General features: G+C 38.5%; 2 protein-coding genes and 1 long non-coding RNA gene across 7 annotated transcripts in view; 1 reads left to right on the top strand and 2 right to left on the bottom strand.

Annotated features, from left to right (window-relative positions):
• CCDC77 (coiled-coil domain containing 77) overlaps positions 1-20,289 on the bottom strand; it is a 31,882-nt gene extending 11,593 nt beyond the window's left edge. The window contains exons 1-9 of one of the 4 annotated variants that reach the window (XM_040462621.1): positions 20,194-20,248; positions 19,522-19,590; positions 16,353-16,407; positions 14,609-14,677; positions 13,866-13,919; positions 11,596-11,839; positions 8,637-8,779; positions 6,755-6,851; positions 5,120-5,195 (exon numbers count right to left, since the gene is read on the bottom strand). In XM_040462621.1, coding sequence (XP_040318555.1) covers positions 5,120-5,195; positions 6,755-6,851; positions 8,637-8,779; positions 11,596-11,839; positions 13,866-13,903 — 598 coding nt within the window. In that variant the 5' untranslated portion in view covers positions 13,904-13,919; positions 14,609-14,677; positions 16,353-16,407; positions 19,522-19,590; positions 20,194-20,248. Of the gene's footprint in view, positions 1-5,119; positions 5,196-6,754; positions 6,852-8,636; positions 8,780-11,595; positions 11,840-13,865; positions 13,920-14,023; positions 14,151-14,608; positions 14,678-16,352; positions 16,408-19,521; positions 19,591-20,193 lie in introns of those variants that run through there. The other 3 variants (XM_040462619.1, XM_040462618.1, XM_040462620.1) reach the window with 3 other exon arrangements.
• Positions 20,290-34,100: 13,811 nt separating this feature from the next.
• KDM5A (lysine demethylase 5A) lies at positions 34,101-134,098 on the top strand. Of its 2 annotated transcripts, XR_005786759.1 has the most exons (29): positions 34,101-34,714; positions 37,213-37,290; positions 38,385-38,507; positions 49,635-49,805; positions 51,773-51,907; positions 59,956-60,061; positions 61,194-61,285; positions 61,872-62,030; positions 64,203-64,322; positions 65,019-65,177; positions 74,600-74,781; positions 76,677-76,839; positions 78,381-78,500; positions 83,840-84,034; positions 90,679-90,860; positions 91,224-91,348; positions 92,244-92,394; positions 93,726-93,840; positions 96,703-97,058; positions 101,474-101,612; positions 104,712-104,891; positions 105,485-105,646; positions 109,862-110,413; positions 111,490-111,633; positions 118,421-118,580; positions 119,676-119,896; positions 122,466-122,876; positions 123,730-123,932; positions 129,105-129,177. XR_005786759.1 is itself a non-coding variant. In XM_040462704.1 (28 exons), exons 1-28 carry the CDS (start codon positions 34,550-34,552, stop codon positions 129,860-129,862), a joined length of 5,073 nt encoding a protein of 1,690 aa, XP_040318638.1. In that variant the 5' UTR covers positions 34,102-34,549; the 3' UTR covers positions 129,863-134,098. The 2 variants fall into 2 exon arrangements, 1 of the variants encoding a protein (XP_040318638.1); XM_040462704.1 differs by lacking the exons at positions 123,730-123,932; positions 129,105-129,177 and adding an exon at positions 129,656-134,098 and having other exon boundaries at positions 34,102-34,714.
• On the bottom strand, positions 118,516-130,618 carry LOC121021979 (uncharacterized). The gene is made up of 3 exons (XR_005786760.1): positions 130,478-130,618; positions 127,705-127,810; positions 118,516-118,614 (listed from the first exon to the last, which is right to left on the bottom strand). It is a non-coding gene; the product is annotated as an uncharacterized LOC121021979 (long non-coding RNA).
• Positions 134,099-144,179: the final 10,081 nt, after the last annotated feature.

The following is a 144,179-nucleotide window of genomic DNA, read 5'->3' as shown; positions in this document are numbered from 1 at the left end:
GGAAGGTTTACTTGAACAAATTATAGCTGAGAACTTCCGCAATCTGGGTAAGGAAACAGACATTGAAATACAGGAGGCACAGAGAATTCTCTTCAGATGTAACGTGAATCAATCTTCTGCACGACATATCATGGCGAAATTGGAAAAATACAAAGATAAAGAGAATTCTGAAAGCAGCTAGGGACAAACAGGCCTTAATCTACAAGGGTAGACACATAAGGGTAGTAGCAGACCTATCTACTGAAACTTGGCAGGCCAGAAGGGAGTGGCAGGAAATATTCAATGTACTGAATAGGAAAAATATGAAGCCAAGAATCCTTTATTCAGCAAGCCTGTCATTCAGAACAGGAGAGATAAAGGTTTTCCCAGACAAACAAAAACTGAAGGAATTCATCACTACTAAACCAGCCCTGCAAGAGATTCTAAGGGGAACTCTGTGAGGGGAATGTTGCAAAGACTACAAAGGACCAGAGACATCACAAGCATGAAACCTACAAATAACACAATGACACTAAATCCATATCTTTCAATAATAACACTGAATATAAATGGGACTAAATGCTCCAATCAAAAGATGCAGGGTATCAGAATGGATAAAAAAACAAGATCCACCTATTTGCTGTCTACAAGAGACCCATTTTAGACCTGAGGACACCTTCAGATTGAAAGTGAGGGGACAGAGAACCATCTATCATGCTATTGGAAGTCAAAAGAAAGCTGGAGTAGCCATACTTCTATCAGACAAACTAGATTTTAAACTAAAGGCTGTAACAAGAGATGAACAAGGGCATTATATCATAATTACAGGGTCTATCCATTAAGAAGAGCTAACAATTATAAAGTTTTATGAACCCAATTTGGTAGCACCCAAATATATAAAACAATGAATCACAAACATAAGTAATCTTACTGATAAGAACATGGTAATTGCAGGGGACTTTAATACTCTACTTACAACAATGGACACATCATCTAGGCAGAAAATCAACACAGAAACAATGGCCCTGAATGATACACTGGACCAGATGGACCTGACACATATATTCAGAATTTTTTATCCAAAAGCAGCAGAATACACATTCTTCTCGAGTGCACATGGAACATTCTCCAAGATAGATCACATACTGGTCACAAAACAGCCCTCAAAAAAATATAAAAGAACTGAGATCATACCATACACATTTTCAGATCACAATGCTATGAAACTTCAAATCAACCATAGGAAAAAGTCTGGAAAACCTCCAAATGCATGGACGTTAAAGGACATCTTACTAAAGAATGAATGGATCAATCAGGCAATTAAAGAAGAAATTAAAAAATATATGGAAACAAATGAAAATGAAAACATGACAGTCCAAACCCTTTGGGATGCATCAAAGGCAGTCCTAAGAGGAAAATACACTGCAATCCAGGCCTATCTCAAGAAACAAGAAAAATCCCAAATACAAAATCTAACAGCACACCTAAAGGATATAGAAGCAGAACAGAAAAGAAACCCCAAGACAGAAGAAGAGAAATAATAAAGATTAGAACAGAAATAAACAATACAAAATCCAAAAAAACAGTAGATCTATGAAACTAAGAGCTGTTTTTTTTGAAAAAATAAACAAAATTGATAAAACCCTAGCCAGAATCCTCAAAAAGAGAGGACCCAAACAGATAAAACCATGAATGAAAATGGACTTATCACAACCAACCCCTCAGAACTAGAAATAATTATCAGAGAATACTATGAAAAATTATATGCCAACAAACTGGACAACTTGGAAGAAATGCACAAATTCCTAGATACCCACACACTACTAAAACTCAAATGGGAAGAAATAGAAAATTTGAACAGACCCATAACTAGTGAAGAAATTGAATCAGTTATCAAATATCCCCAACAAATAAGAGTCCTGGACCAGACTTCCCAGGGGAATTCTACCAGGCATTTAAAGGAGAGTTAATACCTATCCTTCTCAAGCTGTTCCAAAAATTAGAAATGGAAAGAAAGCTTCTGGACTCATTCTATGAAGCCCGTATTACCTTGATTCCCAAACCACACAGAGACCCCACAAAAAAAGGAGAATTACAGGCCAATATCCCTGATGAACATGGATGCAAAAATTCTCAACAAGATACTAGCAAATCGAATTCCATAGCATATAAAAAGAATTCTTCACCAGGATCAAGTAGGATTTATTCCTGGGCTGCAGGGCTGGTTCAATATTCATAAATCAATCAATGTGATACATCACATTAATAAAAGAAAGGATAAGAACCATATGATCCTGTCAATAGATGCAAAACAAAATACAGCATCGTTCCTTAATAAAAACCCTCAAGTAAGTTGGGATAGAAGGAACATACTGAAATATTATAAAAGCCATATATGAAAAGCCCACAGCTAGTATTATCCTCAATGGGGAAAAACAGAGCTTTCCCCTGAGATCAGGAACACAACAGGGATGTCCACTCTCATCACTGTTGTTTAACACAGTGTTAGAAGTCCTAGCATCAGTAATCAGACAACAAAATGAAATAAAAGGCATCAAAACTGGCAAAGAAGAAGGCAAACTTTCACTTTTCACAGACATGATACTCTACATGAAAACCCGAAAGACTCCACCAAAAAGCTGCTAGAACTGATACATGAATTTAGCAAAGTCACAGGATACAAAAATCAATGTACAGAAATCAGTTGCATTTCTATACACCAATAATGAAGCCATAGAAAGAGAAATCAAGAAATCGACCCCACTTACAAATGCACCAAGAATCATAAAATACCTAAGGAATAAACCTAACCAAAGATGTAAAAGATCCGTATGCTGAAAACTATAGAAAACTTATGAAGGAAACTGAAGGAGACACAAAGAAATGGAAAAACATTCCATGGATTCGAAGAATAAATGTTAAAATGTCAAGACTACACAAAGCAATCTACACTTCAATGCAATCCCAGTCAAAATTGCACCAGCATTCTTCTCAAAGCTAGAACAAACAATCCTAAAATTTGTATGGAACCACAAAAGACCCCAAATAGCCAAAGTAATGTTGAAAAAGAAAACCAAAACGGGAAGCATCACAATCCCAGACTTTAGTCTTTACTACAAAGCTATAATCATCAAGACAGTGTGGTATTGGCACAAAAACAGACACATAGACCAATGGAATAGAATAGAGAACCCAGAATTGGACCCACAAGTGTATGGCCAGCTGATCTTTGACAAAGCAGGAAGGGGCATCCAATGGAAAAAAGACAGTCTCTTTAGCAAATGGTGCTGGGAAAACTGGACAGCAACATGCAACTAGACCACTTATACCATACACAAAAATAAACTCAAAATGGATGAAAGATCTAAATGTGAGACAGAAAACCATAAAAACCCTAGAGGAGAAAACAGGCAACAACCTCTTTGACCTCAGTTGCAGCAATTTCTTGCTTGACACATCTCCAAAGGCAAGGGAATTAAAAGCAAAAATGAACTATTGGGACCTCATCAAGATAAAAAGCTTCTGCACTACAAAGGAAACAATCAACAAAACTAAAAGGCAACTGACAGAATGGGAAAAGATATTTGCAAATGACATAGCGGATAAAGGGTTAGTATCCAAAATCTATAAAGAGCTTACCAAACTCAACACCTGAAAAACAAATAATCCAGTGAAGAAATGGGCAGAAGACATGAACAGACACTTTTCCAAAGAAGACATCCAGATGGTTAACAGACACATGAAAAGATGCTCAACGTCACTCATCATCAGGGAAATTCAAATCAAAACCACACTGAGATACCACCTCACACCAGTCAGAGTGTCTAAAATTAACAACTCAGGAAACAACAGATGCTGGCGAGTATGTGGAGAAATGGGAACTCTCTTGCACTGTTGGTGGGAATGCAAACTGGCACACCTGCTCTAGAAAAGTGTGGAGGTTCCTCAAAAAATCAAAAATAGAACTACCCTAGGACCCAGAAATAGCACTGCTATGAATTTATCCAAAGGATATAGGAGTGCTGATTCATAGGGGCACATATACCCCAATGTTTATAGCAGTGTTTTCAACAATAGCCAAATTATGGAAAGAGCCCAAATGTCCATCAACTGATGAATAAAGAAAATTTGATTTATATATACAATGGAATACTACTTGGTAATGAGAAAGAATGAAACCTTGCCATTTGCAGCAATGTAGATGGAACTGGAGGGTATTATGCTAAGTGAAATAAGTCAGTCAGAGAAAAACAGATATCATATGTTTTCATTCATATGTGGAACTTGAGAAACTTAACAGAAGACCACGGGGGAAGGGAAGTGGAAAAATAGTTACAAACAGAGAGGGAGGGAGACAAACTGTAAGAAACTCTTAAATACAGAGAACAAACTGAGGGTTGATGGGTCAGGTGGGGTAGAGGGGAAAATGGGCGATGGGCATTGAGGAGAGCACTTGTTGGGATGAGCACTGAGTGTTGTATGTAAGTGATGAATCACAGGAATCTACCCCCAAAACCAAAAGCACCCTGCACACACTGTATGTTAGCCAATTTGACAATAAATTATATTAAAAAAAACAAGCAACACTAAAATTACACTGAACAAAATTCCTAGAATGATTTAAGAACCTCATGCTAAGAGAACAGATCTTAAGAGTTCTCATCACAGGAAAAACAAATGCATGACCATGTGGGATGATGAATGCTATCCAGACTTACTGTGGTGATCATTTCGTAACACAGACAAATATTGAATCCTTATGTTGTACATTTAAAACAAGTGTAATATGTCAGTTACATCTTAATTTTCTAAAAAGAGGCAAAGATATAAAACTAAGATTTCCATTTAAAAAAAAAAAAAAGAAAGAGACTGAGGCTTAGAATCGAATTAATATTCTGTGATCCCAGAAGTTGTCTAAGTCTGTTTTATGATTTATCATCATGTTAATTATGTATTTTTTATTTTACTTTATTAAAACATCAAGGAAGGTTAAAGGAAAGAAAGCTCAGTGAAATCTGAAACCACCAAAGACATCACTATGAATATTCATTATCACTACATAGTAGAAAAAATTTCTAATCATGTGCACTATGTTTTTGAATTCTGCATCAATGAGAATTTATAATAATGTGGCTAGTACCTGCTCTGAAAGCTGAGGAAAATTCATTCTGTTCACATATACCTACAGGCTGCTTAGTCTTTTGGAAAATGCTGACCTGAAAAGGCAAAAAAAAAAAAAGTATAGAATTAGCCTCCCTATAAGATGTCATATTTCACTTTTTAGCTTTATTTCTGTAGGTCAAACACTATTCACATATCAAATTTGTCAAAATTGCCATAATCATATAAGGATGTCATGTATGTGAGATACCAAAGTGGACAAAGTAACAAATTGGATAAAACTCAGTGCTGGTAATACAAACTAAAAAAATTAAATTTCAGAGTTATCTAGTAATATCTGCTGAAAGAAAGGGGGAGGGGATCCTTGACAAAGGCCTTTAGGAAAATAACGGTACCACCAAAGAATGTATATGTAGATACACATAAATATGCTCATTGAGGCACTGTTTATACAAGTATAAAAATGGAAATACTATACATACACAAATATTTCTATATGAATGGAAAAAGAGTTTTATCTCTGGGATATAGAATTATGCGACACTGCCACTCTTATATGATCGATTTCTCAAATCTATCTGTTTTTAATAAAGACCATGCATTACTTTTCTTATCAGCAGAAACTTCACATTAAAAAAGAAACCTGAGGGGTGCCTGGGTGGCTCAGTTGGTTAAGCGACCGACTTCAGCTCACGTCATGATCTCACAGTTCATGAGTTCGAGCCCTGTGTCGGGCTCTGTGCTGACAGCTTGGAGCCTGGAGCCTGCTTGGGATTCTGTGTCTCCCTCTCTTTCTGCCCTTCCCCCACTCATGCTCTGTGTATCTCTTTCTCTCTCAAAAATAAAAAAAATTAAAAAAAAAAAAAAAAAGAAACCTGAGTATTGCAACTTGCTCCCACACTAACTCTGCTCCTGCTTTCCTCTCTAATCTCCCCCCAAAACATCTACTCCTCTATGCTTTAGATTTCCAAACAATAGGGGCACCTGGGTGGCTCAGCTGGTTAGGCATCTGACTTCAGCTCAGGTCACGATCTCGGGGTTCGTGAGTTTGAGCCCCACATTGGGCTCTGCGGAGCCTGAAGCCTGCTTCAAATTCTGTGTCTCCCCCTCTCTCTGCCCCTCCCCAGCTCGCACTCTGTCTCTCTCTCTCTCTTTTTTTTTTTTTTTTATTTTGTTTTAACGTTTATTTATTTTTGAGACAGAGAGAGACAGAGCATGAACGGGGGAGGGTCAGAGAGGGAGACACAGAATCCGAAACAGGCTCCAGGCTCCGAGCTGTCAGCACAGAGCCCGACGCGGGGCTCGAACTCACGGACCGCGAGATCGTGACCTGAGCCAAAGTCGGCCGCTCAACCAACTGAGCCACCCAGGCGCCCCTCTATCTCTCTTAAATATAAATAAACATTTAAAAAAAATTAGATTTCCAAACAATAAAATGGGGTAAACAATACTACTTCCCAAGGTTTTTTCGGAGAAAAATAAATAAAATCATAAAACTGTCTATAATTATAGCAAGTGCTCTGAAAACTTAGGGGCTATGACATTTAATTCTCCTTCTATCTTCTTTAATAAGTACCAAAATTGCTCTTATTGTGGACCCCATCCTGTATTTTATAAAAGCCATGCTTACCATGCTGTACCAAAGATTACTTACTTTGTTTGGAGGCTCCTTATAAAAATAGGTCACTTCTCCAGTGTCTGTGCCCACAAGGGTCAAGAGGTTCTGAATCTTTTTCTTGTCTTCTAACTCCCTGCAATTCTCATAGAGTAAGCACATATTGTGTTCAGAGGAAGTAAATTTTCCTATTTAAAAGACCTCCTTTCTGATTTACTTTTACAACAATGGCAACATCAAATTAAAATTGAGTAAGATATATTCAGACCTTAGCTCTAATTTTTAAAACATCAGGTGTTTATACTAATTCAGAAAGAATGGATCAAAGACCTACATATAAGAGTTAAAACTATAAAACTCTTAGAAGAAAACAAAGTGATATTGGATTTGGCAATGATTTTTTAAACATGACATCAAAAGCAGAAGGAACAAAAAGAAAAATATACCAATTGGACCTTACAAAAATAAAAAACTTTTGTGCATCAAAGGACTATCAACAGAATAAAATGGCAACACTCAGAATGGGAGAAAACACTTGGAAATCACTTACCTAATAAGGGATTCAATCTAGAATATACAAAGAACTCTTAAAACTAAACAACAGTAAAAATCAAAGAACCCAATTCAAAAATGGGCAAAGGACTTGAATAGACATTTCTCTGAAAAAGATACACAAATGACCAATAAACATGTCAGAAAATGTCAACATCACTAATCATTAGGGCAATGTAAACCAAAACAATGAGATACTACTTTACACCCATTAAGATAGCTAGTATTAAAAAAAAATAAAGAACAAATGTTGGTATGCACATTCAGTAAGAGACTGAAACCTATGTGCACTGTGGGTGGGAATATAAAGTGGTACAGTCACTATGGGAAACAGTATGGCAGTTCCTCAAAATTATTAAACATAGAATTAACATTTGATTCAGCAATCACACTTCTGGGTATATATACAAAACAACTGAAAGCAGAGACCTGAACAGGTATGTGTACATCAATGTTCACAGCAGTGTTATTCACAATAGCTAGAAGATGGAAATAATTCAGATGTCCATCAATGGACCAAGGGATAAACACAATGTGGTATATACATATAATGGAATATTATTTGGCCTTAACAAGGGATGAAAGTTTGATATGTGCTACAACGTTGGTGAACCTTGAAAACATTGTGCTAAATGAAATAAGCCAGATGCAAAGGGACAAATACTATCTGATTCTGCTTATATGAAGTCAAACACATAGATAGAAGGTAGAACAGTGGTTACTGGGAGCTAGGAGGAGGGGAGATGGGGAGATATTGTTTAGAGTTTCTATATGGGATGATGAAAAAGTATTCTAGACATGGATAGTGGTATGGCTGCACAATAATGTGAATATACCTAATGCCACTGCACTATGCACTTAAAAATGACTAAAATGGTAAATTTCATGTTAAATATATTTTACCACAATTTAAAAAAAATTTAGTAGTGGATGCTTCCACATCGTGGACCACTGCTCAGATGCTACCTTCAGGATCAAGACCCTTCTCACCCAAGAGCTTCTCCAGCAACTGCCCTAGGCTGAAGGCAGCAGCCTTTCCCAAGTCTATATCCCCTCCCTGGTGGCAGCCTACAGCCAATGAGTGGGGTACAAATGTTCAACCCCTTTGCCTCTGAATGGCTGTCCTGGCCTCAGAGCTCAGCTGAAGCTAACTGTTACCATCGAATCACAGTTCAAATTCTTCCTCTGTCCAAATCTGCTCGTAGATGGTATTCCTGAGAGTCTACCTAACCATCCTACGGGCATTCGTATCCATCTCAGAGTCTGCTTCCTGGGGAACACAACCTAAGAGAAGGACCATAGAGATATTTATCTTGTTTCATTTAATTTAGAAACAGAACTCCAATAGTTCCCTTCTGCTAGTTGGCACCTGATTCTCAGTCGGTCGTTTTCAGAGTAGAGGCGTAAAGCATGTTCCCGTTCCTGGAAGAGGCAGACCTGCATATCACTTAGGGCTTTCTGCAATTCAGCAATCTCTTCCTCCCTCTGCTGCAAATCCCATTCTAGTTTATGCTGAGGGAAAAAAAAAGGTAGTTGAAAAGATATCTGACTTCATAGGAGTATCTCTTATTGGGTATGGTGGCTCAGTTCAGGTAGATATATCACAAAGTGAATGGTTTCACCAACACAGAATTCAAATGACAACAGCTGTGTATAGACTAGGGTTTAAAAGCTACAGGGTGAGTGTGACGTTTGCATGTAACATCAAAGCTCTCGTATCTTTTACAGATTACAAAACCCTGTAATGCCAAATGATCTACCTGTTCTAGTCACACCTTTTTTTTTTTTTTTTTTGTTAATGCTTTCTATGTAATAAGGATTATAAAATGTTGGAAAGACAAAGATAAAAAGGTATGATTTTTGGCTACAGAGCTGAAGAATTTTGTGGGGAAAGAGACATGCCAACAATTAAAGTGAAATAATTATTTCATGAAAGAGAATACAGAATAAAATGGTAGAGGGGAAAGCACGGCAGGGGTAAAACCTCTAACAGGGAATGCAACCAAAAAGTTGGAACTTGAAAGACGAAAACTGTTGGAGACAAGCAGAGGGGGGCGTACTCTCAGGAAAGAGACATAAATACACAACCATCAAAGAGCCGTAAGTGTCTGGAAAACTCCAAGTACTTCAGTGTTACTGGAGTGGATAGTGAGAGGCAGACTGGGGACTTATGGGGCCGGAGGCTGGATACTGGTAAGGAGTAGCTCAGGGGAGGCGTAACAAGAGTCTGAACTAGTGCTGTGGCAAGAGCGATTAAGCTGTAAGAATGGATCTAGTGACATTAAGGAAGCAGAAGCAATAGCACTTACCAAATGAAGGAAGTAGGGGCTGGGGAGTGCGGCAGGCAACGATACCATTTACTGGACAAAGAATAAAGACAAGTGAAGAGATAAGGGGAAGTGTCAGTGGCATATATGAATGTGTGGGTAGGGGAGCAAAGGGGAAAGGAGCTCAGACGTGGGCATGTTAGCATGGAGCTAGCTCAGGGAGAAAAGGGAGTCCCCATCAGTTACTTGGTGTCATCATCGCAGATGTAGCAGTAGAACGAACAAATACAATGAGACCGTATACGGTGGAATCTAGAACTTAGACAGTTAAGACTAAGGAAAGGGAGTTGTGAATGGAGACTGACAAGAACTGGGCAGAGAGGTGAAGACAGAACCTAGGAAAGAAAAATGACAGAAATCAAGAAAGGATGAGTTTGCAGAAAAAGGTCAATGGTGACAAATACTGCAAAGGCTACAAAGAGAAGAGATCATTTTGACAAGTAGGTTCTGGAGACCACAGGAGGTACAGTTTTCATGGAGCAATGAGGACAGAGACCAAACTGCAGTCAAGAAGTCGCTGAGAGAGTGATAAAGTCAAACTATTCTGTAAGTGTGGTTGAGAAAAGAGGGTCGACAGGGAAAAGCATAACTACAGAACGGCATTTTCTTCCTTTAAGTTGGGAAAGACTGGAGTATGTTTATATACTGAGGAGAAAAAGCGAATGTCATGCAAGAAGTTAAAAACAGAACACGGAGAGAAGAGAGCGGATGAAACAGGGTTTCTTAGGAGGAAGGAGGATTGGGGGCCAGGGAGAGTTCTGGATCAATTCACCTTGAACAGGCAGAGACATCTTGCCCCTGCAGCGGTAAAGAAGAAGAGAGATGGACAGAGGTGCATCTGTGTGTGGATGGGCAGGAAGGGAGTGCATGCGAGGTGGCTGGCATTTCCTTTGTGAACTAGGAAGCAAGATTGCCTGAGAGAAGTGGGCTAAGAAGGGGTGGCAGGCTGGAGGAGAGTGAGGGTATGGCCCAGGTGAGCACAGGTGAGAAAATGGTTGTACAGTGACTGAGGATACGGATGGATATGTTTACCGTGACTTTATTGTGTAATGATTTGTGACTGTTCTAGGAGAACGGTTCTTAACTGGGGGGTAATTTTGCCTATGCCCCCAGGAGAAATTGGGCAGTGTCTACAGGCATTTTTGATGGTCACAATTGGGGACAGGGAGGATGGGGGCAGAGGTGTGCTACTGGTATCTAGTGAGTAGAGGCCAAGGATGCTGCTAAACATCGTACAATGCACAGGACAGTCTTCACAACAAAGAATTACCCAGCCCCAAATGTCAATAATGCCAAGACTGAGAAATCCTGCTCCAGGAGAGGAGGTGGTGGAGAACCAGATGAAGTTATAGCTAGGATTTGTGCTATGCAAGCAGAGCAGAAGAATAAGCAAGGGGTCATGTACAGGCAGTACAGCCACTGAAGTGAAGCACAATGGGATTTGGGTTAGAAGGAAGGACATGATGTCAGAAAACTGACAGGCAACACTTAGAAAACCTGAAAAGTCGGGATGCCCAGGGGGCTCAGTTGGTTAAGCATCTGACTCTTTATTTCAGCTCAGGTCACGATCTCATGGTTTATGAGATCGAGCCCTGCAATGGGCTCTGTCCTGACAGTGGAAAGACTGCTTGGGATTGTCTCTCTCTCTCTCTCTCTGCTCCTCCCCCACTTGCTCTCACTCCCTCTCAAAATAAATAAACTTAAAAAAAAAAAAGGGGGGGGGTGAAGAGGTGGCTCAGTCAGTTAAGCATTTGACTCTCGATTTCAGCTCAGGCTGTGATCTCACGAGTAAGATCAAGCCCCGAGTCAGCATGGAACCTGCGTGGGATTCTCTCTCCCTCTGCCCCTCCCTGGCTCACATGAGTGCATGTGCTCTCTCTCTCAAAATAAATAAATAAACTTTAAATAAAATATGTGATTATGATACAAGCTGGCACTTCTCTCAGTAACGAATGGACTCCATCAGAGTCCTGAAAGGGCACAATGCACCATCTCTTTCACCTGTCCTTCACAAGCTCCTTTGTAGAGTTCCAGTTTCTTCAACAGATCTTCATTTTCTGCCTCACACTCAGCCATCTTCTTTTGGTAATATTCCAGAAGCTCCTGAGAAGGGCAGAGGACAGCCAGACGATCTTGTGTGGAAGGCAAGGGAGTTGACTCCACCGAATCCAAGAAAGACTTTCCCTTCCAGTTGGTGGGACCACTGAAGCCACAGGCAACATCATGTTTGGAGGCAGTTGTCAGCCTATGTGACATTACAAAGGGCAAGTTCATTAAACTGTGGGGACGTTTATGAGACATTATAATTTCTTAAATAAAAAAGGGGTTTATGTTCTTAAAGTGCTAGAAGTAAGGTGCTCATAAGCCTTCAAAGTTTGATGTTTCAGGTTAGTGACAAATCTTGTGAACTGGTTTCCAAGTATTAAAGGCTTAAAGGTAGATTCAAAATACACGTTAGAAGGATAAAAAGATCATTTAGAAAAATGAAACATCACCCAAGTAAGACCAGGTAGTAACAGAAAATGTAATGCTCTTCAGATGCCTAGCAACGGAACACTATACACTGTAGTAAAACTGCTACTCCTCTTGTCCTAGAGAAACTCATGCACATATATACAAGCTGACATGTAAGAAAATGTTTATAATGACATTGTTTGTAACAATAAAAATGGTAAGCCTTCCATCCATTCAATAGGATGATGGATAAATTGTGGTATATTCATATAAATGGAACATTATTCAAAGTTATTAGAAACTGTGAATTAGAGATACTCAAATATTACTGAATCACCCAAACGGTATTAAATGGAAAAATGTATGGAGATGCGTATATAGAAGGTACTGCCATTTGTTTAAGATTATAATTTGCAAAATGAAACTGTTCTTAGGAACAAGCATATAAGTGGCAAACTTATTAAGAAAGGGAATGATAAATATAAGATTCAGGATTAGAAAATAGGCTAGTTAGTGAGCACACAATCATATTAGCATCAGAGACATCTGAATTACACAGACCAAGACTAGACCAGATCAAAGGTTAATCAAAGGCAAGACAAGAAGTTTAGCAAGTAAGAGCCTTCAGCTAAAAGAATGAAAGTTGGAAAACAAATAGCCCAGAAGTGGAGAAACCCTGTGAAAATTAATCCAGTTTGGCTAAATCTCTACAATTTACAACATAACAAAATACACAGCAGTGTGGAGAAACTTTATACCGGAAGCCCAGAGTTGTAGCTAATGAAGGTCATGGTCAACACCTTTAATAAGTGAGCATGTACAGAAGAGATATTAAAATTTACTTTCAGCTATCAGGAAGGAAAAAAAACTTAGTATTTTCTCAATCACTAAAAGCTCATGACAGAAATACTCTTTTACTTAATGTTTCATGTTTTCAACGTTTATTTATTTTTGGGACAGAGAGAGACAGAGCATGAATGGTGGAGGGGCAGAGAGAGAGGGAGACACAGGATCGGAAACAGGCTCCAGGCTCTGAGCCATCAGCCCAGAGCCCGACGCGGGGCTCGAACTCACGGACTGTGAGATCGTGACCTGGCTGAAGTCGGACGCTTAACCGACTGCGCCACCCAGGCGCCCCAATGTTTCATGTTTTCAAAGGAAGTTTTATTTATAACAACTCTGGGAAATAGGCTAGTAGATGAACTAAGAGGTACTTCTGAGATTCTGCAGTGGGGAGCGATGGCCATGAGGATGAGATGTATCTATTGTGTAGCAATAGCAGAACTGGAATTAAAAGTCCCCTGTTTGTATGCTGATTGTTCCCTCTGTCGTCCAGCATCCACAGGTACTATACCAGGCTCACTCAAACTGCCTGCATTCTGGTATGCACATTTAATATGTCCTAGTTTTTAATGTTTATTTATTTATTTTAAGAGAGAGAAAGAGAGAAAGAGAGAGAGAGAGAGAGAGAGAGAGGGAGAGAGAGAAAGTGCAAGCGGGGAAGGGGCAGAGAGAGAAGGAGAGAACCCCAAGCAGACGTTGCGCTGCCAGCATGGAGCCTGATGTGGGTCGTGAGATCATGCCCTGAGCTAAAATTAAGAGTCAGACGCTTAACCAACTGAGCCAGGCACCCCTAATATGTCCTAGTTTTTAATCCGAAAAATACATAGTAAGAATAGAGAAATGAGGTCTAACATAGTTTAAATCCAGAGTTTGGAAATACGCTTCTAAAACCCTTCTAGTTCCCAAGTTAACTTGCACTTAAGGCTACAGAAGTCTTGATTCTTTAACAAGTCAAAAATAAACAAATGGCTTACTTTCTGGAGACAGGGGTTCGTGTTGGGGTAAAGTTCATTCTGTCCTTTTCACACCTGTCAAACACACAAAAATTCAGAATGAGGGGTCAGGAACAGAAAAAAACCAGTATAAGATGGGATGCACAGACTCATTCCCTCTCCACCATCATCAGATGCACCTGCTGGTGAGAACGTGTTGTCCTAAAATGTAGGACTCTTGGGGTGCCTGGCTGGCTTAGACAGAAGAGCATGTGACTCTTGATCTCAGGGTTGTGAGTTTGAGTCCCATCTTGGGTGTTCTGATTACTAAAAACAAACAAAACAACAATAACAACAACAAAAACCAGCTTAAAAATAAATAAAAAATAAATAAAATATAGCACTCTTTAAAGTTGTTCCAAATCCTGAAAATCTGACTTTGAATTTTCGTAAGGCATTCATTGTTCTTATTTTCAAATAAAATCAGAATGGACAAGCACACACAAAAGAAAAGCCTCCTTTATATGAAGGCTGTCTGCAACAATGCAAAACAAATTTACAATCCTTTTGCTGATACAGAAGAGAGATTCAGAAAAGTTTTTGACAAGTAAGGGACAGTATGGGAATTAAGGTAGAGGACTAGTTATGCTAAATTTAAAATAAATACAAAGCCACTGACATTTTATCCTTATTTGGTGTTCTTTATCCATTGTTTTATCTTAGAGAAAGAAAAAACTACTTACAAAAGTTCATTTACAATCTCCATTCCCATTGCTAATACAGACCTTGGGTTCCTCTATTTGAACAACCTTATCACAGAAATTTTCATGAAGATAACCTCACAGTCATGTTCTCTGAAAGAGGGAGGAGAGAAGGAGAAAGGGGGAGAGAAAAAGGGAAAGAGACCGAGAGGAGGAAGGGGAAGAGGGAAGGAGGGAGGGGAGAGGAGAATTTATTTTATTAACTTTAGAGAAAACTGTCTTATTGAGCATGCTTTGTCAACCCGTTTGATTTTGAGCAAGATGATGTAATATTCTGCTCATGTACTTTTAGGGTTCTTCCTCATCTTTCTCTATACTTATTGCCTTGGTGACCACAGAAAGTGTCAGTTTTCAAATACCATCTACACATTAATGGTTTTCAAATTTCTCCCTCCAGCGCTGGCTCTGCCCTCGACTCTGATCATGCCTATCTGACTGCCTATTCCATATCTCCATTTAGATGTCGTACAGGTCTCTCAGGCTTAACAGGTCCCAAACCAAGCTCCTGCTAAATAAATACCTACCATCCAAAGCTGCTCTTCTCTCAGAATTCTACCTTCCAGTAATTACTACCTCCATCTTGCCAGTTGTTTATGACAAAAAACTCGGTTGGAGAAACTTTACTCCTCTCCTTGTCTTATATGCTACACTTGATCCCTGTGAGCAAATCCTATTGGCTTTACCATCCAAATATCTAGAATCTGACGATCACTCATGCCAATACTGCCCTGGTCCAATGCACTACAACCTCTTGCTTGGATGACTACAACAGCCTCTTCAACTGGTGTCTTTGCTTCTGCTTTTAGAGCAGCCCCCCACAGTCTATTCGCAACATAGCAGTTAGAGTGATTACTTAAAATATAATTCAAACCACAAAGCTCCTCTTCTCAAAAGCCTCCAAGCTGTTTTGTTTTAGTCAGAGAACCAACATCTTTAAAATGGTTTACAAAGTCCTACATGGTCCTACTATCCCAGTACTTCTGTGACCCCACCTACTACTCTCCCCCTGCTCACTGCTCCAACAACACCGGGCTCTGCTGTTCCTCAAACGTGCCAAATTTTTACTTCAGACTTCACATTTCTACTGTATTTATGATGTTCTTCTCCCATTCATTTATACGGCTTGTTCCCGCTGCTTGAGGGTCCTGATGTCACCTTCTTGGTGAGTCTCCTCTGACCACTCTGGCATCCCCTTACCGACCTTCTCTGCTTTACTTCATCACTATCTGATATATTTTACTTATTGACTCCCCACACTGGATCGTGGAAACTCACTAAGGGCAGGGATTTTTTATCTCTTGTTTTCACTGCTAAATCCCCAGTCATTAAAAACAGTGCCTGGTTCAGTAGATGCTCAGTAAATTTTTTTAAAAATCCTCAATATGAATTTGAAAGACTCTGTTCAACATCTTCTTCTACTGGTCAGTCTACCCAGTTTAGCTAGAATACTGGTTTCTGTCTGTCATTCCATTAGCTTTCTTCTACCAACCAACCCTTCAAATATACCATCTCTTTTTCTCACTCTCTCCTTTAAAAACATTTTTAAGTTTATTTATTTATTTTGAGAGAGACAGAGACAGTGTGAGTAGGGGAGGAGCAGAGAATGAGAGAATCCCAAGCAGGCTCCACACTGTCTGCAGAGTCCAATGCAGGGCTCGAACTCAGAAACTGTGAGATCATGACCTGAGCCAAAACCAGGAATCAGAGGCTTAATCGACTGAGACACCCAGGCACCCCTCTCACTCTCTCCTTTAAAATGACTACTCACCTCCTTCCACAAAACTTCTCCAAGTCGGGCCAATTTGTCTTTTGTAAAAAATAACCTAGAAAATAGAAATGGTAATTGGGTTGGTATAGTAGGATAATGGGTAACATTTTTTTTTTTTAAAAAGCTTTATTGAGATAGAGTAACTCACATTCCAAAAGTCATTCATTTAAAGTATATAATTCAGGGGTGTCAGGGTTGGTCAGTCAGTTAAGCGTCTGACTTCGGCTCGGGTCGTGATCTCGCAGTTCGTGAGTTCGAGCCCCACGTCGGGCTCTGTGCTGACAGCTCAAAGCCTGGAGTCTGCTTCAGATTCTGTGTCTCCTTCTCTCTCTGCCCCTCCCCTGCTTGTACTCTCTCTCCCTCTCTCTCAAAAATGGTTAAAAAAAAATCTTTAAAGTATATAATTCAATGCTTTCAGTATGTTCAGATATGTGTAACCATCACAATTACAGAACATTTTCATCACTTCAAGAAGTCCTCTACCCTTTAGCCATCACCCCTGTGCCCCCCTCCCCTTAAACTCTTAAGCAACCACTGATCTACTTTGTGCTTCTATAGATCTCCCTATTTTGGACTTCCACAGGAATGAGATCATATAGTATGTGGTCCTTTGCGGTTGGCTCGTACTGTTCTCTCTCACTTAACATAATGTTTTCAAGGTTCATCTGTGCTGTAGCGTGTATTAGTACTTCATTCTTTTATTTATTTTTTTAAAATTTTTTTTTATGTTTATTTATTTTTGAGACAGAGAGAGACAGAGCATGAACGGGGGAGGGTCAGAAAGAGGGAGACACAGAATCCGAAACAGGCTCCAGGCTCTGAGCTGTCAGCACAGAGCCCGACGCGGGGCTCGAAATCACGGATCGCGATATCATGACCTGAGCCGAAGTCGGCCGCTTAACCGACTGAGCCACCCAGGCGCCCCAGTACTTCATTCTTTTATATGGCCAAAGAATATCCCATTTTATGAATCCAGGTGACATCTTAAAGATGAATGCCACTGTTCTAAAACTATTTAAGAGTAACTTGGAATGCTTTTTTTTTTAAATAATCTTGAGTCATTTTATTTGTTTTATAAAGTAAAAGTAAAGCCCAACATGGGCTCAAACCCACAACCCCAAGATCAAGAGCTGCACGCTCTACCAAATGAGCCAGCCAGGCCCTGCCGCGCTGCACACCCCCCACCCCGCCCCCAAGTAACCTGGAACTTTAAGAGAGTCCTCCCACAACCCGTAACCTCTCTTCCCCCTCCGAGTCAGCGACTGTCCTCACTCCTGTTTCCTATGACTACTGCACATCTATAAAAAGTTATCTATATTCACATCTCATTTAGTTTTATTCTCTCACAATCTGACTTCTACTACAACATCTGAACTGGTTATTCTTCTTGGTCACAAGACATCCAAATGAATAAATTTAACTGCTTTCTTGGTTTCCCACCCTCCATCCAACAAGTCACTCCTTGCTTTGCATACTTAATTTGACAGTGTTGACCACCTTTTCAAAAAATATTGGGAGTTGAGAGCTTGGGCTCTAAAGTTAAACAGACTTGGGTTTAAGTATAAGCTTTGTCCCTTATTAGCTGTGTAACAAGACCTGTTATTTAACCTCACTACATTTCAGTTACTTATTAAAGAGGGGGAAATTAGGGGTGCCTTAGTGGCCCAGTCAGTTGAGCATCCAACTTCAGCTCAGGTCATAATCTCACAGTTCTTGAGTTTGAGCCCCACACTGGGCTCTGAGTTGACAGTGTGCAGCCTGCCTGGGATTCTTTCTCTCCCTCTCTCTGCCCCTACCCCACTTGCTCTTTTTCTCTCAAAATAAAATAAACTTAAAAAAAAAAAAAAGGGGATAATAGGGGAGCCTGGGTGGCTCAGTTGGTTGAGGGTCCAACTTCAGCTCAGTTCATGATCTCATGGTTCTTGAGTTTGAGCCCCGTGTCAAGCTCACAACTGTAAGCACAGAGCCTGCTTCGGATCCTCTGTCCCCATTCCTCTCTGCTCCTGCCTCTCTCTCAAAAAATAATAAACACTTAAAAAAGGAAGATGGGGAAAATAGCATATATCATAGGTTGGTGTGAGAATTAAATGAAATAATGAATAAAAAGGATGAACAGTGACACATAAGTGCTCAATAAATGGAGATTATTATTTTTTACTGAAAATTTTCCTTTCTTGGTTCAAAAGGTTCTGTCTTCAACTTTCTTTGCTATTTCCTCTATCCATTTCTGTGGGAATATCATTATCCCCACTGCATTTATGATTACCTCTATTATTTAAAACACTACCTGGCACAGAGTAATTAACAATTACTTACTGAATGAACAAATGACATCTTTCAATATCCTGGTTTGAATGTCCAATATGTAATGGACATTTTCACCTATATGTCCCACTGGAGTTTGAAATGTCTAACTTAAAAAAGTTTAACTTAAAAAAAAATCACTCAAGTCACGTATGTTTTAGCACCTCAAAGCAAATTCAGCATCTCATAAGCAACCTGGACTTTAAAATTAACATTCATTATTTCATTACTCCTTCTCTTGACCTTCATCCAACCATATGAAAATTCCATATAGTCTCTCTGGGCAATCACCATGTTTATTCAGGATCTCCATATCTTCTTCCCAGCTCTACTATAATGGCTTAACTGTTCTACCCACCCCTTGTCTGCCTTGGACCATATTCTTTTGTTTTTTAAGTTTATTTATTTTGAGAGAGAAAGAGAACCAGGGAGGGACAGAGAAGGAGGGAGAGAGAGAGCATCCCATGCAGGCTCCATGCTGTCAGCACAGAGCCCAACATGGGGCCGATCTCACGAATGTGAGATCATGACTTGTGAAATCGTGACACAAGCAGAAGTCGAGAGTTGGATGCTTAAGTGACTGAGCTAACCAGGCTCCCCTTTGCACCATATTCTTAAAAGTCATAATATTCATCAGTGGCTCCTCATAGCCTAATGCATTAAATGAAACTCAGCCTGGATGTCATGGCTCTCTATCTAAGGACCAAACCTATCTCCCCTAATTTCCCTCTCTTCCCCTAAAATACTCCCGTTGCAGATAACTTTCTTGCCTCCATGCCTTTGTTGGTGAGCTTCCCTCCAGCTAGAACATACATCAATCCACCCCCACCCTTCCCCCCTTCACTTAATGAAATCCAGTTAGTACCTGAAAACTAACTACCTCCATCTCTTTCCATAGTCTCTCGATCCAAATTGATCTATCAAAATGATGTAGCTGCAAAAGAACACCATCTGTAATTCTCTAAAAGTTAACATAATAGAGTTCTTTGTTGCTATAACTTCTCTCATGGCAGGGTATGTTCCTTGCAGATAGAAAATGGGCATTACTCATTATAGTACCTCCCAAAAGATCAATATAGATAAATTAATGGGTTTCAGTTAGCTTCCACTCCTCTCTCTGTGATATCCTCATTTAAGTGGTTTCTTTGTTTTTTAATACAGCCTGTTTACTTAAAATTAAATCTTGATTAGTACTTTGACATTTATTTTATTTACCCCCATAACAACTCGGTTAAATACTTTTATTATACTTTAATCTACAAATGAGGAAATTGAGGGTTAGACTATTGTGGGATGAGGGAATACCGGAGCGCATTTCCAGGACACCAAATTCTACACTCTTTTTTATATTTCATCCTGCTGTTGACTCCCTCATGTTTATGGCTCCCCAATCCTCCAGCACCCTCAAAATATTTCACTTTGCACATCCTAACTTCCTTCTTCCGGGACCCACACTTACTTCTCCCTCACCAGATTTTTTCTAGCCCAAGGCCCGTTCCCCCACTCCTGCATCCCAAACCCAAAACTCTGTACTCACGGCACACTAAACCTCCGACTCAGAAACCCGCAACCGAAAAACAAAACTTAAATCCGGTAGCTTTGCAGCGTGCACGAAATCGGCCCAATCGCCCACAAGTTTACACGGCCCTTTGGATTGTGCGCCAATAGGAAGGCTATTCACACAGAGGCACGCCCCATTCCCGCTCTTCCTCGCTTCGCGTCTAACCGCGCAGAGATAGCCGGGAAATGTAGTTTTACTTCAGCACGCAGCTTCCCTGGTGGAGGATGTTAATGGCTTGCAACCCAGTTCATCCCAGTACTGGTAGTGTGGTGTTTGGGGTCAGAACGCACTAATTTTGGGCACTCCCAGTTTAAACTTGTTCAACTACTTTGTTTTCATAAAAAATCATGCAGAAACGCGATGCATAATCATGCAATGGATACAGGATTATTATGTGTTGCAATTTACAAGCTCATATCAAGGTGAAGATTCTAAGAAGATAATTTCTCCCTCAATGACCTGGTGGCCTAGGGTCAAGATAGGACCTGTGGTTCAGTTTCTACCGTCAGAGAGTTATGTATATAAATACTATTTTTATCAGCAGACACTGCTTCCTTTTCCTGAAAGATGTGAGAAACTGGCTTTAATAATGTAAGCTAATTCAAAACTCAATTGCAGTCTCATCTTTACAGAAGAACAAATGGTAGGAGTAGGGGGAAAGGCACTTCAGCCTCTGAGCTGTCACTACTGCTATGAAAAAGCTGGGACTCTTTGCTGTATAAGACTTAAGGATGTCCAGAAGGAATTTGACATCTCCTAAATTTACTTTTTGCTGTCTTGTGATTTTTCTCTATTAGTTACACCAAAAATCAGTATTTTTGTGTCTCTTTTGGCCCTTACATTTTTTTTATTATTTTATTTAATTTTAAAGTTTATTTTTTTATTTTGGGAGAGAGGGAGAGAATCCCAAGTAAGCTCTGCACGGTCAGCACAGAACTGGATGAGGGGCTCTCGCAAACCGTGAGATGATGACCTGAGCCAAAATCAAGAGTTGGGTGCTCAATTGACTGAGCCACCCAGGTGCCCTCCCTTATATATATATTTTAAGCAAAATCATGGTGATCTTATCTTCAGACTGGTTCTTAAATACATATCATCTTATTAATTGCTACTCTGTGTCTCGTCACCTTTCACTTGGATTACTACAATAGGTTTCCAACTGGTGTTTTTCCCTTCTCCAATCCATTCTACAAAAGGTGATTATTTTTTTTAAAGCACATTTCTGGACATGTCACATTCCTGTTCATAAACTTTTGGTGACTCCCCAAAGAGTAGAGAATAAGTCCAGAGAGTGATAATGGCATTCAAATACTGACATAACCTGATCCTACTTATCTCATTATATAATAAATAACTTATTTTCTGAATGTAGCATGGACTTCCCAGGTTTGGCTCATACCCTTCCTTTTATGTGGATTGATCTTTTCCATGAATCTTAACCTATAAAATCCCTACCAAGGCCAATACAAATACCATCTCCTTTATTAGAAGTAATCCCTTGTGCTTTGATATTCATTTAGCAATTTGTCATTGTATTTTGATAGCATAGCTTCTGTTCAAATGTCATCAGTCTTGAGCCCTTCTCTGACTACACTATCCCCCCTTACCACCCTTCCGCTCCCTACCTTCTGTACTTTTTAAAAAGATCTTATCAGCACCTAAAATAATATATATTTGCTTGTGCTCATTATTTTGTCTCCCCTTGCCAGTAGAATGTAAGCTCTGTCCTTTTATTGTTGTTCATGTTATATATGCAGAATGAATCTAGGAGAGTGCCTGGCACATAGCAGATGCTCAAAAGTTGTTGCCAAATGAATGAATGCATATATAACATTCTTCCCCACAGGTGTGTTTCCTCTCTTTATTAGATTGCTCTTCTTCCATTCTACATCAAGGTTGAAGTGTCATCATTCATTCACATGTCAAAGGGTTATTCTCAACCCTCCCTCTCTCACAACCACCCAATGTCAGATTGATTTTTTAAAAAAAACACTCTGGTTGCAGAGGATCAATTAAGGACAATGCTTGAAGATCTGGGAGGCTGCCGTGGTAATTCACGGAAATGCCTAACTAAACAAGGGAGGCAAAAATGGAAATATGAAGAGGAAAATGGGAAATATTTAAAAGTTCCAATTGACTGGGTGGCTCAGTAGGTTAAGCATCTGACTTCAGCTCAGGTCGTGAACTCGCAGTTTGTGGGTTCGAGCCCCATGTCAGGCTCTGTGCTAACAGCTCAGAGCCTGGAGCCTGCTTCAGATTCTGTGTCTCCCTCTCTCTCTGTTTCTCTCTCTCTCTCTCTCTCTCTCTCTCTCTCTCTCTCTCTCTCTCTTTCTCTCTCTCTCAAAAATAAATAAAGATTAAAAAAAAAAGTTCCAGGGTGCCTGGGTGGCTCAGTTGGTTAAGCGTCTGACTTCGGGTCAGGTCATGATCTCCCAGTTTGTGAGTTTGAGCCCCGCGTCAGGCTCTGTGCTGAGAGCTCAGAGCCTAGAGCCTGCTCCAGAGTCTGTCTCCCTCTCTCTTTCTGCCCCTCCCCTGCTCGCACTCTGTCTCTCTCTCTCTCAAGAAAATAAATAAACATTTTTTAAAAAGTTCCAATCAACTGGATCCAGGACAGGGAGATTAGCTGGAGTAGGTGACATTAATCAGAGTGGGAAATACAAGGGACCTAGCTGGCTCAGTCGGTAGACAGTGTGACTCTTGTTCTCGGAGTTGTGAGATTGAGCCCCACGTTGGATGCAGAGATTAGTTAAAAATAAAATCTTAAAAAAGAATGGGAAATACAAGAGGAAGAGTATATATGAGTATATATGGAGGCTATGAGAAAGGCAAACCTGAGAAACTTTTACTTGGTATATTCTCCCGCCCTGGGACTTTACTTTCCTACTCAGTTTAATTCTGTGGTGCATAACATTGTTACTGCCGGCAATCTCATCTCTTTGTCTTTCTGTTGTAATGGCACTACACTTTATTTTATTTATGTATGTATGTATGTATGTATGTATGTATGTATGTATGTAGGCTAATGTGGGGCTTGAACTCACTGACACTGAGATCAAGACAGGAGCTGAGACCAAGAGTCAGATGTTTAACCCACCACCAAGGTTCCACCCAGGTGCACCAATCCCTGTACTTTAGATTATTCTTAGCTTTTGCCTTCTATGTGTGCTCCTGGGGAACAGTCTCCCATTTATGGGAAATGATATCACCATAAAGTTATGGTCTCTAACCTTAGTGAAACCCTCAGAAGTGAAGAGCAACACTTCTCAAGAAATATTTGCTCTTTCTCCTTATTTCCACAGGAGCCATTTTGGGTATTCACAATTTGCTTTAAACCCTTAAGGGAGCCCTCCCAGTATCTTTGTCTTTCTTTCCCAAGGTAATCAACTGCCTTAACTTCGTGCCTTCTCACCCGCTTACTTACCATCACTGTACTTGTATTTACCTCTTTTCCTCTGCTTCAGAAGAACGGGTGTCCCTGCTCTTATCATGCTCATTTCTTTTGCTTCTTTAGGGACTTTGGTTTTTCTCTTACTATCTTCAGCCTCCAATTCTCCATTAGTTCTTCCTTCTCAGCACTGAGGCCCACTCATGTATACTAGCTTGTGAAGATATTCTTAGGTTCTCCTTCAGTAACTTCCATGTTTCCATACCCAACCTTTCCTCCACAGCCCAGGACATTGAGTCCATGCTTGGCTCCTTTTCTTCATCTCCCATTCACTTCCCAACTCACTCAAAACTGGATTTTGACTCCATAACTTTATTGAAATTGCTCTATGATCTATTAATTGCTAAACTGAATGATCACATCTTGTCGTATCTCATTCTTTCTGGCATTTTATACTGTTGCAAATTTTCACCTTTTCTTCAAATTTTACTTTCTTGACAACTATGAAAACCCTCTCAAATCACTCTCACCATTCATTCTTAGCATCACATGCTGGTTTTTCTTTTTATGGTGAAAGAACTATTACCTTCCTGGAAAAATTAACTTTTATTAGCTCAACACAGATAACTGAAAAGTAAACTTCTGGTTTCTCTTATTTGTGTAAGAACCATGGACTTCATAACAATAATACATATCAAAGTAAGAATAAATAGAACTGAAGCATGCCTTTGGTATGCTTCCCATCCTCATTTAATGCTAAATTTAAGAAATAATAGCTTTTGCCCTCTGAGAAATCACAGAAAAATAGACAATGCACATACAAACACACTAAAGGAAATAGGAGTACTTAAAAACTATGTACCTGTCCAGGGAGCCTACACCAGGAAAACAAATAAATAACCAGTACCCATGTTTTAATTTTGAAAAATCACAGGGCAGAGAGAAGATAGAAGACTGACATTTATCATTTCCTTCCAGTTTATTATTTGTATTTTTATTGTCATGTGTATGTTTACACAGTAGTGAACAAGGTCTGTGTTATCTGTCCTCTATGAAGGCATCTGCGACATAGAAAATTATTGATAAAGTCCTTGACATAAATTTGAGTGAATCCAAACCAAATATGAGAAAATACCTCACCTAGTTTTTTTTTGTTTGGTTTGTTTGTTTGTTTGGAATATGGCATTTGACTCTGTTCTTGAATTCACCCAGTTTGTTAAGGTAGAAGCTCTTGATACGTTACTTTACAAATTATGCAAATATTTTGGCAAACACAGATTTAGAGATTCAAATGAGATTCAAATGATTAAAGTTAAAAAAAAACTTTAATGTTTGTTTAATTTTGAGAGAGAGAGAGAGAGCGCACAAGTTGGGGAGAGGCAGAGAGAGAGAGAGAGAGGGAGACACAGAATCCAAAGCGGGCTCCAGGCCAGAGCCCGACATGGGACTCGAACTCACAAGCCGTGAGATCATGACCTGAGCAGAAGCTGGATGTTTAACCGACTGAGCCATCCAGGGGCCCCTAAAATGTTTCTTCTTCCTTTACCATAACATTAATAAGGAGATAATCATTTGAAATATTGCATTTAAAAATCTTTTAGATCATTTTGCCTACCAGAGCCATTGAAAGTGATATAAAACAGAGCCTTGTATGTTATTTCCAATTCTTATGAAATGCTGCCATGCATTATTGAATTAATCCTTTCCTTTATAACTTCCTTTTATATATCTTAATGTTTAAATGAAATATCTTTTAGTCTCTATGTTCAAAATTCTGGTATAAATGTAGCCTCTATTTTATTTTTAAAGGATTTTCTTTTCTTTTTTTAAAATGTTTATTCTTGAGAGAGAGAGAGAGGCAGAGAGCAAACAGGGGAGGAGCAGAGAGAGGAAGACAGAATCCCAAGAAGGTTCCATGCTGTCAGCATGGAGCCCCATGTGGGGCTCAAACTCACAAACTGTGAGATTATGACCTGAGCTGAAACCAAGAGTTGGATGCTTAACTGACTGAGCCACCGATGTGCCCCTACATGTAGCCTCTTAATCAAAGTTCTTCTATATGTGATTTCTTTTTCTTCTCCTAGAATATAATTTCTTCTCCTAGAATACATACTAATTAAATTTTATTATTGGCTTCACTACTGCCTTAGAGTTCCACAGTTTTTGAAAAAATTTTAAACTTTGACGTATTCTTCATATGTAATTGATGATTTTTATTTTATCTCTTCTTCAAGACTAGTGAAAATATGTGCACCTAAAATGCAGGTCTACAGAAATTACTTGTAAATTATCACTATTTTCCTCCCTTAATTAAGGTATCAACAACTACTTTCCAATCAGATTATTTGAACATTCATAGTCTATGTCTTTCTTCCCTCAAAGTACCCACAGCTTGTTTGCCCGAGATATTAGCATTATTTATTTGAATATGACTTATATTTATATGACCTTTAATGGATTCTTAATCATCTATTCTTTTGTACTCAGCAGATAATGGATTGTTGTAAGGCAAGGCACAAGATTATCAATAAATTTAGGTGCACTGTAAATTGTTCTGTTCAGCAGTAAAACCATGTATATCCTTCAAAGAACACCTTGTAATTGCTTCTAAAATAATATAATTTGTGGCACCTGACTGACTTAGTTGGTAGAGCACACAACTCTTGATCTCAGGGTTGTGAGTTTGAGCCCCATGTTGGGGGGTACACTCGTTCTTCCCCACTTGTCTCTCTCTCTCTCTCTCTCTCTCTCTCAAAAGCAAATAAACATTTAAAAAAATTTAAAAGAAACATTTTAAATCATAGCTTTTCAACCTTTAGAGTTCATAAAAATTGAATCTCTTCCTCCTACACTGATTTGTCCTTGTGGACTACTTAGAGTCTGTCTGCTCAAAACCCATGTAAAAATGTGTCTTTTTAAAAAATGTTTATTTTTGAGAGACAGAGAGAGAGAGAGACAGAGAGAGTGCGCAAGCCTGGATGAGGGAGGGGCAGAGAGAGGGAGACACAGAATCTGAAGCAGGCTCCAGGTTCTGAGTTATCAGCACAGAGCTTGATGCCGAGCTCGAACTCATGGACTGTGACATCATCAGTCCCCAAAGTGTGGTCAACAGATCCTTATTTGTCCTCAGGCCAATGTTGGTCCCTGAAGTATCTTCTGAAGGTCTTGAAGTCAAAATTATTTTCATATTAACATTAAAATGCTATTTGCCTTCTTTTTTTATTAAAAAAATTTTAATGTTTTATTCATTTTTGAGAGAGAGAGAGAGAGAGAGAGAGAGACAGACAGACAGACAGCGGGGGGGGGGGCGGGGAGAGAGAGGGAGAGAAAGAGAATTCCAACCGGACTCCACACTTATCAGCACTGAGCCCGATGCAGGGCCCAAACTCATGAACTGTGAAATCATTACCTGGGCTGAAGTCGGATTCTCAACCGACTGAGCCACCCAGGCACCCTGTTTTTGTTTGTTTTGTTTTGTTTTGTTTTGTTTTTGCCATTGACATTTGCACTGCAAAAGCAGTGGTGGCTAAAACTACTGGTTCCTCAGCATGAATCATGGCAGTAACACCAAACTGTACTTGTAGTCATTGTTTTCACGACACACACACTAATGGTTTAAGAAGAAAAAAAGCCAGTTTCATTTAAATATGCCCATGATGGGGGTGTGGGGGTGGCTCAGTCGGATGAGTGCCCGACTCTTGATTTTGGCTCAGGTTTATCAGTTCCAGCCCTACATCAGGCTCTGTGCTGACGGCGTGGAGCCTGCTGGGATTCTCTCTCTCCCTCTCTCTCCCTTCCTCTCCCCCATGCTCTCTCTCTCTCTCTCTCTCTCTCTCTCTCTCTCTCTCTTTTTCTGTCTAAATAAACTTAAAAAAAAAAAGAATGCCCATGATGAAGCAGTAAAAATGATTAGTTTTAGTAAACCGTGACTCTTGAACATGTTTTTTTAATAGTCTATGTGATGAAGTAGGAAGTACACATAAAGAAAGCAGTTCTACTACGTACAGAAGCAGGAAGGTTTTCTCAAGGAGAAGCACTTATGAGCTTAATTAGTCACATTTTTCATGTAACACCAGAAGGCCAAACAGATAAACCATGGCTATTTAGATCTAGGTAGTTGACAGACATTTTCTTGAAAATGAACAATGTGAGCCCATTTATTCAGTGGAAACAACTGATGGTATTTGTTGACAATGAAAATCTGAGCTATAAGTGAAAATCATTATTTTGGAAAACTTGTTTCTGTTACTCTGAGTTTGACAGCCTCTCAATTTTCTGAGAACATCAATGGTAATATTGCTATGATTTTTTTATATTATATAATTATGTGCATCAACATTAGGAAGATCTATATAACTCAGTTATAATATTGAAATAATATTATCAAAATGACCAATGCATGATGTTACAAAATCATGACTGAGTAAAAAATCCATTCAAGGACAATGTTGACTACCATTTTCATGTAACAGAGTACAAAAAGTTCATTGATAAAGTTTTAGATTCCATATTGCTAACCTTTAAGAAATTACAATTATCAGGGTGCCTGGGTGGCTCAGTTGGTTGACTCTTGATTTTGGCTCAGGTCATGATCTCACAGTCTGCACTGAGTGTGGACCCTGCTTGGGATTCCCACTCTCTCTCTCCCCACCCCCCCGCGCGCGGGGCCGGTGGTGGGGGGCTCTCTCTAAAATGAAAAAAAAAAAATGGAAAAAGTAATTACAATTATCTGAAAGGGCTAAATATTGAAAAAATACTATTTCCTTTCCAACTACATATCTGTGTGATGCTGGATTTTTTCCCATACATTTCAACCCAAACAATATATCCCAAAAGATTTAATACAGAAACAGGTATGAGAATCCAGCTTGGTCTTACTAAGCCAAACATTAAAAAGTTTTTCAAAAAAATGTAAACTCAAGCTACTTTTATCACTAAATTCTTTTTAGAAAAAAATATTATATACATATATATATATTAACATGTGTGATGGTTAATTTTATGTGTCACCTTGGAGGGTTTTTTTTTGGATGAGGTTAACATTTAATCAATAAACTCTGAGTCAAGCAGATTTTTCTTCATAGTGGGTGGGTCTCATTTAACCAGCTGAAAGCTTGAATAGAACACAAATCCAGCCTCCCCAAGCTAGATGGAATTCTCCTGCAAAGCGCCTTCAGAATTTATCTGAACCATCTTCTTTCTTGGGTTTCCAGCCTGCTAGTCATTGGAGTGGAACATCAACTTTCCTAAGACTCCAGCCTGCTAGCCGACACTGCAGATTTTGGACTTGCGGGCCTCCATAATTGTGTGAGCTAATTCCTCATTTTCTCTCTCTCTCTCTCTCTCTCTCTCTCTCTCTCTCTCTCTCTCTCCATTCTATTGGTCTTGTTTCTCTGGAGAAAGCTGATTAATACAACATGTAAGGGGTTTATTATTTATTATTATTATTATTATTATTATTTTTAATAGTCTACTTACTTAGAGAGAGAGTGCTCACATGTGAGATGGGGGAGAGAAGGAGAAAGAGGGAATCCCAAGCAGGCTCCATACTGTCAGTGCAGAGCCTGACACAGGGCTCAATCCCACAAACTGCGAGATCATGACCTAACCTGAGATCAAGAGTCAGATGCTTAACTAACTGAGCTACCTAGGTGCCTGCTTCTCAATAATTTTTAAGAGTACAAAATGGTCCCGAGACCAAAAAGTTTGAGAACCACTGGTAGAAAGTATATTTGAAATGAAATAGCCTTTCCTTACAAATTTAGTAATTTTTAATTTTGGCTCTCAGCAATTTGCCTTCCTTCAATTAGTCTGAATTTATGAAGTTTTATTACGTTTTTTAATAAATTCAGAGATCACAGCCTAGCTAGATGATTGTCAGAGTTGGATATTCATTTTATCCTATTCTAGCACCAAGGACAGCAAATTTTGTATAAAACATAATTTTTTAATATTATTTAATTTTTTCTCAAAAGTTTTTTAAAAAAAAAAATTTTTTTTTCAACGTTTATTTATTTTTGGGACAAAGAGAGACATAGCATGAACGGGGGAGGGGCAGAGAGAGAGGGAGACACAGAATCGGAAACAGGCTCCAGGCTCTGAGCCATCAGCCCAGAGCCCGACGCCGGGCTCGACGCGGGGCTCGAACTCACGGACGGCGAGATCGTGACCTGGCTGAAGTCGGACGCTTAACCGACTGCGCCACCCAGGCGCCCCATCTCAAAAGTTTTTAAGAATAACTTAACTACTGAAAACAGCACCTGTAAACTACAGCTATACCTAACTGTTCTTCCCTGAGACCCAAGCACTATTGACAGTCAATATTAACATACTACGTGCAGAAAGCCCTCATTAGAGCTGATTAACCACGGGCAAAGTAATGTTGAAAAAGAAAACCAAAGATGGAGGCATCACAATTCCAGAATTCAAGCTATATTATAAAGCTGTAATCATCAAGACAGTATGGTACTGGCACAAAAAAACAGACAAATAGATCAATGGAACAGAATAGAGAACACAGAAATGGATCCACAAACATATGGGCAACTAATTTTTGACAAAGCAGGAAAGAATATCCAATGGAATAAAGACAGTGTCTTCACCAAGTGGTGTTGGGAGAACTGGACAGCGACATGCAGAAAAATGAACCTGGACCACTTTGTTACACCATACACAAAAATAAACTCAAAGTGGATGAAAGAGCTAAAACGTAAAACAGGAAGCCATCAAAATCCTATAGGAGAAAACAGGCAACAACTTCTTGCAGCTTGGCCGCAGCAACTTCTTGCTTGACATGTCTCCAGAGGCAAGGGAAACAAAAGCAAAAATGAACTTCTGGGACCTCATCAAGAGAAATAGCTTCTGCATAGTGAAGGAAACAATCAGCAAAACTAAAGTTTTAGTTTAGCAAAACTAAAAGGCAACTGAGAGAATGGGAAAAGATATTTGCAAATGAGATATCAGATAAAGGGTGAGTATCCAAAATCTATAAAGAATTGTCAAAATCAACACCCAGAAAACAAATAGTCCAGTGAAGAAATGGGCAAAAACCATGAATAGACATTTTTTCAAAGAAGACATCCAGATGGCTAACAGACACATGAAAAAATGCTCAACATCTTATCATCAGGGAAATACAAATGAAAACCACAATGAGATACCGCCTCACACCTGTCAGAATGGCTAAAATTAACAACTCAGGAAACAACCGATATTGGTGAGGATGCAGAGAAAGAGGAACCCTTTTGCACTGTTGGTGGGAATGCAAACTGGTGCAGTCACTCTGGAAAATAGTATGGAGGTGCCTCAAAAAATTAAAAACAGAACTACCCTACGACCCAGCAATTGCACTACTAGGTATTTATCCAAAGAATACAAAAATGCTGATTTGAAGGGACACATGTACTCCAATGTTTATGGCAGCACTATCGACAGTAGCCAAAGTATGGAAAGAGCCTTTGTTATGTAACATCGACTGATGAATGGATAAAGAAGACACACACACACACACACACACGATGGAATATTACTTGATGATCAAAAAGAATGGAATGAAATCTTGACATTTGCAACAATGTGGATGGAACTAGAGTGTATTATGTTAAGCAAAATAAGTCAGAGAAAGACAAATATACAATTTCACTCATGTGGAATTTAAGAAACAAAACAGATGAATATAGGGAAAGGGAAGCAAAAATAAGATAGAAACAGAGAGGGAAACAAACCATAAGAAACTTTTACAATAGTGATTCTCAAAGGGATGGGTATGAGGGGTGAGGGTGGGTGATACTCCTGGAGGGGAGGATTAGAATCTCATGTGGGTAAAACTGGATAAGTTTTTTCCATCCCCAGTAGAGATATTCACTGTGTTTCTCTTATAGACTCACTGCTAAAGTGACTGCTACAGATTTTTCAGGCATATTAAGGCAAATAAATGATTGAGGATAATCACTGAATGAATTTAAATACTAGGGAGACAGTTTAAAGTACTAGGTAAGTATACCTTGAAAGATCAAAAGTAAGAGAAACAAAGCTTTTAGGAGTTTGTGTTTATTCGGAGGATCAATCAAGGCTTTGCTGCTCTGTTAGTAATTCAAAAGCAAAACAATTATACTTTAATTTACATATTTAATGATTATTTCAGTGTTACTTGGTTTACTTAGAATTTCATTATTTCTGTTGTGAGTAATGTGGATTTTCAGATTTAAATAGTAAAAATTTGATTTTTAAATCAGATTTTATTGTGACTCATTATAATTGTGTGTGACGAATCACACTTTTCTCTACATCCCTTTGCAATGTGATATTATTGTTCTTCCCATCAAGATATGTAGTCCATTTCACCACCTTCTCGAATCTGGACTGGCCTTATGATCTGCCTTGGCCAACAGAATATGACAGAAGTGATCTTGTACATTTTGGATCCCAGGACTTAGGCCTAGGCTTCCATTCTCACACTCCCGGAATGTTAAGACCATGTTATGAAGAAACACAGTCTATCCTATCGAGGATGAGAAGTCATGTGGAGAACTGAGGCTTCCCAGCCAACATCCAGCACCAACTGCCAGATATGTGATGAGGCCATAGTGGATCCTCCAACTCCAGTTAAGCTGTCAGACGCCTGTAGCTGCAGAAGTGATCCCAGGGGAACCATGAAAACACCGGACTGCCAACCCACAGAATTGCAGTAATAGTTTTCATTTTTAGCCACTAAGTTTTTTTAGCCATTAAGTTTTGGGGTAGTTTGTTACATAACAAAGGCTAACTGAAACAAATGTTTGTGTATGGGTTTGAGGCTGGTGGGTGTAGTAACTGGGCATTAACTTTTACGGATACTATAAACAAATGATGGGATATCATATATGCCACACCTTAGTAGAGTCTTAAAATTTGTTATATGTAAATGTAGATGAGGCAATGAAACACAAAGTAAATTTATTGGGTGAATCCACCCACTCATTCAACAGATACTTATTTAACAGATGTTTATTGCATACCTTCTATACACCAAGCACCATTCTAGGAATTGGGGCTACAGTGGTCAATACAACAGACTTGCACCTACCTTCATATAGTTTACAGCCTGAGGAAGAATGGCAATGAAGAAATTCCAAAAAGTTTGATAAGGAAGTACAGGTAAATGACGCTAGAGAGTTAAGGAAAGCTTTCCAGAGGAAGTCATATTTAAACTGATATATGAAAGATGAGTAGGTCAGAAAGGGGATATATGAAACTGTGGGGTGGGGTCAGGAGAGTACAAACATGTTCCAGACAGAGGAAACATTATCTGTGGAGGCTCAGAGATGAGAGAAGGCACAGTGCATTAAAGCCACCACAAAGCTTGGGAGTAAGGTGGCAAATAAGAAAGGAGTTTGGAATCGTTGAGTTTGGAGATGAGGGGACAAGGTGTATTCTGGATTTTAGACAAAGCAATCTGACAACTGAATGGAATGGGATTTGAGAGGGGGGTAAGAACTGAGCTATCATAGTTCAGGTGAGAGAGAACTTAAATTAAGATAGTGATACGTGAGGATGAAGATACATGGGTGGGTTTAAGATTTTTAGGTGAATCTCTAGACAGACTTGACACCCAATAGTACATAGTAAGGGAGGAGTTAAGGATTAGCTCTAGATTTCTGGCTCAGGCAACTGAGTAGGTGAAGTCATTCACGGAAACAGGAAACACTGAAAAAACAGTAGGTACTTGAATTGACGACATGGGGTTGTCTCGCAGGTAGCTAGATGTATTGGTTTCGAAATCAAGAGAAAAACCTTGTCTGAAAATACAGTTTTGGGAGTTATCAACCACAGTTGGTAATTCAGGTCCTGGGGTAGCCGAGATTGCACAGGGAGTATGAAAAAAAGGCCTGGAAAGGAAGTCTTCCTTACAATAAATATTTAATACTCGAACTACCTTTTCAGTTTCTTCTTTAGTTCTTTCTACGTTATTTTCCACAATTTGGAGTAAGTGGAGATGTACACTGGCACAGAAACTTTTGACAAGCAGGATCACAAGGTTTGCCAGTCTTTACAGCGTATTGAGAAAAGTTTACGAAGCGTGTGGTAGTAAAGTGCTTGCTGTTGAGATGACTTGGGGTTGTCAATTGCTGGAAAAGGAAGGTCAAGAGCGGTGTCTTCCACGAAAAGCAATTCCTAGACGGTGACTAAGGCCGGCTGGCAGGATTTGGGGGACAGATTCGATCCGAACCTGTTGTCACGGAGATGAGGCGGCTATGGAGTGGCCAAGGGAGATTATTTGGAAGAGATACTAACAGTCAAAATACTAAAGAAAGAGCCAGATGCTGAAAAAGCTGATTATATGGAAAAAGACAGGTACGTTAAAACAAGCCGCGATGCCAGGACAGCCAGATAGGCTCGCGGAAAACAGGTCGAGTTTGTTTCCGTGTCATTTATACACAAAGGGGAACAGAACCCTCCTCACCGGAAGCAGAACCTCTGCCCTCTGGGGCATTACACATTCCTCCGCGCCGGAAGAGTGCGCCCCTCCTGAGCCCTGACTGCTTTCTCCCCGCCAGTATCTTTCCTGAGGTGAGCTCGTGCGACCTCAGGGGTGTGCCGCTGAAAGTCGTCGGACAGCGCGGAACTTCCGCAGACAAGGAACCACACCGGATTGCCGGCAAAGGGAGGAAGAAGAAAGGCGAAACGACGAGGCTTCGCGTTGCTGCGGAGGGATTCTGTTTCTGTGGTGGCGGAGGGATTTGACAGTACATTAACTTCCGGAAAAGTCCTGACCCAGAGAGGAAAAACCCCGAAGGAAACAATAACAAACGAGAAGAGGAAGCGACTGTGGGGTTCCTGTGTTGAGCGGTTCTTGCCCGAGAAGATGAGCTTCGGCCCCTGTCAGGAGACGTGAGAGAGTTCGGTGGGCTTCAGTGAGGCTTTCTCCACCTGTTCCCCCACGGGGACCCCCCCCCCCCCGGTATTGCCATGGCAGGCGTGGGGCCGGGGGGCTATGCGGCGGAGTTCGTGCCCCCACCGGAGTGCCCAGTCTTTGAGCCCAGCTGGGAGGAGTTCACAGACCCGCTCAGCTTTATCGGCCGCATCCGGCCTCTGGCGGAGAAAACCGGCATCTGCAAAATCCGACCGCCCAAGGTACCGGAGTCCGAGGAGAAAGGGAAGGGAGAGTGCTTTAGCTTTACTTTTTCAGTCCTTCTGTCCTTTCATACTTACTGTCTCTCATTTCTCAACAGCTAGAAGCTAAGTTTGTAGATGTTCTTGCCTTGGTTTCTTTTGCAGTCTTAACGTAGGAAGGTCTGAGCCTGCGAGCGGTGTCCCAGGGGCCTTTCCGCCTAGAACTTGGGAACTGGTAGTTTTCTTGTTTGACTGTAGGCAGGGGTAACAAAAGACTTCAGGCCTTTCGTTGGTCAGGAAGGTGTTTGAAGTTTATGACATGGCATGTCTTATCCTCATGTACTGTACTCTGTTCTTATGGTGCTATAGTAAAAATTGCCTTTGAATTGGTTATTTCTTTAACCAAGTCCTATTAATGCTTAACTTATTAAATATTTGGAGGCCTCATCTCAAGGCTAAGGTTTCTTAAACGGTAATCTGAGATGTAGTTGTCCCCTAGGATGATATTACCAAACAAGAGCCCTAGACTCTTGTTGTCGCACTGAAAAAGTCTTCCCAGGGGAGGAGAAGGAGCAGCATTTATTACAGAATTTTGAGGTTTAAGAGGAATTGGTCAGTAATAGATGTGGAAGAAAACGTTGGATCTTTTGACATAGGAACCAAGGTTCAAAGATTTATCAATTGCAGTTACTGCAAATAACTGTTTGCCTATAGTTTTTTTATAATTCTCAATCTTTAAAGTAAGGAAAGCAGGTACTCCCCTTTGGGGGGAATTAGTGCCCCAAGAGGTTGAGTGATTTGCTCAAGGTCAGAAGCTTTTTTTTCTTTACCCATAAGACCAACGTTTTCCAAATGATGTTCTTGGTCCACCTGCGCCAGGCTCAACCAGATGCTTGTTAAAATGCACATCTCTAGGCCTCATTCCCAGACTAGAATCAGTTTCTGGATGTGGAAGTTCTAGAACGTGTTTTTCTAGCAAGTCCTCTAGCAACTTAATGCACATTTAAATTTGAACTGTTGCCTTCGGTGCTTCTTAAAGGGACACTCTATGTTTTGTCTACTAGTTATAAGAATAAAAGATGAAGTACTTTTATGCATGTTGCATTTGAAAAGTGTCTGTTCTCACCACAGACTACCACAGTAGTGTGTGCACATAGAGAATAAAGAGTTTAAGATGGGGGGGGGGGGAGGAGGAGGAGGAGGGATTTAGATAATAAACCTACAGATTATTTCACTTAATATTCTTTGAAGCCCTAGGAGGTAAATAACGTCTTGTTTTATAGGTGAGACAGGTCTGCGTAAGTTACATAACTTATTAAATATATGATCTTGGGCATGTGGCAAAATAGATTTTGAACCTAGATCAGTCTGATTCTGAAACCCAGACATGCTACTAAACCTGTTTATGCTTAATGAATTTGATTAAGGTTTATAGACTATCAATCACAAGCAAAGGATTAAAAGCTATTGCTATGATCAATGATGGGCATTACCTTCCTCCAAAAACTTCATTTAACTGTTTACCTATCAAAATTACCTAATACTAGCAAAACTTTAAACACTGAAATTTTTCTCAAACAACCATATTTTCATCTACTTTGTTGCCATTTATGAATTAGAAATTTTATTCAGGGTTCCTTTAGGTAAAAAAAAAAAAATACATGTTTTTTATTACTAAAAAAAAAAAAGAAATAATATATCATTTCTTTGTATGTCGTATTATTACTAAAAATAAAATCTTGTTTGCAAGCAGAATTTAATTTCTATATTGGTGGATTTCTTTAGTTTCCAAGGTAAGAAAAAAATACTTGACTACTTCTCATATTTTTAAGTAGATTTACTCTTATTTAGACCAAATCAAAGTATTTTTTATAGAACCCTGCTCAAATTGTGCTATCTCATTTCAGTTACACCACAACTCCAATCAGGAATTGTGCTTGTTCTGTGGATTTGCTTTTTTTTTTTTTTTTTTTTTTAATATTTGGGTGCCGAGAAACCAGGCTTTGAACAAAACATTTATGTAACATAACATAGACTGTAAAGTGCTGTGTCACATTACACATGAATAAAAAAAGATATCCAATTATATAAGTACTTTAAAAATGATTTTTTAATCTTTTACCCTTTTTAGTTTCTTTCAAATTCTGTTTTCGTTTTAATTTGGTAAATTTAGATGTTTATTAGACACTGTTGTGATACATGAGCTCACTGCATTCCGCTTGAGTAATTGGGGAAAGCATAATATTGGGCTATAGAGTGGGATTGTTGAAATTTGAGGAGGGTTTATAGATAAAGTAATTTTAAAATTAGAATATGATAGATAAGTGATTGGAGGTAAGTAATATTAAAATTATATCACCTAAAGAATGTTACTCTTTCTGTTTCTACAGTGAAAAAGACTTAAAGTTGACCTGCTGTCATCATGATTTGTGGCTACTCATCCTTTAAATTAAGGGAATAAATAATAGATTCTTTCTTTATATATCAGTATGTTTAAAAAAAAAAATCTTTCTCTTTAGGATTGGCAACCTCCATTTGCATGTGAAGTAAAAAGCTTTCGTTTCACTCCCAGAGTCCAGCGCCTGAATGAACTTGAGGTGGGTGTTGTGTCACCATTTCTGCCTCCTGATTCATTGTTTATGTCAGGGCTCCAGTAGAGAACTTTGAGAAGCTTATGTACCAGGGCTCAGAATTAATGTTAATTGAGATTGAATGGAAGGAAGTTTCTGATAAAAACACATCATAAAAAGTAGTTGTTATAGTTTTTCCACTTAAATGGGATTATGGGAAGCTATTTTTTTTTTTTTTTTATTACAGGAAACTGTGTTTTTCATAGTGGAAATATCCAGTACTTACCTGCAGAGACCTGGAATTCTCAAGTTCTGTTTCCTTTGGCACTTACTATTCTATGAAAATTTTATGTTAATGTTGGAAGATTCTGTTTCTTGAGGTCTTTGGAAAGTAGGTTTTAAAATTTTATCAAAGGTTTTCAAAGGTTATATTTGGCCTTAACAGAACTTTTCCAGGACTCTTAATCTGATTTATTAGGATTTCCCTTTAAATATTATTTGTCTCTTTTATGTTTTCTAAATTGAAGTCTATTTAAATATTATTATTTTTCCTGTCTGCTGGATTATCAGAAGATACTTCGGTGTGGTAGAAAACTGTTTCAGAGTACAAAAGAGAATTCTTAGCTGAGGTTTAATATGTCATAGTAAGGTGGTTTTTTTCCCTTGATGTTTCTGAAACATTTATTTTCTGAGATTTTAATACTTTTTTTTTCCCTTTAAGTTTCTTGTAATTAGATACTTGATGAAGGATCTTAATATCAGTGGGGTAGAAAGTTAGTGTACCTGAGGTATATATAGTTTATACAGATGAAATGATAGAATGCTTAGAATAATCCGATTTACTACATTTTCTGTTTAGCTTAGTTAAGCCAACTCTTAGAAAGAAATTTCTTTGGTTGATAAAATATGAGAGCATTTCTCATAATTAGAGTGACTTTTTTGCCTTAGTGAATAAAGTTTATTAGTAGTATTTTCTCTCTTTATTATTGTCTTATTTTACAGGGTTGGACTGAGTGATACGAATTTCTTTAGAGAGATGAGTACCTCTGTTAAGTAAAGCTCATTTATTTTCAACCATAACTTAATTCCTATTTCTGGTTTCTGTTTTTTAATAATCTTAGGCAATGACCAGAGTGAGACTGGACTTCTTGGATCAGTTAGCAAAATTTTGGGAGCTCCAAGGATCTACCTTGAAGATTCCAGTGGTGGAGAGAAAAATCCTGGATCTGTATGCTTTGAGCAAGGTGAGGCTTGTACTTGGTTTAGAAATTGGAGCAGAGCCTAGTGAATCTGTGAAATTAGAAATTTCCAATAAACTTTATGGAAAACATTGTTGACTATGTGGGATTTGTTTGACAATGAAATGCAAGCATGAATAAATGTAAATGACAGATTCTGAAGTTACCTTTAAAATTATTTCATAATTTGTTATGAGATTTAACATATTTAATGATTCATACTAGTAGACTCTGATAAACATTATACAAAAGAAATGATGCCAATCTATTAATAGTATCTTGTGTTGAGGGTACGATGTCTTATGTTGAGCTTGCCATTTTTATTCTACTTCTGAATTGAAAATTTGTTAAAGAGATTCATTTGCTCACCATTCTTGAGTGTGGTACATATCAGTTGTATTAATACCTATAAGTAGTGTTAACTGAAGCCAGCATTATCCAGAATGAATAAGAGCTTGAAAACTTAAGAGTGAAGAGTTTAGACTGATTTTTACCTAAACTTATGTTAATTTTGTAACATTATATTTCCTAATGTGAAAAGAACTGACTGACCTGCAAGAGCATTTGAATTACCTTGAAAACCTGTTTTGTTAATATAATAAAATGTATGATTGTTCTGACTTGTGAGTAAAGACAGCTTGATTATCTGAGGAATTTTGCAAAACATCTGTTTTTGAGTGGTCTTTCATGTCTTTGATGTACTGTGTTGAAATAAAAAGTTACTCAAGTTACAGAGTTAATTTTGGAGATTTCACTATCAAGGAAAAATGAGACAAACATACTTAAATTATTTTTTGTGGGCATCTGGGTGGCTCAGTCAGTTAAGTGTCTGACTCTTGATTTCAGCTTAGGTCACGATCTCAAGGTTCATGAGATGCAGCCCTGGGTCAGGCTCTGCACTGACAGCAGCATGGAGCCTGCTTGGGATTCTTTCTCTCTGTGTTCTTCCCCTGCTTATGCTCACTCTTTTCTCTCACAATAAATAAACATCAAAAAAAACCACATTTTTTGTAACACATTTTTTTTAAGGCAACAAATTTATGATTTTTTGAGAGAGAGAGAGAGAGAGAGTGCCCATGCACACACTTGAGGGAGGGGCGGAGGGAGACGGAGAAGGGGAGAGTGAGAGAAAGAGAATCTTAAGTGGGTTCCACTCTTATTGCAGAGCCTGACACAGGTCTTGATCCCAGGACCTCAGGATCACTACCTGAGCCTAAATCAGGAGTTGGACATTCAACCAACTGAGCCACCCAGGCACCCTGTAATGCATTTTAAATTTAGTGTCAGGTTAGAATGCTCTAAAAATTCTGGGATGTGTAGTCTTATGCTAAAATATGGTTATAGGCTTCTTTCATCTGATAAAGTTTAGTACTGATATCAATAATTGAACACCATCCTGAGAATTATCTAGTATAGTTGTATGAAAATTGATGATACCAAAGAGCAAAGTATATGTGAATATGAGGGATGAGTTTGTGTCTTGTAGGGAACCATTAGGATAAAAATTTAGTTTTAAGGGTGCGCCTGGGTGGCTCAGTCAGTTAAACATCTGACTTCGGCTCAGGTCATGATCTCATGGTTTGTGAGTTCAAGCCCCGTGTCAGGCTCTGTGCTGACAGCTCGGAGCCTGGAACTTGCTTTGGATTCTGTGTCTTCCTTTCTCTCTACCTCTCCTGCTCCTGCTCTGTCTCTCTCACTCTCTCTCGAAAATAAATAAACAAAAGTCTTTATTAAAAAATTTTAAGAATTTTTTTCTTTTTTACATTTTTATTCAGTGAAAGCTTAATTATTAAGTTTTGCTATGTGATGCTGTTTAAAGTTCTGAATATGTTTGGTTCAATTTAGATAGTTTATTTTTTTTTAATTTTTTTTTTAACGTTTATTTATTTTTGAGACAGAGAGAGACAGAGCATGAACAGGGGAGGGGCAGAGAGAGAGGGAGACACAGAATTTGAAACAGGCTCCAGGCTCTGAGCTGTCAGCACAGAGCCCGACGCGGGGCTCGAACTCACGGACCGTGAGATCATGACCTGAGCTGAAGTCAGATGCTTAACCGACCAAGCCACCCAGGCGCCCCTTTAGATAGTTTAAAGAAATTTTCAAAAATTAATCATTAATAACAATAGGGTTGTGATAATTTTTGGCTAAAACTCCATGTACCTTGGTTTTATGGAATTTGCTAGAATAAGTATTTTATATAAGCAGATAATCTATCAAATTGAAGTTGTTCCTGTTTCAGTAATTTTCCAATTAAAAGGTAAATACCTAAAATAAATAAACATTAAAAAAAAAGAGTAGATTAAAAAAAAAACACTTGGAGGATACTTGGGTGTCTCAGTTGGTTAAGTGTCTGACTCTTGATTTCAGCTCAGGTCATGATCTCATGGTTCATGGGTTTGAGTTCTGCATTGGGCTCCCATGCTGACAGCAAGGAGCCTCCTTGGGATTCTCGCTGTCTCTCTCTGTCTCTCTGTCTCTCTCTCCTGTCTCCTTCCTTGCGTATGCAAGTGTGCTCTTGCTCAAATAAGAAAAAAAATTAACATTACTCTGATGGTAAATTAGATTGCATTCTTGGTTTTACTGAATTGTAGCATTTCAAAACTAAAAAGGGGCTTTAGAGGTAACCTGAATACCTAGTTGTTCACAGTTCTGTATTGTATTTGTCATCTTGCCAGTTTAACTCCATCTTGAGAAACCCATTCTTTTTGTGAAAAGAGAAAAACTACTAGTAAAATATATCTCATTTAAATACTTAAGAGAGTATGTTGAAAATATATTGTGATGAAAGGTTAAGTTTGATTGTCCTGGTGTTTATTGGAGTCTCGTCTTTTAAGTACCCATGGACATCTGTTTCCCCTAATCTTTGGGAGTGCTTATAAACCTAAGATGTAAAACTAAGAGGTAGATCTAAGTTTTGATTTGTAGTTGTTTTGTTTGCACGGTATAATACTTTGTTTCCGGTATAATACTTTGTTTCCTAAATGTCACCTAAATGGTGAGCTTGCTGCTTCTCACTACATGAACTTTTTTTCTTTACGTTGGGGGAAACTTAGAGGGCAATGCACAAATCTTAAATGGACAGTTGGATCAATCTTTTTTTCTTTTTTTTTTTTGGATCAATCTTTATATATGTATACACTCATGTAACCACCACCCAGATCAGGATGTAGAACATTTACAGGCTCTAGCAGGCTCCTTCGTCTCCCTTGTGGTCAGTACTTCTCCCCAGAGGTAATCACTATTCTGACCTCTGTCATTGAGTGAATATTTCATTACCATGACATTTTACTTTGTAGCGAGGAGCTCAGGGTGAAAACTACAGAAAATATGTGAGAGTTTATATATATGAGAGTTCTGATACGTTTAGGTTGTTGGGTATGCCCTTTACTTAAAAAGAGAAAAGATTATAATTGGCTGACAGCTGGTGAGCATCTCTGGAATTTGTGTTATTACAGACATGATTTTGAAACACTTTAATTCTCACTACTTTATAATGGGAAGCAAATTTTCAGTCTCAGTCGTTAAATTGTCAATTTGATGGTTTCCTGTGTTGATTAAATCATTTGTCTTCCTGGCTATTTTTTATTATAAAAAGTATTGCTTGGAATGTCTATAATTTAAAGGTGTTTGACATTAACAATTACTGTTTATAATCAGTGCAGCAAGGAACATTCATTCTAGCCCTTAACATTTTTTTGTCAATGTAATACTTTTTAAAATATAAGGCTTAAAATGAAAACCAACATTCTTCCTTCTCCACCTCTCCACTCCCATTCCCACTCCTCAGAGCTAATCATGTTCAATTCTTTTAGCCATTTATTTTTATATATTTTTTTTAACGTTTATTCATTTTTGAGAGACAGACCGTGTGAGTGGGGAGGGGCAAAGAAAGAGGGAGACACAGAATCCGAAGCAGGATCCAGGCTCTGAGCTGTCAGCACAGAGCCCGATGTGGGGCTTGAACTCACAGACCACGAGATTATGATCTGAGCTGAAGTCGAATGCTTCACTGACTGAGCCACCCCTAGCCATTTCTGATTTTGATTTTTGTATTTCTTTTTTTTTTTTTAACGTTTATTTATTTTTGAGACAGAGAGAGAGAGAGAGAGAGAGAGCGAGCGAGCATGAACGGGGGAGGGGCAGAGAGAGAGTGAGATAATCCGAAACAGGCTCCAGGCTCTGAGCTGTCAGCACAGAGCCCGACACGGGCTCAAACTCACGGACCGTGAGATCGTGACCTGGGCTGAAGTCGGACGCTTAACGGACTGAGCCACCCAGGCGCCCCTGATTTTTGTATTTCAAGTAATATACTCATGCTAGTTCATTTTTCAGTTTTAAATATTATACACTGTATTTCTACCATTAAAGATGGAGAAAGGGTGTAGGAAACCTAAATCCTTACATAATTCCCCTCTTCCATTCTAGTGTAGTTAGATCAGTTTTTTATTAATCAAACATTTTTACTCTAACTGTAAATACAAATATTATTTGTACCTGAGCCTTATAGTGTGCCATGATTGTTTCCTTATACCAATTTTTATTTTCCTTGGGGTTAATAATCCTCCTTGTTTTCATTTTGTAATATTTCTTTGTAACCATCAAAAATTTGTTTTCAGGTTTTCCAGCAGCAGTTTAAATCTCTCTGTATGCTTCACCTGTCAGGTAATCTATCAGTTTCACTTTGTTCTTGGAGCCAGTCCTCTGGAGTTCTATTTTCTGCTTCAATCCAGACTGCTTGTTTTTTAAGGTTAGCTGTCAGCTTGGAACTTCCTTTCACTGTTATCATTCTGGGAATTCCCTTTGCCTCTCTCCTTGTTTCAAATCTTCCTATTACTTGGTTCACTCCTATTTTGATGAAGCATTTCTTCTGTTAGTTTCATGAACAAGAAGGTAAATGGAATGTAAATTTTTTGCCTGTCTAAAAATGGTCTACTCTTACGCTTTAGTAGTAGTTTGGTGGGGTTTAAAAGTCTAGATTGTAAATTGTTTTCCTTTAACGTTTTGAAACTTTGTTCCATGATCTTTCAGCTTCCAGTGTTGCTTTTGAGAAGAATGATGCTGTATTAGTTCTTGTTGCTTCCTATGTGGCTTTCTTTTTCTTGAAGACATAGAACGTAATCTTTATTCCCAGTGCCTTGAGATTTCACAGTGGTATATGCATTAGTATGTGTTTATCTTCATTATATACATACGTGTTTGTTTCCTTTAAAGTTTTGCTTTTAATCACCTTTTTAAAAACTTAACAGATGGACATCCATTCCTTGATTTTTGGCCTTTGTTCATCTATCATTCTTAACAGTGAAAGTCCAGAACCTTTCACACTAATTGTAAAGTCCCACTAAACATTCAATAATGAACAAAGCTGTTTACATTTACCTTTTATTTTTGTCTAAGTCTTTATTAAGTTTATTGTAAGTAGGATCATCATAAGGGAATTTGTGAATCATTCCAGTCAATGATTCTAAGACTTTCATCCTTTTCCTGTCTTTCTCAGTGGCATAACTGTGGAGGAGACATTGCCAAGCAAAAGCAACACTTTGGTAGCACTCCATCTCAGAGCTGATTTTTAACTCCATGTAATGTGCCATATTGTCTTCCTTCATTTATACCTACACTATTGCCTTCTTCATAGCCTTTCTGAAACCCTCCTCCAGGAAACCTCATCTGAAGAGAGAATGTCCACTTCCTCATTTAATACCTGTTTTTTTAATTTTAGTTTTTTTAAGTTTATTTACTTTGAGGGAGAGAGTGTGCGCCAGTGTTGGGGGGCGCGGCGGGGGGGGGGGGAGAGTCGTAAGCAGGCTCTGCACTGTCAGTGTGGAGCTCCCTCCCCTCAGGGCTTGAACCCACAGACAGTGAGATCATGACCTGAGCCGAAATCAAGAGTCCGACACTCAACTAACTGAGCCACCCAGGTGCCCCTCCTCATTTAATATTTTTTATTGCGCTTGATAACTTTTCTAATCTGAACTCGTGTCTTTGAGTTTTTGTAACTTTTCTTGTGTTTTTTGTATTTGATAATTTCTTCCACTTTTCTCTCTTTTTGAACTTTTATTAGTTGGATGTGAGACTAATAACCTGATGCTAGATTATTAGACTATTAGACTGATCCTATACTTGGCTTACATATTTCTCGTAGGGTAGAGTCTCTTCTTTTCAAACTCTCTGAAAGTAAATCTCTAGTTTTCTGCTAGGGTTAGAGAGCAATAGTTGCCCGGCTGTGCTGACTGGGGGAGGTCTAATTGCTTTTATACAGGTTTTCAGCCAGTCCTGTTCTCTGTTTTACTGCCATCTCTGATTTTAAAGGTACTGCTGCTTCCATTTCTTAAGCCTTTCCAGGTTCTGTATTGGAAAGCTTCTCCTTGACTCTCTTCTGTTGAAGGTACTTGGTTGGTTTTTGGTTCTGCCTGCTAGGTTTTCACTTCTACATCTGCTTTTTTCTTGGTCCTTTGCCTTTTTGTTCCTTTACTGTCTTTTTTTTTTTTTTTTTTTTTTCAACGTTTATTTATTTTTGGGACAGAGAGAGACAGAGCATGAACAGGGGAGGGGCAGAGAGAGAGGGAGACACAGAATCGGAAACAGGCTCCAGGCTCTGAGCCATCAGCCCAGAGCCTGACGCGGGGCTCGAACTCACGGACCGCGAGATCGTGACCTGGCTGAAGTCGGACGCTTAACCGACTGCGCCACCCAGGCGCCCCCCTTTACTGTCTTTTTAATGGATGCTTGAGAGAGAGCTTTTAAGTAGAACACTACTACTTCATGTCTGTTAAAATTCTCTTGCTAACCAGACTTGGTTTTACACTGGACTGAAATTTTGGCCTTGATTAACATAACTCTTTGGTTAAATTTTGATTAAGGGCTTGTCTCCACTTTGTTCAGTTTAAGTGCATGGCATCTTTTGTAGGGCATGGCTCATAAGTGATATTTTTCTAGTGATAGTGGTGTGATATATTTCATGGCAAAATGTTTGGAGTAAATGGTTTATATTTTGAAATTATACATGATAATTCTTGAATCTGTCAGCTGAAGAAAACCAAGTGTAAAGTTTTGTGTGTTTTGATAGTATCGGGCCTTGTTAGATTGTTAGAGTGTTGTATGCATGATGCCAAAGTCATAGTTTTGATTTCTTTGTGAGATAGTTTCATCTTATTTCTTGGCTATACTCTGTGCTGGCTGTTATTTTCACAGCTGCATGCCGGTAATCATCTTAAAACTGGGTGGGAAAGCATGACTGGATCCATGAAGATATATCATTACTAATGGAAATTGAGCTTGAAGTGCTTTGAATATAGAGTATTGTGTAATGTAATGGTGATAATTGTATAATAAAGATTACTAAGAGAGCTGCTGTTTCCTTTCTAACTTCTCCCCACTTGCTTCAGCCACAGTGGCTTCCTTATTGCTCCTCAAACACTTGAGGCATGATTCCAACATGGGGCCCTTCCTCTTACTATTCCCTGTGTATCTGTTTGGGTAACTGCCTCACCTTGAAGGAGTCTTTCCTCACATTTCACCTTTATAATGAAGTTTTTTGTGACTGTTTAAATTTTTTTTTTTTAACGTTTATTTATTTTTTTGGGACAGAGAGACACAGAGCATGAATGGGGGAGGGGCAGAGAGAGAGGGAGACACAGAATCAGAAACAGGCTCCAGGCTCTGAGCCATCAGCCCAGAGCCCGACGCAGGGCTCGAACTCACGGACCGCGAGATCGTGACCTGGCTGAAGTCGGACGCTTAACCGACTGCGTCACCCAGGCGCCCCTGTGACTGTTTAATACTTCAGTTAACCTTCACTCTGCTACATGTGAGGCCTTTTAACTGGTTTTTAAAATTTCTTCCACAGGATTTATTACTTTCAAATTTACATGTTATGTGTATTGCCTGTTTTTCACCCTAAAATGTAAGCACCACGAAGGTAAAGATCTTTGTTTTATTCACAGATGTGTCTCAAGCACCTAGAACAGTAGCTGACAGTATAGAAGCACTGGAAAATATGAATGAAAGGCATTCTACTTCATCTGCTTACTTCCAGACAGCCCTCTAAAACACCTTCATTGTGTCTTCCTCTACACTACAAAATTGGAAAAATAAACTTTCTTCTCTTTATAATTTTCCCCTGGTTAGCCTCAGAGGGGGCTTCTCTGAGGGTGTGATAAAAACAGCTAAAGAATTAGAGATGTGTTCAGCTCTTGTGCATGTGAACTTATGTGTTTTCTACCAAGCTTTCACATACTTCTGTAGAGGGAAATTTTGCTTTGGTATAAGTTCATCTTTGTCTATAATAGCGTTGTAGAGCACAAGCGCTGAAAACATTTGCTTATTTATAGCACGCATACTTCCTGCCCACACACGTAGATATTATAATACTGCTCACATTGATACAGTGCTTATTTTGTCCTGGTTTTTCATGTTTTATTTAGTTTGTCTTCACAACTGCCTCATAATAAAGTGTGGGTGCTGTTAAATTGTTAATATTTTAATAATAGTGAATACTCCAAGACACATTATATAAGTTGCCCAAGGTCATACAATTATTAAGTAGTAGAGCTGGGATTTGAACTTTGGAAATCTGGCTCCAGAGTCCATGTTCTTAGCCTTTTACAAAAAGTTGTGGGAAAATCTGTGTAACATAAAAGTTACCATTTTTTAAGTGTACAGTGGCATTAAGTACATTCACAATATACGACCATCACTGTTCTTCATTTCCAGAACTTCCACTCTTCCTTCAGACCTCTATTCTACTTCCCCTCTCTATAAATTTGCTTATTCTAGGTGTTTCATATAAGTGGAATCATAAAATACTCATTTTTTTGTGTTTGGCTTATTTTACTTAGCATAATGTTTTCAGGGTTCATCATGTCACGTGTATTAATTTTACTCCTTTTTAAGGCTGAATAATATCCCATTGTATGTATATCACATTTGGTTTATTCATCTCCTGATGGACCTTTGGATTGTTTCTACGTTTTGACTATTGTGAATAATGTTGCTGTGAACATTGGTTTGCAGGTATCTGTTTAAATCCCTGTTTTCAGTTCTTTTGGGTGCAATTGTTGGATCATATGGTAATTCTATGTTTAACTTGTTTCTTAACTTTTTTTTTTTTTTTTAAAGTAAGCTCTGTGGTCAATGCGGGGCTCAAACTCGTGGCCCTGAGATCAAGAGTCTCCTGCTCCACCGACTGAGCCAGCCAGGCACCCCTCTCTTAACTTTTTTTTTGATACAGAGAAATACAGTAGTATATACTCAAAGAGGAAATTTTTTTTTTTGAGTTAAATGATTATGTCACAGTCCTTTTTATTCTGTTGTTAGTCAACTGAAGACTGAGACATACAGTATCAACTTCTGGAAGACAGGGAACCTTGATACATGTGTATTCTATATAGTGTCTTTTTGAAAAAATGTTTATTCATTTTTGAGAGAGAGAGTGTGAAGAGGGGAGGGGCACAGAGAGAGGTTGGACAACGGTCTGAAGTGGGCTCTGTGCTGACAGCAGCGAGCCTGATGTGGGGCTCCAACTCATGAGCCACAAGATCATGACCTGAGCTGAAGTTGGATGCTCAACTGACTGAGCCACCCCAGTGCCCCTATTTGGTGCCTCATTTGATGGGAGCATTCAGCCACATTGGCCAGTTTATCTCATCTTTTCCTACATTAATACATTCTATGGTATGTTCTTTAGTAAGTCTGCTACTGTAATCTCATTTTTCTCCATCATTCCTTCATAAACTTCCATGTAAAACTTCTCCTTTTGAAAAAGTATAGCCTTTCCAAAATATCCTCTGAATCCATTGTTTGCTTGACATTTTTCTTTTGTTTCCTCTTTCTTTCATTCCTCTCTTTTGGGGTAGGAGGGACAGAGGGAGAGGGAGAATCCCAAACAGGCTCCATGTCCCACGTGGGGCTTGATCTCATGACCTTGAGATCATGACCTGAGCCAAAATCAAGAGATGGATGCTCAACTGACTAAGCCATTCAGGTGCCCCTGTTTGCGTGACGTTTTTGTTAAATTCTGTAAGGTATTTAGTACATTTTCTAATTCACGATTTATGTTCATTTTGTGTCCTATATAACTTAATTTATAACTTAATTTATCCTTTTTTTCCTTAACATTTATTTATTTTTGAGAGACACAGAGTATGAGCAGGGGAGAGGCAGAGAGAGAGGGAGACACAGAATCTGAAGCAGGCTCCAGGCTCCAAGCTGTCAACACAGAGCCCGACGTGGGGCTCAAACTCACAGACTGCAAGATATGACCTGAGCCAAAGTCAGATGCTCAACTGTCTGAGCCACCCAGGCGCCCCTAACATAATTTATTCTTTTTTTTTTTTTTAAATATTTATTTACTTTTGAGAGACAGAGAGAGAGCATAAGAGGCAGAGGGGAAGAGAGAGAAGGAGACACAGAATCCGAAGCAGGCTGTCAGCACAGAGCCTGATGTGGGGCTTGAACTCACGGAGTGCGAGATCATGACCTGAGCCAAAGTCAGTGGCCTAACTGACTGAACCACCCAGGCGCCCCTTAATTTATTCTTTATAAAAATTTTGTTTTTAATGTTTATTTTTTAGAGAGGAGAGAGAGAGGGAGAGACAGAGCGCAAGCAGGGGAGGGGCAAAGAGAGAGAGAGAGAGACACACACAACCGAATCAGGCTCCAAGCTCTGAACTGTCAGCACAGAGCCTGAGGTGGGGCTCGAACCCATGAACCGTGAGATCATGACGTGAGCTGAAGTCAGACACTTAACCAACTGAGCCACCCAGGCGCCCTTTAACTTAACATTTATTCTTATGTTCATTTTTGGTCTGTTTTTAATTCATATTTTATATTGAGTTCCTTGTGGATATTGAGTACATAAACCTGTTAGTTTTCTCAAGGTATGTAACGTACAAAGTGTAAATCATTAAATGTTTTTGAGTGCCTAGTTCATGGAAAATAGACACAACATTAAAACTTCAAAAAATCATTGTCTTTATTTCATACTTTAAGTGTTGACAAGTTACAATTTTATGGGTATTTGTGGAAAGGAAATTAGAAATGTAAGCTCAGAATAATTTTTGTATTTAGCAGACAGATATAGAGTCAGAATACATGAATCTGTGTTTTTTTCTTAAATAATGTTTACTTCGTTTTCAGATTGTTGCCAGCAAAGGAGGTTTTGAAATGGTCACCAAGGAGAAGAAATGGTCTAAAGTGGGTAGTCGCTTGGGATATCTGCCAGGAAAAGGAACTGGGTCTCTTTTGAAGTCACACTATGAAAGAATTCTCTACCCATATGAGCTTTTCCAATCTGGTGTCAGCCTTATGGTGAGATGCATCATTTTTTTTTTTTTTTTTTTAAGGAGTGGATAAATCCAGTGGGCCAAATTTGAATGTTAGACTGTGTTCACCATAACAAGTTAGCAGTTAGTATAGGAAGTTAAATTTCTCCTGGTACCAAAATTTGGGATAGCAAGGTGTAGTTTAAAAATTGTGGCTGTTTTTGGTGCTTTACAAGATAAAGGCTAATGGGAATGAAGGCTATTTTCTTATTTATTTAAAATAAATCCTCATGACTTAAGCTTTTTGAAAAATTCCTCTTCGTTTCATGTATTTTTTTTTAACAGCTTTATCGAGGTATAATTTGCATACCATAGAATTCAGTCATTGTAGATACTGAATAAATTTAATAAATTACATATTTATGCAGTAATCACCACAATTCAGTTTTAGAATATTTCCATCAGCCCAGAAAGTTCCTTTGTGTTTAATTGTAGTTGGTTCCTATTCCTACCCTCAAACCCAGATAACAGCTGATCTGCTTTCTGGCTCTGTAGTTTTTTGCCTTTGTAGAAATTTCATAAAGATGGAATCATACAATATAATTTTGTGTCTGGCTTCTTTCACTTAGCCTAATGTTGAAGGTTCATCTATGTTTTAGCCTGTATTAGTACTTCATTCTTTTTTATGGCTGACAATATTCCATTGTATGGGTATACCATATTTGTTTATCCATCTACCAGTTGGTGGACAGTTAGATTGTTTCCAGTTTATGGCTATTATGAATAAATGCTATGAATATTCATGTATAAGTCTTTGTGTGGACATATGTTTTCATTTCTCTTGGGTAGATACCTAGGAGTGGAATTGCTGGGTTATATGGTAAGTTTATGTTTAACTTTTTAAGAAACTGCCAAACTGTTTTTCAAAGTGGCTGAACCATTTTACATTCCCACCAGTAATGTAGAGGCCTCCAGTTTCTTCGTCTTTGCCAACACTTGATATTGTCAGTTTTTTTGCTTATAGCCATTCTAGTGGGTGTGTAGTGGTATCTCATTGTGGTTTTAATTTTCATTTCCTTAATGATCAATGGTGTGCATCTTTTCATGTGCATATTAGCATTTGCATATCTTCCTTGATGAAGTGTCCGTTCCGATCTTTTTTTTATTGGGTTGTTTGTCATCTTATACTTCTTTCAAGAGTTTGCTATATAATCTGGATACAAGTCATTTATCAGATACATGATTTTACAAATATATTCTGCTAGTCTGTGGTTTGCCTTTTCATTTTTATAATGGTGTCTGTTTGAAGAATAGTTTATTGATTTCCCTCCTCCCTGCTTCTATGGATTGTGCTTTTATTGTCCTAAGAAATCTTTTCCTAACCCAAGGCCCCAAAACTACTTTTTGTTTTCATCTAGAAGTTTTATAGTTTTAACTTCTATATTTAGGTATGAGATCCATTTTCAGGGTGTGTGTGTGTGTGAGAGTGTGTGTGTGTGTAGTATGAGGTAAAAGTGTAAGTTCGTTTGTGGGGGGTTGTTAGGAATATCCAGTTGTACCAGTATCATTTGTTTAAATTTTCCCATTTATCTTGACACCTTTGTTGAAAATCAGTTGACTATAAATGTAGGTTTATTTCTGGTCTCCATTTTGTTCTTTGATCCATATATTTACCCTGATACTAATACTGTGCTGTCTTGAGTACTATAGCTTTATAGTAAGTTTTGATATCCAGTAGTATAAGTCTTCCAACTTGGTTCTACTTTTTTCAGAATTTCCAAACAATTTGCATTTCCACATAAATTTTAGGACTGACTTCTCAATTTCTACAACAAAAGCCTGCTAGGATTTTGATAGGGATTGTCTTGAATCTGTAGATCGATTGGTGGGTAGAACTATCACCTGCTTTCATGTAATTTTGGGGATTTATTGGAATTTATTATTTTTCTCCTGATTCTCAAATCTGACTTCTTATCAATGAATCTGCTCTCTTTGTGTGCTCTGATTCTTTAGGGTGTACAAATGCCTAATTTAGATCTAAAGGAAAAAGTAGAGCCTGAGGTTCTTGGCACTGATGTCCAAACTTCCCCAGAGCCAGGCACAAGAGTGAACATTCTGCCGAAAAGAACAAGACGTGTCAAGTCTCAGGTATCAGCTTCCATGGATCATTTTTAACATGCGTTTTAAGTGCATTGACTGCAGAACAGTTATGTGGTTATTGGAGGCAGTCACACACTGTTGTTCTTTAGAACTTGAAGAGACCTATTTTTCATTTACTTTTACAATAAAAAGGGAAGAAATGATAAAATTCAGTTTGATTTGATTTAGCAAGCTTTTTGTTAATTTTGAACAGTTTTTGAGAGGGATGACAAATCAGAGGGTGACTGGGTATTGTAGGGCCAGCGTTATAGACATGCTGATGATCTGTAGTATATTATATTTTCATGGTTAGAAGTGAGAGGAGTAGGAGAGGATGGTTTTATTTTTCACTCATTCCTTTAAAAGCTAGAGTATGAGCTTGTGTCTGAACCATTCCATTGTTAACTTCTAGAGTGTTCCTGTAGCCTAAAATATTTTTTTTCAGAAAAAAATGCCTTAATTTCCTTTTTGTGTTTCCTTGTCCTCCTTTTCCCATTCCCATTTGTGGCCCTCAAAGTTACATTTTTTAAAGTTGCTGGTAAAGACAGGTCTGTAGGTTGACAGTGAGATGCCCTTATAACTCTTAGATATGTTTCATTTAACCTGTGGTTGGATCAGAAGAGCAGCTTAACTTGATCCTAATCATTGATTTTAATATATCTAAAGAAACATTGTGTTATAAGAATGGAAATGATTCCCACTGAAAGTAGGAATGGGGGGGGTGTGGCTGGGTGGGCTGGGTTGCTCAGTAGGCTAAGCATCTGACTCTTGAGTTTCCACTCATGTCATGATCTCACAGTTTGTGGAATCAAGCAGCAGATTCTCTTTCTCCTCTCTCTGCTCCTACCCTGCTCATGCGCGCTCTCTCTCTCAGTCAATAAATCAACACTAAAAAAACAAAAGAAAGTGGGAATCAGAGAAGGGACTTGATCTATTCATTATTAATAAGACTTATTGGATCTAGGGTTGTGAGGAGTTCTGTTAGTAGAAAGGAAGGTAGTGATATTTCATCTTGCTTTTCTAGAGCTCAGGGGATATCTGTCTTTCATGCCATGGCAGCTTTCTTTGCTCTGAATTCATGTTCTTTATTTTATATTATTTTATTTATTAAAATTTTTTTTAATGTTTATTATTTTTCTTAATTTTTTTTTTTTAAGGTTTATTTATTTTTGAGACAGAGACAGAGCATGAACGGGGGAGGGTCAGAGAGAGAGGGAGACACAGAATGTGAAACAGGCTCCAGGCTCTGAGCAGTCAGCACAGAGCCCGACGCGGGGCTCGAACTCACGGACCGTGAGATCGTGACCTGAGCCGAAGTCGGATGCTTAACCAACTGAGCCACCCAGGCGCCCCTTTAATGTTTATTATTGAGAGACAGAGAAAGACAGAGGATGAACATGGGAGAGGCAGAGAGATGAGGAGACAGAGAATCGGAAGCAGGCTCCAGGCTCTGAGCTGTCAGCACAGAGCCTGACGTGGGGCTCGAGCTCACAAACTGCGAGATCATGACCTGAGCTGAAGTCAGACACTTAACTGAAGTCAGACACCCAGGCGCCCCTCTTTTTTTTTTTTTTTTATGTTTATTTATTTTTGAGAGAGAGAAAGAGAACGAGTTGGGGAGGGATAGAGAGAGAGGGAGACCCAGAATCTGGACCAGGCTCTAGGCTCCGAGCTGTCAGCACAGAGCCCAATGGCCCAATGTGGGGCTTGAACTCATGAACTGTGAGATCATGACCCAAGCCAAAATTGGACACTTAACTGACTGAGGCACCCAGGCGCCCCTGAATTTATGCTCCTTAAATAATCTCCTTAATAATAATTTAGCTTCTTAAGTACTTTGATAACAGAAAGTAAGTGTCTTGAATGAGGAGTGTGAATTTAATAGAAATTCAATGGAAAGTGAATTATAAGTTATAACATATTCATTAATTAGTGAGTTATCAATATATAATATAAATCAGTAATTCATAATTTAGTTATATATTATAATTACATAGTATTTATAACTTACATTTATCATAGTAGGAATTCTTTCTTAAAAAATTTTTATTTAATGTTTATTTATTTTGAGACAGAGAACAAGTAGGGGAGGAGCAGAGAGCGGGGAGAGAGAATCCCAAGCAGGCTTTGCACTGTCAGGGCAGAGCCTGACACAGGACTCAGATCGTATGATCATGAACTGAGCTGAAATCAAGAGTTGGATGCTTAACTGCCTGAGTCACCCAGGCGCCCATATCAGTAGAAATTCCTAATTATAAACCATTATAAATTGGTAAACTCTGGCTTAGATTTTTATTACTGTGGTTGATCTCAGAAGTTCTGATCATCTTTGGATATATAGTGATGATTCTATTTTAAGACAAACAGTTGAAGACTAGTCTCTGACATGATGATTCACTTTTGAAGAGTTGCCCCAAGTGGCCCTGCGCATCTAATCATTGGCCAGCTTGTGATGAAATTTTTTGATGTTCCTTTGAAACCAGAAAAAGTCCTGCTGCTGGTTGCCTGTACATATTATAAGAAAAGGACAACATAGAATGTTTTACCTATTGTAATAATTGTCACTGTAGTCAGATTGGTTGATATCAGGTAGAAAGTAGAACTATTTTAGAATTTTTTTTCTCCAAAGATCTATTCATTCATTCCCTCATTCATTTTATTCATTCATTCATTCATTCATTCATTCGTGTGTGTGTGTGTGTGTGTGTGTGTGTATGTGTATGTATTTATTTCATCTCTACACCCACTGTGGGGCTTGAACTCAACAACCGAGATCAAGAATCACATTCTCTTCTGACTGAGCCAGCCAGGTGTCCTTAGGATTTTCAGTTAAGAATTTCTTGGGGCGCCTTTGTGGCTAAGTTGGTTAAGTGTCCGACTTTGGCTCAGGTCATGATCTCACAGCTTGTGAGTTCGAGCTCTGTGTCAGGCTCTGTGCTGACAGCTCAGAGCCTGGAGCCTGCTTCAGATTCTGTGTCTCCCTTTCTGCCCCACCCCACTCACACTCTGTCTCTGTCTCTCTTTTTTTTTTTTTTTAACTTTATTTATTTTTGAGACAGAGAGAGACAGAGCATGAAGGGGGGAGGGGCAGAGAGAGAAGGAGACACAGAATCAAAAGCAGGCTCCAGGCTTTGAGCCATCAGCCCAGAGCCTGACGCGGGGCTCGAACTCACGGACCGTCAGATCGTGACTTGGCTGAAGTCGGACGCTTAACTGACTGCGCCACCCAGGCGCCCCTGTCTCTCTTAAAAATAAACAAACATTAAAAAAATTTTTTCTATAACTCTTGGGCGCCTGGGTGGCTCAGTCAGTTAAGCATCTAACTCTTGATTTTGGCTCAGGATCTCACACTTGGTGAGATATGAGCTGAGAGTGCAGAGCCTGCATGGGATTCTCTTTCTGTCCCTCCCTGTCTTGGGTGGTATATGTGCTCCCTCTCTCTTTTTTTTTTTTTTTTTTTTTCTTAAAATAAGTAAACATTAAAAAAAGAAAAGAATTTCTTCAACTCTCAATTTATCCCTAATTACTGTATTGCCAAGTCTGCCTCATTCCTAGTCTTCAGTTTCAGAAAGAAAATAAAGGCTTTCTGGTAGAACTCCTTCAACTTCTTGCCCCATACACAGAATTGTTAGTATTCATTCTTAATTTCTGCCAATCTCAGTGGGCAAAGGGTACCTTTGTTTCTAAGGATAATCCTTCCACATCCATCCTTTCTGGCTTCTTTAGTGATTTCAATATTACCAGTTGTGAAATCTTTCTCTCCTACCTTCTCTGTCTGCTTGGATCTTCTTTTACCCCCAGTGTAAACATGTTTATGTATCATCTTAAAACAAAAACTCTCTTCCTAGATAGTGCCTTACTCCTTGCCTCTCTAAATGAACTTCATTTTTTTATATTAAAAAAATTTTTTTTTAATATTTATTTCTGAGAGACAGAGCGCATGTAGGGGAGCGGCAGAGAGAGAGAGGGAGAGAATCTGAAGCAGGCTCCAGGCTGAGATGTCAGCACAGAGCCCGACATGGGGCTTAAATTCATAAACCACAAGATTATGACCTGAGCCGAAGTCGGATGCCCAACTGACAGCCACCCAGGTGCCCCTCTAAGTGAAGTTTCTTGAAAAATAGTCTGTGTTGTCTTGTTTCCTCAGTATCTGCGTAGCTTTTTTACTTTTTTATTTTTTTATTTTTGAGAGAGAAGGAGCATAAGTGGGTTGGGGGGGGGGGCGGGCAGAGAAAGAGGAGACACAGAATGCAACACAGGTTCCAGGTTCTGAGCTGTCAGCACAGAGCCCAGTGAGGGGCTGGAACTCAGACTGCGAGATCATGACCTGAGCCAAAGTTGGACATTCAGCCGACTGAGCCACCCAGGCGCCTCTTTGCTGAGCTTTCATACTCTGTAATCTGACATTGAGTAAAATCATTTTATTGAAACTGCACTACCTAAGTTACCACTGAGTTAATAATTGTCGGAAGCTGAGTACATTTTTTTTAAATTTCTTATCTTACTTCATCTCTGGTCACATATACATTTAATATGGTTGTTGACTCCTCTCCTTGAAATTCAATTATCTTGATTTTTCTTTGGCTTTCATGATGCCTCTCTCCTGGTTATTGTCTTCACTCTCTGACCTTTCCTTAGTCATCTTTGTTCTCTTTTCTCATTGCCTTTTACTTGGTGTTTTTAGTCGTTTCCTATCTTTACTCTCCCTAGCTGTGTATCTACCCTGTGATTTCAGTTACTACCTATACACTCAAGAATCCTAAATATGTCTTTAAAAAATTTTTTTTAACGTTAATTTATTTACTTCATTATTTATTTATTTATTTTTTAATGTTTACTTTAAAAAAAATTTTTTTTTAACATTTATTTATTTTTGAGACAGCATGAACACGGGAGGGTCAGAGAAAGAGGGAGACACAGAATCTGAAACAGGCTCCAGGCTCTGAGCTGTCAGTACAGAGCCCGACGCGGGGCTTGAACCCATGGACTGCGAGATCATGACCTGAGCTGAAGTCAGACGCTTAACCGACTGAGCCACCCAGGCGCCCCAATGTTTACTTTTTTTTGAGAGAGAGAGAGAGAGAGAGAGAAAGAGCACAAGCGAGTCAGGGACAGAGAAAGAGGGAGACATAGAATCTGAAGCAGGCCTCAGGCTCTGAGCTGTCAGCACAGAGCCTGGTGCGGGGTTCGAACTCACAGACCGCGAGATCATGACCTGAGCCAAAGTCGGATACTTAACCAACTGAGCCACCCAGGTGCCCCTATTATTTATTTATTTTTAAATTTACATCCAAGTTAGCGTATAGTGCAATAATGATTTCAGGAGTAGAGTCTGGTGATTCACCCCCTACGTATAACACCTAGTGCTTATCCCAACAAGTGTCCTCCTTAATGCCCCTTACCCATTTAGCCCATGCCCCCACACACAACCCCTCCAGCAACCCTGAGTTTGTTCTCTCTGTTTAAGGGTTTCTTATGTTTTGTTCCCCTTCCTGTTTTTATATTATTTTTGCTTCCCTTCCCTTATGTTCATCTGTTTTATATCTTAAATTCTTTTTTTAATGTTTTTTAAATAATTTTTTTAAATGTTTATTTTTCACAGAGAGAAAGAGAGACAGAGAGAGAGAGAGAGAGAGACAGAGTATGAATGGGAGAGGGGTAGAGAGAGAGAGAGAGGCAGACACAGAATCTGATGCAGGCTCCAGGCTCTGAGCTGTTAGCACAGAGCTCAACGTGGGGCTTGAACTCATGAACCTTGAGATCATGACCTGAGCTGAAGTTGGACACTTCACTGACTGAGTCACCCAGGTGCCCTGTTGTATTTTAAATTCTCAATATTTATTTATTTATTTAATTTTATTTTATTCTATTTGATTTTATTTTTTAAAATTTTTTCTTAAGTTTATTTTGAGAGAGAGAGTGAGCGGGGAAAGGGCAGATAGGGAGAGAGAAAGAGAGAGAGAGACAATCCCAAGCAGGCTCCACATTGTCAGCACAGAGCCTGCTGTGGGGCTTGAACGCATGAATTGTGAAATCTCTACCTGAGCTGAAATCAAGAGTTGGATGCTTAACTGACTGAGACATCCAGGCGCCCCAAGACTCCTAAATATGTTTTGACACCATGGTTATTTATTTTTGAGAGGGAGAGAGAGACAGAACGCAAGAAGGGGAGGGACAGAGAGAGAGGGAGATGGAGAATCTGAAGCAGGCTCCAGGCTCTGAGCTGTTAGCACTGAGCCCAGAGTGGGGCTTGAACCCATCAACCACGATATCATGACCTGAGCCGAAGTCAGAAGCTTAACTGACTGAGCCACCCAGGCGCCTAACTCTCCTAAATATGTCTTGTCACCATGTTTCTTTTCTGTTTACCTGGGATGTGTGTGTGTGTAGAATATACGTATACACGTGTACTTCTTGGTGTCCACGGCAGGTATGCTGAATTCAGTACACCTCAAACATTATTACCTTTTCTAAATCCATTTTTCATTTGTTATTTTCTAGCTCAGTGTCTTTGACAAGCCTTCCATCAGTCTCTTAAACAAAAAACAAGTTATGAAAGATATCCCACTCCCCCTTCTTCTATCACATCACTTGCTTTTCTCTGCTAGAGTTGTTTTTCATCTGCAGCCTCATTAGTGAGCTTTTTGAAAGCTCGTTTATACATTCAAGGTTTTACACTGAAGATAAATTACCTTTAATTACATTCAAAACTTTTTTTTTTTTTTAAGGGAATAAGCTGTTGGGCTGTATCTGTATAAATGTGCTTTTTATTTTCTGGAGGTACAATGAAAGTTTATACTTGTATCTCACTGCATCATATCTGATTGCAGAAATTAAAGCATAATTTACAAGAAAAAAATAGAAAACAGTTTGTGAAGGGTTATCAAATCCTTAGCATATTTATACTTTAGAATGAAGCCCATAATGCCAATATGTCTCATTATTAGTGACACTAAGTTTGAGCCAATTTCTCCATTATACTTAAATTAGTATAATCAAATCAAAGTTTATGTGTATTAAAATGCCATTTTGGTTGGTTTGGCTCTTACATGATCATAGGTAGTTTGGTTCTTATATGATCATAAGGTAGTCTGTATTTTGTCCTGGTTTATTTTTATTCTTACTGACTATATTTTTAGTAAATTTTGGTTATTTATTTAGTGTACATTCAGAGCGTATGGGCCATCTGAATTCATGATGTAACACTTGTGTCTACCAGGATGCTCTCGTCTTCAAGTACTAGAATGCCAAATGACATCAGTTTAAACATTAACAACACAGTTTTCACATAAGGACACGTTTTTCACATAAGATTTACAGGTATAGGTAGTTCTAGGATTGATGCAGCAACTGCACATTGCCATGAAGGGCCAGGCTCTTTCCATCTTTCTGCCTTGCTTTCTTCAGTGTGTGGGTAATATATTTCTTCCTAATTGCATTGTGGTTGCTGCATAGTCCAGCACCATACTTTCACCAGGTGAATCTCCTAGCAGTATGGAAGGAAGTTGGGACAAAAGGCTTACTCTTCGAGAAGCTTTTTCTCATTAGAAGATGAACATCTTCCCAAGAGACTTCCAGTAGACATTCTTTGTGTCTCATTGGCTAGACCAGGGTAACATTTCTACCTCTGGCTAGGTCATCACTAATAATGAGAAATGGCATGACTGGCTTAGGATAATCATTCATCTCATGGACTAGGCATACTGCCTTCTGTTCAAAGAAGGATGTCCATTAGCAAGTTAGAAGTGAGGATCTCTGTTGAGTTATTACCAATATTATATTGGTTATTACCAGTATTATTTGTCTTTGGACAGAACTTAATTGACAACTGTGCTTTTCTTAGAGATAGGTTTTCTTTTGTTGAAAGGAAGCTGGGTGTTGCATAGTGCTTGGATGACTGTTCAACTGTTGTAATGAGGCAGTGAGTGGATTTAGAGAGAAGAAATCAGTTAATTTTTTTCTCATTTTGAAGAGGATCTTGAAATTTTTCTTGGTTAGGAAAATAAATATATGAATCAGAATTAATTAGATAATACGAGTTTTGTTTATTGTTTTAGTCAGAATCTGGAGAGGTGAATAGAAACACGGAACTGAAGAAACTTCGAATTTTTGGGGCTGGCCCTAAGGTTGTGGGCCTAGCAATGGGAGCAAAAGATAAAGAAGGTAAAATCTGTTATTTGGTCATGAAAAGAAATAAGGTAATAAAAATAATATTTGAATTGCGGTCTGCCTTGGGATTTTCTTGAGTGTAAACTTGCAGTATGGTTTTTAGATCACCCTTTACAGCAGATAATCTTGAATTTAAGGCTTGAGGAACCATATTTTATTGAATTTTTATATTTGAAAGAGATAAATTTTCATTTTTATGTCTGATATGTGACAGAAATTTATAGTTTCTGAATGCTTTAGTTTATGAGAGAGTGGTGAAATAAATGGTTCTTACTTGGTGATCTAAAGCTTTTAAATTCAGAGACAGGGTTCCGTGACCTTTACTATTGACATGTACTGCGGGGAGTTCATGACTTACATTTTAATTCCAATTTTGTTGTTTTTCCATAATTATCTTGATACATTATGACACTTCATTTAAAAAAAACTGTGAAGAAAGCCTAGTTACTCTCAGCTTAGTATGTTTGAAACAACTTGTGAGTAAAATTTCTAATGTAAAGGTCAAGTTTTGCTGTTCTATGTACATGTCAGTTTGAAAACTCAGTTTAACAAAGGTTGTGTTGGATTTGTTTTTAGTATATATGAATTTATGAAGTGCTATAATCACAAGTCACATTAGTTATTATCCATTTCATGATATAAATCACAATTCAGATTGTGGACGAGAACTCTGGAGGATCAGATAATATTGTCCCATCACTCTAAAAACATTCAGTGTGATAGGACTTACCAAATACATTATGATATTTATTATCACCCTTTTAAGAATTAAGCACTTAATTGTCTTTTTCATTCTTGTACTTAATGCATTGGCTGGCAGTGATCTGAAAACTAGTCTCAAGTTAGTCCCTGATAAGTACTACATACAGGCAGTATAGAATTAGTAGTTAAGCTCTCTAGAGCTTGATTGCCTGGAATGGATTCCCAAATCTGCCTCTGACTGGCTTTATGATTTTGGGCAAGTTACTTCTCTATACTTTAGATTCTTTATCTTCAATGGGGATAGTAGCATATCTACCTCATAGTGTTGTGAGTTTTAATTTAAATAATTTTAAGTAGTGTCTGGTCCAGAGTAAGCTCTCAACATTAGTTTTTACTATTATTATATAACTATTTTTATTTCAAGATGAGGTCTCCCGAAGACGAAAAGTTACCAACAGGTCAGACGCATTTAACATGCAAATGAGACAACGGAAAGGAACTCTCTCTGTTAACTTTGTAAGTGTTCTGAGATGTGTCAGGAGGGAAAGGATTTATTTTTAGTTTTGCACTTTTTTATCTCATTATGTATTAGTATGCCATTTGGTTAGTTCATTTGGTTAGAAGACTAGATGGTAAATTTAAAGTTGCAGCTTTCGTTTATGTAATGTTAACCTTGCTTTGTCCATTTACATTGACTCTTCCCCTAAGTTATACTCATGTATACCTTGTGAATGAGAGAATAAGAATCTAAATTCTTGAGCTGTATTGTGGACGGTGCTCAGTATTCGTTCTCTACAAAGAGTGTTTGTGTATAGGAAGGATGACATGGTGTATTTTATTTATAGAAATTGACTTTCAAGTGGTCTAGAAAGTCTTTCTTTATTCTGATACCTTGATATGCTTTTATTAAGTAGAAGTGCTGAGGAAATTGAGGAGATTTTATGAAAACCTGTTTAAATACAGTCATTTAAAAAATATTCAGGATTTAAGTTATGTGTACTTTTTAGTATACATTATTTTGTTTCAGTTAAGGAATTCCTGGTAAAAATTCAGTATTACTTATTGTAGAAAATAGACTTTTATTTTGTTTGTTTTCTAACAGGTTGATCTCTATGTTTGTATGTTTTGTGGTCGGGGAAATAATGAAGATAAATTGCTTTTGTGTGATGGATGTGATGACAGCTATCATACATTTTGTTTAATTCCCCCACTACCTGATGTGCCCAAAGGAGACTGGAGGTGTCCTAAATGTGTTGCTGAGGTACAAGCCTAAACTTTATAGATTCTTTTTTAATTAATAACAATAATATACACATACACACATACAGTAAATCCAATTTCCAAAAGTGCTTGCTTTGTTCTTCAATGTTTAAAATCGCTAAGATTTTTTTTTTTTTTTGAGAGAGAGAGAGAGAGAGAGGGCACAGGTAAGCAAGAGGCAGAAAGAGAGGGAGAGAGAGAGAGAGAAAGAGAGAGGTGGCGCTCATCCAGGGTTCATGTTTTACCTGAAACAGGGCTTGTGCTTACCCGAATCGGCAGAGCACTAGCTCTCCTGAAGCAGGGCTCGAGCTCACCCAGTGTGAGACTCGAACTCGTAAGCTGTGAGGTCATGACCTAAGCTGAAGTCAGATGCTTAACAACTGAGCCACCCAGGTGCCCTAAAATATCTAGGATTTTTTAAGAGCAATATTGAATGAAAATGTAACAGTTGTATTACAGCAGTTTGCCTTTCAAAAACTCTTTTTCTGACTATCAGTTAGATAATTCTGTTTATTGCTGTAGGTGAATGATACTCTTGCTCAGAAGGTTCATATTCCTGGAAACCTGGCTGGCTCAGTCGGAAGAGCATGTAACTCTTTCTTTAAATGTTTTATTTTTTTTAATTCATTTTTTTTTTTTTAGTGTTTATTTACTTTTAAGAGAGAGAGAGAGAGATGCAGAGCATGAGCGGGGGAGGGGCAGAGAGAGACAGACACAGAATCCCAAGCAGGCTCCAGGCTCTGAGCTGTCAGCACAGATCCTGATGCGGGGCTCGAACTCACGGACTGTGACATCATGACCTGAGCTGAAATCAGATGCTTAATTGACTGAGCCACCCAGGTGCCCCTAAATTTTTTAAATTAAAAAAAATTTCTTTTAATGTTTATTTTAGAGACAGGGAAACAGAGCACAAGTGGGGTTGGGCAGAGAGAGAGGGGGACAGAATCTGAAACAGGCTCCAGGCTCTGTGCTGACAGCTCCGATGCGGGGCTCGAACTCACAAACTGCGAGATCATGACCTGAGTCAAAGTCGGACACTCAGCTGACTGAGACACCCAGGCACCCCTAAATGTTTTATTTTTGAGAGAGAGAGAGAGAGAAAGCGCAGGGGAGTGACAGAGAGAGGGTGAACAGAGGATCCAAAGCAGGCTCTGTGCTGACAGCAGCGAGCCCAGTGCGGGGCTCGAACTTAAAACCGTGAGATCATGACCTGACCCAAAGTCAGACGTTCAACTGACTGAGCCACCCAGCCAGGCTCCCTGTAGCATGTAATTCTTGATCTTGGGGTCATGGGTTCAAGACCCGTGTTGGGTGTAGAGATCACTTAAATAAATGAACTTCAAAAAAAAAAAAAAACCAAAGTAGAAATCAGACATAAAGCTCTAGAACTTAGGATTTATGCCTCCAGTTCTCATGTTAACAGATAATGGATAGTATCTATTAGCTTATTTAAATTTTTACTTGATTATTCTAAATTATTCTTATTCAAAGATTACATTGACATTATTGTCCTGAAATACCTTTGCTTAACAGAATGTTGTGGTAGGATATGGAAGGGAAGGAGTTGGCTGGGTTGTATCTAGGTGTATTCAGAGCTTTGAATTATTTGTTATTCTCATGGTTAGATGATTCCAAAGCAGTTATACTCTGAGAATTTGTGTTAAGATACTGGTTAGGGTGATTGGTGGTGTGAAACAACCATTCCTATAGCTAGATATTCTAGCAGTCAAGTGGATATCCCTTTATCCATTATCTTTCCTTCGTCTGTGAACATTTATTTTCTCCATTGCTAAATCCACTGGTAAACTGAGAATGAGTAGCATCCCTGGGCTTGATTGCATGTCAGTAGTCCTCCAGGTGTTTGTCTTGGTGCCGAGCTTAACCGACTGAGCCACCCAGGCGCCCCTCTCACCTTGTCTTGGTGCCGAGCTTAATGCCAACTCCAGAGTCTGAAACTGTCTCATTGCCATCTTCCTACTGGAAGGCTGTGAAAATGCAGTTAAGGTTTTAGAACATTATTTACTGATTTTATATTGCAAGTAATTAATACTTGTTTTGCTAAGGTTGATTGGATTTGCTTCCCCTAGGGAAATGATCAAAGAAGGTAATGCCTGAGAGCCTTAATATTTTGTTCATTTTCAGTGAGTTAATCTTAGGTATTTCTTCTTCCTAGGAATGCAATAAACCTCGAGAGGCCTTTGGATTTGAACAAGCTGTACGAGAGTATACACTTCAGAGCTTTGGAGAGATGGCAGATAATTTTAAGTCTGATTATTTCAATATGCCAGTTCATGTGAGTATCTTTCTTTTAGGTCGGTTTGGGGAAGTCTGAAGATTTATCTGTGTCCAAAGCTTTTGGTTTGCTTTTTACTTTCATCATTTTGTGGAAAATCGGGACAGCATGAGAAAGATGATAGAATATTAAATCTAAAGATCAGGGGCCTGGCATCTGTTTCTATTTTTTTCATTTGCTAATGTGGCAGTGTGTACTGTCCTGTTGAGAAATCTGCTTTGATCTTGGAATTGTTTATTAGCCTTCTGTAGGAAATCTTTTATAGAATACCATGAAGTATGCGGCAGTTGCTCCTTTTGTTGTTACTTGTAATATGAAGTTTGTTCTTCTCCTAGGGGATCTTGGGCTTTTTAATATCCTTATCCAAAAAATTTGCCAAAGCTATTAAAATTCAGCCTTGATTTTTCCATTTCCTTTTTTCTTTCCTGATGTCCTGGGTCATTTTTATATTTCTTAGTTGGAAAACAGTTTACAGAAAAAGGCAGTTCAAGTTTATTATGTTTTTCTGAACATTTAGGTTGCCTTTAGCATTTCGCTATCCTCATTGGAAAAAGCCAAGAACCTGGTCTTTTCAGCTCTGGAAATAAGACTTTTCATTTTATCATGGGTTTGTGTTCACTTGATCTGCATTTTATGTTTTAGAAGGTCATGGTTATAGTGAGTTAGTAATCTGTAGTCTTTGTTTTCCCTGCATAGATGGTTCCTACAGAACTAGTAGAAAAGGAATTCTGGCGGCTGGTGAGCAGCATTGAAGAAGATGTTATTGTAGAGTATGGAGCTGATATCTCCTCAAAAGACTTTGGAAGTGGATTTCCTGTGAAGGATGGTCGGAGAAAGATGCTGCCAGAAGAAGAGGTGCAGAGCAGATAGTAGTAATTCAAACTTAGCCCAAGCTGGTTTAGCCTTTGCATAGTAGAAAACTGCCTTTCTCTAATTTTAAGGGATTACATTCATTTAAAATATTCAATCTGTAGGATTTGGACATTATATATTATCATCAGTTTTAAAAACAATACATCCAGGGGCACCTGGGCGGCTCATTCAGTTAAGTGTCCGACTTCCGGCTCAGGTCATGATCTCACAGTCCGTGACGGGCTCTGTGCTGACGACTCAGAGCCTGGAGCCTGCTTCGGATTCTCTGTCTCTCACTCTCTCTCTGCCCCTCCCCTGCTCATGCTGTGTCTTTCTCTCAAAAAATAAATAAACATTAAAAAAAAATTAAAAACAATACATTCAAAGTACCCTTAAAAATTTAACTTCGTGTTAAAAAAACTTTTTTTTTTTTTTTTTTAATGTTTATTTTTGAGAGAGAGAAAGACAGTGAGTGAGGGAGGAGTAGAGACAGGGAGACACAGAATCTGAAGCAGGCTTCAGACTCTGAGCTGTTAACACAGAGCCCGATGCAGGGCTTGAACTCACGAACTGTGAGATCATGACCTGAGCTGAAGTTGGAACACTTAACCGACTCAGCCACCCAGGCACCCCTTAACTTTGCATTTTATTATTACTATTACTATTTTTTCTCCCCACTCTCCCATTAACTTTGCATTTTAAAACCATTTTAGTTTATTTTTATTTTTATTAAAATCTTTTTTTAACATTTGTGCATTTTTGAGAAACAGAGCACAGTGGGGGTGGAGCAGAGAGAGAGGGAGACACAGAATCTGAAGCAGACTCTAGGCTCTGAGCTGTTAGCACAGCTCAGACCCACACACTGTGAGATCATGGCAGCCAAAGTCGGACGGATGCTTAACTGACTGAGCTACCCAGGCGCCCCAAAACCATTTTAATTAGTTTAATTTTTTTTTTTATGTTTATTTATTCTTGAGAGAGAGAGACAGAGCATGAGTGGGGGAGGGGCAAAGAGAGAGAGAGAGGAAGACACAGAATCTGAAGCAGGCTCCAGGCTCTGAGCTGTCAGCACAGAGCCCAATGTGGGGCTTGAACCCACCAACTGTGAGATCATGACCTAAGCTGAAGTTGGACACCCAACCGACTGAGCCACCCAGGTGCCCCAACCATTTTAATTAGTTTAAAACTTTGATTCCAGTTAAAAAAATTTTGCCTCTTTGTGTTTGAAGTGATTTAAGATTTTTTTAAAAAGAGTTACATTTCTTGATAGGTTCAAAATTAAGTTTCCTTTAACACCTGAGCAGGTAGGTTTTCAAATAATGCATTTAAACTGTAATATATATTGAAGTTCTGTCAAATAGGAGATGACCCTTATGTATAAAGCTGAATTAAGATGATCATTCACTTCTTTTTCTCATTATTTTGGTCCTTTTCACTTTTCCTTTCCTTCTATATTGGCAGTGATTAAGAATTTTATTTCCTATGAAAAGAGTTACACATGGTTAAAAAAAAAAAGTTACATAGTGCAGAAGGATATATAGTTAAAAGAATATCCTGGGGCGCCTGGGTGGCTCAGTCGGTTGTGTCCGACTTCAGCTCAGATCATGCTTCTTGAAGTTTGTGGGTTCAAGCCCCATGTCAAGCTCTGTGCTGACAGTTCAGCCTGGAGCCTGCTTGGGATTCTGTGTCTCCCCCTCTCTCTGCCCCTCCCATGCTCATGCTCTGTCTCTTGATAATAAATAGAGATTTAAAAAAAATTAAAAAATAAAAAAGAATAACTATCCCAGTTCTCTTAAGGTTAGTATTTGCAAGGTATATCTTTTAACATTCTTTTACTTTGAATCTGTTTGTATCTCAGAATCTAAAGTGTGTTTTTTGTAGGAGGATATGATTGGATCTTGCCTTCTTAAAACAAAAAATGCTTATTTTTATTTATTTTTGAGAGCATTGTACATGTGCGTGCATGCCAACAGGGGAGGGGCAGAGAGAGGGAGGGAGAGAGTCCCAAGCAGGCTCCGTGCTCTTAGCATAAAACCCAATAGGGGGTTTGAACTGTGAGGTCATGACCTGAGCCAAAATCAAGAGTCGGCTACTTAACCAACTGAGCCACCCAGGTGCCCCAGGATCTTGCTTTTTTAAAAAACCTAGTCTGAGGGTTGCCTTTTGATTGGAGTATTTAGTGTATTTACACTTAATATAATTACTGACACGGTTGATTCATGTCTGTTCATTTTGTGATTTTGTGTCTTGTGGGTTTTTTTGTTCCTCTGTCTCTGTGGCCTTTTTTTGGTGTTAAACAGATATTTTTCATAATACCATTTTAATTCCTCTAGATTTTTTTGTTTTGCATATATGCTTTTTAGTTATTTAGTGGTTCTAGGAATTATAATATGCATCTTATTTATTTATAAAAGTTTATTTTTGAGAGAGAGAGAGAGAGAGGGAGGGAGGGAGTACACGTGTGTGCATGGGAAGGGCAGAAAGAGAGGGAGAGAGAGAATCCCGAGCAAGTTCCACACTGAGTGCATAGCCTGACTCGGAGCTCGATTTCATGAACTGTGAGGTCATGACTTGAGCCAAGATGAAGAGTCAGGAACTTAATTGACTGAGCCACCCAGGTGCCCCTTTTGCCCCTTTTTAACTTTTTAAATGGTCTTTACACAGCCTACTTTATGTTAATATTGACTTAATTCTGGTGAATATAGCAACTTTTTTCTTCATTTCCCACTGTATTGTTATACATTATGTCTACGTATTGTATAAACATGACAACACAGCAATATAATTATTACTTTAAACCATCTTTTTTAAAAAGTTAAGAGAAGGTAAAAAATACACATATACTCTTTTACCTATTTACTCACAAATACACCATTTCTGATGCTCTTCATTTATTCCTGTGGGATCCAACTTACTTTTTCAGGTCATTTTCTTTCAGGCTGGAAGACTGCTTTTATTTGTAGTATGGGTCTGCTAAGGAATGAATTTTTTCAGTCTTTGCTTATCTGGGAATGTTTTTATTCAGGCTTTTAGTCTTTCAGTTGTAAATGCTTCTCAGTTTTTTGTCTTGTTCTGTTGTTTGCCTTTAGTTGATTTATAGTGCCTTAGAAATGGCTGTTTTGATAATTTTGTCCAGATTTATCTTTGTTTTTTGTGGAGGGGAATTGCCCAACCTCTCCATATTACCACTGCTGGAAATTCTTTACAATTAAAAGTCTCCCTCCTACCCAGATCACCAATGTAACAGAGGAAGACACTATTTCATCTTCTAGCTGTTCTTCAGATACAGTGATCTATGCAAGCATTTTATTTAATTAATTAATTAATTAATTAATTTATTTTTAAAGTTTATTTTTGACAGAGAGAAACAGAGCATGAGTCGGGGAGGGGCAGAGGGGGCAGAGAGAGGGAAACAGAATCCGAAGAAGGCTTCAGGCTCTGAGCTGTCATCACAGAGCCTAATGCAGGGCTCGAACTCACGAACCAAACCGCGAGATCATGACCTGAGCCGAAGTCGGATGCTCAACTGACTGAGCCACCCAGGCACCCCTCTATGCAAGCATTTATATATCACACATGCAGAATTGCATATTCTTTTTAAAAAGAAATGGAGTATACTACTTACGTGGTCTTACCCTTTTTGTTTTTTGTTTTTGAGTCCCTTCAGGCCCTGTTCAGTCCATCCTAATTCCTTATAGCATTACTTACCCAGTTTATTCATGGTACCATCTCATTGGATATTATGCCAACCAGTATCTGAGCACTTAATGTGTGCTGAATTAAGTTTTCATTTTGTTTCATTTCTTTATGATCAAAAGTTACATCTTTTGGCTTTCTTATTATTTTAGCCTTGTTATTATATTTTTCCTTCTGCATAGTTAGAGTGCAGGTTGGAATAATCAGGTTAGGATAATATAGATTAGAGAATACACATTGGGTTTTACCAAGGGAGAAAGAGAATGATTACAATAGATGGAGAACATAGATAATATACAGATGGTTTGTTCAGTATCACTGAATTTAATCTGGTTTTTATAGGTATAAGGAAACACATCAGAGTTTCTTTATACCCTTCCTTTGCCAAGTGGTGGGCAATTACTGAATTATTGGGAAGAGACTTTTTCTGCCTTTTTCTGAATTTTGTTTCTGTTCTGAATTTTTTTTATTAAAAAAACTTTTTTTTAATGTTTATTTATTTTTGACAGAGAAAGAGACAGAGTGTGAGCAGGGGAGGGATAGAGAGAGAAAGAGACATAGGATCTGAAGCAGGCTCCAGGCTTCAAACTGTCAGCACAGAGCCTTATGCGGGGCTCAGACTCGTGAGCCGCGAGATCATGACCTTAGCCAAAGTTGGACACTCAACCAACTGAGCCACTCAGGCTCCCCTGTTCTGAATTTTTAAGTTGTTCTTAAACAGATATTTATATCTTCTGATCTTGAAAACAAGGTCACAGAGATTTTAAAGATTATTTTAAGTGTCAAACCTAAGCACCTAATATTAATAATACAAATATTAGTCTTTCTCCATGTTTGAGTTAAAAAATTTTTTTTTTCAACGTTTTTATTTATTTTTGGGACAGAGAGAGACAGAGCATGAACAGGGGAGGGGCAGAGAGAGAGGGAGACACAGAATCGGAAACAGGCTCCAGGCTCTGAGCCATCGGCCCAGAGCCTGACGTGGGGCTCGAACTCACGGACCGCGAGATCATGACCTGGCTGAAGTCGGATGCTTAACCGACTGCGCCACCCAGGCGCCCCTATGTTTGAGTTTTAAATGAATATCTATTTCTGCTTTTGCTCTATTCACCTTCATGAATGTGGAGAAATGCTGGGCTGTAACCAACCATAGTATAAAGAGACAGGTGATACAACTTTTTTTCTAGACTGGATCATGGATTTGCTCTTTGTTTTCTAAGCAGTAATGTTTTTCACAGGATACTTTTGTTGTGTTTAAAGATAGAATGAGAGGACTTCTTTATTACAAAAGGATTTTAAGGACTGATTAGAGTTTGTGTAAAATCTTCAGACTTTTTATACTTAATATCAGTTATGGTAAAGTTACTGTACTAGAATAGCAGATAACTACCAACATTTCACTAGGCGTTGTACATTTGTGTTGAACTTCTGCATGAGATAGCTCTTGGTATCTGATAGCATATTTCTCTGGAGTCATAGTTTACTGGAGAAGTACTTCTGAAGTTAATATATTGTCTTATGAATACAATGTGCTCTACCAACAGGGCTTCTAAGGAATAAAAATAGGCACAGAACTTGAAACCTTGGGAACATTTTTTTCTTCTTGTCCTTGGCTCCATATTAAGTCATTGACTAAATCCTGTTAGTTCATTTTTCATTATTTTCTGTAGGACTGGCCTCTTTTCATACCCGCTACTACCATCTTTGTCTAGGTCCTGTCACATCATGTTGGGATGATTGTCATAATCTTAAATAATGACCACTTGTGTTTGGAGTCCCCAAGACCATCTCCAGGTTCAGTGATTTTCTGGGAGGACTCATGGCTATGATTACTATAGTGAAAGAATACAAAGTAAAATCAGCAAAGGGAAAAGATGCATGGCCCAAATCCAGAGAAAACCAGGTAGAAGCATCCAAGAGTCCTCCTAATGGAGTTACATAGAAGGCACTAGTATCAAATTGACAATGTGTAGGAAGTATTGCCTACCAGGGAAGCTCATTAGTGACCCAACTCAAGGTTTTTATTGGAGGCTGGTGACCTGGGCATCCTCTGCTTAACACATACTATAAAATCCCAAACTCCCAGAAGGAAAGCAAGTGTACATAAACTACATTGTATGGTCTAGGCATCATAAATCACTCTTTTTATTAGTGTAGGGAGCTGTTTGCCATGTAAGTTTCCACATACCAGCCAAGAGAACTTTAAGTAGGCTTTTTGAAGAATAGTAGTCTTAGGCCTGTTAGGTTAACCAGATTTTCTGCTTACTGCTTGTCTCTGCAGTCATTTTAAATATATTGCTTTGGGGCACCTGGGTGGCTCAGTCGGTTAAGCGTCCGACTTCGGCTCAGGTCATGATCTTGCGGTTCGTGAGTTCAAGCCCCGCGTCGGGCTCTGTGCTGACAGCTCAGAGCCTGGAGCCTGTTTCAGATTCTATGTCTCCTCCTCTCTCTCTGACCCTCCCCTGTTCATGCTCTGTCTCTCTGTTTCAAAAATAAATAAACGTTAAAAAAATTTAAATATATTGCTTTTACTTAACATGTTAAGGTTGAGAGGTCTTCTGGAGTTCATTATGCAGTTCTGTCTACTTTTGTTTATGTTTCAAATTTTCCGTAAACAAAAGTTTAAAAATATTTAAGATATTATGTTTATACTGTTTCATTTTTCAGATTCTGTTTTATTTCTTTTCTGAATATAGGATAAAACCCAAGCTTCTTAATTTAAGGTTAAAGGTGCATTCTTCTTTTCTAGTCTTATTTCCTGTGTTTCTGAGTATGACTGATTTCAGTCTTCCCCTTCACCAGCCAGGACAGTATATATTCTGTCTTTCTGTCATTCATTGTCACATCTTATCTATTTTTCTAAGCTTTACTCAGGTTCTTCTTTTCTATAAAGTTTTCCTGGGGTGCCTAGGTGGCTCAGTCGATTGAGCCTCTGACTTTGGCTCAGCTCATGATCTCGCGGTTCACGAGTTTGAGCCCTGCATGAGGCTCTGTGCTGACAGTTTGGAGCCTGGAGCCTGCTTCAGATTCTGTCTCCCTTTCTCTCTGCCCCTCCCCTGCTCACACTCTGTCTCTCTCTGTCTGTGTCTGTCTCAAAAATAAATAAACATTAATATTAAAAAAAAAAAGTTTTCTTAATGATGCAAACCCACACTAATTACTATTGTCCTCTGAAGAACTAAAGAATTTACTCTTTTATCTGTGTTTGGAGTTCCATGTGTATACTGTTGTCTTGAAACTTTTTGTATGTAGGTCTTACCTCTTCAACTAGATTGATTATGTTTTCACACAACCAGCTGACCAACCAACTAAAAAACATATTGAATAGTATTTTTTGAAAACCTTTTTTTTTTTTTTCCAACGTTTATTTATTTTTGGGACAGAGACAGACAGAGCATGAACGGGGGAGGGGCAGAGAGAGAGGGAGACACAGAATCGGAAATAGGCTCCAGGCCCTGAGCCATCAGCCCAGAGCCCGACGCGGGGCTCGAACTCACGGACCGCGAGATCGTGACCTGGCTGAAGTCGGACGCTTAACCGACTGCGCCACCCAGGCGCCCCTTGAAAACCTTTTTTAAAAAGCATATTGAGGGTATGAATCGTATTTCATTACTATTTCTTTGTTTTTATTTTTTTTTAAACGTTTATTTATTATTGAAAGACAGGGAGAGACAGAGCATGAGAATGGGAGGGGCAGAGAGGAGGAGACACAGAATCTGAAGCAGGCTCCAGGCTCCAAGCTATCAGCACAGAGCCTGACATGGGACTTGAACTCACAAACTGCGAGATTATGACCTGAGCCAAAGTTGGATGCTTAACCGACTGAGCCACCCAGGCGCCCCTATTTCTTTACTATTTCTTAATGGCATTCCTACTTATTTTTTTTAATATTAAATATAATTTATTGTCAAGTTGGTTTCCATACAACACCCAGTGCTCATCCCAACAGGTGCCCTCCTCAATGCCCATCACCCCCTTTCCCGTCTCTCCCACGCCCCATCAACCTTCAGTTTGTTCGCAGTATTTAAGAGTCTCTTAGGTTTGCCTCCTTCCCTCTATGTACCTTTTTTTGCCCTCCCTTCCTCTCCCCCATGGTCTTCTGTTAAGTTTCTCAGGATCCACATATGAGTGAAAACATACGGTATCTGTCTTTCTCTGCCTGACTTATTTCACTTAGAATAATACCCTCCAGTTCCATCCACATTGCTACAAATGGCCAGATTTCATTCTTTCTCATTGCCAAGTAGTATTCCATTGTGTATATAAACCACATCTTTATCCATTCATCAGTTGATGGACATTTAGGCTTTTTCCATAATTTGGCTATTGTTGAAAGTGCTGTTATAAATAAACATTGGGGTACAAGTCCCCCTATACATCAGCACTCCTGTATCCCCTGGGTAAATTCCTAGCAGTGCTATTGCTGGATCATAGGGTAGATCTATTTTTAATTTTTTGAGGAGCCTCCACACTGTTTTCCCGAGTGGCTGCACCAGTTTGCATGGAATTCCTACTTAAACCTATGATGGACTTTCTTATTTTGTCTTCTGCAACTCTTAACTACATATTTATAGTTTCCATTTTTTTGTGCTACAGTGTGGATGATATCCTCAAATCTGACTTCTAGTTGACACATTCTGTCTTCAGCTTTGTCATTGGCTGTTAAAGCTCTTACTTTGAGGGTTTTATTTTTTCAACTCTGTATTGTGGAAAGTGCACATAATAATGAACTTTCCTCCTTCCCTCAGTACCTGGCATCCACGTTTAGCAGTTTTCGACTACCTGATAGAAGGCAGCTGGGTTCACTTTCTTCTTTGTGCATTCAGTCTGTTGTGATGTTACATATCATGTATCCTCTGGAAAATTCACACTACATCCCTGTAAGAATGAGTGTAAAAAGGCAAATAACATCTTAACAGTTCCTATGAGCATAGTTGGACTTTGCATAGTCCCGGAAATAGTTCTGGGTTCCCTGGACCCCACTTTGAGAACTGCTCCCAGCAAGGATGATAAACACTTTAAGGCTTCATAATGGTTTCAGGGTAGGCTTTTGAAACTCAGTGTCCAGCCCTTATATCCAGAGAAGCCTCTATGAAAACTCAGTCAGTAGCTTTCCTTTTTCATTCTGCCTTTCTTTCCTTTTTCTTTGTTTCTGGAAACTGGAAATTCTTTTTTCTTTTGAGTTCATCTATGAAACAAATGTTTTCATTATTATAATTTATCCAGTATTTCTAGGTGAGTTGCTAGTGGGGGTGGTAATGGTGACTTTCTGTGTCATCTTAGTCTTTGCTGTTGGCATAAATGCAGGATTACATATCGTAGTATTCTGTTTTCACAATTTCTGGCACCATGCTATAAATATTTGGGGAAGTTATACTACTAGGGATAAATTAGAAATATAATACTGTCCTATTAAAATGAGTCTCACATAATTTTATAGTAGTGTATTTGAGGGAGGAGTAGTAAAAAAAATTGCTTATATGCTTCAGAATAAACCAGAGGTATCTGAAATAACTAAAGGGAAATCTAAATGCCAGCTAGACAGGAGACAGGATTGAATAGGTATATGAATTACATGTTGCAGAGAGCAAAGAGCATGATTCTATGGACTAGATTATTATAAATATTATATACAAATTTTACCTTATTTTAAAAGACTCCCTTGAAATTTCTATTGGGCATGTGTCATTTCTGATCTTTCATTTACATCTTTTTTTTTTTCTTTATAGGAGTATGCACTTTCTGGTTGGAATTTGAATAATATGCCTGTCCTAGAGCAGTCTGTTCTTGCACACATTAATGTAGACATCTCTGGTATGAAAGTGCCATGGCTCTATGTGGGAATGTGTTTTTCTTCTTTCTGCTGGCACATTGAAGATCACTGGAGTTATTCCATCAACTACTTACACTGGTATATATGATCTTTGTTATATGTTTAGTAACCTTTTTAAAGGTGTGATATAGTATTAGGTGATATGTTAGTAAGAGCTGAATTTAAAAGTATTTCCTATCCAAAGTAGGGTAACATATTGAGAAGTGTAGAGGTCTAAGGATATGTATATCTCAGATACCTTCCCTTTTAAAATATGTGCATGCAGCAGAGCCTAGAGTTTTATTTTTTTATTTTTATTTTTAAACTATTTATTTTTGAGAGAGAGAGGGAGAGGAGAGAGAGAGAGCAAGCATGTGCATGAGCAGGGGAGGGGCAGAGGGAGAGAAAATCCCAGGCAGACTCCACACTGCCAGCGCAGAGCCTGATTCGGGGCTTGAACTCATTAACTGTGAGATCATGACATGAGCTGAAGAGGACGCTTAACCAGCTGAGCCACCCAGGTGCCCTCAGAGCCTAGAGTTTTAGACCAAATGATACTTATTTGGTGTACATGAAAATTACTTGGTGTATCTTTTGATATTCAAGGTAGAATGTTCAAAGCGTGTATATAATTAAGATCTGACTAAACCTTCAGTATTGGAAATTATCAAATGATTTTTTTTCTTTTTGATAACATTTTCCCTAAAAATGCCTGTTACATGTGTATTCATTAAATTTGTTGGCTGAATTTTTTTGTATCTCCCCCATAGCTTTTATTTACTAGCCCAGTTCCTTGTCCATTATTATGATATCAACTATATGATGTTTTTTTCTCCATTTGGAAGATACTACTCAAATCACTCTTTGCAGTGGAAAACTATAGTGATTTTATTTCTCTGCTTTATCACAGTGCTGTTTAATATGATAACTGCTAGCTAAATGTGGGTATTTAAATTTGTTAAGAATGGGGCACCTGGGCGGCTCAGTTGGGTAAGCATCTGACTTCAGCTCAGATCACGATCTTGCGGTTTGGTTCGTGAGTTCGAGCCCCGCATTGGGCTCTGTGCTGACAGCTTAGAGCCTGGAGCCTGCTTCAGATTCTGTGTCTCCTCTCTCTGCCCCTCCTTGACTCATCCTCTGTCTCTCTCCCAAAAATAAACAAACATTAAAAACAATCTTTTTTTAATTAAGATACAATTAAAAATGTAATTCCTCAGTTATAGGAAACATATTTCAAGTGCTTTATGGTCACAGGTGACTAGGGCTGTATGTATTGGTTAGCACAGCTATAGAACATTCTCATGATTATAGTAAGTTCTGTTAGAGACAGCACTGTGGATTGTATTAGGATTAGGAAATGCAGCTATTTTATAAATATAGTATGACCCATTAAATCCATTTCCTAGGAGTACAATTTAGTATTATAAATGAACTCTAGTCCGCTAAAGTCTGGTACATTAATGGGGCCAGTTTGGTCCTTAAGATTTATAGATAGAATTCTTTAAGTTTTCAACAATTTCCAGCCTTGCCTTATTTTGTTGGATAGTAAATCAACTTAATGAATTTATGTAAAAGTAGTCTAGAGAGTACTGACTTTGACTTTGGTCGTTGTGGGGATAATTGGAATGTCCAGTGGACTTGAAATCAAGGTACCATGTCAGTATCCTTTAGAATGATGTTCGTTTTTCAGATAGGATCTTTCCTGTTTGAAATACTATTTGTTGATCCACCTTAAAGAGTTCATGTGCTTTGAATTGCTTTTCTAATAGTAGTGATAAGTATGTGCCTGCCTATTTATATACTCTTGCCCTACCTTCTTTATGAACAATAGCTCATCAAACAATAGATTTATGAGTTGGTTTGCCAGGATTCAGGGTATATAATTTATGACCATGGGACAAACAAAATTAATTATAAATTAGTGGATTTGCATGAGAGACCCTGGCCTCATTGGTACCATGCTCACCTAGTTAAACAGTTGTTTCTTTTGCTAGGGGGGAACCAAAGACCTGGTATGGTGTGCCATCTCATGCTGCAGAACAACTGGAGGAGGTGATGAGGGAGCTGGCCCCTGAGTTATTTGAATCCCAGCCTGATCTCCTGCATCAGTTAGTCACCATCATGAATCCCAATGTACTGATGGAGCATGGTGTGCCTGTGAGTCTTTTCGGGTCTCCTTTTAGTATTTTTACTTTAAATTTATGTTCGCTTTTTATTAGAATCACAACATATGCTTTGTTTTGTAACTGGAAGCAAAAGATCATGTCATTTTCTAGCCAAATTAGAATTTATATTCTGAAGGGAAGAACATTTTTTTGGTTAAGAGGTGTTTTAAAGTATTCATCATATTTTATGTATAACTATCTATGAAAATAGTCTTCTGTTTTCAGTAAACCATTATGTCCTGGTCTTAACAAAAATCTTGTATTCCTTATTAACTTTGTTTAGTCAAAGTGTAAGTATTTTAAGTGATAGTTGTAATAACTAATGTCTATCCTTTGGAGATCATTTTTCATGTAAAGATTTCACAGCCTCTTTTTATATGCAATAATGAAATATACTATGGATACTTTTTTTACTTTTCAACTTGGTTTTGATAATGATTATTAAATTTAAGCCACTAATACCTGATAAAGTATAAATATATACAGATTTGCTGTATATATTCAAATATTCATCACACCCTTAATGAGAAAGTAGTTTGAGTAATAGTAGTGTTAGTTTGTCTTTGAAGAGTGAATGTGTACTAGAATCTGAGACTTTTTTTTTTTTAAGGTTTATTTTTGAGAGAGAGAGATAGGAGCGCAAGCAGGGAAGGGGCAGAGAGAAAGGGAGACGGAGAATCTAAAGCAGGCTCCAGTCTCTGAGCTATCAGCACAGAGCCCGACATGGGGCTCGAACTCATGAGCTGTGAGATCATGACTTGAGCCGAGGTCAGATACTTAACTGAGCTGAGCCACCCAGGTGCCCCAAATCTGGGACTTTTCTAAAGACATATAGTATTATTATAAAACTAAGTGGGATTCAGGAAAACTGATTTTGGGGATATTTCCATATTACGTATGAACTAATTAGTTAATTTCCAAAAAATTATCCAAGAGTAGGAGGAAATTCCATCCTTTACCATGATTGACAACACAAGGATAAAAGGAGTAAAAGAAAAAATCTCTTAATTGTAAAAATTTTGTCAAGTTTCAGAAACTAGTAGTTCAGTGAGTAACATTTCTCTTTGAAATTTTGTCTCATACTTTCTTTTTATGAATTATTATAATTTGTTATCAGGGACTATTTTAAGAAGGTAGAGTTCTGACTGCTGCTTTTTTTTTTTTTTTTAATTATTTTTGGTAGAGAGAGAAACAGAGCTTGGGGGGGGGGAGGGGCAGAGAGAGAAAGAGACACAGAATCTGAATTAGGCCACAGGCTCTGAGCTGTCAGCACAGAACCTGATGTGGGGCTCGAACCCACGAACTGTGAGATCATGACCTGAGCTGAAGTCAGACACTTAACCGACTGAGCCACCCAGGTACCCCTCGGGCTCCTTTTTAAACCCTGATATTGTCTTCTGATAGGTGTAAATGAATGCTTTACTGTTTTTAATTTTAGAAAGTGCTGCTGAAAGTGACTGATAAAATCTGTTCCCCTTTTTTGTTGTTTTTATTTTGTTTTGTTTTATATCCCTGTTCCCACTTTGCATTTAGGTGTACAGGACCAATCAGTGTGCTGGAGAGTTTGTTGTGACGTTTCCTCGTGCCTATCATTCTGGATTTAACCAGGGCTACAACTTTGCTGAAGCTGTGAACTTCTGTACTGCTGACTGGGTCTGTTCTATAGCAAGTAGCTGTTGTACGTCTACTAACACCCCTGGAAAATGCATCTTAGTTGCCATATTTACTTAGCTGGGGAGGGGAGGATTCATGAATATTTCAGTAGAGAGTAGAATGGCTGTTATAATTTAGAAAGTTCAGTTTCCATTACACTTTTTATTTGGAAGATTTTATAGTTCTTATCCATTATTTTCCCCATTCTGTTTGAATTTTAAATGAACAGTTGATATTTTTTGAATCTTTTCTGCGAGAATATGGTTCCTCTAGTCTTTGCTTTATCTGAGCAACTTATGGATTTTATAATGACAACCAGATCTTTTTTTTTTTTTTTTAAACGTTTATTTATTTTAGGGAGAGTACATGTACACTAGAGCCAGGGAGGGGTAGAGAGAGAGGGAGACAGAGGATCCTAAGCAGGCTCTGGGCTCCGTGCCAACAGCAGGGAGCCCAATGTGGGGCTTGAACTCATGAACTGCAAGATCACGAACTGAGCGGAAGTTGGAGGCTTAACCATCTGAGCCATTTAGGTGCCCCTACAACCAGATCTTTTTAAGAATTAATTTTACCGGGGCATCTGGGTGGCTCAGTCGGTTAAGCGTCCAACTGTCGGCTCAGATCGTGGTCTTGAAGCCCGTGAGTTTGAGCCCCGTGTCAGGCTCTGTGCTGACAGCTTAGAGCCTGGAGCCTGCTTGAAATTCTGTGTCTCCCTCTCTGTCTGTCCCCCTTCCCCCCACCACTATACTCTCTCTTTCTCAAAAATAAATAAACATTAAAAAATTAAAAATAAAAGAATTTTACCCATATTTTCCAATATTTAGCTCAGATTTTTAAAATATCCCTTTATTATTTTCCTTTTTAGAGACAATTAGTTGATTTTACTCTTCCTGCCATTTTGTTTTTTTATTCCTTTTAAAAAATTTATTTTAAAAAGTTACTATGATATTGGGATCTCTGTTGATACACTTTTGTTTAAATGATAATGCCAGTGATTTCTCTTTTGCTTTTTTGTATGAAGTAGATAATCAAAAAGTAATTAGATATGATTATGTCATGTTGGTTGGGAAAAGACTGCAAATTTATGATACACTCTTTGACTTTGTTTTTCCTTTAGTGACGCTTTTCTGTCTCTCAACATTTGGGGAGATATATATATATTTTTTTAAGTATCTTTTTTTTAATGTTTGTTTATTTTGAGAAAGAGAGGGAGTACATGCATGTGTGCTAGCTGGGGAGGTGCAGGGAGAGAGAGAATCTCAAGCAGGCTCTGTGCTGTCAGTGCAGAGCCCATCACGGGGCTCAATCTTAACAGTCGTAAGATGAGTAGGATGCTTAACTGACTGAGCCACCCAGGCGCCCCTTGGGGAGGTGTTTTTTTGTAATATTGGGTCTTATGTTTTCTGTAGCCACCTTAATTTATTAAATTTCATAGTGAATCATTTTTGTTTCCTTGGTTAACAGATGACATGAGTAATCTTATTTGATCTAGTAATTTTGAACGTTATTAGGCTTAAGGAGCAGTATGAGCAAGTTCGAGCTTAGGACTTTTCCTTGGGTTTGAACTCTGTTTTTGTTTTTAAGTTGATTTATTTTGAGAGAGACATAGAGCAAGTGGGGAAGGGGTAGAGAGAGAGGAAGAGAGAAAAAATCCCAAGCAGGCTTTTTGCACTGTCTGCATAGAATCCGATACAGGGCTTGAACTCATGAACCATGAAATCATGACCTGAGCCGAAGTTGGACACTTAATCGACTGAGCCAATCAGGCTCCCCAAGCTCTATTTTTTTTTTAATTTAACTAACATTTATTAACTTTATGATTTACTTGTTTCTTGGCTAGATGTAGGATAGGAAATAGAGGTAATTCAGAAACAAATTAAAGATGGTTTCTGCCTTTAATGTTTTCACTGTTATTGATGTTTGGCCTTGAGCAGCTCTTTTAATTTCACTGGGCCTAAGTTTTTCACATGGTATAAAAAGATGCTAAGATTTGCTTAATAACTTCAAATAAGTGAGATGATATATGTAAAAGTCCTTGAAACTCTGTAGAAGAAGGGTGTGATAGAAATGGGAAATTTTTTTTTTTATTGTCAAGTTAGCTAACATACAGTGTAGTCCTGGCTTCAGGAATAGATCCCCGTGATTCATCACTTATATACAACACTCAATGCTCATCCCAGCAAGTGCCCTCCTCAATGCCCATCACCCATTTTCCCTACCCCCATCAACCCTTAGTTTGTTCTCTGTATTTAAGAGTCTCTTATGGTTTGTCTCTGTCTCTGTCTGTCTCTGACTGACTTATTTCACTGAGCATAATACGCTCCAGTTCCATCCACGTAGGTGCAAATGGCAAGATTTCATTCTTTTTGATTACTGAGTAATACTCCATTGTATATATATACCACATTGTCTTTATCCATTCATCGTTTGATGGACATTTGGGCTCTTTCCATAATTTGACTATTGTTGAAAGCGCTGCTATAAACATTGGTGTGCATGTGCTCCTTTGAATCAGCACACCTGTATCCTTTGAATAAATTCCTATTAGTGCTATTGGTGGGTCATAGGATAGTTCTATTTTTACTCTTTTGAGGAACCTCCACACTGTTTTCCAGAGTGGCTGCACCAGTTTGCATTCTCACTAACAATGCAAGAGGATTCCTCTTTCTCCACATCCTTGCCAACGTCTGTTGTTTCCTGAGTTAATTTTAGCCACTCTGACTGGTGTGAGGTGGTATCTCATTGTGGTTTTGATTTGTATTTCCGTGATGATGAGCAATGTTGATCATCTTTAATGTGTCTACCATCTGCATGTCTTCTTTGGAAAAGTGTCTATTCGTGTCTTCTGCCCATAGAAATGAAATGTTTTAGCAGCTTTAGATTTGTAATAAAGTGATGGTATTAAGTTTGATAAGCCACAATAGATAATCAGTTGTATTTTATGTGGCTTCTTTACAGATTGTAATAATTAAGATCTGCATATCTTCTTGCCATTGTTAATAAGTTGTATCAGAAATGTTTAAAAAGTAAATATTTATGAATTAAGAAATGAAAGACTTGTAGATTGTTAATAGACAAAATAATTGCTAATCATAAGTTCAGTATAATTGTTTTCTTGGGAAAGATGGTTTCTTTAGAAGAGTATGGAAATATCACTTGATTCAGAGATAGTCTTATATTCTTAAACTATGATTCCTATCGTTGTCGTCTGCCTGTCTTAAACTGGAGGTGATTTCTAAAAGGTTCTTAAAGGTCCATTTTTAAATTTTTTCTCTTTTATATCTTAGTTTTCAAATATAAACTAAAACCCTATTTAAATCACCCAAGTTTTTCCACTGTACAGGAGGATACAAGTGTGGGGGGGGGGGGGAAAGAGAGAGAGAAAGGAGAGAAAGAGAGAAAAGGAATGGGAGGAGTGTGTGTGTTTGTGTGTACAGGCATATGTGTTTCATCACACTTTATTGCACTCCACAACTGCATTTTTTTTTTTTTAAATACAAATTGAGGGCTTGTGGCAACCCTGTGTCAAGCAAGTCTCTTGGTGCCAGTTTTCCAATGGCATTTGTTCATGTCTCTATGTCACATTTTGGTAATTCTGGCAATATTTCAAACTTTTTCATTAAATGTTACAGGGATCTATGATTAGTAGTTAGGATTTGTTGAAAGTTCTGGTGATGGTTAGCATTTTTTAGCAAGAAAGTATTTTTTTTCATCCCCCCCAAGAAAGTATTTTTGAAGTAAAGTGTGTACATTGTTTTTTTTAGACATAATGCTGTTGCACACTAAATATATATTGTATGGTGTAAACCTAACTTTCATATGCACTGGAAAACCAAAAAATTCACTTGACTCACTTTATTGTGGTATTCACATATTATGGTGGTCAGGAACTGAACCCACAATATCTCTAAGGGGTGCCTGTATAGTATAACTAGTATCACAATTTGGCTTAAAGCTTGATGGTTAAAGAAATTTTCAGTATTTATCTTAAAGAAGGAATCTGATGATTTATGAAAAGTGATCATTTCACGTAGGGAGAATAAAGTATATAATCTCAGGACTTCACTTTGAATTCTCTTTGGGTCAGACTGTATGTATGTATGTATGTATGTATGTATTTATTTATTTTTACGTTATTTATTAAAAATTTTTTTAATGTTTATTTTTGAGAGAGAAAGAGCGTGTGCGGGGGAGGGGCAGAGAGAGAGAGATGAAGAATCCAAAGCAGCCTCCAGGCTCTCTGAGCTGTCAGCACAGAGCTTAACGTAGGGCTTGAACTCATGAGCCCATGAACTCATGACCTGAGCTGAAGTTGGACATTTAACCAACTGAGCCACCCAGGCATCCCTAAGTTATTTATTTTGAGAGAGAGTGTGTGTGTGAGCAGGGGAGGGTCAGAGAGAGAGAGAGAGGGAGAGAGAGAATCCCAAGCAGGCTCCACACTGTCAACACAGAGCCCAACCTGGGTCTTGATCCCACAAACCGTGAGATCATGACCTAGCTGAAATCAGGAGTTGGACACTTTACTAACTGAGCCACTCAGGTGCCCTAGACTGATTGTTTTTAAAATAATTTCTAGGGGCGCCTGGGTGGCGCAGTCGGTTAAGCGTCCGACTTCAGCCAGGTCACGATCTCGCGGTCCGTGGGTTCGGGCCCCGCGTCGGGCTCTGGGCTGATGGCTCGGAGCCTGGAGCCTGTTTCCGATGCTGTGTCTCCCTCTCTCTCTGCCCCTCCCCCGTTCATGCTCTGTTTCTCTCTGTCCCAAAAATAAATAAAAAACGTTGAAAAAAAAATTAAAATAATTTCTAGATGCTAAAATGTAAATCATCTTTTGCTTTGGTTCTTACAAAAAATTGAGTGAGTCCATGTGAATTGCTAAAGTAGTGCTTTTTTTCTCCGCTTTTCTTTTTCAAACTTCTAATAACATCTCTGCTTTTTGTTCTATGGAGACTTCTGTGTTGAATATGTCCACTGAACCCTTTATAATCTGAATGTCTTTTCTTTTTTCTTTAAAGGCAGTTTATGTTAGACTGGTCTAAAAGTTTGCTACCTTATTTAAATATCAAGGAACTTGTACTTCTGGTACATAATGAGTAGAAAGTCAGTAGCTTAGGGTAGAGGCTTAGCATCTCAAATTATGGAAATTTGCTGTGGGAACACCTTTGAAATTCCTGCTGGGCCATAAAGATTTAATATTTAAGTTACCTCTTATTTTCAAATGGAGTTGGTTATTCTGCCTTCTTTACAGTAAAAGAGAGGATCTGTAGGCTAAATAGTGGTTTTGTTCTGGAAAATGTCATAAGCAAGTAAGTTAATTTGAGAAACTTGTCGTTTTACAGTTACCCATTGGACGTCAGTGTGTCAATCATTACAGACGGTTAAGGCGCCATTGTGTCTTTTCACATGAAGAACTCATTTTCAAGATGGCAGCAGATCCAGAATGCTTAGACGTGGGCCTGGCTGCCATGGTGTGCAAAGAATTGACTCTCATGACTGAAGAAGAGACAAGATTAAGGGAGTCTGTTGTACAAATGGTGAGTTTGCTTGGCACATTCCCTGTATTCAATACTGCTCATGGAATATACTAAAAATGGAATGTGTAGAAAGAATCCATTTTCATCTTTGATTCTTTAGAAGTTGAACACAAAACTCATAAGTTTAGAGAACATATGTTTTTATACTTGCCATTTTGCGTTCTTCAAATTGAAAAATTTTAGGAATCTTTATGTCATTTCTAGATTAAAAAATTAGAATCCTATCAGCTAGAATTTCTTAGGTATATATTTATTTCTTTAAATAAGAATCTTCAGGGCACCTGGGTGGCTCAGTCGGTTGGGCGTCTGACTTCGGCTCAGGTCATGACCTTGCGGTCCGTGAGTTCGAGCCCCGCATCGGGGTCTGGGCTGACAGCTCAGAGCCTGGAGCCTGCTTTAGAGTCTGTGTCTCCCTCTCTCTCTGACCCTCCTCTGCTCATGCTCTGTCTTTCTCTGTCTCAAAAATAAATAAATGTTAAAAAAAAAAAAATTAAAAAAAAAATAAATAAGAATCTTCTACATATAGTATTTCTTTAAATAAGAAAGTTCAAATCCTTTTCTTTGAGGTTTGAAATTGAATAAAAGTTATGTTTCTGGTGATTCCAACTGTCAGACTAAATTGATTTGTTTTTATTTCTTTCCTCTTTCTAAGCCACTTAATGAGTAGGAAGTACTGAATGACCAAGTGCTGGGATTTTTTTTTTCCTGGTTTGGAAGCCAGTTGAATTTTTGATGGAGTTTCCTTATAATGGAGGTGGCTGGGCAGAGGGTGACCAGATCCACCTCCCACCCCCCCCCCCCCCCCACCCCCAACAAGTGTTAGGATTTTGAATGCTTGTAGTAAATTAAATCTTTTGTTTTTTAGAATTTATTTATTTATTTTTGAGAGAGCGGGAGCAGGGGAGGGGTAGAGAGAGGGAAAGAGAATCCTAAGTAGGCTCTGTGCTGTCAGCACAGAGCCCAGCATGGGAGCTTAAACTCACAAACCATGAGATTGTGACCCGAGCTGAAATCAAGAGTCAAACGCTTAACTGACTAAGCCACCCAGGCACCCCAAACCTTTTTTTAAAATTTAATTTAATTTTTTAGTTTATTTATTTATTTTGAGAGAGAGAGAGAGAGCAAATGGGGAAGGGGAAGAGAGAGAGAATCCCAAGCAGGCTCTGCACTGTTAGCACAGAGCCCAGTGCAGGGCTTGAACTCATGAACCATTAGATCATGACCTGAGCCAAAGTCAGACACTTAATTGACTGAGCCACCCAGGTGCTCCTAACTCTTATTTTTAAAAAATTCAACTAACGTTTTAATTTGAAATTAAAAACAAATTACCATTGGGCACCTGGGTGTCTAAGTTGGTGAGGCCTCCAACCCTTGTTTTCAACTCAGGTCATGATATCATGGTTTGTGGGATCAAACCCCTCACCTGGCTTTGCGCTGACAGGATTCTCTGTCTCTCTTTCTCTCTCTGCCCTTCCCTGTGCTCACATGCACACTGTCTCTCAAATAAACATTAAAAAACATTTTTTTTAAGTTAGCCATTTATATTAGCACCCTTCAAGAATGAAATACTTAGGTTTCTTTTTTTTTTTTTTTTTTTTAATGTTTATTTTTGAGAGAGAGACAGAGTGCGAGCAGGGGAGGGGTAGAGAGAGAGGGAGACACAGAACTTGAAGTGGGCTCCAGGCTTTGAGCTGTCAGCACAGAGCCTGACATGGTGCTTGAACTCATGAACCGCAAAATCGTGACTTGAGCCAAAGTCAGATGCTTAACTGACTGAGCCACCCAGGCGCCCCAGTTTCTTTCTTTTTTTTTTTTTTGGAAGTTTATTTTGAGAGCGAGTGAGTACAAGTAGGGAGGGGCAGAGAGAGAAAATCCTAAGAGAGCTCCCAGTGGAGAGCTTGAAGCTGAGCTTGAATTCATGAAACAGGGAGATCATGACCTGAGCTGAAACCAAGAGCCAGATACTTAACCAACTGAGCCACCCAGGTACCCTGAACATGTACAGGGAGGAAAACTACAAAACTCTGATGAACAAAATCAAAAAAGAGTTTAGTTAATGGAGAGATATTCCATGTTCATGGATAGGAACACTCAGTGTTGTCAAGATGTCAGTTCTTCCCAACTTACCTATAAATCCAGTGAAATCCTTATCAAAATCCCAGCAAGTTATTTTATGGATATTGACAAATTGGTTCTAAAATTTATTTGGAGAGATAAAAGACTCATAATAGCCAAGTCAATATTGCAGAAGAACAAACTCAGAAGACTAACACTACCTGATTTCAAGACTTACTATAAATTGTACACCTGAAACTAAAGTACACTATGTGTCAACTATACTCATAAAAAATAAATAAAAATATTAAATACTTACTATAAGGCTAGAGTAGTAATAAAGACTATGTGGTATTTACAAAAGAACAGACAAATCAACCAATGGAACACAACAGAGAACCCAGAAACAGACTCACATAAATACAGTCAACTCACCTTCCACAAAGATGATTTCTTTCCCATTGCCTGGTGTCTATCTTTTGAAGTTTCACAGGTACTGTGTTTTTTACAAATTGAAGGTTTGTGGCAACCTTGCATTGATCAAATTTATTGGCCTCATTTTTCCAACAGCATTTGCTCACTTCATGTCTGTCAAATTTGGTAATTCTCAAAATATTTCAAATTTTTTCATTTTATTTTATTTCATTTTTTCATTTTTAATTATGGTACAATTAATATACAATGTTATATTAGTTTTAGGTGTACAATACAGTGATTCAAAAATTCTATACATTAGTCAGGGCTCATCATAAACGTACTCTTCATCCCCTTCACCTATTTCACTGATCCCCCCCACCCACCTCCCCTCTGTAACCAACAGTTTATTCTCTATATTTAATAGAGTCTGGGGCATCTAGCTGGCACAGTGGATGACTTTTGAACTCAGGGTCATGAGTTTGATCCCCACATTGGGTGTAGAGCTTACTTAAAAAAAGAATGAAATTCCCTTAATAGAGTCTGAGGTTTTTTGTTTTTTGTGGGGTTTTTTTTTGTCTTTTTTTTCTTTGTTTTGTTTCTTCAGTTCCACATATGAATGAAATCAGATGGTATTTGTCTTTTTCTGACTGATTTATTTCACTAGCATATTCTCTAGATCCATCCATGTTGTTGCAAATGGCAGGTTTTTGTTCTTTTTAATGGCTGAATAATATTCCATTGTGTATATATACCACGTTTTTTTATCCATAATTTGGCTATTGTAAAGAATGCTGTAATAAACGTAGTGGTGCATATATCTTTTCAAATTAGTGTTTTCATATTCTTTGGGTAAATACCCAGTAGTGCAATTGCTGAATCATATGGTAGTTCTAACTTTAATTTTTTGAGGACCCTCCATACTGTTTTCCACAGTGGCTGCACCAGTTTGCATTCTTACCAATAGTGCATGAGGGTTTCTCTTTCTCTATATCCATGCCAACACTTGTTGTTTCTTATAGTTTTGATTTTAGCCATTCTGAGAGGCATGAGACTATATTGTGGTTTTGATTTGCATTTCTATGATGAAGAGTGATGTTGAGCATCTTTTCATGTGTCTGTTAGCGATCATGTATGTCTTTGGAGAGATGTTTGTTAATGTCTTTTGCCCATTTTTGTTGATTTTTGTTTTTTTATTTTTTATTTTTGTATTTTAGAGAGAGTGCAAGTGGGGGAGAGGGACAGAGGGAGAGAGGAAATCTTAAACAGGCTTCCGTGCTCAGTGTGGAGCTTCACACAGGGCTTGATCCCACAACTATGGGATCATGACCTGAGCTCAGATCAAAAGTCAGATGCTGATCCACCCAGTCACCCCTTCTGCCCATATTTTAATTGGTCACGCTTTTTTTAATTATTATTATTGTATTCTTTATGGTCATTTTATGAGTGATCTTTGATGTTACAACTGTAATTGTTTTGGGGTGCCACAACCTGTGCCCCCATAATGGTGAACTTAATCGATAAATGTGAATGTTGAGCCTGCTCTACCAACTAGCTATTTCTCTGTTCCTCTTTATTCTTTGAGCTACAACAATACTGAAGTTAAGCCAAGTAATAGCCCTATTACAGCGGCCTTTTAAGTGCTCAAGTGGAAGGAAGAGTTACACATCTCTCACTTTGGATCAGAAGCTAGAAATTATTAAGCTTAGTGAGGAAGGCATGTGGGAATCCTACGTAGGTCAAAAGTTAGGCTTCTTGTGCCAGCTAGCCAGGTTGTGAATGCAAAGGAAAAGTTCTTGAAGTAAATTAAGAGTGCTACTCTAGTGAACACATGAACAGTAAGAAAGCAAAATAGCCTTTTTTGAGGATACGGTGAAAGTTTTAGTGATCTGCATAGAAGATGGAACCAGCCACAACATTTCCTTATGCCAAGGCCTAATCCAGAGCAAGGCCCTAACTCCTAAGTTTTATGTATGCTGAGAGCTGTGAGGAAGCTGCAGAAGTTTGAAGCTAGCAGAGGTTGGTTCATGATGTTTGAGGAAAGAAATCATCTACACACCACAAAAATGGAAGGTGAAGCAGCAAGTGCTGATACAGAGCTGCAGCAAGTTATCCAGAAGATGTAGCCAAGGTCATCTGTGAAGGCGGCTACACTAAGTATAGATTTTCGGTGTAGAAAAAACTGCCTTCTGTTGGAAGGAGATGCCATCTAGGACTTTCATGGCTAGAGAGAAGTCAATGCCTGGATTCAAAGGGCAGGCTGACTCTCTTGTTAGGGGCTAATACAGCTGATGACATTAAGTTGAAGCCATTGCTCATTTACCAATCCTAAAATCTCAGGGTCCAGCTAGGGGCATCTGGCTGGCTCAGTCAGTTAAGCATCTGACTCTTGGTTTTCACCTATAGCTGGTGAGATTGAGCCCTGCATCGGGCTCCTGTGCAGACAATGTGGAGCCTGCCTGGGATTCTCTCTCTCCTTTCTCTGTCCCTCCCCTGCTCACATGCTCGCTCTCTCTCTCTCTCTCTTTCAAGAGAAGTAAAATAAACATTAAAAAATAAATCTTTAAGAATTGTGCTAAATCTACTCTGTGTTGTATAACTGGAACAACAAAATCCAGATGACAGCACATGTGTTTACAAACAGTTTACTGAAATTTTAAGCCCACTGTTGGACCTGCTGTGCAGAGAAAAAAAAAAGATTCCTTTCAAAATATGACTGCTCATGGACAATGTGCCTGGCCACCCGAAAGCTGTGATGGAGGTGTCCAACAAGATTGATGTTGTTTTCATGCTTGCTAACAGAACATCCATTCTGCAGCCTGTGGATCAAGGAGTAATTCAACTTTCAGGTCTTAATATTTAAGAAATAAATTTTGTAAGGCTACAGCTGCCATAAATAGTCTTCTGATAGATCTAAGCAGAATAAATTGAAAATCTTCTGGAAAAGATTCACCATTCTAGATACTATTAAGAACATCTGTGATACATGGAACAAGGTCCAAATATCAATATGAACAGAAGTTGGGAAGAAGTTGATTCCAGCTATGGCAGGAGTGACTTTTAGGGCTTCAAGATCTCAGTGGAGAAGAAAGTGTAGACGTGTTGGAAAGAGCAAGAGAACTACAATCACAGAAGTGGAGCCTGAGGATGTGACTGAATTGCTGCAATCTTGTGATACGGCTTTAGCAGATGAAGAGTTGCTTCTGATGGATGAGCAAAGAAATTGTTTTCTGGAGATGGAATCTACTCCTGGTGAAGATGCTGTGAAGATTATTGAAATGACGACAAAGGATTTAGAATATTATGTAAACTTAGTGGATAAAGCAGTGGCAGTGTTTGAGAGGATGGACTCATATTTTGAAAGAAGTCCTAATTGTGAATAACATGCTGTCAAATAGCATCATATGCTAAGAGAAGTCACACGTGAAAGAGACAATTGATGTGACTCCATTGTTTCAAGAAATTATAACAGCCACTCCAATCTTAAGCAACCACCACCCTGATCAGTTAACAGTCTGATGAACATCAAGGCAAGACCCTCCATCAGCAAAAAGATTATAACCTCCTGAAAGCTTAGATGATGTTGAGCATTTTTTAGCAGCAAAGGATTTTTTAATTAAGGTGTGTACATTGCTTTTTCAGACACAATACTATTGCACGCTTAATGGACTACAGTATGGTGTAAATATAACTTATATATATGCTGAGAAACCAGAAAATTTATTTGACTTGTTCTGTTGTGATAGTTGTTTTATTGCCATGGTCTGGAACCAAACCCACAGTATCTCTGAAGTGTGCTTATACATTGGTGGAGACTCATGAAGTAAGTTCTTGTGGTATGGTCCCATTTCAGGTTTAACCTGTGTCATTAATGGGGCATCATTTTTCCTTGTTCTGCAATAATTTGAATATCACAACTCTTGATCATCTTATCCTTTGATCAGATTTCTCTAAGGACTCTTTTCCTATGAACTTTTGAATAATTAGGAAAGATTCATTTTTGAATAATTAGGAATGATTAATTTTGGAAAGTATTTTGATGATGTGTCATTGTACCTCCCATGTTTATATCTTAAGTCAGAGATTTACCTGTAAGAAAAAAATTTAATAACTTGAAGGTCTTTGATGCTTAGAGACTAGAAAGATTTGATGTAGTGACATGAATTGTATTTCAGGGTGTCCTGATGTCGGAAGAAGAGGTGTTTGAACTTGTTCCTGATGATGAGCGACAGTGTTCAGCGTGCAGAACCACATGTTTTCTCTCTGCTCTGACATGCTCCTGTAATCCTGAGCGGCTTGTGTGTCTCTACCATCCAGCTGATCTGTGCCCCTGCCCCATGCAGAAGAAGTGTCTTAGGTATCCATAAGTTTCTTGTAAAACTTGTTAATTCTTTGAAAACCAAGGGCATTGTTCTTTGTAATTTCCCTTCCCCATGTGTAGGCTGGTGACTTTTCCTTGTCTCTCTGCCTCCCTGCTGTGGACCAGTCCTTTAAAGTTGGCTCTAAACTTGGCAACTGAAGTTATTTTTTTTTTATCAGTTGATTTCATATGTTCCCTGTCTCTCCCTGCATTAAACCTCTGTGGACAACTTTGATTTTTTTAAGACCCCATTCACCTCATCATTGTATTAAACTGATTATGTTTAAAATTTATTTTCAAGTTATTGTTGGATTTTCAAGTTTTTATTTCTGTGTTTTGTTTGTTTCTCTTTGTTTTTAGATACCGCTATCCATTAGAGGACCTCCCTTCTCTGCTATACGGTGTGAAAGTCAGGGCACAATCTTATGACACTTGGGTCAGCCGTGTTACAGAAGCATTATCTGCCAACTTCAACCACAAGAAAGGTTAAGTATCCTCCTTTTGTATGCATACACTGAAATTACTGTCACATTGAAAGAGGCCTTGTGGGGCGCCTGGGTGGCTTGGTCGGTTAAGCGTCCGACTTCGGCTCAGGTCATGATCTCACGGTCCGTGAGTTTGAGCCCTACGTTGGGCTCTGTGCTAACAGCTCAGAGCCTGGAGCCTGTTTGGGATTCTGTGTCTCCCTCTCTCTCTGCTCCTCCCCCATTCATGCTCTGTCTCTCTCTGTCTCAAAAATAAATAAACATTAAAAAAAAAAATTAAAAAAAAAAAAAAGAAAGAGGCCTTGTTTTGTTTTATGTGTTTTTCTATTAAGGAAAAATCTTAGGCTTCATTTAAGATTTGAGACTAATGGATTGGTTGACTGACTTAAGATTTAGTTTTCTATTTGAGAATCTTCTCTTACATCAAAAGTTAATATAAAATGGGGCAGATGGCTAACTGGCAATAGATATGTATTTTGGGGAGCCATTGTGACCAGTGGACTAACACTGAAGGCTAATTAAGAACAAGGAATTGCAGGGGCAGCTGGGTGGCTCAGTCAGTTAAGTGTCTAGACATTGCTTGGGATTCTCTGTTTCTCCCTCTCTGCCCCTCCCCTACTTGCATGCATGCTCGCTCTCTCTCTCTCTGTCTCTCTCAAAATAAATAAATAAAACATTAAAAAAAAAAAGAATGAGGAATTAACCTTACCTGAGAGAAATCATCCATAAGGATTAGGAATGAGCATCTGCTCATAAGCTTTTAATTGCATTGGTGAGATTTTCCCAGCTGCGATGATTCTTCTGATAGGTTGAGGACTAACTTGAGAGGGGTTGGTTAACATTTTTAAATGGCTTTTTATGTCTGTGGTTATAGCATACGGTTTTATTCTTACAGATTTGATTGAATTACGAGTAATGCTGGAAGATGCTGAGGATAGGAAATACCCAGAGAATGATCTCTTTAGAAAGCTCAGGGATGCTGTAAAAGAAGCAGAGACCTGTGCCTCTGTGGCTCAGCTGCTTCTCAGCAAAAAGCAGAAGCACAGGTAAGACTATGAAGAAGAGTTGGGTTCCCCAGTGGTTTCTTGTGGGTTTTTTGGTCTTGTTTGTTTTTCTTTCAGAGTAGAAGCCAGAATTTTAACTGGCTCACAAGGCCCTCTATTTAATCTTTGATCTCTTGTGGCCATTTCCCTTTCTCCTCCAGTCATGTCCCAGTCTTAAACCCCTACTACTCTCCCTTCTTTCTTGCTTCACTCTGCAGTCTTCTTCCCCTTTCTGCTTTTCCTACACACTGGGCACGGTTCTCCTTAGGGCCTTCACAGGCCTTCCCTGCTATCCAGGTGGCTTGTCCCTCACTTCTTTCAGGTCTTTTTCAGATGACACGTTCTTGAAGAAACTTGCTCTGACAACCTTTATAAAATTGCAACCTTTTTATTCTTTTTTCCTGTTTTTTCTCCTAGCCCAGTCACCTCTGATATACTAATTCATTATCTCTTCTACTGTTTCCCAGGCCCACTAGAACATGTGTGAGACTAGGATGTTGGAGATTTTTTATTCTTTTTTTCATTGCTTTATTTCTTGTGCTTAGCACAATGCCTGGCACATAATAGGTGTGCAATAAATATTTGTAAATAAATAAATGATACTACGTGCTGAAGGCAGGTGGCAGCAAAGAGTAACCTTGATGGTTGCAGGAGAGGCTGTTATTAAGGAGTGTAGAAGTATGAGCCCTTGATTTAATGTCATTTGTATGTGTTAAATTTTCTGTGGTATTGTTTTGTATTCATTCCAACACATTCCTGGTATCTGAACAGGTTCTTCTGTAGCACTTCACATTGGGTTTTAAAATTACTTTGTATATTTTTTATTTATCATTTTATTAGAGAATCTTTCTTAAAGATGTTGGTCAGTGAATCTTTAGCTGTCATTGGGTCACTAACCCTCTCGGAGAATCTGGCAAAAGCTTAGAGACCCTTTTCTTAGAAAAATGCACATACACATACAGTTCTGAATATGTTTCAGAGGGTTTATTGTCTCCTAAGTTAAAGGTGCCCTTGTTCCACATTTTAAGCTTTTTGAGGTAGAAGATTTAGTTTTGTTAATGAACATAATGTTTTGATCTGAGGAATTGATTAACTGTTTGAAATGTTTAACACTTGTAAGATTGGAGGAACTACAACTTGGAGTATTGAATCTTTGAGCCATTAACTAAAGAGGTAAATACCTGATTTGGAGGTGATCAGCATTACAGTGGAACCTCTCAAACACTCATATTCTGGGGTTGCTTGGGTTAGAATTCTAGAGAGACTAGAAGCCCCTTTGATATCAGATGACTATGAATTTTTCTTACTTATGTCTCAATATTATTTCACATCAGGCAGAGCCCAGATAGTGGGAGGACTCGGACCAAACTGACAGTGGAAGAATTGAAGGCCTTTGTCCAACAACTTTTTAGTCTTCCATGTGTCATCAGCCAAGCTCGACAAGTAAAGGTGGAGTATTACGTTTCTTTTCTTGGGTAATAACCTTTGTAGTATGGGTTTCTGTTTTGGGCAGATAAAATACTGTGTCTAGACTAGTTTTTTGTTCTGTTTCTCTTACTGCTGACAGTAAGAATCCTTTGGTTTAGGGGCGCCTGGGTGGCTCAGTCAGTTAGGCATTCAACTCTTGATTTCTGCTCAGGTCATGATCTCACGGTCGATGGGTTTGAGCCCCACATCGGGCTCTGTGCTGACAGTTCAGACCCTGCTTGGGATTCTCTCTCTCCCTCTTTGTCTGCCCTCCCCTGCTTTCTCTCTCTCTCTCTCTCTCTCTCTCTCTCTCAAAATAAATAAATAAACTTAAAAAAAAAGAATTCCTTGGTTTAGTTCTTAGTCTTTAATACTCCCTTTAAGATTCTGGAACCAAGAGTAATTAGTTTAGAATTTTTTTCTGTTTTAATTTTAGATCAGAATCCCTATCTGGCATAGGTAAAATTGAAATGCAAGAAAATCATTAAAAGAATCTAAATGTTTCAATAAGTTATTAGTTCATGAGCTTTTAAAAATATGAGCTCTGAAATTACTAGAGTCCTGATGGTTTCTTGAATTTGTAAAATCTAAAAAGTATATATCAAATACATTAATTTGTGTAGTTAGTATTCCTTTGATAGTTCATGGTGGTGGTTTGTGATTTGGCCATGGGCAGGATATCTGAAATGGTTTTTATCAAGGTTATCAGCTTGTGAAATCTAGTATCAATTGTGTTTTTGCTTTATTTCTTGTTGTGGGAGCATTTTGATAGTTGACCACACTTTCCTATTCCTATCTGAGAGACTTTCTTCTCTAAACATCTGTGACATCACACTCTCTGGTTTTCTAGGTTTTTCACAGTTCCTTCTCTTTAGTCTTCTTTGCTGTTTGTTTTCTCCTTGGCTTGACTTCTAATTGTGGAGTATGTTCAGAGCCTCAGCCCTTTCTTTAGTCTAGGTCTTGACATCTTACTTGTTTAGTGACATTAAACAAATCTGATCTGATTCCCAGATCACCAGTTCTTAGTGCCTTTGTTCTTTTCTACAGGCTTGTACGTCCAGTGGCATACTCTCCATATCCCTTTGGCAGACTAAAGTAATCTTAAAAGCCTTTTTTTTTTTCAAGATTTTTTTTTTTTTTTTTTTTTTATTTATTTTTTGGGACAGAGAGAGACAGAGCATGAACGGGGGAGGGGCAGAGAGAGAGGGAGACACAGAATCGGAAACAGGCTCCAGGCTCTGAGCCATCAGCCCAGAGCCCGACGCGGGGCTCGAACTCACGGACCGCGAGATCGTGACCTGGCTGAAGTCGGACGCCTAACCGACTGCGCCACCCAGGCGCCCCTTAAAAGCCTTTTAATGAGTCAAAATCCTTGATTCCTTTATTTCTCTTATTACCCTACAACCAGTCTCTAAACAAGTGCTGTTTTTATCTTCAAAATGTATCCCAGAGTGAACCATTTATCATCATGACCATTGCTTAAACTGCTCTGAACCACTAGATTCTAAGCCTTAGGTTACTGTAATAGCCTCTTAACTCACCTCCTTTCTTCTTCTCTTGTCCTTGATAGTTGATTTTTTATTTGGTAGCCAGAATGATTGTGTAAAATATAAATCAAATCATATCATTTATTTGTGGTAAAATTCTCCAGTGCTTCCTCAAAGCCATTAGAATGAAATCTAAATTCATAATCTACAGGGCACTGTGTAATCTGACCTCTGCTTATTTTTAAACTGCATTCTCCACTTTGCTTCTCATCACCCACTCATCCAAATGAGCAAGACAGCAAGCTCATTTCTCTTTAAGAGCTTTTGTAGTTATTACTTGCCCTGCCTGAACTGCTCTTCTTCCAGATCTTCTTATAGTTCCCACTTCTGTCTCCTTATTTTAGTTTCAGTTTATCTGTTTTCTGTGACCACCATTGCAATGTAGTATGCCCTCCTTCTCTGGTCATTCTCTATTGTGTTCTATTTTGTTCTCATAGCATTTAAAACTAACTGAAACATTTCATTCACGTATTCAGTGTCTGGCTATTTAGATTAAACTGCGTTCCTTGAAGACAAAGGACTGTATGTTTTAATATTGTGCACTTAAAACAGTGGCTATATCTAAGTCTGCAGTCTTTAAATATTTTTTGAATTGGAGCGCCTCCGTGGCTCAGGGTTAAGTGTCCGACTTTGGCTCAGGTCATGATCTTGCGACTCGTGAGTTTGAGCCCCACATGAGGTTCTGTGCTGCCAGCTTCAGAGTCTGTGTCTCCCTCTCGCTCTGCCCCTCCCCCACTCATGCTCTCTCTCTCTCTCTCTCTCTCTCTCTCTCTTTCAAGAATACACATTTAAAAAAAATTAAAAAATTTTTTTGAATGAGTCGTATTTTAAAAGGAAGAAGGTAAGTAATTACAGAGAAGCATATTTATGATATTTACGTTTTTTACTATCGTATCTATTTGGTGCTATAATGGTGAGATTATTAGATAATCTAGAGTTTGTTAGTTTGCCTGAGCTATATTCCATACTCATTTTGTATCTTTTATTTTTTATTTCTTTAAAAAAATTTTTTTTTCCATTTATTGATTTTTTTGAGTGACAGAGTGAGACAAAATGAAAGTGGGGGAGGGGTAGAGAGAGAGGGAGACACAGGATTGGAAGCAGGCTCCAAGCTCTGAGCTGTCAGTGCAGAGCCTGACATGGGGCTTGAACCCACAGACCGTGAAATCATGACCTGAGCCGAAGTCGGACACTCAACTGACTGAGCCACCCAGGCGCCCCTCATTTTGTATCTTTTAAATTTGGTTGTTTTTGTTGTTTTTTTTTTTTTTTTTTTTTTTTTTTTTTACTTTTTCAGAATCTCCTGGATGATGTGGAAGAGTTTCATGAACGTGCTCAAGAGGCCATGATGGATGAAACCCCAGATTCTTCCAAACTCCAAATGTTGATAGACATGGGTTCTAGTCTCTATGTGGAGCTACCTGAATTAGCCCGACTAAAGCAAGAGCTACAGCAGGCTCGATGGTTGGATGAAGTAAGACTGACCCTGTCAGATCCACAGCAGGTCACTTTGGATGTCATGAAGAAACTGATAGACTCTGGGGTGGGGTTGGCACCCCACCATGCTGTGGAGAAGGCAATGGCTGAACTACAGGAGCTCCTTACAGTCTCTGAGCGTTGGGAAGAAAAGGCTAAGGTCTGCCTGCAGGCAAGGTGAACACATATATTGATGACTGTTGCCTCTTTAGTAATGAAGTCAGAGTAGAACCGAAGGAGGAACATAAGGTTCTATTTCATTAAATATTTAATTAGATGTTTTGTGCCTTCCCTGATCAATCACTAAGTTATTGAATAGGTCTGCACATAAACAGTTTTCAAATATTGTGTGCACTCTAGTGCAGAGTACTTTGCTAGGTACTTTAGGTGATACAAAATAGTATTTTGTTTAGAACTTTCCATTACCTATGCTGTATTTCAGAGCTAAGAAATGTAAAGCTCACCACCATATGTTACTGTTAACTGAGAGGTACAGAAAAATGCAACAGGAGTTTAGAGGAGAGGTCAGTGTTAGCTTGGGTGCTCAGAAGAGAAGCTGGAGAGAAAAGAAAGAACTTAGGTAGAGACTTGAAGCATGAGTGCGATTGAAGCGGAAGGAGGTAGGAGAAATGTCATAAGCTAAATTGTGTTTTGGTGACAAAAGTTAAATGGGCTTCCCTGGAGTAGAGGATTTATGCAGGAAAGTAGTGGGAAAGAGAAAGAAGGGGAAGAAAACATTAAGTTGCATTAGCATTGGCACCCCATTGGATTTGTGAGATTTCAGTAAAGCATTCATCATATTTGTGTATCAACTAATTTCATAATTATGTAAGAACTAATGTCCTTTATTAAAGTATTTCTTCAGCTAAAGTTGATACACAATTTCTCGTGTGAGGATGAGGAACCTGGGATACTTAGATCACATAGTTCTTAACACAGCTCAAATTTGAAGCCTTTTCCACTTCATTCCAAAGTCTTCATGTACTTAACTACTTTGCCAGCTACTTATTTTGAATGCAGATGATAGGAAAAGCCTTAGATGATTTAATGAATAATGACCACAGTTTTGTTTTGCCAAGAAAACGCTGCATGTATTTTTGCTGGATATTTTGCTCTCCAGATGCCATGGAGAATACATACTAAAACGTATCCATAGCTTTTTTTTCCTTTGAAACTATTCAGTGTCTTCAGATTCATGACAATTCCAGGAGCATATTAAATGGGAAAAACTAAATAACTGTGGAATGCAAAACTATAATTTGGTATACCTGATGCAACTTACCGTAGTCTACAGAATGAAAATTTGGCGGTAGTAATATGTGAAAACTTTTTCTCTCATTTTTCTACATTTAATCAGTCACCAAGTTTTAGTGAGTTTGCCTCCAAAATGTCTTTCGAATCTGTCTTCACTGTCACTGACCTAGTTACAGTACTCTTGTATTTTCCCTTAATCTTTGCAATTCAGTAAGTATTCGTGGAGTAGCTGCTACATGCCAGGCACTGTTTCTCAGTGCTATAGAGACAGTAGGGAAAAGCACACAGAGTCCCTGCTCTAAAATAGAGCCAACATTCTAGTGGGGAGAGCCAAGAGACAGGTGAATAAGTGAGTGTATGAATGGATGAGTAAATTTTAGATAATTAGTGTCATGAAGAAAAGAAAATTAGAAAATAGAGGGTGATGGAGTTTGGGGATAGTGGGAAGAAGAATCTTTTGTTTTCTTACTCCTGTCAAGATTATCTTTTTGGGGTTTTGTTGTAGTTGTTTGTTTGTTTTTAAATATAATTTATTGTCAAGTTAGCTAATATACAGTGTTTGCAGTGTGCTCTTGGCTTCGGGGGTAGATTCCCTATGATTCATTGCTTAGATACGACACCCGGGGCTCATCCCAACAAGTGCCTTTCTCAATGCCCATCACCCATTTCCCTTCTCCCCCAATCTGTGCCATCAATCCTCAGTTTGTTTTCTGTATTTAAGAGTCTCTTATGGTTTGCCTCCCTCCCTCTCTGTTTGAAACTATTTTTTCCCCTCCCTTCCCCCATGGTCTTAAGTTTCCCAAGTTCCACATATGAGTGAAAACATATGAAATCTTTCTCTGAATGACTTATTTCATTTAGCATAATATCCTCCAGTTCCATCTACATTGTTGTAAATGGCATGATTTCATTCTTCCTCATTGCCAAGTAGTATTCCATTGTATATGTAAGCCACATCTTCTGAATGGATAAAGTTATCTTTTTGAAACACATCTATAATATTCTTCACGTCTTAGCATTGATTGATTACTGACCATTATTTTCTCAATACCCTTCTTCGCTTTTGGCCTTTTTTTCCCCTGCCTCTTAAATAAAAGCTTTCCTCAAGATTCTGGTGTAGACCACTTCTGTTTTTCATTGTGTACATCTCCCTGGAAATTTCATCTAATTTCTTGGCTCCATTTGTCCTCTTTATACTGATTAACTCCAAAATCTCATGTATAACAGATACATTTCATAGATATCATCTACTTATTAGATAATTCCATTGGATGTCCTGTTGGTTCCTCAGATTCCCCAAATCCAAAATTGGGTTCATTCATACATAAGCCAGTACTTTGGAAATTAACTTTAACCTTTCCTTTCCATTTCCTTACCCTCAAACTCATTTAACTACCAAGTCATGTTGATAATATTTCCTCAATGTTTCTCACTTTCATTCTTCTTTTGGGTGCTGTCATAGCTGGCCTAAATCATAGCAACAGGTTCTGTGACCTCAGTGACCTCACTCTTCTCTAACCCATTCTCTACATTGCAACTCGTATTTTCCTAAAATATAGGTATGGCTTTTTGACTGTCTTGTTTAAAGCCCTTCAGTGTTTCCCATTCTCCTTGGGATGAAATTTAGACTCCTTAACCTGATTCATAAGGCCATCTGTAATTTAGCCTCTTGCTTTAGGATCTAGCCTCATCCCTTGCCTATCTTCTTTGCATTCTGTGTTCCAAACATAGTGATCCCCACTTGCTTTCTTCAGACATGCCATGTTCTTTCTTGTCTCTGGACCTTTGCACATGCTTATTTTGTTTTCCTGTGGAACATTTCTTCCCTTCTGCCCAGCCCCTGTGGTATACCCCTACCCTGCCCCTGGTCCCAGCTTTCCTGACTCACTCCTATTAAAAAAGGATAAGAAACTTTAGAGGTCACTTCTGGGAAGCCTTCCTTCACCTGCCAAGTCAGTTTAGGTCCTCTGACTATATATTCCGATAGCATCTTACAGTGCATCATAACTGTGTATTAATAATCCCCCTCCACCACAAGATTGAAAAGTTTCATGAGCATATAGTAGGATTTCTATATGATGAAACTATTCCCACCCTCAGTAGCTTCCTGTTGCTTTCATAGTGAAATTCATGGCTGTCAAGACCGCTTATATCAGTTTGTATCTATCTTTCTGGTCATGTTCTCCTACTTCCTGCTCTTACTCCTATTCCTGTTTTTACCTCCATCCTCATGCCAGCCCCCATCTTAAACTGGGCTACTAACTTAATTTTTTAAATATTTTATTATTATTTTTAAAATAATCTCTACCTCCAATGTGGGGCTTCAACTCATGGCCCTGAGATCAAGAGTTGCATGCTCGGGGCGCCTGGGTGGCGCAGTCGGTTAGGTGTCCGACTTCAGCCAGGTCACGATCTCGCGGTCCGTGAGTTCGAGCCCCGCGTCGGGCTCTGGGCTGATGGCTCAGAGCCTGGAGCCTGTTTCCGATTCTGTGTCTCCCTCTCTCTCTGCCCCTCCCCCGTTCATGCTCTGTCTCTCTCTGTCCCAAAAATAAATAAAACGTTGAAAAAAAAAATTAAAAAAAAAAAATTAAAAAAAAAAAGAGTTGCATGCTCTACTCATCGAGCCAATTAAGGCTGCCCTGGACCACTAACTTATTTTTAAATGTTTCTTCCTGTGTTTGTTCATTATATTCCTGGTTTTTCTTCTTTAACATTCTACTTGATAAAATCACTTCTTTAAGCGCCCCTCAAGGCCCTTCTCAGCTCCCCTAAGCAGAATTAAACACAACATCCCATTTTGATGAGCCTATACTAATTTGTTCTTAGTCCCCAGTACAGGTTTAATTTTTATCTTGTATTCTGATTAGTTGAGGATAAGGTCTATTTTATTCATCTTTTTTGTAACTAGGTATTCTTGAATGCAGTTGAATTAAATGTATATGGTCAATATTAATGGACTTCTAGACTATTGCTTTTTACATTGCTGTCGAATATGCATCTCTGACAGTTTCAGATATTGTGGAGTACTAAAATAGATGCAATTTACTATAGTGAAAAGAGCATGGGCTCTGAGACTCATTCTGAATCAGTATTTCGGCTGTGCCATTCACTGTATTAAATGACTTTGGGGGTAAATAAATGAATTTTGAGCTAAGGTTTTCTTATTTGTAAATTGGAAATAAAGATAATAGCTGCTTTGCCTTCCTTATAGAATTGTGGTAAGAAGTAAGTAAAATCATGTATATGAAAGTTCTCTGCACATTCTAAAATGTGATTTAAATGTTGGTAGCAATTTGACTTTTCCTCATGCATCTACCCTATTTTTGTATTTTTTTTAGACCAAGGCACAGTGTGGCAAGTTTAGAAAGCATAGTGAATGAAGCCAAGAACATTCCAGCCTTTCTACCCAATGTGTTGTCCCTGAAAGAGGCCTTACAAAAGGCTCGAGAATGGACAGCGAAAGTAGAAGCTATTCAGGTAAGGAGCCTCTTGAGTTATCCTACCATTCGGGTAATGCTGTCTCACAGATGAATTCTTTAAGCCTATAATTTTTTAGAATAGAATAACCAGAATAAAATAATGATAGTACTTAAAATTCAATTGTTCTTCCATCTGATTCTATCATTCAAAGTAAATATTACCTATTTAAACGTTAACTTGTTTTGTTGACTCCCTGCTGTGAAAGATGACAGAATTAGCTATTTATTTAACTCTTAGCAATAGGGAGTTTATTCCCTGCTGTATTCTTTGAATCTTTGCCATGTGCGCAAGTTACTTTAAAATAAGAGGCAGCAAAAAGAAAATGAAATTAATATTTACTGAACCCCATAACACTCATGGTACTATTCTAGTTGTTTGGGAGCAGAAATGTGAGGGAAGGGTGTAAAGGTAGTACCCAGGCCCTCAAAATAGCATATTCTCTAATTAGAAAGACATATACATTTTATTTTATTTAAAAAAAATTTTTTTTTCAACGTTTATTTATTTTTGGGACAGAGAGAGACAGAGCATGAACGGGGGAGGGGCAGAGAGAGAGGGAGACACAGAATCGGAAACAGGCTCCAGGCTCTGAGCCATCAGCCCAGATCCCAACGCGGGGCTTGAACTCACGGACCACGAGATCGTGACCTGGCTGAAGTCGGACGCTTAACCGACTGCGCCACCCAGGCGCCCCAAGACATATACATTTTAATTTAAAACAAACTATAATGAGGTGCCTCAGTGAGTTGAGCATTCAACTCTTGATTTTGGCTCAGGTCATGATCCAGGGTTGCGGGATCAAGCCCTGTGTCAGGCTCCATGCTGAGCGTGAAGCCTGCTGAAGATTCTCTCTCTCCCTCTGCCTCCTTCACCCTACTTTCACACTCTCTCTCTCTAAAAGAAAAAAGAAAATTAAAACAATGAAATAAGGGCTAGACATGAAACTGTATTTGAATATATAAAATTCCTCCTGAATTATAAAAACCTGGCAGCATTTTTAGTATTGAGGGTATACCTACTCTTTATTGTAGAACTATATGCAAATAAAAGGAAACCAACTCTACTAAACTTAGGAGAGAACATACTGTAGTTGTCAAGTTCTAATGACTTCTGTTTTACTTTGTTTTAAGTTGATTTTTTCTGGGAGCTGGTTAGCCACACTTTTTCTATGCTATTTTAAAAATTACCTGTGTTTTCATTAGGGCAGCTCCTCTGTTTCATCTTTAACCTATTTCAGGAAGTTGGTTGTCCTCGAATGTCTGATAACCCTTAGTTGGCTGTTTATTTATGACTGCTGGACCAAGTCTCCAAGTGTAGGTGGCTGCCATGTGTTTCCTCTGTCATTTATTTATTTATTTATTTTTCAACGTTTATTTATTTTTGGGACAGAGAGAGACAGAGCATGAACGGGGGAGGGGCAGAGAGAGAGGGAGACACAGAATCAGAAACAGGCTCCAGGCTCTGAGCCATCAGCCCAGAGCCTGACGCGGGGCTCGAACTCACGGACCGCGAGATCGTGACCTGGCTGAAGCCGGACGCTTAACCGACTGCGCCACCCAGGCGCCCCTCCTCTGTCATTTAGAGGACTTTTCCTCCACTAAGCCCTCCCTTTAGTGGGGAGATGGACTTGTAGATTCTAAGTAAGTGGAAAACTTCTGTTGACAGGCAGACTCTTCTTTAAGATACATAGTTTGGGAGCAGGCTCTGTCAAGCCTTAGCCAGGAGATATTCTATAGTCAAACAGCTATAGCTGGGCACAAGGAGTATTAGTAAACATGGTATTTGTCAACCATATCTGTATTTGAGCTTTCTTTTCTTTTCCAGTTTGCTATTCTTTAATCCTACTCCACAGTGATTTTAATTATACCATTTTAATATCTCTTAGGGCTAGAACCTTCCCATATTCTTTGTAAAAATTGTCTTAAGTTGATGCACCTGGTTGGCTCAGTTGGTGGAGCATGGGACTTTTGATCTTGGGGTTTGTGAGTTCAAGACCCCTGTTGGGAGCTGGAGCCTACTTTAAAGAAAAAAAAATTCACTGAAGTTTCTTGCTTATTTATTTTTCCACCTGTTTCAGTGTAACTTTCCAAATGAATTTTTAGGCAAATGAGTCATTTAATAGATAGGAACTAACTTTTTATTAGAATGTCTGTTTAGCACGTAACTATACCTTTCCTTCATTCAGAGCCTCTGAATAACAATAAATGTTAAGGGTATATATACAGTTTCTTGTAGGAATGGTTACGTGTCCTGTCTGCTTGGAGATTCATCCAATCTTATCACTCAGAATTACTGTAATGAATTACTTGTTAACCCTCTCCCCTCTTGTAATGATTCATTTAGTTAGTAAATGTAAAGCAGTAATAGTTCTAAAAACAATAATGACTTCATTACACATACATACTGAACCATGTGACTTAGGCAAATATCCATTCTCATCTGTATTTATAGAACATAAAATGGAGGTGGTTATCAGAACTAAAATACTGCTTTGTAGTATTTGGAAAAGTTGAAAGACTGAAATAGGCAAAAGAGATTACTGATGTCCTTTCAGTGGAATACTGGATATTGTCTGGTGAACCCTCCAAGATTATCTCATTGAAGGAGTGTGGCCTTAGATTTTGTTTGACCAGGCTATCTTACAACTCTGTCGATTACTAAAAACGAGAGTAATACAAATGAATTATGTCCATAGAAAAGCAATTAAGCTTATCTATAATGGAACAATTGATTTCCACATGGTAGAAAAGATGATTGCATTGTCTGGTATGATATTAAACATCTGTTTCCATCTATTAGCAAATTCCTTGCCTCATTCCTGATCGTATTTATATACATGTTCTTTAGATTATCTGTTGAACTGGTTTTTACATTTTAACTTGTTCTTAATTAATAAAATAAAAAAACATTGACAAGATGAATTTACAGACTTTTTAAAAAGACATTGGCTCTGTTAGTTCAAGAGATACGATTAGGTTTAAAGAATAATATTTAATAAAAAGCTTAACACTAAACTCTTTGTAAGATCTTCCGACCAGTATTGCTAGACTCCATAAGAAAGTGCAAGCTGTGTGAGAGTGTACTTTTGTTTTTCAGAGTGGCAGCAACTATGCTTACTTGGAGCAGTTGGAGAGCTTGTCTGCTAAAGGGCGCCCTATCCCTGTGCGTCTGGACGCATTGCCCCAAGTAGAGTCACAAGTAGCAGCTGCACGGGCATGGAGAGAACGGACGGGGCGGACCTTTCTTAAGAAGAATTCTAGCCATACGTTGTTGCAGGTAAAGAATAGTTGGTAATTTAACACCTGTAGGTAGGAGTTTCGTTGGTGAGGGTTGTTTTCAGTTTATCTGGTCATGGTTATATAAGTGATTCCTATTAAGTGATATCAAATGTTGACTAGAAATGTGGAGCTTTAGGCAGACTTATTTCCAGTTCATCTTCTGCTGCATCCAGAATACAGTATCAGCCTGGATCTTATCTCTGTTACTAATAGATTCTGTCATTGAAAGATTTATTTCTCAGAAGTACAAATTTAAATAGTCGTTATCTTTTTTATCTTGAGCATTTGAACATCGTAAAGAGCATAGTTGGAGTAAGATAGTTTCACGTTTGAGGACTGCTCCCTAATTGCTAACCCTGTGTCCTTGGGCAAGTTGTTTCCTTTCTTAGCCTCAGTTTCCCTGGTTTGTAAAATACAGATAATACTACCTACTACGGAGGGTTGTTGTGAGGACTGAATTAGGTAATGCGTATAAAGTATGTAAAAAAGTGCGTAGGACATGATGAATGGTCAGTAAATGATTCCTTTTATTATTTTCGGTTTTAAGATTTTTTAAAAACTGGAGCTCAGTGTTTGGTTTTATTTTTGTAGGTGCTGAGTCCCCGGACTGACATTGGTATATATGGGAGTGGTAAAAACAGAAGGAAAAAAGTAAAAGAACTAATAGAAAAAGAAAAAGAAAAGGATCTGGACCTTGAGCCTCTGAGTGATCTCGAGGAAGGATTGGAGGAAACCAGAGATACAGCCATGGTGGTAAGAAATTATGTAATGCATCTTGAATCTGCTTGTGAATACAAAATTCTGTGAAGATATTAGCAGATTCACTGGTTTTATGTTCTTAACTATTTTTGTTTTGTAAACATTATCTTTGGCTTTATATATATATATATGTATTTCATTTTTTATATTTATTTTTTATTTTTATTTTTATTTATTTATTTTTTTTTTTAAATTTTTTTTTTTTTAACGTTTATTATTTTTGGGACAGAGAGAGACAGAGCATGAACGGGGGAGGGGCAGAGAGAGAGGGAGACACAGAATCGGAAACAGGCTCCAGGCTCTGAGCCAGCAGCCCAGAGCCTGACGCGGGGCTCGAACTCACGGACCGCGAGATCGTGACCTGGCTGAAGTCGGACGCTTAACCGACTGCGCCACCCAGGCGCCCCTATTTTTTATTTTTTAAGTTTTTATTTATTTTTTTAATTTACTTTCAAATTAGTAGTTAGCATATAGTGCAACAGTGATTTTAAGAGGAGATTCCTTAATTCCCCTTACCCATTTAGCCCATCTCCCCTTCCACCATTCCTCCAGTAACCCTCTGTTTGTTCTCCATGTTTAAGAGTCTCTTACGTTTTTGTGCCCCCAGCCCCCGTTTTTATGTTATTTTTGCTTCCCTTCCCTTATGTTCATCCGTTTTGTATCTTAAAGTCCTCATAATGAGTGAAGTCCTATGATATTTGTCTTTCTCTGACTAATTTCACTTAGCGTGATACCCTCTAGTTCTATCCATGAAGTTGCAAATGGCAAGATTTCATTCTTTTTGATTGCTGAGTAATATTACATTACATACATATATACCACATCTTCTTTATCCATTCATCCATCAATGGACATTTAGGCTCTTTCCATACTTTGGCTATTGTTGATAGTGCTGCTATAAACATTGGGGTGCATGTTCCCCTTTGAAACAGCACACCTGTGTCCCTTGGATAAATACCTAGTAGTGCAATTGCTGGGTCGTAGGGTAGTTCTATTTTTAATTTTTGAGGAACCTCCATACTGTTCCCCAGAGTGGCTGCACAGTTTGCCTTCCCACCAGCAGCACAAAAGAGAGCCTCTCTCTGCATCCTCACCAATATGTTGCCTGAGTTGTTAATTTTAGCCATTCTGACAGGTGTGAGGTGGTATCTCATTGTGGTTTTGATTTGTATTTCCCTGATGATGAGTGATGTTGAGCATTTTTTCATGTGTCAGATGGCCATTTGTATGTCTTTGGGGAAGTGGAGAAGTGTCTATTCATGTCTTTTGCCCATTTCTTCATTCAACTATTTGCTTTTTGGGTGTTGAGTTTGATAAGTTCTTCATAGATTTTGGCTACTAACCCTTTATCTGATGTGTCATTTGCAAATATCTTCTATTCCCTTGGTTGCCTTTTAGTTTTGCTGATTGTTTCCTTCGCTGTGCAGAAGCTCTTTATTTTTTATTTTTATTTTTTTATTAAAAAAATTTTTTTTAATGTTTATTTTTGAGAGAGAGAGAGAGATACATACAGAGCATGAGCAGGGGACGGGTCAGAGACAGAGAGAGACACAGAATGTGAAGCAGGCTCCAGGCTCCAAGCCATCATCATAGAGCCCGACACGGGGCTCGAACCCACAAACCGCAAGATCATGACCTGAGCCGAAGTCAGACGCTTAACCAACTGAGCCACCCAGGCACCCCAGAAGCTTTTTATTTTGATGAGGTCCCAATAGTTCATTTTTGCTTTTTTTCCCCTTGTCTCCAGAGACGTATTGAGTAAGAAGTTGCTTTGGCCAAGGTCAAAGAGGTTTTTGTCTGCTTTCTCCTCTAGGATTTTGATGGCTTTCTGTCTTGCATTTAGGTCTTTCATCCATTTTGAGTTTATTTTTGTGTATGGTATAAGAAAGTGGTCCAGGTTCGTTTTTCTGCATGTCGCTGTCCAGTTTTCCCAGCACCACTTGCTGAAGAGACTGTCTTTACTCCATTGAATATTCTTTCCTGCTTTGTCAAAGATTAGTTGGCCATACGTTTGTAGGTCCATTTGTGGGTTCTCTGTTCTGTTCCGTTGATCTGAGTGTCTGTTCTTGTGCCAGTACCATACTGTCTTGATGATTACAGCTTTGTAATATAGCTTGCATTCTGGGATCATTTTTTGTATTTGTAATCAAAGTTTATCATTTTGCTCCCTCCCTAAAATTGTCTTTTCCATATCTCTGTTCGTTATTATTGTTTTAATAGTTGCTAATATTCCTTCAAATTGTCCATGATTTGCTGAACAGTTCTCTGATACATCAAATATTTTGATTGTTCTAAGTATTTACTATTATGGATAATATAAAGTGAACTTCTTTGTAAAGCCTTTTCCTTTTTTCAGATTATTTTCCTATACTTGACTCTTAGGAATAGGATCACTGGGTTAGAGTTTAATAGCATTTAATACTGTGCTTTTAAAAGGAATTGTATCTATTTAATTTTTTTAAGTTCATTTATTTTGAGAGAGAGAGAGCACATTCACAAACGGGAGAGGGTCAGAGAGAAGGAGAGACAGAATCCCAAGCAGGCTCTGCAACATCAGTGCAGAGCCCGATGTGGGGCTTGAACCCACAAACAGTGAGATCATGACTTGAGCGGAGATTAAGCATCAGACGCTTAACAGACTGTGCCACCCAGGTGTCCCTTTATCCATTTAATGATTCCAGCTACTATTTAAAATATCTCCCTTCTCTTTGTAGCATTCATAGCATAGTGAGTGCTGAAAATATTTGTAGCTAATTAGAATGATGGGTGTTTTTGTTTTTGTTTTTTGAGAGGGGGGTACAAGTGAGGGAAGAGCGAGAGAAGGAGAGAGAGAGAATCCCACAAGGGGTCGAAAGAAAGAGAGAAGGAGAGGGAGAGAGAAGTGGGGCTAACTCAAAGTGGGGTTTGTGCTCACCCGAAGTAGGGCTTGAGCTTACCTGAAGCAGGGCTCAAACTCAAGAACTGTGAGATCATGACTTGCACCGAAGTCAGATGCTTAACCTACTGAGCCACCCAGACACCCCAAGAATGATAGATATTTTTGGAGAGGAGGAGGAAAGTGTGAAGATGACTAGGAGCCTGAGGTTGTAAAGAGAAATAAAAAATGAGTTTGGGCAATATGTAACAGCAGGGAATTACATACATTAAGTCACTTGATATGGCTGCTTCTGCCTACAAATGATCTTGGTTTGAGGCCAGTGGAAATGATTTATTAGCAAATCTGCCTAAGAAGTCCGTCCTGCCAGATTGATAGGACTGGAAATTATTTCAGAATTGTTTCGGGGCACCTGGGTGGCTCAGTCGGTTAAGTGTCCGACTTCAGCTCAGGTCACGATCTTGCGGTCCGCGAGTTCGAGCCCCGCGTCAGGCTCTGGGCTGATGGCTCAGAGCCTGGAGCCTGCTTCCGATTCTGTGTCTCCCTCTCTCTCTGCCCCTCCCCCGTTCATGCTCTGTCTCTCTCTGTCTCAAAAATAAATAAACGTTAAAAAAATAAATAAATAAATAAATAATAAAAAAAAAAGAATTGTTTCAAAACTACCATAGTTTAAAAAAGAAAATGTACTAACAGTGTTCTTGATAATTAAATTTTGTTTGCTTTTACTTACTGTTTAAAAGTGAGTTACATAAAATCTTGTTATAATTGGTCATCACGCTTTGTTATTCTACTTCTACATGAGTTGGAGAAGCTGTTTAGAAAGAAAGAAAAGTTGATTTGTATAGAAATCCCCCAGGGAAGGAATATTTATTGACTACTTACCTTGTGCAAGATACCAAATTAGGCACTTTCATGTATTATCTTACTTAATCCTCAAAACAACAAAACGAGATTGGTTGGTATTCTCATTTTTCAGAAAACTGAGATTCATAAAAGTTGTGCCCAGATCATTAGTCTAGATGTCCAAGAGCCAGGCTTCATGCCCATGTTGGCTGACTCCAGGGCATATTATCTTTCCTATTGCACCCTATAGAAAAATTCAAAGTACTCTACTGATATACACTGTCAAATATGGTAGCACTCTGCTCATTTCACAAATGAAGAATGTACCCAAATTATGGGAAATGATTGACAACTGATTTTTTTTTTTTTTAAAGGACAGTGGTTTGTTACAATGAGGGCACAATGTGGAGATGATCCCTCAGCTTTGAGGATTTGTCATTTTTGGAGTATTTTGCCATGACTCCTTTTAATTAAATGTTCGTTGTATACAGGTGGCAGTTTTCAAAGAACGGGAGCAAAAAGAGATCGAAGCCATGCATTCCCTCAGAGCAGCCAACCTAGCCAAGATGACAATGGTGGACCGCATAGAAGAAGTAAAATTTTGTATTTGTCGCAAGACAGCCAGTGGGTTTATGCTACAGTGTGAGCTCTGCAAAGACTGGTTCCATAACAGCTGTGTTCCCCTTCCTAAATCAGGTTCCCAAAAAAAAGGATCTAGCTGGCAGGCTAAAGAAGTAAAATTCCTTTGCCCTCTTTGTATGCGGTCTCGAAGGCCAAGGCTAGAGACTATTCTATCACTCCTGGTATCCCTTCAGAAGTTACCTGTACGTTTGCCAGAAGGAGAGGCCCTGCAGTGTTTGACAGAACGTGCTATGAGTTGGCAAGATAGAGCACGGCAGGCTCTAGCCACAGATGAACTGTCCTCTGCCCTAGCCAAACTGTCCGTGTTGAGCCAGCGTATGGTGGAACAGGCAGCTCGAGAAAAAACTGAAAAGATCATCAGTGCAGAACTCCAGAAAGCAGCTGCCAATCCAGACTTACAGGCAAGTTTAGGATTTACTTTCTTTTTTTATTTCATGGGATTGTATTTGTCACTGTATAAATAGTAAATCAAATATATGTTACTGGCTGATGAGGAAAATAACAGTAAGTTGCCAGTAGCCATGTTATCTCAATAACACTTTTCTATATATAACTGTAGAATTTTCTTCAGATATATATCTAGGTAATTTTAGTGAACTAGTACCTGGAAATATCATTGAGATGGACCTTGGCATCATAACCAAATAATTTAATTTGTACTAACTGTTGAACTTTATTGACCACTTAGCAAGTTCATTACATTTTGTTGATATTTTTTAATTTTTAATTTTATTTTTAAGTTATTATTTTTTAAATGTTTATTTTTGAGAGAGAGAGAGAGACAGAGGTGAGCCAGGGGAGGGGCAGGGAGAGAGACACAGAATCTGAAGCAGGTTCTAGGCTCTGAGCTGTCACTATGGAACCTGGTGCAGGGCTTCAATTCAGAAATCATGAGATCATGATCTGAGCTGAAGTCGGTTTCTTTTTTTTTTTTTTTTTTTTTTTTTTTTAATTTTTTTTTTCAACATTTATTTATTTTTGGGACAGAGAGAGACAGAGCACGAACGGGGGAGGGGCAGAGAGAGAGGGAGACACAGAATCGGAAACAGGCTCCAGGCTCTGAGCCATCAGCCCAGAGCCTGACGCGGGGCTCGAACTCACGGACCGCGAGATTGTGACCTGGCTGAATTCAGACGCTTAACCGACTGCGCCACCCAGGCGCCCCTGAAGTCGGATTCTTAACCAACTGGCCTACCCAGGCGCCCCATTAACGTTTATTTATTTATTTTGAGAGAGAGAGTGAGCAAGCAGGGGATGGGTAGAGAGGAGATAGAGAATCCTAAGCAGATTTTGCCCTGTCAGCCCGGAGCCTGATGCAGGGCTCAGTCCCACAAACTGTGAGATCATGACCTGAGGTTGGAACTAAGAGACACTTAACCAACTAAACCACCCAGGAGCCCTACATTTTGGTGCATATTAATTACCAATGTTTATTTAGTATGTTACTCTGTTCATCTTGGAATTTTTTGTTGTTTAGGGACACCTACCTAGTTTCCAGCAGTCTGCTTTTAACCGGGTGGTGAGCAGTGTATCTTCTTCTCCTCGACAAACAATGGACTATGATGATGAAGAAACAGATTCTGATGAAGACATTCGGGAGACCTATGGCTATGACATGAAGGTAACTAATGGACAGGCTCTCTGAGTGCATACCCGATCACTGGGCTTGTTAAAAAAAGTTGTTGAACACTGATGTTTCCACTGAAAGTGGAAGAGAAAGTAGTCATCTATTTATACTGGATTTATGGTGTTACCATTTTTTCAAAGCCCTCAAAAATATAGGTTGATGAAATAATTTTCTTTCTCTTTTCTCTCTTCTTTTTCTTTCTTTCCCTTTCTCTTTCTTCTTTCTATTTTTGGAAACAGTTTTTTTTTTTTAAGGATGGAATTTTTGAAAGATCTGTATTTTCCTCACCTTATAACTCCTTATGGCTTAGAAGGACTAGAAACATACATATAGATTACTAAAAGCTTTTATGGTTTATTTCAGTATTTCGTTCCCTTTGGGTTGTTAAAGTCTGTGTAGTTATGTTTTAAGAATCCCATTCTAACTGTGCTTTGAGTCTTTTTGCTCTGATCTCTCATCTGGTGATGCTAGATAAAATGTCCTTTTTTTTTTTTTTTTTTAATTTTTTTTGATGTTTATTTATTTTAAATATTTTATTTTTTTATTTTTTTTTAACGTTTATTTATTTTTGAGACAGAGAGACAGAGCATGAATGGGGGAGGGTCAGAGAGAGAGGGAGACACAGAATCTGAAACAGGCTCCAGGCTCTGAGCCATCAGCACAGAGCCTGACACAGGGCTTGAACTCATGAACCGTGAGATCATGACCTGAGCCGAAGTCGGACGCTTAACCGACTGAGCCACCCAGGCGCCCCTGACGTTTATTTATTTTTGAGACAGAGACAGAGCATGAACAGGGGAGGAGCAGAGAGAGAGGGTGACACAGAATCTGAAACAGGCTCCAGGCTCTGAGCTGTCAGGACAGAGCCTGACACGGGGCTCGAACTCACAGACCGTGAGATCATGACCTGAGCCGAAGTCAGACACTTAACCGACCAAGCCACCCAGGCGCCCCAAAATGTCCTGTTTAAAGATGAGTTATACTTGGGCCCATGGTTCAGATTTGCAGAGTCACAGCTGCAGCTAGAATAAATTATTTGCCCTCAGTGTGATTATTTTGATAATGACACCACACTGGTTTTGGCAAGTTTGTTTTGTGTTGGATTTTTACTATTTTGTGTCAGGCCCAAGTCCTTAGTCTTTTACCAAGTAATAACATCATGATCTAGGCAGAAACTCTGCCAGGTTACAGTTAACCCATTGATCTGTTTTATATTAGCCTTGTTGAACTGTTTAGAATTTATGTCTGTAACCAGGGAGTTCATAGTCTGATGTGTGAAAAGGCGAGGGTGCCTTTTCTCCCCCCTACGCCATAGCTATCTTTTGTTTATCCTTTCAGTGTGTAAATCAGGTAGGTCACTTCATTCTTAGAGCATTAGTATCATCAACTTTAAAGTCATAGGATAGGGGCACCTAGGTGGCTCAGTCGGTTAAGCATCTGACTTCAGCTCAGGTCATGATCTCACAGCTTGTGAGTTCGAGCCCCGTGGCGGGCTCTGTGCTGACAGCTCGGAGCCTGGATCCTGCTTTGGGTTCTGTGTCTCCCACTCTTTGACCCTCCTCTGCTCATGCTCTGTTTCTCTCTGTCTCTCTCTCAAAAATAAATAAAAACATTAAAAGAAAATTAAAAAAAAAATCATAGGATATAAAATTAAAACTATCCATCATAGATGCTTATAAATGATCTGTTGGAAAATATTTTTCTCAAGATAAAAATGCATCTTGGGGACGTTTTAATGAGAGAATTTTTAGTTTTAGGAATTAAAGACTTGAGCAAAGTTGAAACTTGAATTAGCTTGTTAAGGTTCTGAGCACCTCGTTACTCTGAAGTTAATGACATTCTTTGCTTATGAAGTTGTATAGGTTGACTAGGAGCAGCTGAAAGGGAATGTGGCCCATGCCACAAAGAAGTTAGTACTAGAATTGCCAGTTTACCATAGCTTGGAGGCCTTTGATAACTGGGTTGTTATCTTTCTAGCACATTAAGTATCAACCAGTGCTCTAGAATTGCTGAATGGGGTGGACTTTGTTTGGAAGCAGACTGGTAACCTGTGAAAACAAAACATCAAAAGTATTAGATGATTTTAAGGCTAGGGATCAAACCTGTGGTTTGATATGGTTGTACAGACTAGTCTTTTTTGCAAAATTTCTACAGTGGTGTTAGCTTATGGGCTCTTCTTTGGTAGGGAAGACTTACAATATGAATCATGAATTTATAGTGTTGGCGATATATTTGGCAATGTAGAAAAATAGAAGAATGGTAGGTGGCAAGATTTGGGGTAATTTTCAAGGTCACATTCACCTTAATGTAGGTATCTCTGCATTAAAAAAAAATTAAACTCTTGAGTATTTTCTCATGGAACAAACACTTCCTGTGTAATTAAAATTTTATTTGCCAATTTATTTACAATTAGCTTGGTGATTTGTGACTATGAATTCATCTTTAAAATAATTTAAATTTAGTATCTTTGCTTGAGGGAGAGCCTCTTACTGATTGAGGAAGAAGAGTAGGTAATTACATAGAAAACTAAAATCGGGGCGCCTGGGTGGCTCAGTCGGTTAAGCGTCCGACTTCAGCTCAGGTCACGATCTCGCGGTCCGTGAGTTCGAGCCCCGCGTCAGGCTCCGGGCTGATGGCTCAGAGCCTGGAGCCTGCTTCCGATTCTGTGTCTCCCTCTCTCTCTGCCCCTTCCCCGTTCATGCTCTATCTCTCTCTGTCCCAAAAATAAATAAACGTTAAAAAAAAAAAAAAGAAAACTACAATCAGTCATTTGATCTTAGTTATCATAGCATCTAATTTGTGCTTTGCATTATTGGATTACTTCATTTGCATGTAATATCCTGTAATCACCACTGAATCACTGAGTAGCAATTTAAGAAAATCATTACTTAGGAAAATATATATTTAATGAAGCAAAATTTGTCATGGATCTTTTGTGTTTGTGTCTGGCATAACCTTTGCATATTCACGTGATTAATTCCTTTTTTTTTTTTCCCCTTAAGTTTATTTACTTTAAGAGAGAGTACGCAAGCATGGGAGGTGGTAGAGAGAATCCCAAGCAGGCTCAGTGCTATCAGCACAGAACCCGACATGGGCTCGATCTCATGACTGTGAGATCATGACCTGAGGCGAAATCAAGAGTTGGATGCTTAACTGACTGAGCCACCCAAGTGCCCCTCTTTTCTAACACTCCCTTTTTTTTTAAATAATTTTTTTAATGTTTATTTATTTTTGAGACAGAGACAGCACATGAACAGGGGAGAGGCAGAGAGAGAGGGAGACACAGAATCTGAAACAGGCTCCAGGCTTTGAGCTGTCAGCACAGAGCCCAACGTGGAGCTCGAACCCACAAACCATGAGATCATGACCTGAGCTGAAGTGGGGTGCCTAACCGACTGAGCCACCCAGGCGCCCCCACCTTTTTTTTTTTTAACGTTTATCTATTTTTGAGAGAGAGAGACTGTGAGTGGGGAAGGGGCAGAGAGAGAGGGAACACAATCCAAAGCAGGCTCCAGGCTCTGAGCTTGTCAGCACAGAGTGCAATGTAGGGCTCGAACTCACAAACCGCGAGATTGTAACCTGAGCTGAAGTTGGATGCTTAACCGACTGAGCCACGCAAGTGCTCCTTTTTAATCCTTGGATGGCTTGAGCTTTGGTGGAAAGACTCAATTTTTTTGTATTTAAAATATGTCTCTTGTAGATAGCATATATGTAGAGGGTCCTTTCTGGACTGTAATTCTACATATATATGCATTCATAAAATACAGAGTTAAGTCTTGTTTTTTGTGTTTTGTTTTTAAAGTAATATTACAATCTCTGTCTTTTCATTGGTAGTGTTTAGTCTATTTTCTTTTTTTTTTTAGTCCATTTTTCATTTAACATAGTTGTTGACATGATTGTGTTTAAGTTGATCATCTTGCTGATTTTTTATTAATCTCTTGTTTTTGTTCCTGTGTTCCACTTTTCATGCCTTCTTTGGGTTAATTAAAAAAAAATTTAATGTTTCATTTCATTTCCATTATTGACTTCTTGCCTTACACCTCTTTTTGTTTGTTTTCAGTGATTGTTCGAGGGCTAACAATGTGTCTTTATCTTACCTAAGTCAGTATTGTACATATTCACATTTCATGCATCACCTTGGGGAAGTAATTTTTTTAAAAACCTCTTTTTAGCTATAATTATTTTCCATCATTGTTTTCTTTTTCTTTTTTTTTTTTATTAAAAACATTGTTTTAGTGTTTAGTTTTTGAGAGAGACACACACACAGATAGACCATGCGCGGGGGAGGGGCAGAGAGAGAGGGAGACACAGAATCAGAGGCAGGCTCCAGGCTCCAAGCCGTCAGCACAGAGCCTGATGTGGGCTCAAACTCATGAACCGCAATATCATGACCTGAGCCGAAGTCAGATGCCTAACTGACTGAGCCACCCAGGTGCCCCTCCATCATTATTTTCTGATCACTGTCCTTTCCATTTTGAAATCTTAACAGAAAGTTCCGTGTATGAGTTATAATGAAATGAGTAGAATCAAAGTCAGGAAAGACAATTCTAGTCATTGAGAAGAAGCATCTGGGAACTAAAGCAGGGGTGCACTAAAGTATTCTTTCATCTTGATGGTTTTTAGAAATTAAATTTTTGAATAGGGAAGATGACTGTAAACTGCTATTCCTAAATTCTCAGTGAGTGACATTGTCTTTTAGAATTCTCTTATAAAACCTTTTAAGTGTCCTATTTAATTAAGGATAGTCTCATGATCTTCCTCTTGTCCACTGTACAAAGAGAATCAGGCAGGTGTTGTGCTAGTCTTTAAGCTGTGATCTCTCATCTCCTTTTCATTTTTAAATTTATTTATTTATTTTGAGAGAGAGAAGGAGGGGCCGAGAGAGAGGAAGAGAGAGAATCCCAAGCAGGGTCTGCACTGTCAGCACAGAGCCCAGTGTGGAGCTCGAACCCACGAACCTATGAGATCATGACCTGAGTTGAAATCAAGAGTCGGATGCTTAACAGACTGAGCCCCCCAGGCACCCCTGTGGTCTCTCATCTCCTAACTCACTCTTCTGTACTCTGCTTTGTGATGCTGGGGATGGGACTCTACACTAGGGGTTGCTAAACTTTTTCTGTAATGTGTATATATTAACACACATTAATATACAACTAGATAAATAACACAAATAAATCTTAGTAAATATTTTAGGCTTTGTAAGCCACATGTGGTCTTTATTGCATATTCTTTTTTCCCCCCACAACTCTTTAAAAATACAGACTATTCTTAGTTCTTACTCCATACAAAAAGTGAGCTGCCAACTGGGTTGCAATATGCCAACCAACTCCTGCTCTACACATTTGTTTTCTGCCTACTGCCTTCCTTCTGCCAATAAGAGGACATTAGAGAATATTAAAAGGCCTGGACAGTAAGAAGGGACATGATCTTTCCCCTGTTTTAGCCTCCATTTGTGTCATCTGAATTGCATGCTTTTTTCCCCCTTCTTTTTTTACTCTGGCATCGGGAACTGGTTCCAATTTGTGGTTGTTTTTTTTCACATCCCTGAAACCAACCACATCATGTTCCATTAGAGATAGCAGAACTAACTGGCCAGCACTTCCTTCTCAGAGGTATGGGTCCCAACTCCACAGGGCTCCTTCTCTGAGCTTTGTTACCTCAAGCTCTAGGGTTGGCAACTCTCTCTTGGTGTTAGCTTGGTGTTTCCGTTTTGCCTTTTCAGCCTTTAATATACATCTAACCAGTTCACTTTATTAAATTATCCTTGTTGAAATACCTGTGATTTCTGTCTTCCTGATTGTTCATTAAAGCTGTACATGTGAGCTTCTGGAAACAAACTACAGGGGAATCTGAGAACCAACTAGAGCTGTCAGAAGTATATAATTTGAATGTTGTCAGTGAGGCTTTTTGTTGTAAGAGCAATTGATAAGCTTCTAGGTTTGAAAACCTTTAGAGAGGATTAAATGTTTTTTTAAGTTTATTTATTTATTTTGAGAGAGAGAGAGAGAGAGTACGTGAGTGATCACCAGCAGGGGAGGGGCAGAGAGAGAGAGCAAGAGAGAGAATCCCAAGCAGGCTCCATGCTATAAGTCAATGCGAGGCTCGATCCCACAAACCATGAGATCATGGCCTGAGCCAAAATCAAGTTGGACCCCTGACTGAGCCACCCAGGTGCCTCCTGGATTAAATGATTTGTGTCCTTAAGACACCATGTCTAAACCTTTCTTCCCCTCCTAAGTCCATTTTAAGTGTCAAGATTGTCTAACTTGGTATAGGAGTTTTTATGAGTTGTAGACTGTAGAAGGTAGATTATTTAATAGTACCTTTTTTTTTTTTTTTTTTTTTATGTTTGAGAGAGAGACATGGAGCACGAGCAGGGGAGGGGCAGAGAGAGAGGGAGAAACAGAATTCGAAGCAGGCTCCAGGCTCTGAGCTGTCAGCACAGGGCCCAACGTGGGATTGAACCCATGAACTGTGAGATCATGACCTGAGCCGAAGTTGGATACTTACCTGATTGAGCCACCCAGGCTCCCCTAATAGTAATTTTCTTGAGGTTTATTATCTCTGTGGATTATTTTTGAGCTTTACTCATTCCCTTTTGGCTTGAAACTGTAATCATTACTGTTTTTCCTCCCAGTGGGCATTTTCTGTCCTATTTAATACTATGTATCTAATTTTACAATTGTATTTTTAGTATATTACAAAGCCTGCATTTAGATCTTTGTCACAGGGTAAGTTAAGTGGTTCTAATTCTGAATACCCCTCTTTGTTTCTTCCTCAGGACACAGCCAGTGTGAAGTCCTCCAGTAGTCTAGAACCCAATCTTTTTTGTGATGAAGAAATTCCCATTAAGTCTGAAGAGGTGGTCACTCACATGTGGACAGCACCTTCGTTCTGTGCAGAACATGCTTATTCTTCTGCTTCTAAGAGTTGTTCTCAAGGTATTACCTTTAAAGCAATGTGGAGAAGATAGGCCTGAAACCAGTGAGAAAAAAAATTGTATTAATCAAGACTGTGAATCTCTTTTTTTAAAATTTTTTTTTTCAACGTTTATTTATTTTTGGGACAGAGAGAGACAGAGCATGAACGGGGGAGGGGCAGAGAGAGAGGGAGACACAGAATCGGAAACAGGCTCCAGGCTCTGAGCCATCAGCCCAGAGCCCGACGCGGGGCTCGAACTCACGGACCGTGAGATCGTGACCTGGCTGAAGTCGTACGCTTAACCGACTGCGCCACCCAGGCGCCCCTGTGAATCTCTCTTAAATGTATATCCTAGCCATGAAATGCTAGTAAAACCCGAAAATGCAATTTTGGTTAGGAAAAGCTACGCCCCTGTTTGCATTTTATGTTACTAGGTGGTAACCTGAAAAAACTTGCACTGAATTATTGAGGCTCTCTAGTTCCATCTTTCATTAATATAAAATCTCTAATAGGCCTCTATTTGTTCATTACCAGTTGTTGAGGAACTTGTTGCTTTTTAAGAGTATTCATTCTTGTTTTGGAAAGCTTTGTTAGAAAGTTCTTCCTTTCTTTGGTAGATAATTGCTCTTGTATGTCCACTTTCCTTTCCCCCATTGAAAATATATCATTAGGTCACACGTCTGGGAAGTAAAGGGTGTTTCTTCATTTAGGATTTTATGGAACAGCATATTATCGTTGGTTTATTAGGAGGATAGCACCTTATTTATATAGGGCAGCTCATGTGCTTACTAATCTTTTGGTCCCCTCTAAAACAGAGAGAGAATGGATTAAGAGATTCTTTCACATTCCCTTTCCACTTCAGTCACAGAGTAAAGAATCAGTAAGGATCCAGATTTTTATTCTTAGCTAATTTTTGAAAGTGGGCATTAGAATTCGAGATCTTTTTTGTTTGTATTTTTTGAAGATTTTATTCTAACTTTAATATGGATGCAGTGAATTCAGATGTCTAAAGTATTAGAGGAGGAGGAACCATTCCCCTAAATATTTACTTTGGAAACATTACAGTTTGTTGATAGTTTTCATTTTTTTGCTTTGTCTTTTGTTTTATTGGAAAGGTTCTAGTACCCCCAGGAAACAACCTCGGAAGAGCCCTTTGGTGCCCCGGAGTTTGGAACCTCCAGTGTTGGAGTTGTCACCCGGCGCTAAAGCCCAGCTGGAAGAACTTATGATGGTTGGGGATCTCCTAGAAGTATCTCTGGATGAGACTCAACACATTTGGCGGATTTTGCAGGCCACACACCCACCCTCTGAAGACAGATTCCTGCATATCATGGAGGCAAGAATTTAAAACTTAAACCATGGCTTTAACATTTTTAGAATGCCTTGGTTCTTTGGAGGTACCACAAATGCCAGGATGGGGATGGCTGAGTGGGTAGTACTGTGGCTATCCTACTTTTTTTCCATTAAGCCAAAAGTAGTTCTGCTTTTTGGTTTTCTTTATTAAGATTTTATATAATATCTGGGGGGGGGAGGAAAAGTAAACACCATTTCTGCTAAAAAGAAAAGAGGGCACTGAAAACTACCAGTTCTTCTAAGGAAGGAACAACTTCCTTATCCCAGACTCCCACTGTTGAAAGGCCCAAAAGAGAAGGCAGAAGCAAATATAGTGGTTGAAAAAAGAAGCACGGGAAGGGTTAAATAGGGGAGGAGGGGAGAATAAAAGGGAAAGGTTAAATAGAAGCAGACTGGGGTAGGCAAGAAAGTCCATGTTCATATATTAATACCTCATAGCAGGTTGCAGTTTATATGATGTTTTTCTATCTGTGATCTCATTTGATCCTCACCATAATCCTAAAGGGGAGAGGAAAGGATAGATGGGCAAGTATTGAGCCCATTCTACACATGAAGAAATTAAGGGTCAGAGAGGTAGAAACTTGCTTAGATCACACATTTAGTAAAAACAAAGAGACCTGGATTCCAGCTCTGGCACTGGACTTCTAATGTTCTTTTCATTATTCTTTTCATTATTCTTTTCCATTACTTATTTCCATGTAATGGAATGGTACGATGTCACTGACAATTGATACAGATATACATGGCATATGATAGTTTTTGGTTTGGAATTCAGATCAAAGGTAGTCTCATTTAGATAGTGTTTTCCAAAATACAAAGGGTTTACTTCTCATCCATTATCTCATCTGATCCTCTTTATTTTACACATAAGGAAACACAAAGTATTGAGAGGGTAAATTTATAGTGCAAGATGTGATAGACTTCAGACATTTATAATGCAGTGTTCTGCATTCTGCGGTTTCTTAGGTTCCTGTCAAAGATTTTCCAGTTTCAGATATGTCACAAAATGAGTTCTCAAGTGGTGTTTCTTAAGTAACTATCAAGCTTAATGTTTTTCAGTATTTCTTTCTTTACCTCCTCCTTGTACTTCCTGTTGCTAGACATACTTTTACTGTTAAAATTTTTAATGTTTATTACATTGGCATATAATAGAAATCAGAAAAATATTAGAAAATTGAAAAAAAAAATAAGACTTTTTTGTTCTAGCCCTTGCCAAAGTTACTACGTATCTTTTGTAATGAGATCATGGATATAGTTTTATGTTTTGCCAACCATTTTGATAACTTCTTGGCCTTCAGGAATTTATTAATTGTGAGTTAGTAAAGAACTGTAGTAGTAGTAAATGAAGACCAAAAAACTTGTTACATAATTCAGTGTACATTTCGTGCTTTTAGCTTTATGTGTATGTTTTATCTCCGTTAAACAGAGGTGCTACACACTATACTAATATATGCTAACAACAATCTTTTTTCCCTAGTAATCTAAAGTCAGATGTTTTATATAGGCTTGCCATTATTTTCATTGAATATTAACATTTGATTTCTCGTTTTTTATTGTTTATTTTTGAGAGAGAGTATGTGCATGTGTTTGTGCAGGTGGGGGAGGGGCAGAGAGAGAGGTGGGTGAACAGAGTATCTGAAGTGGGCTCTGCGCTGACAGCAGAGAGCCTGATGTGGGGCTCAAACTCATGAACCCATAAAATCATGACCTGAGCTGAAGTTGGAAGCTTAACCGACTGAGCCACCCAGGTGCTTTCTTTCTTTCTTTCTTTCTTTCTTTTTTTTTTCTTTTTCTTTTTTAACATTTATTTATTTTTGAGAGACAGAGACAGAGCGTGAAAGGGGGAGGGGCAGAGGGAGACACAATCCGAAGCAGGTTCCAGGCTTTGAGCTGTCAGCACAGAGCCTGACGCGGGGCTCGAACTCACAAACTATGAGATCATGACCTGAGCTGAAGTCAAACGCTTAACTGACTGAGCCACCCAGGTGCCCCTATATTTGCTTTCTTAAAATGTCTTTTAAATATCTTTAGAACATTTATTATATATAATGTACACAACATAAAATTTACCATTTTAATCCTTCTAAGTATACAGTTCAGTTGTGTTAATTGCATTTACAGTGTTCTGCAACTGTTGCCACTGTCAATTTCCATAATCATCCCAAACAGAACTTCTGTACACATTAAACAATAAATACCATTATCCTCTCTCCTCAGCTCCCGGTAACCTCTGTTCTACTTTCTGTTTCTGTTGTTTTTGTTTTTGTTTTTGTTTTTGTTAAGGTTGTCTACTCAAGATACTTCATATAAGAGAATAAAACTTTATAAATGTCTTGCTTTAGAGGTACCTGGGTGGCTCAGTCAGTTAAGTGTCCTACTCTTGATCTCAGCTGATGTCTTGATCTTAGGGTTGTGATTTCAAGCTCCACGTTGGGCTTCGTGCCAGAAGTGGAGCCTACTTAAAATGAATGAAAAAATAGTAAGAAAGATTATTATTTAAAATAAAATAAATGTCTTGCTTTAAAATTGTTTCTAATTTTATATTGATGAAGGATGACAGCATGGAAGAGAAGCCATTAAAAATAAAAGGAAAAGACTCTTCAGAGAAGAAACGGAAACGGAAGCTAGAAAAAGTAGAACAGCTTTTTGGAGAAGGAAAACAGAAGTCCAAGGAGTTAAAGAAAATGGATAAACCTAAAAAGAAGAAATTAAAACTAAGTGCAGAAAAATCAAAGGAGCTGAATAAACTGGCCAAGAAACTGGCAAAAGAAGAAGAGAGAAAGAAGAAGAAGGAGAAGGCTGCTGCAGCCAAAGTTGACCTTGTGAAAGAGACTACTGAGAAGAAGAGAGAGAAAAAAGTGCTGGACATCCCCTCAAAGTACGACTGGTCAGGAGCGGAAGAGTCCGATGACGAAAATGCTGTGTGTGCAGCACAGAACTGCCAGAGGCCCTGCAAGGACAAGGTGAGCTCTTAACTATACGGTCACGTGGGAGAGAGGACAAGGAGCAGCAGTCTCCAGACAGAAGTTTGATGAAATGAGAATCTGGTTTTGATTCTAGAATTTGGGCTTCCAACTTAATATGTTTTCTACAGTTTCTATAAACTGTTGTGAATTATGAGGCTGTTAGGTCAGTGTGCTTAATAGAAGAGATATTGTGCTTTAAAAATCAGGTACTTAGTGAACATAAAGAGACGAGAGCAGAGAGAAGCTATGTGATAACCCTGGGTAGCAGTGCATTTCATGTGCAGCTGGCATAGCAGTTTTGGTATAGTATTTTGCCTTCCCTGTAGGGTGACTCAGAGAACTAAATACCTTGTCGGTTAGTCACAGTGGCCTGAAAACATTCTGGGCCAGTATTTTAAGAGCTCTGGAAAATTGCATTAAGATTTGTTCTAAAGACCTAAACTAAGGGGTTAAATCTTCCCGTTTGGTCTGTGTCTTACCAACACTCAGGCCTGTGTGCATTCTTCTAAATGGAGTAAGAGTTTTTCAAATACCTTGTGAAGAAATAATTAAGATCTTTAAAGGTATTATTTTAAAAGTTTCAGTATATTAATTATGTGATGGCCATTCTTTAAGTAATATTGATGTTATGAACTTCTGAGTAAGATGGATGGACTTTATGAAAAATCCCAGTTCATTCAATGACTGGAGGCATCTGTTATGGTTCCCATCAAGATGATTAGTAAATTCATAGTTTTTATTTGATAATGTTTATTATACCACTTGGTACTTAAAATTGTAATACCTCTTCAATTTGAATATATGAACAGAGAATATAACTGCACCATTATTCCCTTACTTCCCTCCTCAGTCAGATTCTTGTTAGAGCTTGAAGAGGTCACCTTGTCCAGGCTCTTCATTTTACAAATGATGAAACCAGGACTCAGTGAAGATAAATGATGTGACCAAAGTCATAGAGCTAATTAGTGCAAAGCCAAACGTAGAACCGTGGTTTCCTGGCTCCCAGACCAGGTTTTCTCCACTAATATCCCCCACCCCACCAATAATTAAGATGTAAGTACAAAAGCACATTCCAAAACTGAATGACACTTATATTTAAATTACACTTATTAAATGTTTTCCACTCATTTTTAGAAAATGAATATATATATGGTAAGACACATATCCCATAGTCTAACCTTCCAAGGACAATATCTACAAATATTTTACTGTGTTTCCTTCTAGTCTTTTTTCCTATATGGCTTATTTTATATTATGTCATAAAACCTGTTCACTTTTGTATCTTTATTATATAAATGTTTCTATTTTATGAACATTTTAAAACATTTTAGTAGTTACGTTATATATGTGTGTATATTATTTTTCTTTCATTTTGAATTTCTTCTCATCCGAATTTGTTTATTAAAGAAGCTGATGAAAGGTTAACTTTTTCTTTGGGTACTGAAGAACTATTGGCAGCTCATGTTGGCAGAACCTTCTCCCTTTTTTAAACTAATTTTATGGCAGTTTCAGGACTGGCAGCAAGATGGTGTTTCTTTTTTAAGCTTTCCTATCATCATTCCTACAGTGTTTATATCCATCACAAACTTTTTGCTTTCTGTTTTTTCACCTTTCCACCTAATAATCTTTCCCCTCTTCTGCTAAGCATCGTAAATATGGCTCAGGTCTTCCATTATCTTCCTGTAGCATATAAACGTTACAGTTTTTTTTATCATCTGCTATAAAATTGTTAAATAATTTAAACATGCCCTGCTTACTCTCAGGGTTATGAGAATTAAGAGGAGATCATTTATATGAAAACACTTGTTAACCAAAATGCAGTATAAATGTTAAGATGTAATGGTTATTTTTAAGTGAGCCCTGAGATTTGCTCCTAGTATTAAAGGTATTTTTTTTTTTTTAATCTGGAAAGTTGTCTTAATAGAACTGAGGGAGATTTAGCTGCACATTCAGAAAAAATGTCTATTTCAAACTGTTGAAACACATACAAAGGTGAGGAAGATGTGTCTTAACCTGTCATTACTTTACATAAAAGAAACAGTAAATGTTGTAATTTTTTATTTATTTATTTATTTATTTTTTTTTTTGAGAGGGGGGGGGGGGCGGGGAGGTACGGCCCAAGAGAGAGGGAGACAGAGGATCCAAAGCAGGCTTTGTGTTGACAGCAGAGAGCCCGATGTAGGGCTCGAACTCATGAACAGAGAGATCATGACCTGAGCCAAAGTTGGACACATAACTGACTGGGTCACCCAGGCACCCCTAAATGTTGCATTTTTATAGTGTGTTTTTTTTAACTTTTTAAATAAAATTTTTAATAAATTTTTTTATATGTTTATTTTTGAGAGAGAGAGAGAGCACGAGCAAGGGAGGGGTAGAGAGAGAGGGAGACACAGAATCTGAAGCAGGCTTCAGGCTCTGAGGCATCAGCACTGAGCCCAATTGCAGGGCTCTAACTCATGAACTGAGCCAAAGTCAGATGCTTAACTGACTGAACCACCCAGGTGCCCCTAATGTGTTTAATTTTAAACAAATTATTTCAGATTGTAAACATTTTGCTCATCGTTGCTGTTTTGCAATATTTATGGTTCTCCAAGTTTGTTCTTGAAACTAGTTTTACTAAATAAGAGGTGTATTTCTTTAACTGCTTTGTAAAGAATTTTACAACTTTCTCCATTTGAAGTATAGTATTTTTCTAAGAAAATCAAATTAATGCATGGCATAAAATGATGGTAAAAAAGAAGAATGTTTTTAGAGAAGTCGGTGTTCTTTAAATATCACGAAGCAAAAAATAACTTCTAGGGTTCGTTCATATTTAGGTAAATGTACATTTACCATATTTCTAACCAATAATTACTATTACTTTTCCCCCACAATGTGCAGATTGAGAAAACTTTGAAGGGCTACCTAAACATACCTAGCCTCAAGTTCAAGATGTTTTAGAAAGAGAAAAGAAAAATATTACCAGAATAATGGGAAAGGGTTTTAAAAAAAGTCTCTTTTCCATCATTATCAAATTAATTTCAAGGTGTAATTAATTTTTAAAATAATGAAAAAAAATAACTATTTTCAAAAAATTAGTTTTAAGGTTCGGAATCTTCTTCTCTCTGAAGTCTGCCACTTTCATTCAGTCTTCCTGATACCAAAAGTAAAAGAAGTTAACTTGAAAAGGAGCACATTCTTTAAGCTAACATTTAAGTAACCTTTTTTTTCTGTATTAGAATAAATATTTAATCATCTTATGAAAATAGACTTTTTTCCCTTACCTTTTTTTACCTTTTTCCTGTGGGCCTTTTCCTTACCCATTACTATTTCCATAAGTTTTGGATGGTTAAATAGAGATGAAGTTGATAAACCTATGTCTCACTTTTACTCTTTGTCAGCCACTCTGATGTATTAAAAGATTTTCATAGGGTGCTATCTCAGCCAAAGTATTTGCATTTCCATTATTAGTTCATATCTCTTTTTAAAAGCACAGATAATCAAAGGTTGGATTACCCTCAACAAGTGGTGATGTGGAGATTGGGTAACGAACCGTCCCAGTTTGCCTGGACTTTCCAGTTTTAGCGTTGAAATTCCTATCTTGGGAAACACATCAATCTTGGGCTAAGAGAGCTGGCCACTTAATGTTAAGAGCATCAAAAAATATACACAAGGATTCTGAACATTGTTCTCTTGTACTTCATTAAGTGAATTGTTTTAATTTTCGAATCTGGTTTTTGCAGGGAACCTTGGTGCAGTAGAGATTGAATGCCAAAATAACAAAAGCTTGGTCGGGTAACTAAGCTAAGACTATCACTAAATCACCAGGCTTTCTTTTTTCCCAGTGCAGTAATAATGCCCTGTGAAGTGAACAAAATGAAATATGGTAAATATTTTTAAGTGTAAATATGAAACCGTATAGCAACACAGGAAATACTAAATTAACATTATTTCCTGTATTTAATGTATTTCTCTTTAAAAATTTCCCCCAATCCAACTGGTAATGTATTTGTACTATACTTTCAAATCTTTTATCAGTTAATATTTGAACAACTCACAGCTGTGAAGTTTTTTAATTATTTTTGTGATTTGATAAGTAAATCTCTTAAAACCAATGAAAGGGGAAGTGACTATTAGAGCCTAATGTGCAGATAACCAAGTTCTGTGTTCTTGAGTTTTCAGCCTAGTACACAATCTGTTGCCCCTGTGTCAAATCTTCAGTTAATTCAGTTGAAATTCCAAACTTTGGTTTGCTTTATGACCCTGTGGGCCTTTTCAAACAGAAGTAGCACTGGAATTGGATTGTTATTAGTACATGAACATGACAAAAAGATACTAGTAAGGGAAAGATTGTTTTTTCCCTGCTAGATTATTAGGGTAAATTGATATATAACCTGTAGGCTGAGATACAATCTGTGTACTGATAAATGTCTCAAAAAAAGTTTTATACTGTTTTGGAATGGTGGGAGAGCTAGGCTCTAGGAGTGGACCTCTAGCCAAAAATCACAAAAGAGAATGTGTTCTCATCCTTACTTGAGACTGATAGATTTAATTTGGGGAAACCTGGAATGCAGTGCAGAATTAGATTTTTAAAAAGATAGGGCCACTTTTTCTTGGCAGGATATACTGATAAATTGGGAACTTTCTTATCCTGTGGGTTAGCATGAATGGGGACTGGACTAGATTAAGAAGGTTGAAAGTAGGACTAGAGTTATCTACTGGTTCAGGGTGGCGTCATAAACAGGGTAATATCTCCAATTTGGGCAGCCCAAAGAAACACAGATCATCTTCCCAGTTCTCGTTACCAGTGCCAAATAGCCAAAACACTTAACCCCAAGTTACTTACCATCACATTAGCACTTTGTAAATCTTCATTGCTATAGTACCTATATGTTTAGTTTGTTGCAAAGAAGTCATTTATCTCCCTCTTTTGTCTTTCATATAGTAGTTTGCTGCAATAGGAACAGTTCAATTTTCTTTACTGCACTGACTTCAGAAACTAAATATTACATAAATAATTACAGAACAAAAACAGAATTTGTTTTAGGAAGGAATTGTTAAATTGCTCTGAATTTACCAGCAAGCAGTATCACAAAGTACTAGGAATGATCAAATTTAGAAAATATAAAAGTTACCTAGAATCTGACTGAAAATCTAAGCTCTGGTTTGTACCCCCAAGATATTCTGAGTCTGTAGGTTTGGGTTTGGGATGGGTCTCAGCCATACTTTTAATGAACACAACAGGCAATTCTATGTAAGTGGTCTACACGTTTTTGAGAAGCAGTGCTACAGGCAGTTATTTCACAGTGCAAAATGGATCTTGTGTAAGATAGTATAATGAGTAGAGGCATGAAATTGTGATCTTGAAAGATGCCACACGGTGAGCTAGCTGTTTTGCCATGCATTATTTCATTTAATCCTCTAAATAATCCTGTAAACAGAATATTATCTCCATTTTACAGATGAGGAAATTGAGCCTTACTGAGATTAAATTCTTTGCCTCAAATTGTACACATCAGAATTCAGAACTTGTGACTGAATTCAGTAATCTTTACTGTACACAGCACTGTCTCCTAATAACTAGAACTCTAGAATAGGAACAACGGAAGCAGAAAGATTCTTTTGACAAGTGATTTTTCCCATGCTTTATTACAACCCTAAAACCACTAACATGAGCATCATCATTTTGATAACTCTTTGAGTCCTCGGAAACTAATTTAGAAACTACTCCCTTTCCCTGAAACTCATTTACCTAGCCCAAACCTTCCTCCTCTGTTCTTTTCTCATAAACTTCACTGAGGTACCTCTTTGATCCCTTCATACTCCTTACTTTGCTCTGAAAACTGGCAAAGCTCATTGTAAGTGGCTTTGTAAGTTGCCAGTGAGATGATCCACTTTGTACTGGGGAGAGGAAGAGTAGCTCTTTTAATCTTAAAGGTTCTCATCTGCCATGACATCAGTTACAAAAACTACCACATTCACCCTCCAGATACAAAAACCCAAATCATCTTATTGTTAACTCCAGGCCCAAGGCTTAATAAAGTCACCAAACTACAGTCTCTTTCTAGCCTTCTATGATTACAATATCCTCTGAAGGGTCAAAGTTTGCTTGGCATCTGCCACTGACCTATCAGTTATACAGACTTGAATTTTAAACCCCGGAGTGATCTATTGACCTGTGACTTTGACTGTTTTAATTGGTTAATTTGTAAGATTTGACCTCTGATATTTGCTAACTTTTTATAGGGAGTTGTATTTGTAACGGAAGAAGAGAAGAATAAAAAATATTAGTTTTAAAAGTGGCCTATGTGACTGCTTTTCTAAAAAGGTATTTAATGCTCTTAGTACTTTGGCTTATCTCTTTGAAATAAAGCTAATACACAGGATTGCCTTCACATTGTTGTACTCTTCCTTTCTTGATTGATAATTGCATTGTCTTAGCGTCTAGAAATTGTTAATATTAGCTAAAACTACTTGGCTGCTCTATTAGAAGTTCCTTTTTTGTCAAGTTTTTCTCAAACATGTTTCTGCCTCAAAAGGATCCCTGGGTATTTATGAGGTAATGGAGTACCTAAGAGGCCTAATTTTGAGGACATACTGTGGTAAAATATAATTTGGGGATATTAACTTCCCAGCTTCTTTCTTTAAAAAGTAACCCCATAAAAAGTCATTGTCTGTCTCTGGACATCCCAGTTATTTGCTATCATTTAAGCCAAGAAAGCTCTTTGGTTTGCTTTTTTTTTTTCTAGGCTTAATGTTTATGTAACCTAAACATTCCTCAATCTTGTCTCCTACAGGTAGACTGGGTACAATGTGATGGTGGCTGTGATGAGTGGTTTCATCAAGTTTGTGTGGGTGTATCTCCAGAAATGGCTGAAAATGAAGATTACATCTGTATAAACTGTGCAAAGAAGCAAGGGCCAGATAGCCCAGGTCAAGCACCACCTCCTTCCTTCATAATGAGCTACAAACTACCAATGGAGGATCTTAAGGAGACCAGTTAGCAGTTGCTGGGTTAGTTTGGGACATGGGGGGAAATGGACCACATTGAGACCTTAGTCATCAAGTAGAGTGGTTTAGATCCACTCAGAATGTTGCTTCCAAAGACAAATGGCCTTCAGAGAAAGTCCTCTTAGCGGACTTCCTCTTTGCATGGACTGTGTGACCTACATTCTCTTCAACACATCTATGCAGAGGGTGTCTTTGGTACAGCAGCCAGTATTTCAGTTTATGTCTCCTCTGAGTACGGTATGTTACTTTACAGCCAGACATTTGATTGAGCTCTAGAGTGGCTGGTTGGCATTAATACATTGGTATGTTAGCAGGGCATGTAGGATGTGGCTTATGGCCAGTTGATACTAGTTAGAGGTTTACAACCTAGAGGCAGTACTGTCTGGAGGTGCTGACTACTTGGCTCTCCTTAGGACAGTTGGACAGGAGTGAGAGTACCACTCTCCTTCCACTGTTACCTGGCATGTAATGCCCTACGGATATAGCCATGGGAGCAACAGGGCCAAAGTTACTCCTGTTAGTAGTCATGGGATAGTAGCACAGTCTAGACCCCAGCTACTTGTGTGTGTTTGTACCAAGAAGAAAACCCCAAATGAGAGGCAGATCACCTTATCTTCCTAAGGAGGAGTATGTCATCTAGTTCAGAAGTCTGACTAGATTGGATTCTGGGAAGAAGAGCTTTTCTTATTTCAAGGCAAGGAGCCTTTTTTTTTTTTTTTTTGGCTTTGAGAAGTCTTGCTGTCTTGGGTCTGCATTTTAGAGACGAGCAGGTACATGGATCCAGGCTCCTGCAAAAGAAAAGAAGACAAGTCAGAATGTTTTACTGAGACCCAGTGATGCATGCTTTTCGGGGAAACCTTCATTTACAAGTATACCAGACCACCAGGCTTCAGGCATGGCCATGAGCAAGACCAGCAAATAACAGCTTTTTGCCTTGCAGCCCTGACCCCGATGTCTGCTGTTTCCAACACTGGCAATTTCTGATACTGGCCCACAGCAGATGCTGTTGAATAACACCCTGGCTTCATCAGAGGATATGGGGTTGTAGCACCTCCGGGTGATAAAGTTGTTTTAGTAAATCCATTTTTAAAAAAAGAAAAAAGGACTTGTTTTTACTTTTTTCTAAATGTCTCTGACTACTGACTGTTCTATAAATAGATTATTTTTCCTTTTTTAATATACATATATGGATATATAAATATATATATTTACTGTTACCAGCAGCATATGACAGAGTTTTCAGCATCAAAAATCCATTTGGGGGCTTGCTTTCTCTTTTTGCTTTTTAATAAAGAAACCCCATTCCTTCCTTGTAGTACAAGGAGTTGTTAGCACTTCCTTCTCCATCCTAGCCTGACCACATCTTCCATCTTGTTTTTGTTCATAGATCATTGTATTTCCTTTGTGTTGTTGGAACTTGTCTCTGTCTATTGGGAAACTTGGTCTTACTATTTCTGTGATGGCTGGTTTGTTTTGTTTTTGTATGTAAATGTTTGAAACTATGGTGCTGTGCCCTCTTCCCTCCTGTTGTGTTCTCTATTGTTAAGGTGTTAGGTAAGCTGTATGGAAACTTTTATTAGAAGGGGACTAATTTTTTTTAAAGGACAAAGAACCCCAAAAAACTAAAAATAGTGTTTTGTCTTCACTATGCCGTGTCCCTTTATTTTGTTTAAAAATCTGTGGTTTGGCTTAATTTATCAGTTTTCTTTTTAAAAGGGGGGAGCAGGGTGGGCCTAGAGAACAGCTTATAATCTCCTTTTCCCTTTTTGCCCCAGTCTCTTTTAAAGAAATGTCTTCTAGTAACTAGAAGTGAAATGTACTGTCCAGTTACAGTTTGAGTGGGTATGAGATTTAACTCAAAAGGCATCTTGCTAAAAAAACAAAACAAAACAAAACAAAACAAAAAAAAACAAAAACTTTTCCTGTAAAACCCAGTTTCTGTAAATGCTTTCTCTGTGGTTCAAACTACCTAATTTTTAGTCTTCCCTTAATATTGCATAACATTTTTAGTGTTTTGACCTGTTACAAGGGTCATAAGCGTCACTCTGCATGATCTCAAGTGTGTATATGATTTAAGATTTCAAGGGATATTACAAGGTAACTTTTAACCAATTTCATAAATTTTAATTTTGCCAGTCTATAAAGATATTATTACCTAAGAATTTTATCTGGTTGATGTTATAAAAGAAAGCACAATATTTTTTGCCTTTCGTCTTCTCTGCAAAGATCTTCAAATACTTTTGGGTTAAAAATTGAATGCAGTTCTAAGTGCTGGCTGCCTTGGTGGAAAACATTTAAAAATAGTTTATCTTTTCTTCCTAGTCACCCATTAACTTTACTCAGCCATCAGTGGAAGGGCATGAGGATGCTGAGAAAGATAGTTAAGTTGGTGCTCTGCTTCTTGGAGTATGGTGGGTGGATGTAGGTGGCTGTTGAGGAAATAATTTATGTCCTTAATACAGTATTTACCAGCTGGAGATCTGAGAGAAAAATGCAAGACAGTCTTCAACTATGAGTAGCTCCCTGTTTATCTTCTGTTTTGAAACTTAAATATATCATTCAGTTGATTTGGTGGGATTTTCTGTATTTATTTGAAAGTCACAGAGGATTTGGTCTGACTCTTGACCAAAGGCTGAGAAGAACAGATGAGAGACATTAGTTTAAAAAAGAGAGAGAGAAAAACGAACATATACAAGTCTATAATTTTGGAATTAATGAACTAAGATTCATCTATTTAAAGACATGCTGGTGTTCTAATATAAAATATTGTTTTCAGTTAGAGGAAATTACCTATTTACAACTTACTCCATTCTTCATTGTTGTAACATTTTATATTAAAATTTGATTTAAAATGTTCCTTTACTTTTCAGAGTTGCAACTTTTCACCATTGGTGTTTTAACTAATTCTGTGATAGTTTTTTTCAAAGATATTTCTTACTGTCTTCATTATAACTATGTTGGGGAAGGTTATAGAAAGAAAAATTAAAAAAATGCACATAAGTCTTTAATATTCTCAAAGGGGTAGGTCAGTGGAACTATGCAAATTCCCAAGTTTACAAATGCAACTATAGCATTAGTAGTAGTTAGCTTTCTTATTGGCAGAAGAGGGGACATTTTTTCCCCACAAATGTCTATTTTAGTTCCTGATAGTTATTGCAACAAAGCCATGTTGAGAGTTAGATGTTACACTCCCTTCCTAAGTTGCTGCAGACCACCTTTGCACTGCATGATTCGAATTTGTGCCTCAATAAAATTACAAATTACTGTATATCATACTTTGAATAATTGAAAAGATAAGCATTAAATCTGTGATTGTCTACTATGTACTTTAATAATCAAAATCCTAGCAAAGCTAGCAGACCTGTAAGATTAGAACAGTTTTTACCTGTGCTTCACTTCTGTTCTTCTCTGCTTTTGTCTTTGGTGTCCAAGAAATGTCTGTTTATTTGTTTTTCTTAATTTTAACATTCTGGATGCAGTTGAGTGCACGTAAAAGAAACTCCCTGCTTGTCAGTATTTTAATTCTGTAATACATTTGTATGAATATGAGCCAGAACTTAAAGTAGGATGAAAGGAAAAACTGAGAAAGCCTTTCTTTCAAAGGATGAGACTATATCCTTTTTAAAGGAGAAAGTGACAATTTGGAGTGGGATTTAAAAATTGTAAATTGTGAAAAATTAAGCTGTTCAAGTCCCACATATAACCAGGTTCAATAAAGGTTTACATACGGAACTAGCTTCATATGTGTGTAGAAAGTTGCTTTTGCAGTAGGTCTGTTAAGTATAAATTTTAAAAAGCAGGCAATTGATTTGTCTTTCACCTTTTGAAACTCCTGCCCCCCACCCCCTTTTTAAATTAAAGCATATCATTACTTCTTTGGATATGGATGTGCCGAATGATATTTACAGCATGAGAAGGAAACAATTGGATGTAAATCTATTTTGGAATTGCAGTTTTCTCTTGGCCTGGATCATAATCCACTCACCACTATGCAATGGCTGATGTGCACTGGGAAAGGATGTGACGGGTGTAGATGTATCCAGCTTATTCTTACTTTTGCAATACTCCAAGATGTCTAAACAGGAATGTCTTTTGTAAACCTCAAGACCCTCTATTGATTATTCTCTTACATATTTATTTACTTGTTAGTGAGACACTTAAATATAATATGGACTCTGATTTACCAAGGTTTTTGGTGGTGCCTTATGAAAAGTATAACTTGTTTTCTTGTTTTTTGAGCATGTTTTCCATTTCTTTTGTTTTCTAAAAGAGTATTAGATATGGTTATTTGCATTACATCTAAAAAATAAAAAAAAAAATTTGTGTGTGTGTGCTCAGGTTCCCCTCTACTCTCTCATTTACATTGGTGTCAACTGTAAATGGTAACCAAGTAAAGGTAAATGTTGGCATTGAGTATTGATGATCCTGAGGAAAACTGGCAGGTGCATGAGAGCTTTTCACCCGGGGTCAAAGCTGTTTCTGATACTGCAGTTGCTCTCTATAAAATCAAATACTGGCCTCAAGTAATTTGATCACTGGTGTGATTAGCCTATTACTGAGAATACTGTTTTCAGAAAGTGTGAAGTGGAAGAAGTGATCCCTGAAGATTTCACCTGTCCTGCTTTCAGCAAGAATCCAGCAATGATCTACAGCCATTTCCCCACCTTTGATTCTTGAGCACTTCGATCCTTGCAGCAAACCATAGCAGGGAAAATGAGGAAATACTTTATTTTGGCCTCATGCTTACAACTCGTTCAAACTGCAGCTTACTTCAGAGAAGTAAGTAGCGTTTTTTACTCATTGCCAAGGTTACCAGATCATGTGGGCATTGCTGGAAATGTTAAGATTCTGCTTTCCATGAAATTGGCCTCAAATATGAAGTATGTGACTGTGTATATATGTGTTGGTATGGAAGATTGGTGGGAAGGAGGAGGGGGGAAATCTGGTTGTCTCTTAACTTGGAAAATAATCTTGCCAGCGAAAAAAAGACACCTGCAATTTCATAGAGTGACAGATTCTTTAAAAATTGTGTGGGGTCCTCCCAGTTTAGATCAAATATTTCTTGGACTCTTGGCATTGTAGTTGACATTAATAAATCGAAGGTCCAGAATCTTAGCCATTAGCCATGAATTGGGAAGTCACATACACAAGGAGAGAAAATACAAAAGAACACAAAAATGTTAAGTAAATAAACAGAGGGATTTTGGAATTTCTGGATTCTTTTCAGCTCTTCTTTAAAGACTATTTCTACTCCGTTTTAGTAGGAAGAAAGATTTAATTAGCATTTCCATATAGTGAAGTTCCATGAAATTTCTTTACCATAGATTTTCACTAACCTTGACTTTGGAGCTAGGTTGTATGCCTTGTTAATGGGAAAAAAGGCAACACAGGAAGTCTTGAAAATGGCTTGGTAGGTCCAGGTAGTAACCCTTGTATTAAGGAACCCTGATGAGTTGCCAGGAATATAAGGATGAAGACAGAATTGTCTGTAGTTCACAAAAACAAGCAAATGAACAAAAACTTAAAGCCCAGATGAGGACTTTAGTAGGATTACAATAAGGTAAAAACATGGATTTAGGAATCAAATAACTAACGGGTTTTTAGCTCTATATTACCTATACTAGTGTTTTTGAGACTAAGTTTCCTACCTTGTGTGGGTTAGTTTGTGTGGATACAAAGTTATAGCTCTCTCCCCTCTAGAGAGGTAAGACCTAGATGATGATTTTTAAGAGTTTCCTATTAAAACTTTTACAGAATTTCTAGAGGAAGTAGTACAAGGATTTTGGACATGTAGTCCAAATCCCTGGTTTAATGTTAGAAAAAGTCTACTCATTACTTCCGAGGAGGGACTGTACAGACTGTATTGAATATTCTGTTTTTAGAAAATGTAAGTATTGGTCACTAACTTACATATTAGAGCTTACCCGTAGTCTTCCCTTCACTTGGGTCTGGATTTTGCAGAGTTCATCAAGCACTTTTATGTATGCCCCAAGACTAGCATCTCGTTCTGTCCAGTGCCCAACTGTGTGGAGGTAAGGTGAGTAGAAGACACATTTCGACAGACCTATTAGACTCCCTCCTCCTGAATTGGTATTTGATCTTAGTAATATTTTTCCACCACTCAAAGCAAAGACCCCTTCCCACTGAGACCAGTAGGCCACTCACAGGTCTTCAGTCTTAGTAGGCTACTTTAGTCCTCTCTGGCCTAACCTTGCCATCCTCTCTACTTGGGGCTAAGCTTTGCTGAGACACAAAATGGAGTTTTATCGTTAAAACTGTTTGGAACCTAGAAGAGTTCAGGCATATCTAGGCTTGGTCAATGCTCAGCACTTGTTTGTTTTGTCATAGACACGTGACTTCAGAATTCCAGTTGGAACATTTAAGGCTGGTTTAATTCACTTTGCTTCTCATCCCTGTAATTCACTGCTGCCATCTAAAATAGAAGTCCAGGGACACCTGGCTGGCTCAGTAAATCATGTGACTCTTGATCTCAGGGTCATGAGTTCAAGCCTCATGTGGAGCCTACTTAGAATAAAGAATAAATAATAGATCAAAGCCCATCCAGTCATCCTTCCTCTCTCTTCGTATTCCAGTGTTACCACCTACTATCTCCAATTCATGTTCCTATTGTGCCCCTTCCTGCCGTTTTTTGTTTGTTTGTTTGTTTTGGCATTACAGAGGGGCGTCTGGCTGGCTCAGTCAGTAGACCATGCGGCTCTTGATCTCAGGGTTGTTAAGTGAACCCCGTGTTGGGCAGAGATTACTTTAAATAAATAAGTATACATTATAGAGACTTGCTTCCCTATTCCTTTGTGAACTTCTACTTTTTCATTAACTGGAACCTGGCTCTCAGCTGCACTTACCTTAGGACTATTTCAAGTTGAGGGTGCCCTTTTTCTCACTTTACTACTATAAGGTATGAACCAGTACATTATAGGGGCTGTTGCCTTTATGTTACTGATTTCCACTGCCACACATTGAGGCCTCTGACATTCAGCTGTACCATCATCTATCCTCATTACTGTCATCTCTGGTTACTCTTTTACATTCATTCAGGACTTGGATGGTTCAAGAGCATCTCTACCTCCAACCCTACCATTATTCTGGGCAATATCATTGATAATGGTTGACTTTACTGTTTCTGTACCTTCACCTCCAATAATCATTTTCTTTCCTTTTTTTTCCAATACTCCTTTTCACTTCATTTAGCAAACCAATTCCAAGGCCATAGCTTGGATTGTGTCAAGAACTTATTTCTAAATGTTAAGGTCTAGGCCTATCCTCATACTATTGTGATTTTTTTTTAATGTTTATTTATTTACTTACAGCATGAGAGGGGGAGAGGGAAGGAGAGAGAATCCCAAGCAGGCTCCACATGGAGCCCAATGCGGGGCTCAAGCCCATGATCTGAGCCAAAATTAAGAGCCAGATGCTTAACTGACTGAACCATCCAAGTGCCCCCATACAATTCTGATTTTTAATGTTGTATCTTTGATCTTTGCCTCCTAGTGTATTTATGATCTCAAAAATCTCCAGTTAATCACTTTTTTCTTTGAATCTTCAGTTCACTCTGGCTCCAGCTCATTTCTTCTCCATTTAGCATAGACTGCATGGCCTGTCACTCATTCATGGTGTTTCCCCATCACTCTGGCCCTGCAGAACCTTATTTCTGGATCATTTTAGCCATCTGACCTCTTTGCTCTCATGGGCTGCTGAATATTACTGAGTACAAACCACTGATTGGTAGTACCAAAAACTGACTCAGGTGGGTGGGTTCTCAAAGTCCCAATGGTCCAGCAACCTCTTCCATTTTTAAAGACTACTTACCACTTTCATTGTTGTCAAATCCTCACCCACCACTTCTCTTCCCTCAGCAGAGGTACCCTAACACTGACTTGAGCAAATTGAAGCTAACAGGAGAGCTCTAAGTTTCCCTAGTCACCACTATCAGCATTTTAAAGTGGTGTCATCAAAGACTCTTCTCTTATATACCCTCTTTGGGGTATATAAGCTCTTGTTCACTTCGTTACCACTTGCCACTTTTATTCTCTGATGTTTCCCAAATCATTATCACCAGTTCATGCTTGCTTGCTTGCTCTTTAATCAACTGTCTGGTAAGCATTTCTATTTGTATGATTTTACTCACTCCAAACTCATTGTGTCAAAACCAAACTCTTCTTCCTGCCCCCAAACCAGTTCCTCTTTATTCCCTCCAAAAGAATAGCGTGTTGCACAAGCCAAAATTCTGTGAACCATCGTATATTCTTTCTGACCACTCCCTTCCTGTATGCAATTATCTCCTCTGTTCTCATTGTGATGTATTAGCTTAAGCCCTCCTCCGTTTTCCCCTGGATTTCTGCACTACTCTTTAGTCTGGTCAATCAAGTTTATCTTGCAAATTACTACTAGAATGAACTATCCAAACAGCCAGCCTGTTTAACACATTGTCCTATGGAATCTGCCCCATTTACCTTTCTAAGCTTGTCCTGTTTCCACATACACCCCCATTCACTGCTTCAGACACAGATGTTCATTTCCTAGGCTTTTTCTGGAATGCTCTCCTAGTTCTGTCATTCTCAAGATGTCAGTTTAAATGCTACCTCTTCAGAGGCCCCTTATTCTCTCCTAACAGCTTATTCTACCCCCTAATGGGACTTTGCAATATGTGTTGTATTTGTTTATAAGTTCTGTGAGAGCAGGAGCTTTTTTTTTTTTTATTTCATCTCTTTATACCCAGCAACTAGAAGAATACCCTGCATATGGTAAACATTCAATCAATGACTTGAATAAATATTGTTTCATGCCTTTGTCCCTTCCTGTATATTGTTGTCTCTCAATTTATTGTGCTCTGTTTGGGCTGCCATGCCCTCATCCACACTTTTCCTTACTATCTCCTGTTAAAGAACAAAAACTCAACTGAGTAAATTTGAAGATCTAATTGGTTTTATTAAGTGATTCATGAAGACGGCATCCTATCTAGCAAGTTAGAGGGGGGGCTCTGAGGACTTGTACAAAATAGAAGATTTTTGTAGGAGGGAGGGTGGGGCAATGAAGTTATTAGCAAAGGAAAAGAAAGGATTGTTTCAAACAAGGTCACTTTCCCTTTAGGGAATGATCAGGAGGTCTCAGGCAGATTACCATATTTTCTTTGAGGCGGGGAAGGTGGATAGAGAGGGTCCCTGTGACAGATTACCTCAATGGTACTGATCAGTTAAGACTATGTTTCTGGGGGAGGTTGAAACTGCAATTAGGTTAGATATTAAGCCCCAGTTTGGTGACTTGGCCTGACATAAGTGACTTCATATTGAGCCCATATTGTCGTTTGAACACTGCCCATTTTTCAAAATTCAGCCCATCCCCAAAACTCTTCTGAGAAGTCTTACAGGTTAATCCTTTCCTCCTAATGTGATGTGGATGTCCTTTCATGGAACTCTAGTAATATTTAGATTATACAGTAGTTCACAAAGTTGTGGTCTCTAGATCAGCAGTATCAGCAACACCTGGGAGTTTGTTAGAAACACAAATTCTTGGGCCCTACCCCAGACATCTTGAATCAGAAACTCGGGGGGCAGGGCCAACAACCTGCATTTTAATAAGCCCTCCAGGTGGTTGTGATACTTGATGAAGTTAGAGAACCGCTAGACTGTATTATAGTCACAGCATTTATATCACTAGCTTCTAACACAATGCCTAGAAAGTTTATTGTAAAGATCTTCCTTTCAAAGAACTAAAGTCCATCTTCCTGTAGCCTCATACATCAATCCAGATTCTTTTGAGGATATGAAAAACGAGTTCAACTGCCTCTATTTGGCATCCTTTCAATATTTGACAATAACTTTTTTTTTTTAACCTCCCCATCCTTCAACTTCAATCTTCTGGCTTAATATTAATTTTTTATGTGTTATGACTTTGAGTCTCTTAAAATTCAAACACATTGAATTTATCTGAAAAAATTCCAACTTCATTTCCATCTTAAATACATACTCAGAACATCCTTTAGCTTTCAAGCTAAAATTCTAAAGGTGGAACTCTATGTGTAGTGTCACCCCAACACAATGGAGTTCGCAACGAATTTGACCAACATTCCATTTGCATAGTTGGAGATGTACAGTGGAAATCAAAGGTGGTCTGAAGCTCTGTGTATTCTCTCAAAGAATCTGGCCTTGGTAACATGAAGTAATTCTGTATTCTCCTACAACTGAATTGGTGGTTCTCAGCCCTGGTAGCACATTGGAATCATATGGAGAGCTTTACAAAACCATCCCTGCCACTCCCATCCCAGACCAATTGAATTAGAGTATCTTGGAGTAGCATGCAAGCACCAGTATTTTTTTTTTTTTTGAAGAGCTTTTTTGAGATACAATACCATAAAATTCACTTGTTTTTATTTTATGAGTCAAAGAATCTTAGTAGATTTACAGAATAGTGCAACTATCATCACAATCTAACTTTGGAATGTTTCCATTACCCCAAAAAGAAACTTCATGCCCCTTCAAAGTCATCCCATTTCCACTCCCAGCTCTAGGCAGCCATGAGTCTACTTATGTCTCTGTAGATTTGCCTTTTCTAAACTCAAGCATTAGGATTAAAAAAAAAAAAAGTTTCCAGGTGATTTTAGTTATGCAGCCAAGGGTTGAGAACCACCATTCTAAATGCATTATAGGGAGTCTTAATGATTGTTAAGAGCTGTGTATAATAAGGGTATTCGCATATTTTTATGCAGTGCCTTCCACCTATGCCTGTGCATTCAGCCACCACTAGTGTGACAAGATCATTAATTTGATAATGGCACTTAGTAGGCTATTCTATTATTTCCCCTGTATACCTTTTAGAATCATATTAATTGCCTCCCATGCTTTCCCCAACCTATTTCAAAACATCTCTAGTCTTTTTTCCGTTTTTCTTACAAATTACCAGCAATAGAAGTTATCTCCAGAGCATTCTCCCTGAGATAATATAGTCTGCAGAAATGACTGCAACATACTGGTGTTGTTCCCATCCAAGAAATTGTTTTCCTTTCAGTATCTTTCACATTGGTATTTCTTCTTTAAATGTTTTCTGTTTAACCTATCTGACAAATATAACGATTTTTGCACTAATATTTCTAAAAGTTTTGGGGGGAAATATATTTATTGTTTTTTGTTTGTTTGTTTAATAGCACATGAACATTTGTTTAAAAAAAGTACTAAGAAGGGGCGCCTGGCTGGCTCAGTTGGAAGACCATGTGATTTGACTTCGGGGTCATGAGTTTGAGCCCAAGTTTGTAGAGATTACTTAAATAAAAATAAAAGTTAAACCCCAAAAAACAAATAATCCAGTAAAGAAATGGGCAAAAGACATGAATAGACACTTCTCCAAAGAAGACATCCAGATGGCCAACTGACACTGAAAAAATGCTCAACATCACTCATCATCAGGGAAATACAAATCAAAACCACAATGAGATACACCTCACACCTGTCCAAATGGCTAACATTAACAACTCAGGCAACAACAGATGTTGGCAAGGATGCGGAGAAAGAGGATCTCTTTTGGATTGTTGGTGGGAATGCAAGGTGGTGCAGCCACTCTGGAAAACAGTATGGAGGTTCCTCAAAAATTAAAAATAGAACTACCCTACAACCCAGCAATTGCACTACTAGGTATTTATCCAAGGGATACAGGTATGCTATTTCAAAGGGACATATGCACCTCCATGTTTATAGCAGCACTATCAACAATAGCCAAAGTATGGAAAGACCCCAAATGTCCATCGAGGGATGAATGGATAAAGAAGATGTGGTATATACATACAATGGAATATTACTCGACAATCAAAAAGAGTGAAATCTTGCCATTTGCAACTACGTGGGTGGAACTCAGGGTATTATTACGCTAAGGGAAATTAGAGCAAGACAAAAATCATATGACTTCACTCATATGAGGACTTTAAGAGACAAAACAGATGACCATAAGGGAAGGGAAACAAAAATAATATAAAAACAGGGAGGGGGACAAAACAGAAGAGACTCTTAAATATGGAGAACAAACAGAGGGTTACTGGAGGGGTTGTGGGAGAGGGGATGGGCTAAATGGGTAAAGGGCATTAAGGAATCTACTCCTGAAATCATTGTTGCACTATATGCTAACTAAGTTGGACGTAAATTAAAAAATAAATAAAACTTTAAAAAAATACTAAGAATAAGTGAAAAATGACCCTCCACCAAAAAAAGACCACTGCTGGGGCACCTGGGTGACTCAGTCAGTTGAGTGTCTGACTTAGGCTTGGGTCATGATCTTGCAGTTTGTGGTTTCGAGCCCCATGTCGGGCTCTGTGCTTACAGCTCAGAGCCTGGAGCCTGCTTCGGATTCTATGTCTCCCTTTCTCTCTGCCCCTTCCCTGCTCATGCTGTCTCTCTCTCAAAAATAAACATTTAAAAAAATTAAAAAAAAAAAGACCACTGTTAAGATTTAACCAAATTTACTTTCACACAGCTATCTGTGCATATTTATGTATGCATATATGCAAATATGTGCACTTTTACATAAATGATGTCACACTCTACTGTTTGGTAACTTGATTCTTTTACTTAGTAATAACATTTGTATAAGACAAAAATACAGAGTTGTATTCTTTTTAATGCATGTATAGTTTGCATTAAATGGAATCTTAAAGATTTTTAAGAATTGTGTGTATTGAAGACATTATTTCTTTGTCTTGTGTTGCAAATTTTTGATCACCTTGTTATTAGTCTTTTATTCTTATTTATTATTTTTTTCTTTATAAAAGTTATTATTTTATTAAGATGTCATCTTCTTTAATTTTATAATTCCTGGTTTTCCTGACATGCTTACAATGACTTCCTCTACAAGATAATAAAAATACCTCCTTACCTGCTTAATACTTTTTTTTTTGTAGTTTATTAATTTATTTTAAGAGAGACAGAGACAGCGCAAGTGGGGGAGGGCAGAGAGAGGAGGAGAGAGAGAATCCCAAGCAGGATCCATGCTGCCAGCATAGAGCCTGGTGTGGGGCTTGAACCCATGAAGCTGTGAAATCATGACCTGAGCTGAAACCAAGAGTCTGATGCTTAACCGACTGAGCCACCCAGGCACCCCTTGCTTAATACTTGTCTAGTTTTATTCTCTATACTAAATTTTTGTTCTATCCTGAATCAATTGGTGTGAGGAGTGTCACGTTTCTTTAGATTATTCCTCTGTTGGCTACATTTCTTAAATTTCTTATAGCATACTCATTCATTCTTCAAAGTATCTGAGCATCTATGCATATGTAAATATAGTCATTCCAAAACCTCTACTATGCAACCATAATTACTTATGAGGATATATCTCATGTACTGGCTGTAATTATTTTCTATTGCTGTGTATCCATAATATCACAGTTTTAGCCATTTGGCACGGCACACATCACCTCACCATTTCTGTTGGGCAGGAGACAGGGCACAACGTTGCTGGGTCCTCTGCTTCTGGGTCTCATTAAGGCTATAATCAAAAGTGGTGGTTGAGGTTGTGGTCTCATTTGAAGCTTAGCTGGGGAAGAATCCCTCTCAAGCTCATGTCGTTGTTGTAGCATTTAGTTCCTGTGGGTTGTTGGACTCAAGGCCTCCATTTTTGTTGGCTGCTGACAAGGGGTCATCCTAAGTTCCTTGGTGCATGGATTTTTCTAGCATGGCCAATTGTTTCCTCAAAGCCAGCCAGGGGAAGAGTTTACTAGCAAGACACATGTTACAATCTTATATAATCATGTGCACATAATCACATATATCCTGTCACCTTTGCTGTATTCTGTTGGTTAGAAGTAACAGGTCCTGCTTACACTCATGGGGAGAAGGTCACAGAGGGTGTGAATGCCAAGAGGCAGTGATTGTGGGGTGCGACCTTCCTTCCTACACACAGCATGAGTAATATGCTGTATCAGCCTAAGACCGAAGTGCCTGAGAAAATTAGCTAACTTCCTTAGGCTTAACAACATTCACAATTTCCGTACTTTCCCATTCAAATCAGATTGAAAAAAAAAAAAAGTGTAATGGCTTTTTTTCTAGTGTTCATGAGAAGAAAAGCAGTAACTTTTTTTTTTTTTCACTTGAGCTAAACTTCTATAAAACTACTCCAATTTGGGGTAATTATAATTGTCCTTTGGCCAATCCCCCTCTTACATTCAATGGAAGTGATCTTTTCTGCTTCTTAGAGAAAGAGAAACCTCCAAATCTCCTCACATCTACTACAGTGTGTTCTGAGTTACTTGGCCCTACTGGTAGTTCTCCTCTGAAAACATTCCAAATTGTTCCCATCTTTTTTATTGTGTATGCA

This window comes from Herpailurus yagouaroundi, unplaced genomic scaffold (assembly GCF_014898765.1).
Source record: "Herpailurus yagouaroundi ecotype Mexico unplaced genomic scaffold, PumYag 355, whole genome shotgun sequence".
Taxonomy (NCBI): Eukaryota; Metazoa; Chordata; class Mammalia; order Carnivora; family Felidae; genus Herpailurus; species Herpailurus yagouaroundi.
The sequence above is the reverse complement of the archived record's forward strand: the minus strand, read 5'-3'. Positions and strand labels throughout refer to the sequence as shown.

Excerpts from the sequence above, each read along its gene's own strand:
- KDM5A (XM_040462704.1), top strand. The coding sequence starts at position 34,550 with ATGGCAGGCGTGGGGCCGGGGGGCTATGCGGCGGAGTTCGTGCCCCCA. Across the intron at positions 49,806-51,772 it reads AATCTGGTGTCAGCCTTATG|GGTGTACAAATGCCTAATTT; the intron begins GTGAGATGCATC and ends CTGATTCTTTAG. Across the intron at positions 64,323-65,018 it reads ATTTCAATATGCCAGTTCAT|ATGGTTCCTACAGAACTAGT; the intron begins GTGAGTATCTTT and ends TTCCCTGCATAG.